Here is a 144,179-nt window from a genome sequence, read left to right on the forward strand (position 1 = left end):
TAACTGGATGTTTTCAGGGCCCCTGTATTCTTCAAGTTACAGGGACTCCTAGAGCCAGATAATTTCAGACCTCACTGCTCCAAACCTAGAATCTGCATTTTGTACATAGATCAGGATTTTTGCCCTTTAAACTTTCGGAATTACTAGAGTAAAAATGGGAAAAGCTTCTGAAGTTTAAGATACAGAACTTTCGTTACGCCCTCAAATTCAAGGAGGACTATGTTTGTTGGATAGTGGTATATTTGTGACTAGAGAGCTCACTTTCAGAAAATGTTTACACAGATGATTGCAGACGCAACTCCTGGGATTTTGAAGCATTTAACTAAAGACCTTGAATACAGCCTAGATCTCATTGTATATGAGCAAAGGCTTGCATTCACCCACCTGTGAATAAAATCTGGTCTGAAGGTGCTGTGCACAAGCAAAAATGACAGGCCTTGTGACAGCACACCGCCTTCACAAGGGAAGTTAACAGAGGTCCTACCATCCTGGAGTTCAAGCAAAGTGAGGAGAAATATGTCTGCAAAAATTCAGGCAAAATGGGTATGGTCATATCTTGCATTAACAGGAGATTTGGATGAGTGTGGCCACTGGTTGGGAAGAAAACAGCCACAGGAGTGTCCTTTTGTGAGACAAAGCCACTTTCAATTGTCCCCAGTTTCAACTGATGTGTCTTTAAACTTGCCGCTCATGGTGTGGGTCAAACCCCTCTCCTGGTATCACAGAAATCACCTGGTTTCCAAAATACTGAGTGCTGGACACTGTATTGTAGCAAGGGTAGGATAAGAGAGGCATCAGCCCTGCTACCCTGGAGGCAGGAGGAGATGTCAGAGGAGGGCACACCTGTACCTGCTGCACACCTAACTCTGCTGCTGTTACTTCCACCTTGGAAGTGGGGCTGCAGGTCTACACAGGGGGCTGGAAGAAGCCTAACAAGTGTGAAAGGGGGTGTCCTGTGATCCACATCATCTTGTGTAGCTCCAGCTGTGATGGTCTGAGTGGCTGATAGATACAGGTTAGTTGCTCACTCTCTCACCTGGATATATTAACCCCTCAGGAGTTCAAAAACTCACACAGATTCAGAAATTTGGAAGCTCAGGCTGGTCTCATCAAAGCTTTCAATGTTATTATCTCTGCTAGTCAGAGGTAGATTCCAAACACCCTCAGGAATTCACCTTTAATAAACAGTCGTGGGGCACAGGGTTGGAGAGCATCCAGCAAGGCCCCTGTTATTATATTTTCCCCTTATTCAGTGCCGCTCTCACTCAAATATCTCTGAGACGTAGGGAGCCGCTGGTGGTGATGGGGATCTTATTGCAATTCATTTCTCATCCAAATTAACATCAGCGCATTGGGTTCCCTTTGCTGTGCTGACTGAGTGCTTTTGCTGGAACAGAGCAAGGCCAGTGGTCCTTGGCAGTGATAAATATGGGAGGTGGACACTGGGACTCACTCCGTGAGAAGTTAAAAGATCACTGAGCTATCATAAAATTAAAGCTAGCTCAAATTACCTCCTCCTGTTTCCACTGAGGACAATAGTCAAACTTGGAAGGCGACAAGATTGCCTTCAGCCCACAGGCTTGTGAGGATGTGATGTAGGAAGTGTCATCTACATCTGGAAAAGGCTGAGACATAGGAAAATACTAGTCCTATGTCAATTGGCAACAAGTACAGCCTTCTGAGTGCCACAGCTAGGCTAAGCCCCTGAGATGCTGGTCAAATCACTTTTCTCCTGGCAAGGACCATCCTCTGAGACTTGGGTCTGCTCCAGGCCTCAGGCTCTGCTGTACCCCCCTCCAGCATGCTCAACAAGAAGCAGTAACAACGTCCAAATGTCTGCCACAGCCACAGGTCCCTTTTGGCTTATGATGGTGGCAGCTTAATGCAGTTTCCTCAGTGTAGCAGGATTTGGCCTCTCCAGGCAATGCAAGGAGATGTGGGGGGAAGCCAGGCTGCTAAAGCCCTGATCTGAGTCATTTGAGCCACCTGCAGAATTCATTTGACTAAGCAGCTGAAGGGGTTTGGGTAGTTGTGCTCAGGCTTATTCCCAAATCTTCTATCACCATCATCCTCTATCACAGAGGAATACAGCCTCAGCATCTTCAGTGGGAAAGAGTCAGTAGTGGGTCTCCTCTTCACTGCTGTTCAGAAATCTGAATTACAAGTGCTTCCCTTTGAAATCTCCTTTCACTTGGGAGTAGAGGCATGGGCTCCAGGGTTTATTTTATGTTTTACTATTTTATTCCCATTCTTTCTTGCTTGTCTTCAAAAGGTGCTTCTCACAATGCAGAGGGAGGATCTATTTCTTACTTTAAGAGGGGAACAAGTAAATGTGGAACAATACTTGACAAAATAAGCCTATAAGGGAAAATCTTCCAGCAGTTTTGCTTTTTATTGCGAGTTATTATATACACCTCCTGCTCCGACATTATTTTATAATCTAAAACACTGCCATGCAGTAAAAAAAATTAAATATAAATATATTATTACCTCTTTGCCTGGCTTAATGATGGACGTCTTGGGTAGGTTTACACAAAAAGTATAAGCAGCTGGTGTCCCTGTTGCCTTCAGCAACTGCTCTTGTCCCCTGATCGAACTCTGTCGCCTCATTTCTGTATGCTGCAGCACCTATTTACTTGGCCAAGAGCTGGGAGCCTCCCAACTGAGGGAGGAATTTGAGCCTATGAAACTACTTATTGTCATATACATACAAACTCTCACATCAATTTCATTTCTTGTTTATTATCAACCCATTTCGCACTTCTGAAGTCAATTTTCAAAGTCTGTTAGGGGCAGGTGTTCTCCCATGTCCTTGTTAAAAGGCCACCCTCTTTGGATATCCCAAAGAGCACAACCGAGCAGCATCGCATTGCGTCCAGGGCTCCGACTCCTGGTGTCAGCTGCTGCACACCTCTACTCTGGAGCCCAGGAGTGGGACAGCCTTGGAGCCAGGAAGAGAAAAGCCGTGAGAGGCAGAGAGGAGCGGGAAGGACTGGAAGAGACTCAGGACAAAGGAATGAAAATAAGAGAAGAAGAATGTGATGTACCACAGCAGATCAGGATGGAAAAAAAGAAGACAAGAAGAACAGGAGGATAAGATGGTGTTAACATAAAAAAGGCGGCAGGGGCAGATGGAGCTGGAAGAGCAAAGGTTTGTGGGAACGAAGGAGAAAAGAGAGAAGACAGACAGAAAGAAAACAGTTAAAAAATTAGTCTCAGGAAGACAAATAAAGAAGGAAAACTATAGCAAAAAGAGTTTGTACTTATTCCTCCTGAATAAGTACAAACTGAAGCTGTCGGGTGCAGTTTGTGGATAAGCATTTTGGGACTGTGTTTTAGAAGCTTTTCTCACTCCATGAGTGTCAGCCTTCTGGGCTGTTCCTGTTGATGATGGCCTGGTAAGAGATACTACTACAAGAATGGGGTGGTCACCACTGAAAAAGGTGCATTTCTTCCAAGGGTGGGCTCCTCTTCTCCAGGGCAAGATAGGAGAATGCTCTGAATATACATACGAGTCATCTTGGGCTTTTCTACACCGTCCTGAACACTCCTGCCTCAGGGCAAATACCCTTCGTCCAACTTTGGGTCTTACCAGCCACAACCACGTGATTCATCTTCAGAAGGCTCAGCCCTGCAAACTGCTGATCCACTTGCCCTTGCTCAAGGCAAAGTGTTTCACAGTGAATTCAGAGTGAAACAGATACTTAAGTACGGCACAGAACTGGGGCCAGCATGCCCTGTGCCTCACAGGCTCAATCCCTACCAAAGCAACGGCTTAAGTTTTCATGTATTAGTTTGCGGTAGCAATTTTTACATTACAGACATTGTGGATATCACAAATAAAACAAAAATGCAGTCAGTGAGACAGCAGGGATAGAGGTAGAGTCTTTGCAAAATTTTAGCTAATTCTGCCATTATTACCCTAGGCAAACTCTCTTAGGAAGCTTCTGAGGAAAGTACATCAACCTATTTCACTGTCTTTTAGCAGGATTGGGCCCGTGGATACACCCATTCCTCAGCCTTGAGAGCCAAAGCCAGCTAAGGCTGGGCTGAGACTACAGCCTTCTGCTTCCTCACTTGAAATCACTACCTGCCACCCTGGCAAAGCACTGAAATATGCTCCCCCCATCTCCTCCGAGCTCCCCACTGGCAGAAGCCTCTTTGGATTTTCAATTTAACTCCTCCAGGGAGAGTGTGCCTGCAAGGAAGGAACATAAGCTTCCTAAATGAATCTCTTAATCACTGCCATTGTAGTCCTACAAACACTAGCCAAAACAATGGTATATTTTTTGCAGACAAATGGAAGTCCAGAAGTGAATTCTCCCTTCATCTGATCACAACCCTCTTGAGAAATCTTCTTGTTGAGCTGATTATACTTTTTTTTTAATAAAGCGTATTTCCTTCGATATTTTTCATATTCAGAAAGGTGAAAATGCTATTCAAAAACAGTTTATTTCTGTGCAGAGAGAAAAATGATGTGTGTACCAGGCTTTGAAGCCTTCTTGACTAAACATAACTACAGTGTTCTCAGGAGGATCCAGATCCAGGACATGTCTTGATAGACTGGGCTGTAACCTGCTATCAGTTTGGGCTAAGACTGAGAGGACTTTTGCCTGTCACCAGTGCTAGGTGCAGAGCAAGACTGAACAGCAGTACAGATTCACATTTCCAGTTCACTACCAGTGCAGCCATACTCAGGATGGCATTACTGTTGCCCCTAGGTTCCAGCTAGTCAAAGCTATGGTGCACCCAGTATGAAGTATCACAGTTAGATGAACCTGAAGAGATGAAGTCTAATTCAGTCTCCATGTTAAACTGTCATAACACATTCAGGGTCCAGGAGGCAGAAGTAACCCATCTTTCTACTCGCTGTGAAGCTCACGGTATTTAATTATGTTCAGGTCTGGCCTGGTGATCCTATGCACCTCTGCTGAGTGAACTGCCCGCAGATTTATCATGGTTCACCTGAGATTTTGGACAAACAACTGGCATAAATATTTTCTCCTTGCTATTAATTGTCCTTGGGTAAGTCTCACCATGAGGAAAAATCTCTGCCTGGGAGAAAGCTATTTTTGAAGAAAAGACTGAAATGAAATAGCAGAAAGCTCAGTAGCTGCAGTGACATTACCTGCATGCCATGCATAAAGACAAGCAAAGGCATGGACTGAAAGCTGAGCCCTACCTCTCATCCACGCAGTGGGCTTCCCACATCTGGGGAATGTTTTCCCAGATTTGTAGAACAAAAGAAATGCAAAGAAGCCCTACTATCCTCTGCTTCCTCCCCCAGACGGATTAAAATTGTGCATTCAGAAAGCAAGTCAAAATGGATTCCAGTTAATAAATTCTGTTTGAAAGCTGGAAGAAGGTTTGCAGCCAGCAGAGGAGGGAAGCTCTGGAGCTGCCTTCAGCAGGAGGAGTGGGTGGCAAGCAGCAGCCTGACTAGTTTTATGATGAAGCCTGATCCATTTATGAGTGGGATTATGTGGTGCAGTTGCCTGAGACACCAGGGGACTGGATGCAGTGACCTTTGAGATCTCTTTCCATCACATGTTCTTCAACTGCAATGAAGTCACAGGATAAAATAGACATAGTTCAATTTTTTTCATGGAAGCTACTTTAGTTTACACCATCTGAGAATCTGCCCTAGTGTGGCCAAAGTCAAGGCTGGTAACCTTTAATCCTTGTAATGTGTGGTAAGACTTCAGTCCTCTCTTCTGACACCTGGCTTCCTGATAATACCAGTGATGTCTTTATTCTGCAGTGTCTGTTTCTATTGTAGAGATGTTGGCAATAGCCTATCTGGTGGTCACATTCAAATATATATTTTTCCTTTTGTCTGGCAATAAAGGATACCTTGAAAAGAGCAAGGATGGTGGTGAGAGTGTCAGGTGGGGTCATGAGGCACAGGCGTTCCACAAAAGGGAACAAAACAGCAATGAGAAAATACCTTAAAACATTTTCCAGAAATAACAGCCTAATTAATGCAGCTTTTGTTTGCTTGGTGGCTGAACCTCCTTTTCCTGTACTTGGGAATGACTACTGGGGAATACTAGAGGGAACTCGACTTTGTTTCTAAGCTTTACCCCTAACAACCTGCTTTGACAGAGAAATGTGTATGAAATCAGGGGGACAGATACACAGCATGTGAACTCTGGGTTGTGTCAGAACTAACCTGCGCAACATGAACATGGATACAGAGTAGTAACAATGTACTGCCTATTTTTTCATATATATATATATATCACAGAGGTACAGTGTGCCCCTAGTCAAAGTGCTAGATGGACTACAAACGCAGAACAAAAAAAGACAACCTGCGGAAGCTTACAATTCAAGTAAGTTATAACAGAAAAATAACTCCAGGAAAAAATGCTTGGCAAATAAATCCAAAGAATTAATGATCTCAGTTGTAGGAGGATAACTCACAGAAAGGCAAAATGAGTCTAATAAATTAGAAAGAAGCAAAATTAGCCTAATAAACCTTCAGCTAGAGGTTAATCACTGCAGTACACAGGTACAATTTAACTTCCCTTGGGGTGACCCCAATCATGGAGAGTGACTCAGTGTGGATACACCAGTCTGGACATGTCAGAGTTGGGGAGGAAAGTGGGAACGGAGGGTTTGTTTCACTCCTTTACGAACCTCTCACAACCCATTGCTCATCAGAAAACAGCTGTCTCAGTGTGTACCCAGTCCATTCCTGATAAGAGGCTGTCACCGGTTTTGTAGAACTAGCTGTTAAGCTTTGTAAGACTTCCAGCTTTGTAGGGCTTTTTTCCCAGTTTCTGTGGTCAGCCAAAATGGCATCTGTTGTGCTGTTGTTTCTCTAGAGGTCTTCAGAGATCTGCTGTGCATGCGCCGCTACTGTAAACTGGCAGTGCTGGACTCACCCCTATGTATCTGACGATACCAAAAGAAGGATCTAGTTTTATAACCCCATAAAATAAGTTTGTCCAAGCTGCCCAGGAGAGCAAGCCCAGTTGCACATTTTTTTGGATGGAGTGATCCTATGGGCAACAGCTCAAGGGTACAAAAGTTCACGGTTTCTTTTACTGCCCCATATTACAGAGAAGCACATCTACATTTGACAGGGGAACATCATCGAGATGTCCCTCCATCTGCCCCTGTGGGGAGGCAGGTTAGAATAGGGAACATGCCAGACCAGGACCCTGCAGCCCCACACTACAGCCATGTAGTAAGGAGTGATGTCCCCAACAGACATCTTGCTCTTGCCAGAACGCGCAACTGCATGTTATCTGTGCATCCACACTGCTAGTGAGGAAAGACTTGAAGTGGTGTCTAAAACTCCACTTTTAAGAAGCCTCAGCAGCTGCCCAAGGACACTAGTCCTCTTAATTGCTGTATCAGTACATTCAAAGATACTCACTATCTCACTATCGGCCCTAGCGAAACACGTATTAACCATTTGTCCTTGAAACCAGCCATCCCCTTGCAAAGTGATTAAAGCAGTCTTGTGCCAGATGAATCGTGCACGTCTTCTTTTTTTTCTCCTGCTCCCCCCCACAAGATATCATCCCCTCTGCATTCCTACTAGTCACGACAGATCTTCTTCCCTGCTATTTATTATGTTTGCACTCATTTGTTTTCCTTCAGACAGTCTTTGAGACACTGCATCCAGTGACCTCTGGCAAAGGAATGGGAATAGCGCTCACTTTTATCCTGGCACTAGGCAGCAACAGTGACAAATTGGTTTGCTTTTCTGCCTGACACTGGGGGTTGTGAGTAGGGAAGGGGGGTTTTATTAGCCTGGACTTACTTATTCATCTGAAATATGCTTTGTACTCTATCCTCTCTGATGTTATTTAAAATATATGTTTGGGCTTGTCTATTGCTGTCTGGGAATGCAGAAAGTTTTGCCCAAATGGATGGAACCTTCTGGTGGGAAGTAAACTTGTTCTCACGATATGCTGGGATAATTTTTAAAATTTTTTTTAAACAGCTAAATATACATGTTCAGTTGTGCACGGATGTACTCTGCTATGCTAGGCAAAGGAACAGCAGACACATCCACAATGACACTTCCCAGCACGAAAATATCCAGCCATTTACCAGTGAAAAGAGATTAGGAGGTGTGCACAGCCACAAATACTTCTTGAAGCCTATAGGAACATTTTGGAAATAAAGTACTTTCCCCACTTTGCTGCTTCTAAACTGAGCAGAAATAGCCCAGCAGATGGGGGACTCTGGATGGTTCTTGAAAGTGCAAAGTGATAACAGTAAGGATTTTTGTTTCACAACTGCGTGTTTCGTTAGCATCCCTCCTGCCTTCCAGTGCACACACCTGCATGGGCACAACCACCTTCGGGGTGCCCAGCAGAATGGCACAGGAACTAAAGTGATGGAGATGATAACTTGTGTGGAATTAAAAATACTGACCTTTTTTGCAATGCCTGTAATATCTACTGATGAAAAGCACTCTGTAACAGGTGGGTATTGTTGCCTTTATTACATTCCTCATCTATTTAAAAATCAAGGAAAGGTTAAAATACTTCAGGACTTTTCCATAAGAGTTTGCATAACTATTTCTAAAAGGACACTTGCATATTTGACTATTCATCTTCCATTCTGGCTGTGCTGCGTGCTGTTGCTCTGAGGATTATCCATGCAACATACTGTTCATCTCAGTTTAGTGCACTATCAGAATGGCATTTTCCCTGTTCCCATGTTGCTGCTGTGTCCTGACCTCAAAGGGATGATCTCAATGCAGCATCCTCAGAAAACTGCATTCATTTGTGTTCCCTCCTCCGCTTTCTTTTTTGTGGCTGATGTTACCTTGTGTTATCTTAATTACACGCTTTAAGGATGCGTGCTGCACAGATCATTGATGGAGTTTGATGTTTGTTAATATTACATCACGTTATGAAAATCTGGTACATTAAGACCTTGGTGTCTTTCCAAATTATTCTGAAAACATAAAGAACTTAATAAGCAACCCACTTTAACTAATACAGACTAATAGGTTGAGAAGGGAGGGGGTGAGCTTGGGAATATGTTTCTTAGAAGGGTTTTAAGTAAAATGATTTAAAGAGCCCTTGATCAGGACTTGCTATTCAAGGTCAGGATTTAGTGTCAAAATTAGGGTTAGTATTGGTGAGGATAGTAGATATCAATTTGTGGTCAAATCAAGTCAATCTTCACGATTGTATTTAATTTTTCCCCAACGAGCAATTTGTCTTTAAATGCAAACACTTAGCTAAATCAGGTGCAGATGGTTGTTTTTATCAAGTGAATGCTGTTTTTTCACTTTAAAAGCTTTTGTTTTTAGTCAAGTGAAGGAAGTGGGCAGCACTCCCTTGTTTTTGAAAGAAGAGCATATGCTTTTTAATTTGAAATGTAGCACTAATAGCATTATCCACAGGGGGATAGGCTGTGCTATTGTGGATTGTGGATAATGCATTTATGCCCAGATATCCTTTATTCCCCCCTGAGTGAAAGAATTTAACAGCATATTGTATTACCACGCCATGGAGAATATAGTTTACTCGAGTGAATTTTTTGACAGTATAAACTCTGGTTTTGGTTTTGTTTTGTTAATTTTTAGGGAAATTCTTGATGAATTTGCAATGTTCTTGTAATACTGTGTTGAAAAAAAACCCTCAACCTACCATGAACTACAAAAAAATACTGTTGAGGGGAGATCTGGAGATAACGCAGCCAAGAGCCAGAGCCAGTTTCAAAAATAAATTTACTGACACATCCTTTTTTTGCATTTCTCAGTCTCTGCTCTCTTCTCACCAGAAGTTGGTCTTCATGCTGCAATGGTGCCAAGCTGGGGATGCAGCAAAATGGAGAGAAGCAGGCTTGAGACAAGCAAACTCAAATCCATTTGTGACTTTCTGTAGCAAACTCCTTTTCCCCAGGTCTGTAAGACAAGTAATTTAGTAACCCAGAATGCTGTGCTCTTTGCTTCAGCAAAGTTGACTCTCTGCATTCAGCCTGATTCACAGGTATCTCCAACAACCTTCTGGGAAAATGCTGAACAAACGGAGATCACGGCTTGGAGGCCTGGGGCTGGCCTTGCATTGTTTGCTTTCTATTGTAAGGCTTATCTTGCAGTGTCATATGGTTAAAAACTGGAGCCTTGCCTCCAAGATAGCAGTGGAAAGGCAAGACGAGCTTGTGCGCATTTGTCTTCGGGTCAGTTTTATAAATGAATTTACTGATGCAGCCCTCAACAAAAATGCAAGGCAGAAACTACGAGCAAGAGCGAACAAGAACAAGTCCTAGCTTCTTTCCTGTCACGTGGTTTTCTGGAAACGAAAAATTTGAACACTGCTCTCCTGCTCCCTCACCAAAAAACTGGCTGCCCTTCAGTACTCATGTGAAGAGCTGATCTGGGCACTTCCACTCCGAGACTGCAAGCATGGCCATGGCTAGCTTAGCTGGAGGTACATTTGGAAAATGAAACCAGGTCTTGTACTTAGTTCCCATCTGCCCCAGGATCTTGGGATGTCCTAGTAGTCTCAGAGACACTAAGCCAAGTCTGTCAGAGATCTCAAAATAGAAACAAGTGACTAAGGTTGAGTAGCTCAGTGTAAAGAAGGCACCACAGCCCATGGGTTGCAATGTTCAAGTGGGGTGGCAAAGGAAAGAGAAGAGTTTTTTGAAATCAAGTTGGAGTCTGAGTGCTCCCCCACTACTTAGTTGCACAAAACACAAAAAGAATTCCTGCTGTCTCCCAGGAGAATTCAGCTGAGGCCACAGCCTGCACCTGAGCTGACTCAGTGATGGGCAGCAATTACTTCAGACCTGTTTAGGACAAGACAGGAGATCCATCCTGCAGCTCCACTTGCAAGGGCGCAGAGCAACAGTGGTTTGGTGTTCATTACAGTGCTTCACTGTGAAGCATGGCAATATCTGTGTGTTCTTCAGCAAAGTGAAGATTACTTTTACCCAGTTTTAGCCATGTAGAAGTTTAGATGTCTAAGCCAGTGATCTAGCCCTCCTCTACAGACTGTGAAGAGAAAGGGAGGCATCTCCCGAGAATGAGTCACCTCTTCCTATGCACAGTGTCTAAAGTGGGTGGGATGACTCATCCTCCAAAGGTAACAGTCTCTCTTTCTGTGGCTTAAATGACTAGTTTCAACTGAAAGCCTAACTTTTTGGTCGCAGAAATTAGCCATGTTCACCATTACCTGCATTTGTCTCAAGTTATTTTCAAAATTCAGAGTAAGTTGAGAACGTTTACTTCTCAGTAGATGGCCCCTTCAAAGGACCATTTTGTGCTTTCTGATGGGCTCTGCACATTTTTGTCCTTCAAAAATGGTGCTGAAACGGTTTGCTTATGTTTCATGGAGTTAGAGAAACTAAATCCTGTTGGAAACATAAAGAGAAGTCACTTGACCCATCCCCAAGCCACAGCCAGAAAGCTGCAGTGAAGTTTTGTATCCTTAATGTTTCCTCCTTTCAACAGTATCTTGCAACAGTCAGTAAGAAAATTTCATCTATCTTCGATAGGCAAGCCTACCGAAGACAAAAATATCCAAGCCTGCAGGGACAGCAACAGAGAATATTCAGGTGCAGAGGCAAATCAGCAGAGGGGAAAGGTAATGACACGAGAGAGCTAAAAGATGTAATCGTGAGAGGGGGGAGAGAGGGAAACAAAGAGATGTGCTTTAAAGATTGAGCAGTGGAGGAACACAGAGGCAATGCTCAGTGGAGAGGAGGTCTAGGCAGTGGGAGAGGAACAAACTCACACCCTTGAAATACGCATCTCTCCAGTGCTGCAGCATCACTTCCATTTGAAAATGCCTAACTGCTCTTCAGTTTAATCATTGCTGCACTTTTAGGTATAAGACAAATAATTAAGCATGGGAGTAGAATACAGCAAGTGCTAATAGGGCAGAAGGTGCTGAATAGTCCTTATAAAAAGCTGTGCTTGCAGCACAAAGTGGCTGCTGTTTTCTGTGTCCCCAGTCATGAAGTGAGGAGCATGAAAGCACTAAATTAAATTAAGTGCGTCTGTATCCATTCTGGTGCACTTTTTTCCCCCTGTGTTTGATACTACTGCTTGCTAAATAATACCCCGTCTCTAGCAAAGGATGAACAACATCATTTTAAATCTTCCTTCCAAATCAAACCAGGACAGACATCCTGCACAGCCTTGCATGCCTAACCCTGCGGACTCCCACAAGCAGAGTCTTCTCCTTTGTATAAGTTAGTGTTTAACGAAAATATCTGGTGCCTTAAAGAGACAATTCAGTCTGAAGTGGCAGTGTTATGGAGTTCATCCTCTTTGATGAGTTCAAGATTGCTTTCTTTTGCTGTCTGAAGATCAAAAATGAAGAAATAAATGCCCACTTCAAACCATGAGAGGCAACCATTAACCAATGTCTGAGAAGACACTGGGCCAGCCACACTGCCCAGGCACCTCGCAGTGCTGGCTCATGCATATAGCAAGAGAACACACAGCAAGGAAAAGCTGTGCCTGGAATGAGATGCAGCCATTAATCCTCGTACAACACAAGTTATTGAAGTTTGCTGCTCTGTCTACTGCTTTCCCCTCAATCTGAAGTGTCCCTCATTCTCTGAGCACACTTCTTCCTCAGGCTGCGGGCCACCAGGACAACAATCAGTAGCTCAAAAGGAAGCAGCTTGTATTTGAATCACCCGAAACACAAGCAGGGACAGTGTGCGAGGAGTGTTGTTCGCTCCTGTGAGAGATCAGACTGAGCATCACACTAAACAGCAAATGCAAAGCTCCTCTTTTACGTCTCATTTTCCACATGCACCCAATTAAACAGAGCTGTATAATCAAATTAGGCTGTGAAGGAAGAAAGACAGATTGTTATTTTTAAATACTTGGGAGATGTTTGGAATGGGAGGTCATAAAGGTAAAGAGGGAGGTCAATAAATAGAAAGCAGGAAATTATTTTTAACTATTGCAGATAAGGTATTATTAGAGCAGTCACCTGAAAGCTCCCTGAACTACACAGAATGATAAGCACTGCTCAACACAGCAGCAGTAATGAGAGCTGAGCTGAAGCCTGGCTCAGACCCATGTTCCCTTGCTTCCTTCAAGTGAGTTTTCAAGCGTAATGATTTTCTTTTTCTCTTCCTTTTTCTCCCATCTCCTGTCCTTACTGCTATCACTGAGCGTACCTCAGAGAGTCTGGCTCTTGTATGGACATTTGAGGAGGTTTTCAGTTGTTGCTGAGTGGGTATTTTTCCCCCTCTCTGGTTTCTTTTCCATCCTTTTCTTTTTGACTGGTCTCCTCTCACCCCTGCACCAACTGTAGAAGATGAAGAGCCAAGCCTCCACAGGCAAGCATGTGTGAAAAGAAAACAGAGGTTGACTTCCAAATGGGCTGGAGGACCTGGGGGCCAGGGGGACACACCTCTGGCTGAAGCATCATTGAGGGATGCCACACACAGAGCAGGGGCAGGGATGCTGCCAGAGGAGCATTGGCCCCATCCATCAGAGTCTCATGCTGATTTCCCAGATTTCCACGCTGGAGGCAGCAGACACCGGCAGAGCTGCCAGAGGAGTCTCTGTGTGTTTGTCTGTGGTGGGAGGGATATCCCTGGCTTTTTAATTTCACTCTTGGTCCTTTTTGCACACTATCCCACACAGTTTCACCAGTTCTTTATTCACTTTGTCAGCAAGGAGACAGGATCAACACCTTCATTTTTCATAGTCTGGACAATGGTCCAGGCAAATTTAGGTGAAGGAAAACACGTTTGTATCAGAATAAACTTAGAATATGCCCCCTACATACATTTCCCACTAATGCTGCAGACAAAAGCATGGGATGCACTGACCATACTACGTAGGAAACACTTTTTTTTTGATCTCTACTCTTCTTAGAAAGGGCTAGATCTTCAAGATGATTCAGCATAAATCAGGCTATGCCATAATGTGTAAGCTGTGAATTTAAAACAGACGTTTTCAAAGGTAAGAGAAGATGTCTGAGTGTCTTCCTCAACCTGAATTAGCATTTTTCTCTCCTGGATGCCAAGCTTTTGAATATCAGTATGTTGACATGTTGCCACAGTCTGGGGAAAACAGCTGTTTTGGAGCCATCTTCCTATCTGCTAACTTCAGTTCTTTGTCTTATTGCACCTTCCCTGACCACTTCTCTGCCTGCGTGGTTTTCCAGAGTGAGGGCAATGAGAAGGGATTTTTCTTTCTTTCAAGGATCAAAGCAAAACATAGAAGATGCCAAATGATAAATATTTGACTTTGAAACATGAAAAATAAGAGGAAGTGCAGCATCAAGGGAATAAGTCTCTTGGGATGTCCTGCAGTGTGAATGTACATTTTGTACTGCAAAGACAGGAGTTGTGGATGCAGTGTGTAAAGACGTGGGTTTTACAAGAAAATAGAATCAGCCAGGAGACCTCTGGGAAATCACAGAATGTGTGTACGCTTTATGGTTTGTATAAAATTAAATTATCTTTTTTCTTAGAGATATTGATCGTTGTTCTTGTCGTCTTCTCCTTATTTATTTATTTATTTTCCACCTTTATTTCATTGTCCATGTCCCTGTCTTTCAGGTCCCTTGTTTGAATTGGTCCTATTTATGTGAAACAAGTTGATAACTCATATCTTCTTTCTTTTACTCTCAATAATTATAGGTCTCCTAGGAAAGCTGTCCTTCAGTAGAAATTTTGTAAAGGTTTTGAAAGATTTTATTAGAAAAGATTTGGGTCCTGCACAATTATCACTTCTGAAAGGTGCTTTGCCCACCTCCTCCAGTGGAAGTGCTATTGATCATCTCACAAAAGGAAGGCACGTACTTACAGAGAGAAAAGTTGAGGTCTGGTTGCCTTTTTAACATCAATGATAAAACTGCATCTAATGTTCACCCCATTCACCTTAACTCCACTGGTCTGCACTAATTAAGGTGGAGCAAGCCGTGCCGGTTAATAAAGAACACTGTAAATCAGCTTGTGCTGGCCAGTGATTGCAACAAGAGGACAAACCCAATAACTGATTCAAAAGATGGGCTTTGATTAGCAGAAATATCTGGGGCTTTTGTTCACTGATTGTACAGAACACACTGTAAAACCCTGCCACTATCAATGGCTTAGATGTAAGACTCAAAATACCTTCTCTCCCTTTTAAGTTGGGCTTTAACTTGTAAAGTCCGGCTTTAAAGTATTGCAGATGATCATCACAATTCTGCCTTATATTTTGCAAAAACACAGTTCTACTTGGCTGTTGGTACCACCGTATTGCTCCAAGGTCCTATAGCCGGGGCAATCACATCCCACATGATAGCTGACTCCTTTCGGAGCCATCAGCTTGTTGCCTGTAAGTCAAACACTAGTGTAGTTTACAGAATATTTTGCTCTTGGGTCTATTTTAGACATCCGTATGTATAACACATTCTGTTCTCTCTATTCAGGACAGTTCGTCACCACTATCAGAACAGACTTTACTCCTTCACATCACTACCAGCCATCCTCACAACATGTCCTGCAGTAAGCAACACGTCCTCTGTGTCATGTTAGCAAAGCTGCAACACAACTCCTTTGCTACCTTCAGCACTTTGAGATGAAAAAATCTACACACAAAATAATCTTCTTGGGTGCTGGGAAGCCACACAAGGCCAAGAGCCAATCTGGGTGCTGTATGATGTCCTGCTACCGTGGCTGATGGAGTATTAGCCATGGAAAGTGTGACGGACACCAGCTTTTGCAGGCTGGCCTGAAGATCAGGGTGGGAGTTGTAAGCACACGGAACAAACCCACAGGCTTCTCATACCCAGCCCTGTCTGGGTCAGCACATTACAGCTGTGTGGACACAAGACAGTGCAATCAGGACCCGCTCCTCCTTCCGAGGCCTCTCAGGAGCAATAAGAAAGGTCTACATATACTCAGCACAGCCAACTTTTCACACCCCATTAGCCCAGATGTGATGAACTTTACTTCCTGTAACTAGCTATGCCGATAGAGCTGACCAATTTTTTTTTCCCCAGCTGAACAGTTTTCTGTTACAGAAATGTGAATTCAGCAAAATATATTTTTTGTTGACATTTTTAATGGGAAATTATTGAAACACTTCATTTCCATTTTAGCATTTGGCCAGTTCTGTCTCATCTGGCATGAAATAATTAAAATCCAGCAGAGAAGCGCTTGCCTCTTTCAATCATTTACCAGAGTTTCCCTTCAAGAAGGCTGTCCTGAGATTCCCAAACTGAAATATGATGGGATGTTGCCTTTCACTCTAAAATTTGAGAATGCCACTTTCTATTTAACTTTAGAACTTTCCTCCTCAGAATAAAAATATTGTTCCAGAAAGCTGCATTTCTGGGGAGAGAAGGTGTCTTGCACCAGCTGAATCATAGGAAGGATGGTTTGACTCAAGGCTTTGAAAGAATTAACAGTTGCCACAACAGGACTCCCTCTCATGTAGCCAAGGCGGTGCAGAGAGGAGTTGGTACAGGGAGCCCTGCGTGGTTTAAGATTTTTATAGTGACAGATTTCTCTGCATAATGCATTTTGGGTGAAGCTTCAGGTTTATTTTGTACTTATCTGATGTCAGAACAGTATATATTAAGTCTTCAAAAAAAAAGAAGAGGAAGGTTTTTTAATCAGCTTATTACAGCCTTCCATGTATAAAAGCAGTTATATGGCAGTAAACCTGGAATCCCACAAGAATTTGTTGTAAAGTGACAGATTCAGGTCAGAGTTGTTAATAAACAGCCAGATAGATGTGTGATGCATAATGAGGGGAGAAATGGCATTACTGTTTTACAGGAGAGTGGAGAAAGATAGGATATGCCAGGTCCCTGAGAACAACTGGGTACCCTGGCATTTAATACCTTGCCTCTGGCCAATACCTGATATTTCAGAGAAATTAGAGCTATTCTACAACTGCTGAATAAAGTAGCCACATGGTAGACACATAGTTTTGGTCCCTTAGCTCCCTTCACCCTGACAACAATCTCTAAATTTCCCAGTTGACTCTTGCTTCTGTAGGTACAGACTGTGAAGACCACTGACATGGGCTGGGTATGACCAAAGCAGTGCTGCAAAAGACCTTTTTTTTTTTTTTTCTTACTTTACTTCTGCCACTGATTAACTATGTGACCATAGGCAACTCTTTCAACACCTACTTCTGCCGTCTTTCTTGTTTTAAACATACTTTTTGGAGCATGAGTTTCTCATGCCCATGTCAGTTAGTTGGCTTTCATCCTATTTCTTGTTCTAAATTTGCTGGTCTTTATTTTCATTAACTGGATCCTATAATAAATGCACAAGTAATTCTGACCTGAAGGAAATGCTGGTCACCCTATAAAGAATATCAGAGAGGTAAAAAAATGCTTTGCAAATGGGAATATATGCAAAGTAGCAAAAGCAATGGCTCCTGTTCAACATTTCCTGGGAAGAGAGAGCAGCAAAAAAAACACCCTAAAAAACAGATGAAGGACTGGTCCACCTTTATGGGACTGACCCTTGAAAGCCCACTGGGAACTTCAGCTGGTGTCACATGCATCTCCCTCTTAATTAGTGCTCTTCTGAGAAGCTTCTTGAAATCAGATCTCCTTTTTTCTTATGTCTCGGTAAAATGCCAGCTACTCTGGGGTCTTGGTGCATGACTGAGGTCCCCCAGTGCTACATCAGAGGTATTAATTCTCATTAAGAACTGATACAATTTGTGTTCATTTGGACACTTGTAGTGCACTTCACTGGCTGCTCCAGTGTGCAATACAAGTGTTCATCGCGGTCTAAAAGGCTCTGCATATGCTCCATCACAGCTGCCTAGGCTTACTGAACCCAACCCAGCCACTGAGGATAAAAAAGTAATTCAGGTAATTCAGGCTAGCAAGCTGTTTTTTTGGTCTTGGGACTCCTGGGCCTTTACAGCCCGGAGATCTGGGATTCCCCCAAAGCTCAACACACATTACCTGTTGCTGAGAACTCCCGAATCCGAGCTAGAAAAATACATGGGCATGATCTTAACTCATATGGTTTTGAACAGTCTCTTTGACTTTCACGCATTTGCCTGCACACATGCAGTCATTCAGTTTTGCAATCCATTGTGCTCAGCACCTTGCAGGACTGAGCCCTTCACTAATCCTTCTAAAGCCAAGTCTACTGACTTTGAAAGCAACCCACAAGGGTTTCTTATCTACATTTCCTGAACAAGCTGCTTGCTTAGGCTTAGCCTTTTTGCATTAGTCTTCAACCAGAGTTGATTTTGAGCAATGAACATGATTAGATTTTCATATCAAGAGAGACTGAAAGTACGGAGGTCGTTCCCAAGTATCCTGGATTAAGTCAGGAGTGAACTCCCTTCATTGAGCAGCTTGTAAAAACACAAAAAGATCAGAATTAGTGCCTAAATCCAACCCAGCCAATATCCAGGTTTTGCTTTCTCATCCTGGAATGAATCTTAACAGAACCCCGAGTCTAAATGCCTTAGGGAAGTTTGAGAACCAGATCTCAGTAGTTAGATGCATGACATTTGTATAATATGATTCTGTCATCACATTGCAGAAGAAGATTCAGTCCTAAATTACACCACAGCCCAACTCAGGGGGAGATGCTGCATGCTGTCAAGAAGCCTGTCCCAGAAAACAGACTGAAATAACGATTGCTTCATCTCTAGAAAATGTCTATTACTGTCTTCTTTTCACACCAAAATCAGGCAAAGGTAGTTCTTTCAGGCTTGACCTGAGCAGTTGGGATGTCACAAGTCGGAAACAAAATCCACGCTATGGCAGCAAGTCATACGCCTTTCTCAAGGTCACTATCCATACATGTGAGAGTGGGACATTCAGACATGAGAAACTGACAGTGGAAATAAAAGCATATCTGGAATAACCGTTCCTGTCATCTCTTCTCCTCTTCATACAATGGTCAGTCTTAAGACTGAGGCTCGAGACAGACTCTGGTCCCAGTTCTGTGAAGGTTTTGCCATAGCAAGCCAGTCTGTCTGTCTTGAGCTTCCCTTTCCCACCTATAAAAATCAGGCTAGCCCTAAACTGATCACTTCTATTTAAATAACAATCTTGTATTAATTCTGTGTATGCGCAGGACTAAACACAATGAGACTTGGATTGCAATCAAGACTTCAAAATATAGATTAATAGATAAATTAATAGATATCTATTAATAAGCTTAAAGATATCTAATATAAATATTTTAAACTTAACTAACTATATACCTGTATATAGAAGTACAAAAGGTATAGGTTGTGTTACTGTCTTTGCGGTTTCACATGAAGTCTCTCAGCATTCTCACTTGAATCTAGTAGCACCATAATCCAGGTGCTTTTTCCTCTGTTCCTGGCAGCATCTTTGAAAACTTTTGACCTTCCTCTCCCCTTGGTACACCCTTTTCAAGGAGATCTGTGAGCACCTTGGAAAATCAACCCAGTAGAGCTTCTTTTTCCTATTTAGACAAAGCTATGTTCTAGGCAATATGACTGACAGTATTAAAAACCAGGGATAGCTCAGATACTCAAAAAGTAGTATCTATCCCACATAGTTCAACCAGAAAATCTTGAATTTAAATTTCTCTTTTTTAGACCTCCTTTAAAATTTCAGTCAAAATAATTCAGTTGGACATTTTCTACTGGGAGCTGTTGTGTTGTTAAAAACTAAGGCATCTCACAGCAATTTATCACTGGCAAAATTATCCCCAATAAACACAATGAGTCTGTGTGCTTTTCCCATTTCATTTTGCTTCTTTGTTCAGTTCAATTTGGTTGACTTTTTCGGTGGCATTAAATATTATTTTAAGCTGCACTTACATGATGTGTGTTATATTTAATATCTAATGGGCTGGTTTTGTTCATTACCGAGGCAAAACTGAAAAGAGGAGATGATGAGAGGCAGGATGGGTTTGGGGAGTGAAAGGAGTCCTCCCTGAGCGCTGAGGTCAGTAATCCAATCTCTTTTGTGCCTGCCTGTATCTGTTCAGGGTCACCTAAGCAGATCCTGCTCCTCCACAGGCTCTACTGCCATGATTATTTTTTCTAGCAATACCTTTTGTAGTTCTCCTGGGGAGGGACCCATGGTCTGTTTTTTCTAGGTCTCTACACAAGGTTGAATTTCCTTCTTGTCTGAAAAGCAAGTACTGGAGGCCAACAGGAACCACTCAGTGATTGCACAGCTGTACAAATTATACACTGAAGATGGGGACACTTGGATGGTGTGCCTGGGGCCATTCCTGTAGATGTCTTTAATATCACTAGACGCCATTCAGATGTTTAGCTAGCTACATCCCACCTCATCTGTCCTGCTAAACTTAATCCAGCTCAGACTGGAAAGATACTCCTATTGTGAGACCCACACCCACTACAGTGTCTGGTGGTATTTTGTTGGTATTTATCTGAGAAGCCACAGAGTTGGTAGGCTGGGGAGCGCCACTGCTCGCCTCTTTCTTGTGGTCAGGATTCATATGGACAGTCTTGTATGTTAGAAGGTTTGTTTTGCATATCCAAGGGTCATAGATTGGTACCATTTTTTTTTTTTTTTGTCTTGCTACACAAAAAAATAGTTATATTTGATTGAACAATATATGTGTACCAAGCACCCATCTTTTGTCAGTTGAAAATTCAGGAGGAAGGACTGAAATTTCCAACAAGATTTTTATACAGATTTTAGGCCTCACTTTTTCCATATTTATTTAATTTACAGAAGAATAATAATGCTGATGACATTAAGAGAAGGTAGTTTTATATTATGGAAAAAAAAATTACTGGAAGAAGTCACAAAGAAAATGTGAGGGGGTGTTAGTTGATACGTGGATTAGAGAAAGTATCTTCGACTAGAAGGTCTGTAATCTGACTGGGTCCAGCAGGTCTAATGTATCATTTCAAACCTTCTGGTGTATAAAGAACATGGAAATGTCTCCCTCATGAGTTCCTTATGCTTAGTCTCATCTGTGTCCCTTCTGCCTCTCTCCTAACACACACCACCGACCACCTCTCTGCTTTCAGACAAGAAACTGAAGCACCTAATTCTTGTGCCATTTTTTCCTTTCAACAAACCCTGCAGTAGATTCATCAAGGAAAGAACTTTAGCTTGAGGCAGGAGCACACAGTTTGGATTGCCACTCAGCATTTCTCATCCAGCACTGGGAACTGAGCAGCCAGGCTGAGGATCTCGCTACACCCTGGTGCAGGAGATGCCATCTGCCAAATGTCCTCCGAAGTGTTTTTTTAGCAAGTGGGCTAAAAAGAACATCCTGTACATGGCAGCTGAAGTCCATCACAGCTGTAACGGGACCATACGCACACAGCCTGGGCTGGAGGTAGATTCTGGATCTGGAGGGACACTGGGCAAGCGGCCAATGAGCCTCTGTTACTTGCCCATGTTTCCCTTTGGGGAAAGGGATTCCTAGCTTAGCACGGCCAGAGATGGCTCTGAGGAGCAGGGAGCATTGGCATTCACTCGTCCCAGGTGTAGCTCACCTAGAAAGATGCTAACTCCATTAACTGAGTCCACCAGGGCATTGTGGCCAGTATCGATTTCTTTGACGTCATCTCAAAAAGCAGCAGATCTCTTGTGATCTTTATACAACAGCAAACAGGCTTCCTGGGAAGAGGGAAATCATCTGCATCCTTTACTTGCTTCCCTGCTTTCTGCCCTTGTCATCCCCTCCCCCTACCTGTCCATCCACTTATTGTGCCTCCAAGAAGACATTTCTGCTCCAGGACGTGGTTGTTGTTGGAGCTGTGTGGGGGTCACTGGGGCTGTGCCCTTTGCCTTTGAGGAGGGCAAAGCTGCTGAGGTCCAGATTCTTCCTGATGATTTCATGTGATAGCTAATTAATGGCCTCCCCATGTTTCCATGGCAACTCCATGCTGTGCTCTTAGCCCTGATCCAAATGGGCATTCGGTACACTTCTGAAGCCATAGCATCAGCATATTAATAAGACTTGCTGACGTCCTTTACTTTCTGACACATCGTCTGGTAAGTCTAAATTTGAATAACTTTAAAAAGCGCATTTCTTTGTAAGCTGCAAGTGCGTTCTGTCATGTGACTTGAAGCACCTGATCCCAGAAGTCTTGTGCATTTGAAGAGAAGCAGCAGGTTGATTCTTCTCTACCTGCTGCTTTTTGCCACGTTTTGCCTTTGGGACACCTGGCATGTGGCTTTTATTTTTTCTCTGGGTTATTTGGAAGCTCCAGCTTTCATGCAGTCCCTAATTTAATTGCAGCAATGGACAAGTATCTGCCATGATTTGGTAGGACCATCTCTGTATTAGCTGAGCTGCACAATCTTATGGACTGCTCCCTAACTCCTTTTTGTAGAGGAGAAAGAAGCAGAGTTTCATTCTCGTACAGTCAGAGAATGGTTACTTATGTTTCCAAGTATGAATGTCCCTTTTATCATTAAACTCTGTAACAACAGCTGATCATGCAGTTTAGTGATTCTAGTTTTATGGGTGAAAGGATTCTCTGGGCCTCACCTAATTCTCGTCTATTAATTATCTTCCATTCTAGTCACTGTCTTGTAAATGATATTTTCCTGACCAAGTGGAGGACCTGGACATTATCTCCACACTGTAGCACAGGTGTGGCCTTTCTAGGGGGATCTGAACTACTTTCTCTTATTGAGACAGAAGTATGCGAGATGCCTCCACATTTTCTATTTTCTGCAGAACAAACACCCTAAAAGAAACCTGTGGGGTATGGTTCTGGATCTGGCTGTCACAGGCTGTCCCCTTACCTGGGGAAGGATTTAGCAGTGGAAGCAGAGCATGTGCCCTGTTTGTTGCAGACATTTATTTTCTAGCATGAAAAGCAGAGGGTAGCAGGGTCCAGGCCACATTTGATCAGGTAGTTTGGTTTTGTTTTTCCTTTTTCTCTCTGACAAACTTTGAGCCCAAAACAGTCGCTATGCTCCTAGATAGCTTCATTTTCCCCTACCCTGAAGGGCAAGGGAATTTATTCTTGACATTTTGGCTTCATTCCACCTCAAAATTTCATCTAGCCATGTTGCAACATGGCTCCAGATCATTGTGTGGATGTACCATCATACCTTGGTGCCATGTTGCGCCATCAGGTATTCCTAGGGCGAGTTTCATATGCTGAGAGCATATTTATGCCAAACTTCCTTCCATCTGCCCACACTGGTTTTCTATGCTCCAGCTTCACCGCTTCCAGCCATGGTGGAAATGCTAGTTGAGGCCAGACAATGCCTCTTTAATGCCACTGCTGTTCTGCCATTGCTTGGGTCTGAACTTGACAGCAATGACTTGAAGTTCTGTTAGCTGCCAATGTCTTGTTTAAGGTTTGCTGTGTTGCCCCCCTTGCTGAAGCCGTGTATAACTAGGGGCTGACCATCCCAAGGCATTATTAAAAATACATGACAGCAATTGATTTGATCCCTAACAGTCCCACAAACACGGGGCGAGATTTAGCTAATGTGTTGCTAGTTACCTATGAGATCTGAGATTTAATTGCAGATTCTCTGGCTTCTAGTCAGTAGAGCTGGATACTTATCTCATAGGAAAGCATGTTGTCAAATTAATTTCACTTTGCTTCATCATGTTCACTATTCCTAGCCACGAACAAATCCCATCACTGAATATAGACTGCATTTCAGGTTATAGGTTGCTCATAACCAGTATTCAGTATTTTTAGAGCAATCACTATAGTTCTTTCCAATGTCAGCTCTTTGGGTCATACATGTAAATTAAACAGTACATTTCTATTCCTTGCTTGGATGGATGTAACTGTCAGGAACATTATTCCCACCCATAATTACAAATTTGACATTCATTTCCCATTAACACTCCTACTATTTGCTTAAAACTAACTTCCATGCATACTACTGCTGGTGAATTTTATCAGAAAGCTGATGCAGGAAGAGCACAACTATAAAGAAACCTCTTTGAATTATGGGGTCTATAACTATGAACCTCTACTACACAAAGCAAAGACCAATCAAATGAAAAATAAACAAAAGAACAAACTGGGAAAAGTAGGCAACCTTGCAACCTCTTGCACAGACTGACCAGTAGAAACAGATGGAGATCCTCATGCAAATGAGTGAAAATACGAAGTTACTACCAATGGAAATTAGTGGATGTCCCTAAAAACATCTTTGTTGCTTAATTCACCCAGCTCTTCCTCAGATGCGTGCACTTCCCCACCTTTTGGTAGACAGACGGGGACTGACGTGTGCTTTTCTGACTAGAACTACCCAGACAGTTTCTCTTACACCCTCGATTGCTAGTTCAGCAGGAGAGTTCAGTCAATGTATAGTTTCCTTAAGGCATCTAATTCCTTGTCAATTCAGATGAGCATCAACCAAAACCACACCAATTAAACTAAACCTGGAACCAAACTTCATTGTCTAAGTCCCTGGTGTCACATGAATAACACCACAATGCATTTAGCTCTTTCCAGAAGAACTGATGTTATTCTCAGAATCTGAGCCAAAGTCTCTAAATAAACAGGTCAAAATTTCTACAAGGCTATTCTGAACTTGATTGAATCAACACGTTAAATCTCGAGCCAGATCTGAATCTTGGACTTTGAATCAGGTCTGTGCCTCCTGCTCAGGCCTATTTTTCCCCAGGATACTCTCCAGCTCTAGAAGCCAGCAGGATCAGAGATTTATTTCTCCCTTCTAGGAGGGAAGAAATTCTAGTCTCTCACTAGCACTTCTCACAATTAAAAAAACAGTGAGATTAAGAGAAACACCCCACTACTCACCTCCCAGTGCATTCAAGCTTCATCATTCATCTTAGTTGATCCTGCATTCATACACTCCATTCAATATATTATTTTTTTAAATGCAAACACACATGAACACACACTCCATAAAATTTTACCCACATTTTAGTTACTTTAGTTATTTTTTGATAACTCAACCTTTTTAAATTTGGCTTTATCCTGGCAAATTCAGGGTAGATTTGGTTATTGTTCTCTTCCCTCCCACCCCACACTTTTACTGCTTTTGTGGATATTTTAATAAAATTTTCTCATCTGTTTCCTGTAAATTTTTTTTTGTGGACACAGAAAGTGCAAGTGAAACAAGGATATTATTTACAGCCATGGAAACATAAGAAAGTAAAAGAAATTTTTCCTTCCCCAAAGAACTAAAACAACATATATACCCTTCAGTGTCTCCAGGTTTCCTTGGAAATATATTTTCTTGCATTGTGCTTTGGTTTTTGTGGTGATAAGGTTTCCCGGTGTAATTTGAAACCCCCCCAGAACCTGAGGCAAAAATCCAAACTCAGGTTTTCCTTTAAGTCTAGGTTTATCAAAGTGGTGTATGGTTTGCCTTTAAGTCTAGGTTTATCAAAGTGGTGTATGATTTTGGCTCTCTCTGGTTTAGGGACTCTGTTGAAGTACCTTAAAGATGAGTGCCTCTGAAGATGCACAGGTGCTGATCCTCAAGGGGTTAAGCTCTGACATCACTGAAGGCAACAGCATTCTGATACAGGGCATAAACTCCAGTTCAGCAAAGTATCCAAAAGGACCTGACGTTCCATTCTTCAGCAAGTGCTGAGACTATCTCTGGTGAAAAGTCTTGCACCAAAGAAATCCCAGAGTGAAGACACCTGAGACCTGCACCCACCCTCCACCCCTTATATGTCTTCTCACCAATGAGGCATTAGTTCTACTCTTAAAGGGCTACCATCACCTTCTGTCCTCCCGCAAAGCTCATCACAGCCTGTGTGAATAACTCAACATAAAAGCTGTCATAAATCTTAACAGAAGAAATATCTTTTATCTTTAACCATTTACTCCCACTATAGGAATAATGGCAGTTCTTTTACATTTACATATAACTCTAGTTTGTTTTGATTTTTTTTTTGTTTGTCTCTTTGTCTTGGCACCTGCATAGCAGAAAACTTCACAGTTCATTACAGAATTTTGCCCCTCTCTTTGCTTCTCCCTTTATTTACTCTGCTGCCCCTCAGGACTAGCAAGCAATACCCCCAAGGTCAAGAGAGAGTAAGGTGTTACCCTTTTATGACGGATTATAGAAATAACAAACATGCCTGACAGTTTTATACAGCTGCTAGAACGGGTTTAGTTTTCAACAAATGAAGAATTTCCTCTTTTTTTTCTCTTTTGTATATTAATTACATTTTACAAATCTTCCCCCCCTTTTTCTTTGTACTTTCCCCCCACTTTTCTTTCTTTCTTTTTACTTTTTTCTCTTTTTTTTCTCTTTTATTTTTTTACAGCAAAAGGATCGATCACCGACATGTCCACTGAAAAGTCCGGGTTAGCAGAGTTTGGCTGTCATCTGATCCGACTGTTTGAGGATCTCAGTGTTGTACAGGTCTAGAGCGTGGTTCACGCGGATGATCTCGCTGTTGGTGAGTTTCAGGCGGTGCTTGAGCATACAAGAGAACAGATCCAGCTGGGGCTTCCCTGGGGCGACGGGAGGCGCCAGTCGATTGATTCGGTCCCGAATATCCAGCAGCAAGAGCATGACGGAGGAGGAAGAATAGAACTGCCCACCTTGCGTGTACGACTGGTTGACCTGCTGCACAGCACTGCGCAGTAGGTCAGCGTTAAAACGCAGGCTGTAGCCATACACCTGCACATCCGAGATCTTGATGTAGAACTGACGCTTGGTGGGGTCAGAAAGGTCCACGGGCCCTTGGCCAGTCTCATTACGCAGCAGGGAGGGCAGCCGAGTCCGGCTGCGCAGGTAGATGTGGACAGTCTCGAAAAAGGTTTTCCACCGGTTGCCCAGTAGCAGGGTCCAGTTGTAGCACTGGCTGTTTTGGAGGCGAATTTTCTCCCAGCGCGGGTAGCCGTACTCCCCAAAGGGCATGTTCCAGCCCTCAGAGTGACTCCCGCTGAATGGGTTGACGTAGACAAAGAACATAGGGTCCAGGCTGCTGTTGCGCATCTGGCAGATTCGCATGGAGATCCCGATCACCATGTGAATGAAGTCCATCCGGTTCTTGTTGCTCTTCAAGGTGAGGGACATGCGTTTGCGCCACCTGGGGTCAAAGAAGGTGTCCAGGCGTATCTCGTTGCTGATGAAGGTGGTGTGCACATACAGGCGAGAGTCCATTTTCTGCAGCAGATATTTCAGCTCTAGGTCCTGGAAGTCCAAGTCTGTCTCAAAGCTGATGAACTGCTCACTCCGCTCTGAGTCTACGTTCTGAGGCTCGCAGCGACCCCGGTAAAGCTTATAGCCCTTGTTGCATGAGCCGCAGAGAGAGATGTTGGCAAGGCTGCACATGGCACAGCTGTTGTTGCCCCCAATGATGCAGGGGATGGGGCGCTGGCACAGGCTGGTGCCACCGTGGCAAACGCAGCTTCGTTGGCTTTCCAGAAAGGTCCCCCAAAACCCATTCTCATTGCAGTAGAGCAGGGACTGGACCCGAGTAAGCCATTCCTGTATTGTCCTGCAGGTAGGAAGAAGAAAGCATTAGCATTGTAGAGCCTCACAGACTGTTCGGTGTTGGCACCTTACTAGAGTCACAGTGTTTTCAGGGCTAGATCTGAGGGAGAGCTCTCAGAATATTGATGCCCTGCTGTGGCATCTAGGAGCCATTCCAGTCTATTTCTAGACTGAATCTTTCATCTACTCTTTACTCCTTTGGTGGAGAACAAAAGCCCTCTAAGAAATATCTAGAAGTTGGGATTAATCATCTGAAGTCTCTCTTCACACTGCTCAAGGAGCAGAGACTGGCACAGTCTTCTGCCAAGGATCCCATAAGTGCCACAGTAACAAATTCCACCATGGGAACGGAGCTGGTAAAGCCATGCCAGAGGCCAAGGTGCTATCAGACACTGCAGGTCAGCATAACTCCTAGGCTAGCGGGAGAAAGCTCCCCTCCATGTCACTGGCAATTCTCCCCACTCCCCAAAAACAGACCTGTAATAGGATGAGGCAAAGCCAGCAGTAGCCTCTGCTTATAGTGCAGAGCTCAATAACAGCAGAAAAGAGGGTGGAACTCAGGGTGCATAGAGACAAAGCCACTAAACAGCTTCTCCTTTAAAAAAAATCTGCTGTTAATTAACCTTCTCTTACAGCCTCTCCCCTAACAAGCAGCCACACTTGCCGGCTCCCAGGCCCCACCACTCCCATAATTGCTATATCAGCACCCTCACCTCCACGTCCTGCAGGCCTGGAATGACTCCTAATGAATGACACTGTAACCCACGTTTTCTTTTTGTATAACCCACTTGCAGTGTTGCCTTGCTGCCCCCTCTTCCTCCTTCCCCACCGCCCTGGGAAATCTCTGCACAGCAACTCCTTTCTCAGCAGCCTTCAGCAGAACACCTCATTCAGCCGCTGCTCCCTCCCCTCCGCCTTCCCCCCAGCTAATGAATACTTCATTGTCTCCTCTGGGCAAAAAGTTCTTGGTAGCGCTGCAGTGAGAGGACTGGCTAATGACAAATTAGGATTCAGTCCCTGTAGAACGGGAGGAGTGATTATGGACAGAGGCTCTCAGAGCTGGATTAGTGAAATTCATGGCACCTGCATCGCCTGACCTCCGAATAATCATTAAGCTGTAGGCTGTATCAAAGAAGGCATTAAATGATACAGCAGCAAAGAACAGCAAGATGATTAGGGGGAGGGAGAGCGCGAGTGGAGGGATGAGAGTATAAAACAGAGGAAAGCGCTGGAAGGAAAGAAATAATCAAGAAGCAGAAAGGGTATGGGAAGAAAGAGAGGGGAAAATGTGCAGGTAAAAAGAAAAATGAGAGAGAAATGCAGTGGGCAGGAAGAATAGAGATGGAGAAAAGGGAAAACTGAAACAACAGCAAGAACTGAAAGACAGAAGACAGGCGGGAATGAGAATAAGCAGGAAGAAACTGAGTGAAAGGAAAAAAAAAAGAGAGTGAAGAAAAAGGAAGTGCGATAGCAGGAAAATTCTGAAGTCTTGGATGTGGGAAGAGACAATTTTCGTGTTCTTCCTGTGGTACAGGGATACCAGGGTCTCCTTCCCCTATTCACAGCTAACAGGAACTCTCTTGCTAGTGGAAAAGACAAGGTTGGCTGGGGAGCTTGGGAGCAAGGCAGTGACCTCTATAAATACCTCTTCTAGAGGCACATGGTAACAGCCCTGGTCCCTAGAAAAAGTGCACTGGGCTCCTTCTGATTTCTAGGACAGCTCTGCTTTGGAGGGGACAGCACAGCGTGACTGAAAAACACGTTGCTGACAGCAATAAGCACTCTCAAAACCACCCTCTGGGGACTGAGTCCACCTTCTGCTCATAGGTGAATTTTTGCTCACTTTTTCAGTAATACAATTATTTTTTACCCCATCTGAAGCCTTGCAGTTCCTGTTTGGAAAGCCAGCCAAATGCACTTGAATTTAGCAAGGCACCCAGATTCCAGGTTTCAATCTCCCTAAGGTGCTGTGAGCCCACCTTGATTCTTCCATGCACCACCCTGAAAGCTTCTTTCTTTGCTTTTCACCACTAATCTAATCATGAAGCTGAGGGATGATGAGCAAGTGGAGGACAAACTAAAACCAAAGCAATCCTCCAGTATACACACATGCTGGCTGCCTGGGTTCACTGGGTTAGGAGAATTGCTTAAGGCAAGCACAAGGTTCCTGCATGCTGCCTCTTCCCATGATTGGGCTTGATGACAATGGTGAAAATCAGAGGTTACTTTGAAGTGAATACCTCCAGCAGCCCCAAGCTTTGCCCCTAGCTCCTGCTCCCACTGTAATTTCTACCAAGACAAGGACAGGGAGAAGTCCAGTGGCACAAAGACAACAAAAAGCCGAGGCAGCAGGATGGTGGCAGATAGACGGTAAATGTCCAGCTCCACCATGTACTCTCTTAGCCACCCTACCGCTGACCATGAGGTGAGGACAGTATTTCCACAGCTCTCTCCATGGCCACGTTTTTCACTTTTTGTGGGACTGGGCTTCCGGATGAGGTAGTAATGGTTGCTCATAGGACTAAACGTGGTTTCTGAGGTGGGTTTGGTGAGGGATTCGGCACTGTCAGGTGTGCCTCTGTGCACACACTGACACCACTTTCTACAGCTGCCAACAGCTTTGTGCAGCTGCATATGCAAACAACAGCCAGACACAGGCTGAGCAACAGCCATGCACAGATCTCAGTTCAAGCTCTGTGCAAGCGAACCTTTCTCTCATGATTTTGCACAGGATTCTCAGAGTATTTGTGTAGTACTGGCTCGACATTTTACACAGGTTTTACATGTTGATAATGCCACAGAGTTCATGGACTGCCAGGCTGTACAGCAGGGGACACGATCTAAATTAGACTCAGATGACCATAACCTGTCTGTCTTAAGTGTGTTCTGTCTTAGGAAGTTAAAAAAACGCTATCCTTCCATCCTTCCCTTTACTAACATTTGGGAGATCAAAATGAGAAAGGAGTCTCAGCTGATATCTTGCAGTTGAAACCAGTAATTTTCCTGTTCCTCGGATCAACCTTGTGGAGGAAGGATGGGAGGAGATCAGGAGAAAGAGGGGTTTTGGGGGGCTGGAGAGTGTAAACCTCTCAGCATTCAGCACAGACACAAGTGGGCCAAAAATAAAATAAAATAAAGGCAGCCACCAAGGCAGCTACCCACCATCTGCTGATGGCCGCAATAAAGGATGTAATTGAATGAAAATGCAGAATCCAGGGCAGAGCTGGGCACTGGCTATAAACATGACAGTGGGAAGTGTGAGAGAGAGGAAAAGTGGTATAAATAACCCCATCCTGTCTTGCAACTGGGACAGGATAAGAACATACCAGTCACAGCCCTTCAGCTGACAGGAGGGAACTTCTTAAAACACAGAGCTGTGATGGCTCAGACTCATGTGAATCTAACCAAGAGATACCAGAGCAGAAGGAAGCTGAAAAGAGCCACTGTTTAAAAGCTGAGAGCCAGTAGCAGAGTAGCCATTGGTTTTCATTTTAATTCTTTTATCTTTCGTTAAGGAGTCATCAGTTTCTCTTTCTCCCTCTTAATATCATTGCAATATTTTGCCTAATGTTTGCTGCCTCTGCCAGTTCAAAGTATAAAGTACTAGAGTGTGTGAAATTAAAAAAAGGAAAACTATGTCTTCAAATGTCACTGTCAAGCAATTTTACATTCAACTTTAGTAGTTTATATTCCAAACTAAAATGAAAAAAATGACATCCAGGCAAAGCTGTGAGTTACTTTGCAGTCGTTTTTTGCAGTTTCTCACTGGAGACGTGCAGTCCCCTGGCAGTGCTGGGAACCAGGAGCCAGGTAATCATGCAGAGCTGTTTCACCATTTAAAACCTATCTGTTGTGACAAAAAAACATGTTTTGCAGACCAGTGCTGGGCTTTCAGATCAGAAGTGGAGATCAGGTTATTTAGGAAGGTGGTGAATCATTTTCTTTCCTTCTGCCTTGTCATCCTTCAGGATTAATCAGGTCTGGGGAGGGAAAGAGGCTGATGGGTGTCCCTTGAGACAAACATGCAGTTTGTTGTAGATGGTGTCTGAGCTGATTAGAAAACCAAACCATACCAAAATAAAAACAATGAAACAAATAAAAAAAACTACAAAAAAAACAACCAAAAACCTGATCCAGCAGGACAGATTCTTTTTTTTAATTGCAAGATAAAAGGTAGGGATTTAACAAGTTTTTGTCTGCAAAAACACCTTTCACTTTCCAACCAGCACTAGCTGCTGTGGAGGTACTTTTGGGCCTTGTGTATGGAACAGTGAAGTAAAAAATTCTAATTTTATTCTCAGCAGCTGTGAGATGTATTCTTAACTAACAACAATTTGGCTGGAGCCCAGAACATGTTTCAACCCCCAACTCCTTTGGATGTTATTTATATTTTACATCCAGAATTTTAAAATGCAACTATAGGTACTCATTCAACACTGAAGCTTTAACAACTGAGGAGTGGTTTCTGTTTTAAACCAACAAACTTGCCTGCAAAGAGGTGTTTTTTAAGCAAAAGCAGTGCAGAGCAAATATAAGTATATTTCCTTCTTAGCGATTGCAAAAGGTCATGGAGAATCAGCCTAATTGCCAAAATCCCTACTCTCTCTTTCTTTTGGAAACACCACCTCTTCCTTTCCCTGAGGACAATCAACAGCAATCCTATTTCTTTCTTACATTGCTTTTGAATATATAATGTAGGCTTACTATTATGTGTATTAAAGAGAGAGAGAGGCTTGCTCTTAATAGAACCTTTCCATCCTTTCAAAGCCACTGGCATGCTTGATAAGTGTCTGTTGTTCTGTACAGTAACAATTAGAAAATTAAAGTATTTCCAAGTTCTTTGAAAAGAACGATGAAATGCATACCTCTTCAGCTACATATCTGTCTACCTTGGCCCTCCCCTGTCTAGCTACAAATGCAGAATGACAAATAAGAAAAGAAATTATAATATGCCTGGTGATGTTGACTTAAACAAATCAAGCACATCAGTCAGTTAAAAACCCAGCTGCCGTCATCCATTTTGTCCTCCTTCCCCCAGATTTTATAGTATTAGTTGGAGGCTCCCTTTCTGCATGCCTGGCTTTTTAAAAAGGAAGAGAAATTCTGAAGACTTCTTTATCTGAATGCTTTATAGCAACATGGTTGGCTGGATATTTGCTTGCTGCTGCTTCACTTTGTTGTTGTTGTGGCACAACTCAAAATAATGCCTGGACATGCTTGTGCCTCTTCCACCAGCTGGCTTGTCTACAGCAGCACAGCTAATTGGCAGGAATGGGCCAATTTTAGGAAGTTCTCCAAAGTCTTTTTTTGGTAATCTCTTAAACTTAATAGATATTTCTCCTCATCCCCAGTAAGTCCATTAAGTCTTTCTCCAGAAAGATGAGACTTCTTGGTAATTAAAGAGATTCTAAGCCCGGGACGAGTTTCCTGAGCTGCACAGTGATGAAATGAAAACTCAGTGTGCTTAGCGGGCAAGAGGCCAGATGATAATAGGAGACAGCAGTCAATCAGTTAATTTTCTATTGAGACTGAATATTTCAGTAATGAAGGAGGAGAAAAAACAGTTCCTCTACAAATGTTAACTTGGCCCGACCTTTCTGAGAGAAGCATGGAAAAAAAGGTGTTTGGACTCATTTGTTCCAAGATTTTCAGTGTTACTTTGCTTCAGACAATGTAGAAAGAAAGAGCAAGAAATGTTTATTAAAATCAACAAAGGAAAGTCTCCAAAAATGATTGGAAGCAAACTTAAACTCAGCCCTAGGTCAGGGCTGAAAGGAGCCAGCAGGAGGGGACTATTGGATATCAATAGTTGCTGTAGCTGTAATGGAAAATCTACTCTCTCCATCTGCAATAACGTTGCTAGGCTTCTGGTCAGTGCAGGTCTGCAGGTTCACTCTGCACTTTGAAGAAGAGATGTGATCTATTCCAAGTGAAACTAAAGCTTCTCTTTCACTCTGGCAGTACTCAAGGAGCGCATCTTGAAAATGGGCTGAAGCATTTTATGCTCCCTATGTCCACTTTAACAGCAAATGGCAGCTTAAAGCTAGGCTGTGGTACCTGATGTAAGACTGCTTACAAAGCAGCTTAGTCCTGCTTAAAAAGCAGCTTAGTCTTCTTGGCTGTCTGACGTCTGCCCTGTAATATTCTTGCAAAATGCAACAGAATAACTGAGTGCCCTTCACCTGGGTAAGTAAGATCACACAGAAGGGATGTGAATATGCTTAGGTATGTGATAAAGGTTACTTACACCTCCAGAAATTTCAACCCACTCCCAGACTTTACCATTTTCCCTGAAACCTCCATGTCAGCACACCCTATATCCGAACACTTATGCTGTTGTGTTTAGGTCCAAGCCCAGACTCAGCTCCATCAGTCACCCATGACACCACACTCATTCTCAATGAAGGATGAAGGTACCTTTCTCTAGGCAGCTGGTGGTTAGGATTGTGCCGACACCGGACACTGAGGCCAAAGAGTTTGCGGGCAGTGCGCTGGATCTTCTGGCGTTGGGCTTCCAGGGAGCTCTGCAGCAGCTTGTAGCGGTTCTGCAGGTCCCAGTCATTCCCCCAGTGCTGGTGGATGCTCCCAATGGTCAGGAAGTGGTTGCTAGGTAGCCTTTTCATGAAGGATTTAAACTCATCTGGAACACACAAGAAAATGTGGAGAAATACAGAGGTTTCTGAACTGTAACAAAGTTACAAAGCTTTTCATTAGCAGGATGGAGAAACAGCAATGGTGTATGACGCCATCAGTGCTCTGCTGAAGGAAGGTGATGTCCATTAACTCACTGCTCTATGCATTAGTCAGTACCATCATAATATAGATGCTAAATGGATGTTCATGTCCTACTCGTCACATGGTGAAACTGAGCACCTAATAAAAATAATTATCATCATCGCACTATCGAGATGCATGAGACAGCTGCTTGTCTCCTTTCTTCCACAAAGATAACAAAGATTTTTTTTTTTAATCATCTCTCAGGATTTCACTCGATTTGTAATGCTGCTTTCAGTGCCCTTCTCCTCCCCAAAAATGATTCCCTCCTGTTCAGTGGTCCTCTGAAACTATCATCATGTATAATTGCTTCTGTTGACCATGCTGATTACTCCTGGTACCTTTCAGCAGTAAAAGCCTTGCATTTGCTTCCCGCCCCTTATAAATCAATTTCCTCAAAAGCCTGTTTGTGCAAAAGACCAAGCTCTTTTCCCTCTGATGATGAATGTGCTACATTTTTCATAGAGACGGGCAAGGGAGAAATTTCAGTGCAGTGTGCACATTTTGATACTGCAGTGCAACGTTGGGGAAAAAACAAATGAGCAAAGAAATCCGGCAAAATAACAGCTGAATGGGGTTGTTTTTAAAAAAGGAGGATGGAAAAAGAAATCACTTTCTAAAAAGAATAGTTTCTTCATTATTTATTTATATTTGTTTCTAACTAACTCTGGAGGCCCCAGCCAAGACTATGGCTGCATCGTGCTAAGCCTTGTACCTTTCTGGGAATAGTTCATTCTTAACACAGATAATTTCCAATTAGCTAATGACGCTGTTTGCATTTGTTTTTACTTTATTTATCTGCACAGAAACTGTTGACGATGGCTAGGACTACATCTCCCATAATGCAACATGGCCCCTCTTTTAGCAGAGTCACCTAGTCCCTGCAGGCAGTCCCATGGCAATGCCCCATCATCGCAGGTAGTACGGAGCAGAGGGTCCAGCCTCTGGAGACGAACGGTGGCATCATAGCAAAATGGCCATGTCAAACATCTCTTTCAAAGATGAATCTTTCATTTTTCCAGTGCTTGTCTTTTCAGTTACAAAAAAAAAAAAAAAAAAAAAAAAAAACCACATTTTCATCAGAAAGCAATAATACTGAAGAAAACCTCCATGACTTAATCAAAAGGCTGTTTTAAAATCCAGAATCACAGCTCTGATGCAGAATTTTTTGGCAAGTCCTACTAAAATGCCAAGAATAAGGCAGTGTTATTTTACTCAGCTTACACATGAGCAGCGAAGCACAGGACTGAGAGAGAGCTCCTGAGCTGATTTAAAACAGCGTCTGTCCACTGCAGCCTCCTTGACTTTGAAGATGCTATCCCAAATCGCACCAACTCTTGACTTGCCCCGCATGATTTTTTCAAATTGACATAGGAATCCAACACAGATCAGAAACAGAATATAGATCTTTTAGGCTATCTGCAGCTTCCTGTGCAAACGGTATTTGCTTTCAGAGCACTCGTGCACCTTTCAGCCCACTTTATTGGAAAAGCCTTCAGATGTCATTACAGATTTCTGCTGTTCATTATGAAGAAATTCCTCTAGTTATTGGGAATATTTATTAAAACAAGGAAGCAAAATACTAATACTACACTCTTTAGTGACAGCAACTTTCATCTCAAAAGATAAATTCACACATGATGCAACAAAATGCTGAATGAGATGCAGCAGCTTTAAACATAATCACTCCATCTAGCCCTGAAAAGCCTCCAGCCCTAGGTGGAATACGGCTACAGCACAGCAGAGAACGGCAATGCAACGTGTCACTTCAACATGGCAAATGAAAAACACCTTCCCCTGTTGAAATCTCAAGGGGAGAGAGACTGAATATAATTATCTACCACAGTCTTGGCTGAGATCGAGCGCAACAAGTACAGAATGTAACAGTAAAACAGTCACTGTGGGACCGTAATTCTCTCTCCATAGGGCTTTCACCTTCTAAGCATCTGGGTTAGATCCCCTGGGAAGGTAAAGTGGTCTTATGAGTGGTGGCCAACACGTGGCCCTTGAGCAGCCCGTGTGAAGATACTGCACCAGAACTGGCAACTTGTAACACGTAACTAGTGTCAGAGTTGTGCTGACAGGCACTGCCAGTAATCCGAATGTGTGTGGTACTGAGCTAGCAGAAGCTTCTGAAATCTGCATTCCTTGTTTGCCCTGGTGTACCATGCCATCCATGAATCTATGGAAACTCCCAGAAAAGCACTGACCTCCTCAGGTAGTGACCTAGTTCTGGAACTGTCCCAGCCTCGTGGCTCCTCATAGTATGTGGGGGGCTCTAGTCAAGATGGTCATCAGCCTTGGGCCATTAACTACTACTCTGATTTTGCTCAGCTGAGCACCAAGTTGACAGCGCGAGTTGGACATAAGAATCTGTGCAACAGTAGACACACCAGCAGGGTCCACATGTTGAAGTGTGAGGCAGTCCTTTAACAGCCTGTTGAGGAAAAATCATAGGCTGCTTTCATTTCAACCATTAAAGGGATTAAGGTCACCTTCAACATGAAGAAAAAAATTGCTGCTGGGAAGACTTCTCAAGAAGAATTCTTCAATGCCTTGAATGGAGCTAGATAGGCCCTTCCTCACAGTTTTCTTTCCTAACATGGAGACCTGGACAGTTACAACAATAATCATTAAAGAAAATGTGTTGGAAAGTAACTGGCTAACGCTAAGAGATGAGAGTCAGCACAGGGATAGTAAGTTCTCAGTTAAGTTCTGCATAGTGCCCATGTGGCTTCAGCATAGGCAGACCACTTGCTAAAGGAAAGGATGTAATTGCACTGATGCTACGCTGCTCTTTCCTATCTCAAGCCCTTGAGAGTGCGTCACGTAAGTATTACAGCACACCTACTATGGTGTTACCAGCATCAACATGGAACAAACTGCTGCCACACGCAGCGTCACATTGGGAGAAAGTGGAGGGAGAAGAGAAATGTTCACACCAGCAGGCACCGGCACTGTAGCAGAGAGAATTCATTTCCCCTCTCCTCTCCATCTCGAATGAGGTGTCATCTGGCCTGTGTGCTCTCGCTGTGAATTGCCTTTCACCAAAGCAGAATAAATCATTCATGCAAATCTGAAAAGCAATTTCTGCATCATTCATATTGTGGAAGTTTCTCTGTAGAACTATTAAAGAGAGATTCTGAGCTGGTTTGGTATGAAAAATCAGACTTTTAATCAAACAAATTCTTCCACGGAAAACATCCCCCTACACACAGAATTACGCATGGTGTGTGGTTTTGTCTGTACACGTATAGAGAGAAAAAATGGCACTCCCTCAAGACTAAGATCATGGCTTTGGGTTCAATATCTCTACTTTTTATCCAGACTGGAACTTTATATGAGCAAAGAAAAGATTTTTAGCTGGTTTAAACTGCCACGTTTCATTTGAAATAAATCAATAAGAAAATATGTTTTACTCAATTACCTGAATTCTCCAGATCTTTATAGGCTTCTGTCCAGGTCTTGGCCATGTTTGCTAGTGTGTACTCCATGATCTGGATGTCGGTGATGGGGCAGTTGCACTGTGGGAACTCCTCTGCACACTGGCAGCCACATTGGCTGTTCCGGCAGATGTACTCCCCCTCGCCATTGCACATGATGTAACTCAAGGCAGACTGGACAAACTTCTCTTGTAAATACTGAGGGAAGATGATCTGCAGACCTGGCATAGAAACAAGAGGCAGGCACACAAAAAGACGAAGTCATTTCAGGTATCCGTTCTTCTTTTCAAAACCTGTTTCATTAACAGCTTGGGAAAGTGACGCTGAGGAATTAAAAGCTGCTGGGAGATTTCTCTCAGAGCTGTCACAAGTAAGGAAGAAGGGGTACAAATTGCACACCTCCAATACAAGTAGTGAGTTAGTTGAGAGCAGAGCCCATCTGCTTTGTGAGACAAGAGTGACAAGTAACTTCCCCTTCCCAATGCCCAGTGTATCCCCTTCATCCCAGTACAGTACAAAGCATCTGAAGGAAAAGCCTCCCTTATTCCAAGGTGTGATTTTGGTTTGTTTTTTTTAAAAACACTTTACAGCCAAGCACTCGTGCAGAAGTGGTGAGCATTATGCTGTTCCGACCTGTTTTGAAAGAGACGAAATAGGTTTGGTACCACAGAAGCAAGGAAATGACACATTGAAAGAGATAAAAAAAAAAAAGGAAAACAGAAGAAAGGAAAATAATGCAAGGAGGGATTTATAAAAGACCCTTGCAGAGTTAAGTGCCCAGCTCCCACAGCATAAATACAGGAGCTGGGTACCTGAGTCTTTTCAGCTCGCGCCCTGCTAGGAAGGCCACTTGCCAAATCCTATAAAAGTGCAAATGGATTTTGTGCCAATGATTTCAGTGGTGCTCTGAAGATTTACAGTAGCTGAGAGATCTATCCCCATGTCTCTCTCTCCATAGCAAGTGTTTGAGTATCCATCCGTCTGTGCAGGCATTAGCGTAGGTGTACGCTTGCTCAGGTCCCAGAGGACATAACAGTGTGTCCTGTGTACAGTGTACATGTTTTTCCATCCCATCCTTCTCCAGCCCCCATCTCCAGGCTCCTTACAGCTGCCCCTGAGGATTCACAGCTGTTTGCTTCTACCTGGCAAGGCCTGCTTGTCAGACTCAGTCAGTATCTGCTATGCATGAGCCAGAGATGACAATAACTCTGAGCGAGCCTTTCACGGGAAGCCTGGCCCACTCACCTTCCCTGTAAAAGGCCCAGGGACTTTGGTGTGGCAGATATAGGAGTTTATGGCTTGAACAGGAGCACTGAACTCCAGCGTAATGAAGGCATGTGGGTCAATTACCCATCTGCTTGTGTTTCTATTGCACTGAATTACTGTATCTGTGGCTAACAGCTCATCGGAGTGGAATGAAAATAAGACAATAATTCAGAGGATGAGAGTGTGCAGGAAGGGCAGGAAGGGCTGTGACTCCTTTCAGGAGTTCAGGCTCATCTCTGTGATGGGTCATGTTCACCTCAGGCAAGAGAAAATCAGCAGATGATGCCCCAGGGAACCCCATTACCCTTTCGCCTTTGGTCCCACAGAGACACCTCAGCTTTGACAAGGCCCCTCTGGAAGACCAAGTCTGAGGGGAACAGGAGAGTGTTGAAGGCACAGTGACCTCTGTTTCCTCTCCCCTCCCACTATTGCCAGGGCATGGTCTCCGAGAGCACCATGCCCAGTGGCAGTGAGCTGCCCCAGTGTCCAAACTAACTCGCAGCTGAGCATGGAGCAGTGGCAGCCGCCAGGCAGGATGATCACAGAGCAACATGCAGCTGGAGAGGACATTTGTGATGCTTGCAGGAGGAAGGATTTCAAGCCCAGCATTTGGAGACACTGTGTCTGCGTAGATCCTGCTGCCTTTTCGGCAGTGCTGTTGCAGGGAAGGGAGGGAATACAAGGAACTGACCACAGCCTACAGCATCCCTGCAAACACCTGACAACTAGTCTAATGAAGATCAGCATTTTGAGGTCCCTGGGGTCTTTCTTGAGGTGTTTTTTGATAAGAGGCCCAGCTTTCTTCCTGTTGTCTTCAGGAAGGACTGAAGCTCAGCCTCTCTTAGGCACTTATCTGAAGCAACCACCACAGAGGAAAGGTCCCTTTTCAAACTTTCACACTGACATTAGGGATGGTCCCACCTGCCAGGCTCCAAGACTTTTCTCCAGGATGGAAAGAAAGTTCAGCACTACTGGAGAACTGAGCTCTGTGAAAGGGGCTTGGAGAGCCTGAAGGTTGCTGTACTCACTGAGCTGGCAAGCTCACAGGAGGGGAAGGCTGGGCTTTCTGATGGGCATTGACCCTGTTTATTCATGGCCCAAGTCCCATAAACAAATCTTTCCACCCTTTGCTTCATGAAGGAGCAACCTGCTCCGGTTGCTCCTCTAGCCTTTGAATATGAGGCCCAAATGCCCACAGGCTCTTCAACTCACCATATTTTCTCTTTGAATTTTCGCTTGGATAGCAGCACTGACATGCTGTCTGGTCTCAGCTACAAATTACACTGGCTTTGGAGATTTTTTTTCTGGAGGGGAGAGGGGTTAAAAAGCAACTAAAGTTTCAGGGAAAGCACTTCACATTGCAAGGGACATCCACTGTGTATCTCAGTACACACAGAAACACGCATACCCTGTAATGTCCAAAACATAACATGGTCCCAGCCTACACTGCAGAGTGCCTCATGTGAATACTTGCTTTTTGTCCATAAAACTTGTGATTTAAAAAATATTTCCAGGATAATCTTCTCTTGTAAGAAATAATCTCATGTTTAAGAGGTAATCAGAACCCTTGTACACTTAGCTCCAAATTCAACAAAACACTTATATAAACACTTAACTTTAATCAGGTAAGCAGTTTTGCTGGAATCCATGCAGCTAACTGTAGCATTTAACAAGCAGCACATATTCAAATATGCGCTTAGAACAGAAATACAACTATACACAGATCCAGCTACTCCTCTTACCACAAATGTGCATAGACCAAACGCAAAGCCCTAGCTTTAAAATTGCAAACATGCTGTAGGGATTACGTGAGACTCAGATCTTCCAGCCAGGAATTTCCTTCTGGAAGAAATCAGTGTTAGGGTTACAGAAATACAGCCATTCCTGCTTTCACATTTGTACTTTGACAAATATAGATATATAAAAAAATACCCACACATTTATCATCATACCCATACAAGGGCAGATTCGTATCAATATTTTTGGGTTTGTGTTGAGCATCCTTGTGACCAGATCCTAGCAAGCTATTTTACTTGTACTGGGCCAGTAGCATCTCATTCAGTCCTGTAGTTCTGTACCATGTCCAGCGACTAAATAGTGCTGAAAATGAGTTGATTACAGCTGTCAGTAAAGCACAGGTGTGATTAATCATTTTTAAGGTAATCTTTAAAAACATGAGATTGCAAGAAGGCCAAACTGGTGGAGAATGAGTGCTTCAGTTGCCACCTTTAAAGCAGGAAATCTGTAGTCCCAAGGATGGTAAATGCACACCGGCCCCACAAAACAGCTTGCAGCCAGCCATGCTAGCTGGGAAAGCCCTGCTTCCAGCCACGACCTTAATAAAACATCCTAAGATGCTACTTTGTTCCGTAAGAATTTTCTTTGGATATCGCGAACATTAAAAACAAAATTTAAATCTTTCAGTGTTGTCTACTGACAAAGCAACTTCATGTCAACAGCGAGGCAGGGGGGCAATCTGGTCTTAAAGACTGAGATACTGGACCATTTTCATGGAACGAACACCTCAATCCAAGTCAGGGTGTACAAGGAACAGGCTCATTCTCCACAGCAGCCTCGGCAACTGGTAATACATGCAGAAGGTAAGTTTGCTGGTGATGAGTGTTAGGGAGAATATCTTCGTTTTAAAGGTAATTTATTGATCAGAAGGAGGAATTCTGCCACTCTGTAAAGCATGAAGTTGTTCTTTAAAAATTAAGAGCAGCACAGATTTGGTATACGTTTCTCTTAAATAACTACAGGCAGAATATGAGGCATCTGACAAGGGAACATGTCCTTAATTCATCTAGAAAAACTATTAGAGAGACATGTTTGGCTTTGGACTGTATATAAAAGGCTTCCTGCATTAAAAGAGGTAAATTTCCCCAGCTCTAAATTAGAGCTATTTGAAACGTTTTCCACAGAAGAGTTCTCTGTTGAAAATGCAGTTTCATTGAAGCATTTTGTGAGAGCATGTTGACTCCAAAAGCACTTTTGACAGGGAAAGGTCTAAATGTATTTTTCATACTTCCTCATTTTGTTTCACTGAAAAGCTGAAACGTTTTGTGCTGTCATTACTGCTCTGCCCATCTCGGCAAAGACTTTAATATTAATTGTAATGTAAATTTTAATACTCTATTACCATATTTGATGTAACAAGCTACCTAATATGCAATTTTTCCTGTTTAATGTTGCAATGTATAGAATAGCACAGAAGGATTTTACCTTCTTGAAATAGTGCCATGCTGCAATACTGATATCGACTGCCATGCTGTGAGGATATGTCTCTGGAATTTTTATTTCCCCAAAATTTTCAAAATCTTGCACTTTTTTTCACTCAAAATTTCAAATTTTGGTCTGGGACACTTTTCCAGGGAACACAAATTTCTGTTTCCCACCAGACCACCACAGAGCTGTTAGCGTCTTCCCCTCCCATGCTCTGGGGTTCACTCCTTCTCCAGGCAGCTCATGCATCTGCCACGCCGGAGGCAGGGTCAGGCGAAGGGACAGTGTCATGCTGGTGGCAGGGACAGGAGGATATGAAGTGCCCATAAGTGCAGTCACCTGTGAGATCCTGCTCCACAAGCGGACCCCCCCAGCCCCGTGATGGGAGGCTGAATCACTGCACAGCCCTCCACATCGCAGGACAGGGAACCTGCCCCCAGGCAGTGCTAGGAAAAAGGGAAACCTCCTGAGCTACTGTGACAAAAGAACCTGCATATATACCCCAGTGCAGGCACCTGACACAGATGTACATGCATGCTGGGTCCACAGGGATACTGTTCTATAAATTAGTGATGCTTTACTGTCCATGTGACCACAGGTGCAGAACCAGACACCCTGCGCTGTGCACGCATCCACATCCTCCCCTAAATCTCCAGGCTGGCTGACCTTCCTGAACCCTACATGCAGGCATGAAGGTAGCTGAGCTCTGGGTCTGGCCATTGCATCTTCTAAAGGGCATGTCTCCAAAACCATGACTCTCGGGGCTGGGCGGTGGCAAGCAAGTTCAGAAACAGAAATTCTCCCTGTCACGAAGATGCTGCTCTTTTATTGAGCTGGCCTCGGAGCCAGAGTGACACAAAGGTAGTAACATGGATTTCTGTCAGCAACTTATGCTCAGCTGCTAATCAGATCAGAGGAGACTCGGTCACGATCCATTATCTGCAGCCCTGTGACTAATTCCTAATGAGGCCTCTCAGACCAGAGGAAGGATCCTGGGTAATTATCCCAGGAACTGCACTCCAGATTAGGCAGAAAACACTCAGGTGTAGCTATAAAGATCACTTTGTTCTATTAGGAAGAGCTCCTGTCTTCTTCCCTTCCCTCACTGTCTCCCTTGGCTTGGGTCTGGGCTATGTCATGAAGCTCCATGAAACCCACGTGTGGTTGGCCCTGAGGTCCTCTGTCTGCTTCCATTCGAAATCACAGCCTCATCCATCTTATATCCCCATCTCTCCTAAATTTTCCCTCTTCCTCCACCTTCTTCCCCCTCCCAGGCACCTTGCTTTTTCTGTTCTCTTACAGGATTAGATAGCCAGAGATCTATTGATTCTCCTGCTTACCAGTTTGTCTGCCTATAAAACGAGCTGTCTGCTTCTTTAGCTGTTTACCTAGTTATCTGATGTGTCATCCTTGAGTTTTCTTTACCAGCAGCCATCATCACAGTATATAAAAAGCCTCAAATTGTTTATTGTTAATTAGGTAAGAACCAGAACTCAGTGATTTGGATAATCACCGGAACAGTGAAAACAACCTACCTATTATTTTTAAAGGCAAATAATAACAACAATAATAATATATCCACAACATAACTCAGTAAATGAAACCCAGTTTCTGTGAAACCAAGATTAAAACAGCACTTGCCAAATTATACTCAAAGCAGAAGATGTAATGTAGCTCATTCATCTGAAAAATTAAAATTTGTGCAAGTACAAGCATTCCAGAAATAAAACCATCTGGGCAAATGAGCAACTAAATCCCACATTTCCTTATTTTGTCAAAAACTTGGGAATAACCTTAGTAAATTACACGCCCAGTGAATTTCCTCCTTCTACTGAAGTTGACTTCTTGCTAACCAGCATGTATTTATTTATTAATTCAGTCATGACCTCTATCTGTTGACTTCTGGACTAGCTTCCCAACTGGGACTGAAGTCATGGCTTCTAGCATCCAAACAAAACCTTTGTGACTTTTCCCAAAGATTACGGTCATTAGAGAGTCCCCAAAGCTGATCTGCAAACCTCTTACACAAATCAGCAATTTGGGAGGGACAGAGACGTGGACAGAATGTCCCTTCAATATTAACGCAAAAGGTCACATCTATTTATACATGTGTATATATAATACACAGAAGTCCATGAAAATTCAATGGCAGGGAGAACCCAGATGCTTCACTGGGGTCCAGTCTGCTGTTCCTTGCACCTTTAGCTCAGTCCCTGTCAATCCCTGGCTCTGCTGTCCTGAGTATCACATGAAGCCACTGGTCCTGCTTCAGGGAACTTACAGCGAAGGCAGCAATCACAGCAAACAGAGGAAGGGAAACGGCTAGAAAAAAAGCCACCCCTTTCTCATTTCATCCCTCCACTCCAAGCCCTTTATTACCATCTCCCTCATTCCTGTGCCCTACCTTGCAGGTGGAGTTTGCTCTCAGTGCTTTGCAGAAGGACAGAACTCACAGAGTCCAGATTGTCGTAGCTGTTACAGCCCAGGGGGCCAGTCCGAGTTTCTGTTACCTATGGAGAATGTAGAAAAGAGACAGTGTTCCCTTTGACTGCAGCATCGCATCTTCCCCAGGCAGGTTCCCTAGTTGGGAAAAAAATGCCCCACACTGGACAGACATGGCTAATGTTTGGCACACTCACAAGCTGAAAAAATAGAGTGAATTGTATCTGCTTTCTTTATGGTACTGAATGTTATTCTGGGCTTGGCAATGAGGTCCTGCACATTGATGTTTCTCAAAGAGGATCTCCATCAGAGAACATCAGAAGCCAGCAGAGGAATTAATCCCTGGCTTCTCTCATTGGAAAGTAAGATACAGAGATGGATTGCCAGCCCACAGTGGTGGCTAGTGCTCCCACAACATATGTGCATACCATCCTTGCGCTGAGGATAGATGGAGGCACAGATGACCTGCAGTGCTGTTGCTGTGGTTGTTGCTGTTGGTTTCCAGACATGGAGGAGAGCTGCCCTTCCTGAATTCACAAAGGGTGATTATCTGCTGTCACTGTTTCAATATCTCAATTCGATTTCCCATCCAGAAGGGAACAGACTCAGCCATGAGACACCACAGAACAATAACAAGAGCTGAAACCTTTCAGAAATGGCTAACAATGACGACTCCATCCACATTGCCTTCCCTGGAGTGAACTCTGCAACAATAAAATCCCTCCCCAGTATAGGATGATTGCTTTCAGAGAAGGCAGCCTTTGTCTGCAGAGCCATTTTCCCTATTTTGTATGCTCTGAGCAGCTCCCTTTCCTTCCTGCTGCAACCCCCAAGCTGTCTCTCAGTCCATTTCATTCCAGATGCCTCAGTAATGCCATGCTGAGTTTTTCACCTTTTCTTGTAGTAAATTCATCTGAGAGATGTTTAGCAGTCTCATACCCACAAGAGGAAAGTACTTCTGGCTTTCACGGGGTGGCCCATTTCACAGACCTGCCTTTCCCTTCCAACCTCCATCACTGGTCTGGATTACCTGTTCCCTCTCTCCCTTCCAGAGGTCACTGCCACACACAGTGGAAGTCTCCTATCCTATGTAACCATCACCTTGAATGCCCACCTCTTCCCAGATATTATGGCCTTGGGGAAATCAATTCTTCAGTAAGGTCTGTAAGAGAACAATTTACCCTGGGAAATCAGTGCAGGAACAAAACAACTTGGGATCAAAAAAGACATCACTCTCGACTGGGAAAATCCTGCCCCAAATTCCTACAGTATTGGTATGGACACATACCCCAGGCAAGATACAGTACCTTGATTGCTCCCGTAGAGATCTGGATCTCATGGAGTCTCCTCATGGTGCCATCACGGTCTACAAAGTAGGAGGAAGCAAGCTGGTGCAATGCTTCCACACTCTGGGTAGCATTTCCTGACTTTCTGTCGAGGCGGCTTTTGTCCATGTACATGGTCAAGGCCTCCTCTCCTGCAGCAGAAAGAAAAGGAGATTTCAGTAAGGCCCAGGAGGCTGTCATGTAGGGTCCTCTTAACAGGAACACATGATGGCACATGTTGCACCTAAAGAAAGAAAAGTCCAGCACCTAAAGCACTCTCAAATGAACCCACCCTTCCTCATCAGTACCAGAACCTCAGTGTAGTATATATGAGCCTTCTTCTCTATTCAGCCAGAAAGGCCAGGTCCACCACACTTGTAGATCAGCTCCACTGAATTGAGTAGACAACATTTTGGATATTTATTAGCCAGCATATCTTTACCCCAACTTTTGGAAAGGATTCAGACCATTTGTCCCACTGAAGAATGCTTTTCTCTGTGGGCAGTGGCTCTGAACGGTGCCCACCTGACCAGAGAAGATGCCACTTTTATGCAACTCCCTCTGACCCGATTTCTATCAGGAACAAATGATGATTAAGTTGCAAATAGGATACAGATACATAGGTGGGTACAGAGGGCAAACAAGTGCTAGTTGTACCCCTTCAACTTCCAGTGACCATGCAAAAGGGTAAGGGCAGGGGGCTGAGTGGAGGAACGCAATCAGAGGAGAGAGTAAATGAGAAAGTGAAGTTAAACCAACCAACCTTCCTGCTTTTTTTTTTTTCCTCTCCTGCAGTCTCATTCAGTGAATTTAAGTGGAGGGCAAAAAATATTGTGCAAGATAAGGGACAAGAGGTGATTTTGAGCCAGTAATCACAGAGAATCTGGGAGTGAAGCAGTTAAGACCCAACAGCACCAGATGTCCGAAACATTAGCAGAAACCTGAATCTAACAAAAGATACACAAGAAGGACATGAAGCTGAGAAGTAATATTTACCCAGAAGTTCAATTTGTGCTGTATGAGCCATATTAAAGTCCAGTTAATTCTTCACATAAGGCTGGCATTATAGAAGGAGTAAAAAGGTAGAATACTATCCTGCATTCTTCATAGCTGGAGTTCTGATTGTAATAAATGAAGACAACAGATACCTAGGGTAGGAATGTGCCATTTCTACATAGCTCTCTTAATGAGAAGAATGGTACTTGTTCTGATTTGATAGATGAACCGCTAATGAATACATTGCCTCTGGCAACGATAGCATGGTCAAAAAAAAATGCACCACTACTTTTTAGGCGAAGAAATATTTTGCTCTTCAGTGGTTTTGCGTACTTTAAGAGAACAAGCACTTACTTTTCTTAAAGATTTGTATTAGCTGAAACAGTTTGATATGTCCAAATAATTCATTTTACTGCATACATGCAAAGAAAACCAAAAACCAGTAAGCCCTCCCCCTTGCTTTCCCTGGAAGTTTTCCAGCTTTCATCTGGAAGCCAAATGCCTGAAAACAAACCAAAAATATTCTGGCTGAAAATCAAAATATTTTTATTGGATTCTAGTTTTTCAAGTGATTGATATGTTAAGGATTGAGCCTTTGGCTTTGAGATGAAAAATGGAGATTTTTGGTGGAAAGAATATACTTTTTGTCAAAAGAATTGATCAGTTGAAATATTTTAATTGGCTTCACAGAAGCCAAGTACAGAAGTCTGGCATGTAAAACTTTCTCCTTTTAATATTTTCTTAAAAATAACATATTATTCTTTGACCATGATCAAAGCTGTAGTAGTAACAGTTTCATTGTTGTTACTTCTCACAAAAACACTTTCTCTGGAAAATGACAAGCTTTGATTTCCTTTATCACCGTTAGCATTATTATGCACTGAGCAGTGTGTGAGGAGACCTTGGCAGGGATCAAGGCTCTGTCACATCAGGCACTATCCACACAAACAGCAGAAAGATGCTTCCTGTCCCAGAGGATTTAAAACCCACATATCTGATGAGACACACCAGGTGTATACAACAAACAGCCAGCAAAGCACAAGAGTAGAAGACTGCTGTGATTAGCGTGAGAAACAGTGGTCATCACACACCAGATGTCTGGTCGCTGTCAATGCATTTTCAGGTTTCATCTTTGAGATGAGTTTTACAGGGGGATTTGAAGGAAGGTCAGACTTAGTGAATTTTCATGTGGTAACTCATTTGCCACCAAAAAGATATCTGCACGGGAGTTAGCCAAGAGGCCTCGGGGAATATAGGCTGGATTGGTGTGAAAGCGTATTTTGAGCCAAAAGTTTTTTATCTCTCAGGTAACAGAAGTATTTATCTGCATGGAGACACAGCAGACATAAATGATACTTTGCCTCCATTTCGCAAGGCTGTGAAAGGAGAGGAAAGACCTGGGGCAATTCTCCCCTTAGCGGCGATTCTCAGAGGAACCTGTGGGATCCCAGTATCAACCCTCTTCAATTTCGGCAGTTACTGGAAAAAACAGCTTTTTGGAAAAATAACATGCCTTCTTTCAATAGCCAAGGCACAGAAATCTGGACCTTTTCAATCCAGAACAGTTCATTTTAGTAGAGGAATTCTGAGGTTGAAGATCCCTTGGACAACAAAGAGAGCAACCAGGAAGCTTGGGCTGAATTGCATCGGGCCATAACACTGGTTTCAGATCACCAGAAGATCCACCATTAGCTTTCAGTCCCCAGACAACACAAAGCAGGCAATGAGCAGCTGAGACAGCTCCTAGACATCAGACAGGAGATGCTTGGCTTGTTGGGCAGTGGGGGTCAGTTATTTCCCCACAAAAGCTCTCATTTTTCCTCCCTGAGGTGTTTGGACCCCTCCACCAGGAGGAAAAGGAAGAAGAGAGGAAAGTAAAGCCCAAGATGTTTGATGCTTCTTCTGAGGAACAAATACTGTCCCTCAGAGTGAAGGGTGTTGAGCAGAAATAATGTTGCTGGAAACTTGGTCTGTGTACATGTGTGCAGACCTGGAAATGCACACCATCCCCATGGAGATTGCACATGAGAAAGCAACCCTTAGATCAAGAGAGGTTAATAGACTTCTGCTGCATTATTAAGTCTTAATTTCTCATTTATTAAGAGGATGCTATGTTCAAAGTTGTCTTTCCTTCAGGGCTTTCCTTGTAAATTGGCTCTCAGCTCTGTGCGGTCCATCCTGGAGCATGGATGCCCTCAAAATGACCCTTCACCAATCCCTTTGTCAGAATTAAACAGGAGCAGAGCTGGTTTTTTATTGAGCTCCAGGGGAACCCAGCTGCTCTGTAGGCTGAGAGGCATCAGAGCTGTTCCTCATGGCCAGGTGTGAAAATAGTTGCTGTATTCAGGGGGGCTGGCCTGATCCATCACCCAGCCTCCTGGGGTCCATGCAACAGCTGGCATTTGAAAGCAAAACAATTTCCTATGTGTTTGTCACTTGTTTGCAACTCAATAAGACATCAGGCTAAGTTTACAAACCACTGTAATCCAAAGCAGAATTCTTGTAACTTTTCTGAGGAGACCTGAGGTCTTGGGAGACCAAGGGTGCCAGGACATGTCTGCTTTTATATCCCCGTGGTCTTGTTTAGCCCACAGACTGTGATTAGTGTGCCCTCCTTGCATAATGCATGCTCAGCTTCATCTACATTTTCTCTGGGACTGCCACCGCCGAGATAAATCCTTCGTTTCTCCCCCCACCATTCCTCACTGTGCTCTGGGCTGTTGGAGCATTTAGCACTCCTCCCAACGCTAGTTCTAGTTACAAGCCTCTGCATATTTAAAATCGTTGTGCTGTAAAATCAGGAGAAGAAACAAGTCACTGTGAATAATTCACAACCTTATCCAGGCAAAATTAAAAATATATTTTACCATCAAAGGTCTTCCTTATTTTGCATCTCCACAGATGCAAGTGGCAAGAAGAAAAAGGCATATAAATGGAAAGAAAAGTGAACCCACAAAAAACCTCCCAGTATTTTACTGGATTCCTACTTGGCTAGCTTGGGGTCTGTAATATATGGCCCTGAAAAGCAATTTCCTCAATAAAAAGGAGTTTATCTTTACACGGACTCCATTAAGGTCTGATGCAGGCAGTCACTTGTACACTTCAGTGCATGGAAACCTGCTTTCTCTCACATTTTTTGCTGTTGGAGCAGACAGCTTGAATGCCTGGACTGGAAGAGCAGCCCGAGATTCTTTGAAGGACATGTGCCACACAAGAGGCCATTTGACTCCAATGGAACCATGCCAATTTACCTACCAACTAATTTGTGCATGAATCATATGCACACATCTAATCTCATCCATGTCTCATCCGAGTGTCTGCAGAATGCTTTGGGAAGAGACAGATGGACAGAAACTCCTCAAAGTTCACTACAAACTTCTCAGTGTGGCAAGGCTGGAGGTCAGCTACATTAGAAAAACCAACAGCAACAAACTCTGTACTAAAATTAAGACCCTTCACCACTGCAGAATCCCTCTCACAGATAGTAGTTCTCAAAAGAGAGGCATATAAATGCACACCCCAAAGGGTTAAAGAATGGCAGCAATAGTACAAGACGGGGAAAAAAAAATCAGCAGCAAGTATCAAGAAGAGTTGCTGATTTTCACCCCTCCTTTTTCAGTATTCAGTACTTGAATTGTTTATGCAGCGCCAATAGCAGTGTGTGCACATGGATTAATGGCCCTACAGTACACTCCTGTCATTACTGACATATTCTGCTTGCACACGCAAGCCTCTCTGCAGTCCTTGCATATATATTTTGAATTTTACTTAACTGTTGTTTCAAAAGTCTACCTCATGTTACTGCTTTCACTCATGCATTCAGCACAGGCTGTTCTGGCCATCCCCTCCCCTGCTGCACATGGTCCCTGTCCAACTGCTTGAACTCTTTTCCTGGAGCTCTATCAAATTCCTCCAGTTCCAGCAAGAAAGGATGTTTTTATCTCCTGCATTTGGTTTCATTCTGAAAAAAAAGAGAGGGATCAACACACTCCATTCTCAAACGAAGGTGAGGGGCGCAGGAATGACAGACAGGCTCCCCAGCTAAATGAAGCATATTTATCTTGACGCACACTGGTACACACACGCCGTTGTCAGAGGAGCACAGGTGCACACATATCACAGACGCCGAACTTGCACGCACCGCTCTGAATTCATTTGCGAAGTCTCTTCGTACTCTGGGGATTTTCACACCAGCTGACAGTGAGACAGGCTTTCCTTGGAGGAGCTGCAGCCCGGCTCCATGCAGCCAGCCAGCCTCCACGCAGCGTGACCAAGGTTTGCAGGTTCTGTCCAGTGCCTCCACCACCCTACCACTGACACCCACATAAGAAAACAGCTCAGGTTGCCACCTACCTCCCAGGGTGGCAGAGATGAGGATGTGGGTGCCGTACTTTTTGATGATGGTATCAATGAACTGCTGCGTGGTGGGTCTCCTGCCCAGGAGGCGGATGCTTCTCTGAAACTCAGGCATCAGGGGCAGTGGATTGTGGAGCAGGTCCCTCCGCTCGATGGCTGTGTTCCTCACCTTCCAACGGGCAAACTCCCTATGCGACAACACAGGAACACAACAGGGATGAGGCTTCGAGTCCAGAGGGGCAGGGAGAAGCACCGAGGGCAGAGAAGGAGGGTAGTAAAGGGGACAATCCCGTTGGACACCCCCACATGGATACACAAGTGAGGCCACAAGGCTAGACAGAAGGGCAGGGGGAAGAGAAGAGGAAAAGTGAGACATTACTGCACAATAACAACACACTTTGAGGATCAGGGTCTGGGCTGAGCAGGAGGTAGCCTCAGAGTCTCCAGAGATGTCTGGCAGAGGGCTGCATTTCCCTATAAAAAAACAGCCTGGTCCTTTCACCATTACACATTTTAGGGTCTTGCACTTCTCTATAAAGCACCAAATTCTGGTTTCTGTCAGCAAAAGAGCTGGTCAGTTAGACTGTAGATCCACACCAGTCTGATCATTGTTATGCCCCTGTGTTCACAAGCCTTCCTTGTAGCTATTGCTGTTGTAAAGCAAGGCTGAACGAAACACACTTCCTCCAAACATCTTAATCTTTCGGCACCAGGGAGTACAGCAAAAGGCGATTTTGAAAAACAATACGCTTGATAAACCATCGAAAAAGATCAATTCAGATATAAGCAGAGGCCAGGATGAAAATGGAGGGTTTGTTTGTTTTTCCTTTGTTTTTTTTTAAAAAAACCTTACAAAGCGATTTTCAAATCCCTTCCTTTAAACTGATAGCAACTGGGAAAAAATAAAGTTAATGTTTGCAAAAGCAGCACTTTATTGCAGGTATCCATTTTGAAACAACACCAAGGGAAATGTCTAGAGAAAGCCTTGCACACCTGTGATCTAAAAATCAGGCCTCTAAAATACATCACAGACGAGCACCTAAAAGATGAGAAACCTATTAATGTCCTTTGAAAAATACTGAGCAAGGCCTTCTTAAAAGGCAAAGATATTATTTATAACCACTCTCCTACAACACACCTGCACTATCTTAAGCTATCTCCCAGATAATCGAGTCACAGGCTTCTCTGTCACTTTTCATTTACTTATTCCTGTAATTGAGGTTTAAGACAAAAATTTCATTTAAACAGTAGGAATGACAGTACCTGGCACGGATGCAGCACGTTCCATCAATGTGTGTCAACTAGCCTTGGCAATCCCACTTTGCTGGTAGAGAACCTGACATGCAGGCAGATTTAGGAGATGCTGTAAGTCAGTTGCAAAACCAGGATCGCAAACCAGACCTTTTTTCCCCAGGTTGATTCTACATCCAGTCCACTTTATGTGTGTTGGGTTACTTTACTTAATGCAATTATGCATGTATTTATTTTGCTTGCACCCCTCCACAACACCCCAGGCCGCCTAACAGCAGTTGCGTTGATTAAAATGGCAAAGCGCCAGCTTTTTACTTCAAAAAATCTCCTTACACCTGAGGTAACACCCCCTCTGTAGCTCCTAGGCTTTCACAAGCCAAGTACAAATGCCAAAACAAAACATCCCTCTTATCACATCCTACAAGTCGTAAGTGTCAGACCTTGAAATCTGCAGAACCATTGGCCTTTCCTAGAAAAAACTCAGTCAAAAGGCCAAAAAAAACCCAAATCCAACTCAAAAAAACCCATAGACCAGGAGCTTAACACCAGGAGTGGAGAAAACATAGCTAGACCATTGGCTCTAAGGTTGCCTACAGATAACAAGTACATTAGCCATGTCCAAGTATTCACTGTCTGAGGCAGAAAATAATTTTTTCCTTTGCTGTCCAAGAATAATATAAAAGTCTAATACATAGTATCTGTGAAAGAGAGAGATTTGGGGGACACATAGTTGCTTTTAACAATAGATAGAACGTTAAAAGTAAAGACAAATAGCTTCTCTCTGACGCTACATAGAGAGGTTGCTCTAATCTTTCATGATTAGAGTGGCGATCCCAAACCTGGCTATACAAGGAAATCCCCTTTGCACGAAGAAGGAATCGTCCCTTCAGGATACAGCAGTTACATTGTGTGGGAAGACGCAGCTCTGGGTGATAAAAGAGAGGCAAGTTTTTTATTATAAATAGAGATTCTCATGTTCCTACCATAAAGATCATGACCAGCAAGTGCAGAAAAAATGCCATCTATGCTTCCTCTCCAAAGAGACAATTCTTACTTCCTGTAAAACTCAAGTACCCTTTTGCTCTCAGATTACTGCTTCCTGCAAGTGTCACCAATCAAGTCAGGAGGGATTAGAGCCCACCAGAGCCAGCACGTTTTCAGAAAGGGCTGGGGGAATGCTTCATGTTCCCGGACAAAGTACAGAGAGTTTGCTTTTGTTACTGTGAAGTTATACATTCCAAAGCAAAGACCATGGAGTTGAAACGTGCAACTGTTCAAGTAGGGCCCTATCAACACCCAAGCCTTAGGAGAGCCTCCATTCAGCGTGTGGAGACAGACCGGGCAAACGGTCACAATTAGGACCACGCACTGGAAAGGAGTGGTCAATAAAGATGGGAGAAGGAAGGAAAGGATAACGAAAATTTGGTAAACAGTGTGTTCAAATGGAAAGTGGGTTCATTTTTTACATCAGGTCCAGCATCACCTCATGACACCACTGGCAGGAGGCAAAAGGAGGAGTTTAAAAGAAATCATTGCCGTATCTTCAACCTTGCCTGCTGCCAAGGGACGATTCCAGTCATCGTTCATGCAGCAGACAAGCCCTTAGCAGAATCCACACCTAAAACATCATAGTGAAGATGACTGTTTCCACTCAGTTTTTATGTATGCCATCCCTTCACGGTATCTCCTACTCCTTGGGCATATCATTGAGGTGAAAGCCCAGTTCTGTAGCATCGTCCTAATGCCTGAATGTGTGGCTTTCATAGCTGATGAGAAAAGCTGAGCAAACACGTTACGATGAATAATTTATGCAGCTAACTTAGATGTTTATCTTCTGCTCATAGAATATCCATGAGCCAGTTGCAATTCCCTCTAATTTATGCATTATCTGAATTTACTTAGTGACAGTTTTCAAGCTTTTTTTAAGGTTTTGCATAGTATTTGGCTGTATTCTCTTTGTGTGCTATTGATTGGTTGGGATTGGTCAAGCAAATGATATGGTATTAAGCTTCCTCATTAATGACCACAAATACATTTTAAACTTGGCTTCTGCAGTTCCAGAATATTTTACATTGAAAGCAATCCTTTAAATACTAGCAATGTTCCATGCAACCTATAGAAACCTGTGCTGTAAGATACACTCGAGGCCAAAATCATGGTATAATTTTGGAAAATAGACAACATTAATGCATATGGCTAGTGAAATCACTTAGAATTACTGAGCTGATTAAAAAAAAAGATATTTGCAGGGAACAGTATAGCTCTGTCTTCAGGGAATGATCCAACCTTAACTCCTGAAGTCTGAAAAAACGCCTCCAAGAATAGGTTTACTATTAGCTTTCAATGCTAGACTTGATTGCCTTTTCTGCAGAAACAACTGCTATTGGCCAAAACTGAATCCATTGCACTGGGCTAGGTAAGCATATGCTTGTCTGTTTGCCACCACTCAATCCTCGAACTTATGAATCTTTGGAGGATATACCAAGGTGCTGGATTAATGGGTGCTGTGTACAAAAGGGCACTGAAATCTTTCCTCCAAGAAATCATTCTTGGAGGCCATTTCACTGATCATGGCTTCTCAGAACCACCAGTGACACCAGTCTCAATGCCACTGCCTGGAAAGCACAGGTGAGGCCTCTACAGGTCTCAAGGCACTTTATCAAAGAAATACTAGACTGTTGCTTGCTCATTTTCCAGGTGAAGAAGTTGCAAAGACTTGGCCAGCATTATGACGGCACCCCATGATACAGTTAGGCTTAGTACAGAGTCTTCTCACCCTCAGAGGAAATCCCTAGCAAGGACCTGAACTTCTGCCTGCGGGGAAGCTTTCAAGGGCTTCGGAAAGACGATAAACCTCTTAGCAAGGAAGAGGAAGAGTCTGTATCCCTGATGCAGAGACGGGATAAGGAGAAACTATGACCTAACGTCTGAGTAGTGGGGGAGAGGCACTTGTTTATGCCCTAATGTCTCGCCAGTGTAGACAGCCCATGCTAATGTGGAATGTACCCAGGAAAATGCCTGCCAGGTCAGCGGAGGGGAGTCTATTCTCTAATGCCTGGTGAAAGCCCTGAAGAGCCTACTTCTCTAATGGCTGGAAGGGGTACGAAGTGCTAATGCTTAAAAGGGGAAGGGAGCTGAGGGGAAATAGAGGGATGAAGTACTGCCTCAGGGAGGCAGATATGCATATTTCAGGCCTTCCTCCCTGCCACTGTAAGGGGGCACATTTTATTTTTATATGGTTATATCTGGGAAAATACTTGCCCCTTCAGAGTTTGCATTAATGAGCTTGCCATCGAGGCCATGCATGTCAGAGACAGAGGGAGCCACTACAGATGTCTCAGTGCTCATTAGCACTATGACCCCTCCAGGGAAGCAGAAAAAAGTGGGAAGAAAAGTCAAAAGGCTGGAATAGGTATATCACCCAGACCCCTCACTGCACCAGCAAAGAGGCTAGGAGAATCCAAGGGTATGAGCATCTCTACACAGGGAGAGAACTCTGAAAGAGAGAGGCCGTCGGAGCAAATTAAATTCTCCATCTTCAAATGGCCACGACAACCAAAGGACATAAGTGAAGAAACAAGTTCAATGCAGACCTCAGGGCTGGTGCTTGAAACCTGAAAGAAATTTAATGCATTAAACAAAGATTGTGATAGAGTCTGTTTAAAATAGCAAAAAGGAAAAAAGCAGAGTAGGAAGACACCAAACAAAGCCTGCAATTGTCATGCTAACTAGAACAGTCCAACACTTCCCACTGCTGGATATATTGCCTTCAGAGCATGCATGGCAGTCCGTGCATCCCACTGATGCCCATGCTCAGCAAACAGAACCAGCCCCACCACTCCCTGGGAAGCGGGCAAGAAAGCACCAGCTCCTTTCTGTTCAGTTCTTTATCTTTTGTATAGATCATAGCTCAAAAGCCATCAACTACTCCCCTCAGTGAGGAGCAGACAGAGCCTTTCCAAAGGCAACACCCTCTTCAGTAACAGCAAGATACAAATGCTACTTAATGTCCTCTGCCTGGCATATTGCACACATTGACTCTCTGATGTCTCTGACTGAGGATCCTACTGACAGACAGCTCGTAGAGTCTTCTTGCTCTCTTGGATTTTGGTGTACATACAATGGCATCTGCCTAGACATGTCTCTGCCCCTTGTTTTCATCCAAGCACCTCACAGTCATTCAAACAGACATTTTTGGATGCCCTTATGTACGTTGCAGACAAGCATTGTTAGCTGTTAGAATGAGTGTGAACCAAAGCAGACAGATTCTAGTCCTCGTCCAGGTGAAAAACAACTTTTGTGTTAGCATCAGGAACTTAGCCTGAAGTCCTTCAGAATCCTCCAAGACGCTCCTACAATAGAGCTGTTGGTTTGGGGGTTTTGTTTTGTCTTTCCTTTCTCAGCCTAACTGTCCTAGCCCTGGGCTTCACAAAGCAATAGTCATCTCCAGTCTTCAAGGCCACAGCTCCTCCAGGCTGCTGTGAGCCCTCGGCTCTGCGAACAGCGCCATGAGGGCAGAAGACGAGCACAACCACAGCACCATGACGTGTGGCTTTTACTGCCAGACCCGGCTTCATGCGAGTCTGGACCGGGTAGCCGTGATTGCGGTGGGCTCGGGGACATTTCAGTTCCAGCCCGTGCCCTCCCAACGCCGGACGGCCCCAGGCTGAGCTGCTGTGGGGGCTTGGCCCAAGGGACCCCCACCCCTTCCCCCACTGGGCTGGGGACAGAATGGGGAGAAAAAGGCCAAACCCGCGGGGTGGGCTAAGGGCAGTGTGACAGACTGGCACAGGGAGCGGACAGCAACAGCAACAACACTGACAAGAAGAATGTACAAGACCAAGCGAATACCCGGAGCAACTCTCACCGCCCAGTGCCCTGCGCACTCCCAGCTGCAATTCTGCTCCCCCCGGGCAGACCCGCCTCAGACCCCAGCGTGATGTCACTGGCAGCAAACCCCCCGTGCTGGGGCAGTTCAGGTCAGCTGGCCCGGCCATGTCCCCGCCGGGCTTCCCAGGGGAATCAACCCCATCCTGGCTGAAGAGGGACAGCAGGGCGATGTGCCTTTAGAAGGTCCCTTGGCCTCCTCTCTATCTAGGCCAGCACAAAGAAGTCGGTCTTCAAAGCTAAGCTTTTCAAAGGATCTACAAGAATTGGTTTCCTGTGAGGGTTTGGCATTCATCCCCCTAATCTATTTAAGAAAACTCCAGTACATAGATTCAAACTAGTTCCAAATTAGACAGAAGATGAAGCTCTGCTGTAAGAAAAAAAAGATAAAAAAAAAAAAAATCTAATTCTGGAGAAGTATGAAAAAGAAGTCATTTAAGCTGAAAGTCTGACAGCATTTTGCATAACAACCAGGCAAGCAGACAGGCTGACATATGACAGCTGACAGGTGAATAAGATAAATAAATTGAATATTGATCTATTGATAAATGCTGCACTGTCTGCAGCAGTTTTATTCCTATGGGGCATTTACCTGGACAGGACTGAACCCAAGGAGAAGACCATCAGTGTTTACATCGTTCAACAGAATCATATGGCAAAAATAAAACAGCGCTGTTGAACTACTTCTTCCCCGATCTCCACAGGACAGTGGAAGAATCTTCTGCTGTTTTTTCATTGGTCTATACTTTGGCCATGTGCTCGGTGTTGGCGGAGATGTCTGAAGCCTCAACTATTTCCCCTTTTCTGGGCAATCATTTCAGCATGTTGGATTTTCCTGTTACAGTGTTTTGTTTTCATCTCCCTGACATTTTTCTTAAAAATATTAAATTGTTTCAGGGTTGAAAACTTGGAGGGTTTTTCGCAGAATGAGAGGGAGGCAAATAATAGATGCAGAATGACATGAAGTTTGCAAGAAGCACTAGAGATGCCCTTTCTAACAGCAGCCTACTTAAGCCTTGTCCACCCTGCAGACTTGCTTCTAAGTAGTTCCCATTACCGTTAACACCATTTCAGCTGTTTTCAGCATTGGGCTGACGGCACTTCTAAGCCACTACCAGTTACATAGTGGTTGATACTAGCTGCTAGAAGCCGGAATGACATCTCTAGCAGAGCTCCCAGCATTGTTAGCACCACTCCAGCTAAACAAACATTATCAACAATAGGAAATGTTCTGTTCTGTTGCTGTTTTCTTCCTAAAAGGTTACCGAAACCAGACATGGTTTATTAAGCTACTGAAGAAACTATTCTAACAGGCTGCAGGGTCCTGCGCTCCAAGCACTGGAATGGACTATCTAGACACACCCATTCCTTCACTGTGAATTATGATAAAAATCACAAGGAATGCAGCCAGAACAATTCTCCACTAAAATACCTGAGGTAGCCTAGAGAAACTCATCTATGAAACAGGCATTTTGAGTTCTACAGTTATGCTTACAACACTGCTATTATTTTCTTAGCATGCTCTCTTGGATTTACGTTGCTATGAGTTTGACCCAGAATTCAGGATCAAGCAGATCCTGGGAAGTCAAGAGGCTGTCAAGGAGACGCTTTCAAAGAACAGTACTTTTGAAGCAACAGATGGAAACATCTGAGTCATTGAAGGAACTTTATATAGTCTTGAGGAAACCTGGGATAATTGGTACTGTTTTAGGTTCTCTTCTCCGAACTTCTTCCAGTTCCCTTCTTGTACACTTCTTAGCTCAACACATGATCCTTGTCCAGGGAGCCGATAGCATACATCAGCCAATTGGACTTAGCCAACAACAGGTTGGAAGGGAAGCTAAGACACAGAATGGTGAGACAATTAACTAAGGCTGTGTAGGAGCATGGGGCAAAGACAGAAAAAGGCCTCAAATTGTTCAGTCTTGTGCTGTAGCAACTGAAAGAAAACAATCACCAAAGACAGGATCTTTTCACACTGAAGTATTTGTTTGGACTCTAGTAGGTTAGAGGATTAAACTCTTCATGAAGTCCCTCCTCATGGCTAAACAGTACATGAAAGGATATAAATCTGTTACTTTTGAAGCAAAATTGAAATGGAAGATGGGTAGACAGATTTTAATTTATAGACCAGACAACAATTCACCCAGGGGAAGACTGACCCACATTAAGTCATGGTGAGCACTCTTTACTCCCTGGGGTCCCTCAGCGAGCTAGGCTTGCCCTGTCCCAAAATTCACCATCTACACCAGGTCACGATTGCCTACCAGTGTTCATATGAGCATGAATGAAAGGCTGTAACAAGAATATAGTTTGGAACAAGTAATTTCATTAAAATGCACTTGCTTCATTTCCTGAAGATATAGCTGTGTGGACTACAGGGGTTTTTTTCCTAATTTTAGCTGTAGCAAGCTGATAACCTCAGCCTGAGACACCGCAGCCCCAAGCTTTGCTCTTTACTTATCATGATTCACAGTTAACTCAGATGAAAAAAAACTGTGGGACTTGAACCTTAATTTTCATGCTACAGGCTAGGGTACCTGGCTGCTGCACTACTAGGAACTTCAGCACAGCATTTGTCTATACTGGGAAAGCAAGTACCACAAATTTGGCCTTGATTGCCCTTTTTCCTCAAAAAGCACAAAATTTTCCTCCAGCACAGCATGCAGCCATGTTTCAAAACTTGAACTGTTGTTAGAAAATGGAGCCATCACCCTCCTCTGGTCAGTTGTGCTACTCACTTGGCGAAGGCTCAAATTCACCTTGTCAGGAGGAAAAAAAAAAAAGTGATCTTTAAATGCAAAGCCTGTCCTACCGCCTACACCCGGCTGTGCCCTCAGGGCAGTCCTGGCAGAGATAGCCGGACAGAGCTACCATGCTTGTGGGCTCAGAAAGAGCAGGTAGTGATGGGAAAGCTGTCCCCTCTCACCCACCCCCTCGTCCCTGAGTCATTCTCAGCTGATGGAGACACTGGCGATCACATAAGGCTGGTGCTGGTGGGTGGCTTGGATGCTAAGGCAGCCAGTTGGCAAGGCCACCTGTTCCCATCAGGGATCTCCTGCTGTAGGCCAGTTGAGGGCTTTTGTCCAGGTTAAGCAAAGTGAAGGGGGTCGATACCCTTCCCTCCCAGGGAATATCCTCCAGATAAAAGAGCGTGCTCCAGGCTGCATATAGAGAATAGGCAGGGAAATCATGACTTGCAGAGATGCGAGAGGACAGAGGGACCAATCGCTGTCTGCTCCAAAAGGCGTGCCCAGATCCAACACAAGGTCAGCAGCTTCAGAACAACCCAGGAGATGTGATGAGGACTGGCATCCTTCACTACCCATGCCATTGCAAGGGATGTTGCAGAAAGCATTTCAGTACATGGAGGAGGTATGAGTGCAAGCGAGTAAAATCTGTTCTGTTGTAAAGTAAAACCATCCTCCACTCCCACACTGGTTCTTGCTACTTGATTCCTATATTATTGTGAAATTATTTGCTCCAAGGTGGTTTAAAGAGAAAACAGTGGTTCCTCCTCACAGGTCCTGGGGACACCCATTTCTGTGCCTTCACCCTAAGAGCCGCACCTCAACATCCCTGTGGTTTTCAAGCTGTGCTGTTACATTCAGGCCACTAGCCAAGGATTGCTATTTTGATAGTGATATCTAACAGCAGAGATACACACGGTGGTCATATGCAGAGACTGTCTCCTCTCAGCACAGGATTCAGATGGTATCTGGGCCCGAAATTCCTAGCAAAAGGTATAAGGTGAGAGGTGAAGGGCTAAAAAAATTAGGCTGCAGAGTATAGCTGCAGCAAAATTCAAGCCATCCATAATCAGAGACATTTGTGCTTTGTTCAATATTAAAAAAAACTGTCCCAAAAAGCCTATGGCATTTCAAAATTACAGTAAAATTTAAGAAATTTTCTCTAGAAAAAAGGTGACCCATTTCCTCAGACTGCATCCCTCTTTAGCAAAAAAACTGAACACCTGCAGTGAGAAAGCCTTGAACACTCCCTGGTTGCTCCAAAATCTCATTTCAACAAAAATCAGTTTTGATGTATTTAATTTTCATTCCTAGTCATGCCATTTCAAACTCAGACATGTTTTGATGGAGGAAATAAAAAGACTACAATAAAATAAAAAAAAAAAATCACAAACTCTTCAAGAAAGGCAATCTTTTTGCATGCCGCAAAGTGGCCTGCAATAAAAAGACAACCATGCTTTTCATGCAACATTTCATAAAGGAAAAGCTTTATTTTTGTCTTGTCCTATCCAGGGAACAGAAACTAGTGAATGCAGATGCTTTTGTTTTCTGGGACCTGTTTGTGAAGCTTTGAAGTGCTTGGTTATTCAGGCACGTGCTTAGCAATTTCCCAATCATGAGTCATGTTTCCTTTAGATGTTATTCGTGACTTTGATGCATGGATCTCAAAGCACTTTTAAATAAATGTGTCACTGTAGACAGAGAAGCTAAGGCACCAAGAGATGAACAATTTTTCCAGGAAAAGATCTAGCATACAGCACAGACATGAACAACACTAACCCAGATCTGGAGCCAAGACAAAGCATTTCCCCAGCAAGAACTAAGGTAGATAGAATCATTTAGGTTGGAAAAGACCCTTAAGCTCGAGTCCAATCATTCATCTAACGCTTGCAGATAATGGAGGGGTCATGGCCATACTTGCTTCCCCAGACAGCTGTCCACTTTGCCTGTGCCAATAAACCCTCCTGCTCCAGGTCCTTGGTGCATGCTCAGGGCTCAGTTCGGCACGGTGCACTGCTTCCCACATCATACTCCATAATGCCAAGGGTAGCAGTGGCAACGTACAAACACAACCCTACATCGGGCATGGAGAAGCAGGGCCAGAAGTACATGTCTTTTAAAATCACCACTGCTTGTAAATCCCTGAATCCCAGCCCTTCGGGGAGGACTCAAGAGCAATGTGCTTCAAAACTTGAAGCAGAATGAGCTGGAGTCATACCACAAGGAAAGTGCTGGACCTGTTCTATAGCAAGAGAGAGAGGGATCAAATGCACACTCGTGGCATTTCTCATCTACAAAGTAACAGAACCCCAAAGGCTGTGAAATCAATCTAATGAAATGCAAACCACTTCCTTCAGGAAGGTTATCTTGATTGCCAACTCTGTCGTGTTTAAACCAGAAAGAATGTGCCAGTCTGGAAGAGAAGGTTGAATACCTCTAAGGTCTCCAGCAATGCTAGTCGGTACCACTTCAGGTTATGCCTGTCTGAACTCCTGCAGTTTTATTAATATATCACAGCCAGATGATACAGGAGACTGTTTCAGTGTAAAAAGGACCACCAGAATGCTTCCTTACCTCACTGCACTCCAAACACACCTAGAATAGCTAAGAGGGGTTGTTATATACATGCTGTGGGCATACAATCTGCAGCGCGGTGGAATTCAGTGCAAGGGCAGTACGTGCAAGCTGCTAACTGCCCCACAACGCACACAGAGCCACACAGCATCCGTCCTCTTGAATCACTTCATTCAGCTAGAAAGCGAAATCCACTCACATGCTAAGGTCCAGACGTGAAATTCAGGTCCTGGAGAAGTTAAGAGCAAAAACTCCCCAACTTTAGCACAGGCAGTCTCAAAGCCCAGCAGGTCTCTGGGCTATAAGCATCAAAATTCAGGGCTTGGGACAGAGGGCTGGAGCTGAGCCCTACAGATAAACAAAAGGCACAGTGCCCTTCCCTGAACACAGGGCTCTCTCCTGGAGGTCAGGGTAAGGCCAGTTGCAGAAATTTATAGCCTCAGCATTCAAGGTCTACTTAGGGAAAAAGAGAACTCACCTGTGTGGAGAGTGTTGGTGGGTTTTTTTTGTGGGGTTTTTTAATTTATTTTTTTTTACAAGGGGGGGGTGTTGTTTCAGGTTTTTTTGGAGGGGAAGGTTCGGGGTTTTTTAAGTTTAGTAGGGAGTGAAGTAGAGGGTGAAGGGGATTGTTCTTTAGTAAAGGCTCCTATGTCTCAGATTTTCATTTTGGCTTGGCAGGTATTTCCTTTGTGCTTTTATTGTGGCTCGGGAATTCTTTGCTGAGTCTGTGTGGGAGCTTCGATGGGGTTGGCTCTTCTCCTTTTGCCTGCGCTGCTTGCTTTCATGATAGGCTTTTTTGTCTGTGCTAAGTTAAAGTCAGGATCTCTCTGAGGCAAGGTACTAGAAACTTCGTCTGGGGGGATCAGATGCCGCAGAAAAGCTACGGAGAAGACTTCCCCTCATGCCTGTTTCAGAGGGTGAGGACTGGGCAAAGTAAAAGCACCAGCTCCTCTGCTAGCTAAACCCACACATATGGCTGAATAAGGGATTTTGCGCTATTGCACATCTGAGCCTCTGCTCAGAAATGATGAACTGGACCCCAGAATTTTGAAGCACATGCATATGTATATATTTATCTACTGAACAAAACAACAATATCTGCAATGCTTTTTATTTGCCTTCTGGGTTCTGAGATTTAAAGACTCATATTTTCTGGCTTTTCTTTGCAATCCTAAACGACAGCCTATTCTTATTTTTTAAATGGAAGTTGTGAGTTATACAATAATATGATTCAAGCCTGGAGTACTTAAAGAAGACACGAAAAAAGCTAGTATGAATCCCCCAACTCTTACAAACACGGGAGGGAAAAAACATTTTAAACATAACTGTGCAGTCCAGTAGAAAGCTGGTCCCAGCGTCTCCTGCTACTGCCTGGAAACCTCACAACTCCCAGTGCCTGAGCAAGAGTCAAGAACAAGGCAGGCAGGTCAAAGTATAGTTATCCCCTGGGGTACAGTCATACCCTCTCCTGGACTAGGGTAAACTGCCAGACTAGCTGAGCTGCCGGTCAGGCCAGCAGGATGCTTTTTTAGCCCTCCCCTCCACGCCGAGGCACTCCGTTTTCTCTCTTCTGATCTTTGGTAGAGTTGCTTTCCCTCTTCACGCTTCCCAGTCCTCCTTTCTTTTTTTCTCTCCCCCAGCTGTTGCATTGTGCTGAGCAGAAGAGATTTAGGGTCCTACAGACCATATTCTTCTCATTATTCATAGAACCTGATGTAAACTTAGACTTGTTCAGGGCAGGGGCTGTTGCAAGGCTGATGGGGGGGAGAGAAGCATCCTACAACTGCCTACAGTGGGAGGAAGCAATGATACGGCCCTGTGCAAGAGCATCACCCAGAGGCCTCCACACTAAGTGCATGTTTATCTCGCTCAAACATTGTCTCTGCAGCAGACCTGTCTGTCCCTGCTCCTCGTACTGTTACTGGCAAAGCCCGACTGCTGGAGAATTTGCTGATCTCCGGGTATAAGACACAGTGACTTCACACTACGGTGTCTTTTTGCAGCTCTAATATTGCTCCTGTTTTAACTTCCTCCCAACAGGAGATACACTGGGTGTTGTCACGTCTCTGAGCCTCATTCTCCTGCCTGCCCATCCCCGCTTGCCCCACGTCTCGCCGTGTTCGGAAGGGCAGGTAGTGGCCGTATTTAAAGCCTCAATCTTCCTGAGCACTGAACCGTTACAAGCAGCGCGCTCATCAGCAGTGCCGAGTTTCACTGACTGATTGTTTTCTGATTCTGTTTGGCGTTTTATCCTGGCTGCATAGAAAACTTATTATAAAATCATGTTTGTGTTCCATAGATTATATCTGTGGCTCACTGCAGTGGGAGTATGAGGCATGACAGAGTCGGAGGGGCATGGCTGATGAAAGCCCCCGCCAAGGTGACAGGGGCCAAGCTACAGTGCAGTCGCAGTGCTTGCAGAGAGGAAAACAGGAGCCCCTTGATCAGCCCTGGGTTATCCCAGGGGTCATTTCATCTGTTGCAGTTCTCCTGACCAGATCTGTGCCACACGCCACAAAGAGATGTTCTAAACACAGATTAGTTTTACATCAGATGACTGCAACCGTCCCTGCTGCTATTAAAAATCTGTTCATCTTTCCCCCAGATAGCCCCAGGCTAGAGCCTGCCATCCAGTCACACCTGTATCGAGTCCAACAGCCTGTGGTAGAACTAGAGAGAATTATAATTTAGGTTTTCAGTTGTTACCTGAGTTCTGGGAGCAGCCAAGGCCTGGGAGATGCGGTCTGCAAAGAGACCACCCGTACTGTCCTAGAGGACTGTAATTCTTCAAACGGCAAATGCTGTGCCTGGCAGAGTGGGAGGTGGGACACTGACCCTGGAGGGTCCTATCAGACCCATGTTCCTTGGGTTGTGATACGAGATGCTAAAGCCTCTCTTTCCTTCCACCATCTTCCACGTGAGCCAAAAAAATGGTGCCCTGCGAGATCAGCTAGACATGGCAGCAGAAAAGACACCCTGTGTTGGGTATGCTACAAAAATACAGCCAACCCTTTTCTAACCATGCTTTTCCCATCTTCCTCCTAGCTACATTTCCTGAATGCCTCCCAGCAATGCACAGAGCAGTATTACTAGCATCTGGCTGGTGGCATTCAACCTTCCTTCCCTTGGCCTCTCTCCTGGGGAGAGCTAAACATGTGGGCTAGTGTTTTGTCAACTGCTTGAGACAAACATTCCCAAAACAGGAAACGATCAAGTAGAAAAGCAAAGTATCATCTCTAGAGGAACAACTAGACATGGCTTGTTGGAGAGGTGGAAAAAAGTTATGGCCTCCCTCTCACCAGAATAGATTCTGGTCTCTAAAGCATGCATTTCTGGAGGGGTCTCCTTGATTTCACCCATTCCTGAGGACAGACAGATCTGCCAGATTCTCCTGCTAACTTCCGCTGCTTGTCTAAGAGCAAGCAGTCCCCCCTCGTTCACACATTGCGGGTGTTGGTGGTGCAAGAGGCTTCACATCAGCGGCGCTGGCCATCTGGAGCAACCCTCACGCACCGCTGCATCTCCTCAGCTCTGTTCCATTTCAGTCTCAGCTGAAATTATCTCTTTTTTTCTCTCCTCCTATGCCTGTGACTCTCATATTTTCTCCCTCATACTGTCTCTGCTGCTATTTATGATTTATTCTCTGTAACGGTCCTATTTAATGCTGCAGAATGTTTGGGGAGATGGTTTCTGTGGATGATGTTGTAGAAAGTAAAGGGGTCCTGTCATTTACCCATCACAATGGAGCTGGCTAAACACATTCCAGCATCTTGGGTGGTGGAAATCTCACACCAGCACCCTGGATGCTTTGCTGCTCAATACAGCCTGGAGCACAGTGTGAAATGGTCACGGTACCTTGGAGAACCTTGTCAAGGAGAGGCTTATGGGGACTTCTGGCTAATGTAAGCAGCCCTCAGAATCAGACTGGGGGCTCGTCTCCTCACAGTGAGCTCACAGCATCACCTTACTCCAAATAGACTGAATGCCCTTTCCTGACGGAGCAGCTTGGGATGTTATGGGTGCTATCATACAGTCTTCATCCAGGGTGGTCCATGCTCTTGAGAGCCCCTGGTTCCTATGGTCTGACCATTTCTGGAAATGCTGGGATCTGCAGGAGTCAGATCCACAGAGCACGATGAGTCTGTGAGGCTTCTTCCTACATTGGGATTTTTTATCATGCAAACGCCATGCTGCAGCTGGTTCTGGGAAGGCCTCTGCCCACACACTAAATAAATTCTGGTGTGGTGCGCTGCTTCTCTATGGAAACCGTACCCTGCATTTCTCTCTATAGGATTTTTCTCATTTCAGGCTCCATAATAAATTAACGAGAAGATGTTTTCGTTACACCAACCATAGGAGAGACTCTTTTCTGTACTCGATTAATCTTTAGTGATCTATATTAAATATTTATCTGAAGAAACGAGGCCTGTATTGCAGCAACATTTTCTATTATGAGACTTTATCATATCAAAAGATATTTTCCTGACGCTGACTCTTTCATACATACCCAGCCAGAATTTCCGATGGAAGGGCAGCCTTTTTTTTCTTTTTTCTTTCTTTCCCAGTGACCTTTTCCCTCCATAACAAGCTGCTGATATGTTAGAATTTACTGGGTTATAAACATTTTTTATCGAGTAGGAGGAAGCTGGGTGATTTGGCATCAGCTTCACTAATAAAACCCAGGGGAGAGGCTGTGATGTTTGACACCAATAAAGGCATGGAAGAAGCTGCAGCCTTCTGGGATGCTGGTCACGAATGACAAGGGGCGTGAGTGAGTGTCAGTCACGTAGCTTCGCTCTGCTGAGGCACTTCTGGAAGGAGGCCAGCTTGCTGGCACAGAAGAGGGAGCTGGGAGGGACCTGGTAAAGGGCTCCTCTGTTCTTTCCCAGTGGTACAAAAATTGTGCGATCTATCACGCGGAGCAGTGAACTGGGGTTCCTAAACCCTCTTTTCCTGCAACTGGGAGGTGAAGAGACACTGCACAGTTGAGATATCTAAGAAAGTATGAGAATCTTGATGTTGGGTTCAGCACTGGTCGTACAAGAACATGGAGAACTCACATCATAGTTCAATCTTGAAACAGAATTATAACTATTTTTATTGAGGTAGTTCCAAAAGGAAACCCAGACTCTGCTTGTGGTGCCAGGTGCTGAATAACAACGCAGCAAAAAAGATGGTCCAAGTTCATCAAGAGCTCACAGTCTAATATGTCTCTGCCTCCTAAGGGAGCAGTGATTTAAACTGGTCAATAACTAACTCATTCCACAAAAGCCTGAATAAATCATCTGATGACTAGATATACACACATTATAAATGTTTAGTTCTGATAATATATGACTGAGCCGTTATTTTGACAAATAGCTAGTGAATAATATATTTGATGAACTGCATAATATTTTACTAATGATTAATTTATTCATTCGAGACAAACAAACAAAAACCCAGCCTTTTCCTCAGCTATCATAAGGAACTCTAAGTAATGGCTGCAAAGAGCTTTGAGATCCCTGAATGAGCCGTGTCTGTTTTTTCTCATTTTATCATTGTGTATTTCTAGTGATTTATTACCAGGGATAATAAATTCATGGCTTATGTTATGGACAGCCTCATTTAAGGTTATGACAGATCCTCTTCAAAAGCTCCTGATTTTGTAATGCGCACTAAAATCTGCAGGAATTTGGCATTTAGGCAGTTAAATACCCACACGAAGTGCTTAAATACCTTTTTTAAGTCTGGGTGAAGCTTATCTGAAACATCACCTGCTTCTTCTGACTGGAGGCAGAAGTGTTGTGGTTGGGGATAGTTTCAGTAGGGCTAGGGACTACAGGACAGTGGTCTGTAAGGTTTAGTTGAGGATTGCCCTGGATGTAGTTCCCCCTCACTGTTAATCCCATTCAGAAATATAATTTCTGTGAGTTCACAGAGAAGATAAAGGACCAAAGAGCGGGAGCGCTTCCTCAGAGCTTTTCTGCAAAGGCGCACTGATTGATTACAGATTGGACGCTGCTCCAACTTCCTTTCCTAAATGAAAAATTGAGAGCTCTTAAAAATTGAATAAAATATGCCATTCTAAGAAGGATTTCCACTGGCATGAGTACAATAGGAGGTAGTAGTGGGCTGCTCAATATTTCTGTGTGTAGTGGCTAATCCTTTACGACTCAGTCCCTTTGCACTGTCCCTGTGGCACCTAATGATAACTCATCTGTAATTGGTAAGGGCTTCAGTTTTGTGTCTCCAGACAAAGCTTAAATCGCTCACATTTGGGAAAGCTCCGACTTCAGTTGCAGCTGGAGCCATCCAGGAGATTATTCCTTTTTGTAGCTACTTTCAGGGCTGCAGAATCTGGCTTTGTTCCATGCTGGAAGAATCTGGAACGGCTTGTAATGTTGTCACTAGACAAAATATTGTCAAAATAGCTCATTTCTTAACTTTCTCTTTTGCCATAGTCACTAGTGACCAGAGAGGCCAGGACTTCAAAATGTGTTGAATCCAATTGATCAGTCTGAAACACTATACTACTAACAAAATAAAGCATTTTGACAAAATCTTACCTTGAAGAAAATATTTTTCTACCTTACGGAGACAATTTCATTACACCTAAAATGCAAAGACTTTGCGATCTTGTCAATTGCCTTCCACCATCCTTGTGGAACTACCCCAGATCTGCTCCCCCTTTGGTGCACAATGCCCACCACTATGGGTGAAAATCCCACCCGAGTGGTACCAACTCTTGCAAGACTCTGACAGAGAGCCGAGCTGTTTCTATTCCAGCTGGCAGACAGCAGCTGTGCATCTGAAGTCTTCACCTTCGGATGCTCATCCACAGTCGTACGGTAGACAGTCACCAGTGGAGCTGGCGTGTTCAAGTGCAGAGATAAAGCACTGTCTTTTTTAAAAGACATGATGCAAATATCTCAGTCCCCAGGAGTGAAAACAATAAACTTATTTTTATGACTCTTCTGCAGAAGAAAATTAAGTCCAAACACAGTTTGCAATTATGCTGTAAGCTTATTATATAGTAGCATTCAGTCTCTTCCACACTCTGAGTTTCTCCTTTGTTATATGCGAGAAGAGCCGATAGGACTTTTTCTGTCCCCTGTTAGAGAGCCATTTCACAGGAAAGTATTCTCAGATTTCCTTTAATCTACCACAGGCCACCCAAGATACTTCAGCCACCCTAATATCTGCACGCACCTCAAACATCAATGCTCTTGTCTGCACAGAGGCATGTGTGAGGCTCTGTGAACAGCTACAAGCATGGTAGGCTCTGCTACCTCCCTACCTCTGCAGTACACATGAAGCTTAAACTGAACGTGGACAGCCTGAGTAAATACGTATGTGGAAGGCAAACCCACCGCTTAATGGTAATGGAGGCAATCCCCCTTCGTCTTACCACACCAGCACCCCTATCTTTGTGTGTGTGTAAATATTCCAGGAATAAAGTGCCCCTGGGCGGTGCATATACCTCACAGAAACATTGGAACAAGTTGTTTCAGCATCCGATTCTTCCCCTTTCAGATCAATTAAGCTCATCTGAGATTATCAAACAATCAGCAAAATGTCAGTTCTGGCATTGCTAACTTATTAAGATATGTGTGTTCGGTGTGCAATCTTGTGGTAGGATGGAAGACTCTAGAATATATTTCTCTCTGGGTTTGCAGTGCTATTGCTCTGTGGCTTGCTTTCCCTGCTTATGCATGCTGACGAGATTTACTGTTATGAATTGCCCCACAAAACTACCTTCAAACTCAAATTTAATAACCGAAGTATTATGAAGATCAATATTATGGCTATTCTCATTCATATGATTAGCACTAATATAATTTTGGGAAATATTTATGCTGCAGTAGTGACTAGAGACCTGGATTAAGAGGAGATCCAGCATCTATACAGAAGAAAAGACACTGTTCTCTCCAGCTGTGTACTGAAGTGCAATACTCAATCTCTGAGTCTCCACGGGTTCGGATATTTTATGTAAGTTATCTAATAAGATAACGAACCAGCCTTACAATCCCTACAGCCATATTGCTAACTGTTTGAAAATCATGAGTCAGTCTCCAAAAAAGAATTAAGAGATTGGTTTTAAAATTCATGAGACTTTTTAAATCTGATAAACTTCAGATTTTTTTTTTCTTTTTTGCCTTCTGCTTTCTGAGTACGTAGGAGTATTATCAAGTTTTCCTCTGCAATTACGAGGGCCGTAAACTTACTTTAAAAATTGAGTTGAGACTCTTACATAATCACAGGACTCTCGAAGTGTGGGCTTTGAACAGACATGAAGTAGTCTTGAGATGCAGTTCATCACGTGACTCGGCAACACTCGCCTGCTGAATCGGTATGGCACAGATTTCAAATATCAAATACTCCCAAGAAACAGTCAGGAGTCCTTTACGAGTGAGAGGGGGAATCTGAGACTTTCACAGTCTGCGCATGAACGGGGGCTAAGGAGAGGAAAACAGGGGGAAGGAAGACAAAATGCAAGGAGAACATATTAGTCTGGTGGGGACTGTTCATTTAGCTTTAACCAGAGACGAACCTAACAACCTTCTTTTCTTATTCCCGTCTCTCCTGCTTGCTCTTAACCATGCAACACGCAGCTTTCCCTGGGTACCAAGCTCTCTGATTAGCCTTACCCAGGCTGTGCGCCTGCACTCCCCAGGGAGAGCCCCAGACATTTGGAGGGGAGTAAAAAGTAATGTTCTTTCTGGGTTTTTGCACAAGAGCTGGAAGCTAATACTGAAATATTTAATAAATACTCAATAGGCAGGTTTTCCATTACTGAGAGGGGAAGAACCAAAGAAAGGGGAGGAAAAGCAAAATGAGATTGGGCAGGGATGTGTGGACAATTAAAACACCTTTGCCCTCTAGATACAATGCTGGATTTTTGCCTCATCCCTTCTTCCACCTCCAGGTAGCTGTGGGGAGGCAGCATCCCTCACTGCTCAGTGTTTGCACCCTTACCCAAGCTGAATCCCTGGAGTGCACTGTGACCCTCAGCTACCAAAATCAGTGCTTAAACCAAGTCTGTGCTCCAGGAGACCTGCCAGTCAGTACCAGTCCACAAAACGTTTGTCTGCATCTTGCAAAGGGGCACTTTTATTGCAGAAACGACAAGATCTCTAGCCACATCAACAGGGGCGTCAGTGTCAGGACGCTTGTGAGAGCTATCACTAAGTCAGTCAGTGTCCAGACACAGGTCCCAGCTATAGCTTACATGAGAACAGCTCTTCCACTGGCTTTTCGTGATACTCACTCATGGGAATGAGAGGCTGATGCAATATTGGGCATATTTCAGCCTCCAGTCCCTGTTGTGCTGGCTGAGAGCATAGTGACCAAATGGTGTTCTTCTTCAATGAACTTTGCCAAAGGTGGATCCCTGGGAGATGGAGAGCATCCAGAGGCTTCCCCTTAACTGGGCTCTAAAATGTCTAGCTGCTCCCTGCCCTTGCTGACACTGATGGCAGGAGAAAGCACAGCATGGGTTTTGGGGCCAGCAAGTGTTGAAGGGTGGCATGCCATACAGGCACAATAAAGGAAAATGAGTCCCTTCAATCTGGGCTAAGGAAGTCCAGGAGGCAAAACACCTCCTGGCATAATCCCAGAGCAGACAATTTCCGTGTCACTGCTGAAGAGTGCCGTACCCCATCAGCACAATCCAGCCTGCAGGAACACAGTGCCATAGCTGTCTCTTGCCACCCCTAGACAACGGCCTTGCACAAGCAGAGTCTGCGTTTGGGTAAAATTTGGCCCTGCAAGGCTGCATGAGAGCTGCATACAGCAAGGGAGGGCACGTTAGTGTAATTCTGCCATAGCATAGCTTTTCTGGAAGCTCCTCTGTCTCCAGGTAAGCTCTTTCAGTGCAAGCAGAAGCACAAGCAGGCCTGACCTGATTGGGAATTTGATGTAGTGGCTTCCTCTCCCAGCTGCTTACCCCTCTGCTGGGAGCCGTCTGCACATTACAGCAGATGTCAGATGCGCTCAGGTCATGATTCCAAGCTTTCTTTTGCAGCCATAAGGGCTAGAGACTCTTCCCTCCCTCCCCACACTCATTCCTTAATTAATGCTTAAATTCTGATGTCATCACATGACTGTAGGAGCAGAGACCCAGGCAGGCATTTAGAGCTCTGTGTTGTCAGCGTCACTTTGATTTAGAAGCACAGCAGATACTTTCAAGAATCCCACCCCTCCACTACGTCCCACCCCGGCCCCGCTCACAGCTGCCGGTGTTGGACCTCAAGGTTTGCCTTTCAGGGCAGGTGCTGGAGCAGGTCAGAGGCTTTCGCACGCCGCCGAGTATGGGGACGGGGAGGATCTCTGTCCTGCTGAAACAGAGTGGTTGAAGAGCCAGGCAGCTGCGAGGAGTCCCACAGGGAGGGAGGAGGAGGAGGCAGCACCTGCTTGCAGCCTGCGCTGCGGAGTGCCTCCAGCCCAGCGCCTCGGTGGGTGTGAAAACCGCTGCAACCTGCAGCTCCCGTCCCTACCCTTCTCCTCCTCACCCTCGCGGTATTTCCCTCCTGATGGGATGTATTTAACCAGCAAAAATGACTCCCTGGTGAAGGGAACCTCACCGCAGCTTCCTCTAAATACTTCGTGGCCACTGTGTCAGTGGTGGCAGGCTGCAAAGTGCTGGGAGTGTGAAAGCGGGGCTGCTCACCCGAGACACAGAGCTTCCAGGCTTGGTGACCAGACATCAGTGTCCCCGACCTGCCAGCGGGGCACTGCCTAACCACTGCCTGCATCCCATTCCCCGGGAGCAGACCCAGTGCCACCTGCCCAGGGCTCGCTCTTCGGGCTCCGTGCTGTGCCAGCTCCTTCGCCGGGCACACGCGTGCTGCGGCACGCAGAGGAACCGCGGGCTCCACACAGGCATGCGTGATTTCACGCTGCCTGGAGAGGAAGTCCTAGCACAAAGGGCTGACCCAAACCCTTCTCCCTCCCTGCCGGAGGCAAGGCTGATTCCTGGGTTTCTTTTCAGATGTGTCCTTGGGTTCAGTAGCTGCACTTAGTAGTTTCACATGGGAAACCAGCCTGGATGGCTGCGACTGCCCCGGTGGGACGCATCTTGTTCCATTTACAAAGGCTGGTGGGTGGCAATCAGCAAAAAAGAACAGGAAAAAAAACCCCACCTTTCTGGAACCCAAGGGAAACATTAGGGGGATCCAGAAATAGAAAAACCCCTATTATAGGTACAGTCATGCCATCTCCCAGTGCTACTGGTGCCAGAACAAAATTATTCCATGCATCTAACAGGATGACTTTTTTTTTTTAATGTAACAGCTTCTCTGCTGAAATAAGCATCTGCCTGATTTAAAAGCAGAATTAAAAATGTTCTCACAAAAAAAAGAAAAAAAAAAGAGTCAAGGCTTCTCCTTGGCTTGTTAGCCTTTAAAATATACTCCCAACCCACTGGACCATAGTATGCTGGTCTGAAGAAATGTGAGATGAACGTGCAGAGTCATTGCTGCCGCAGCATGCTGGGGAGCAGCCTTGGGAGGTCTGCCGGGCAAGGGCCTCCACTTCTCATGCAGAGGGGAAAAGATCCCCCCCACCAAGCAACGTCTGGGAGGGGACTGTGCAGAAAGCTCCCTCCTAGCCCAGCAGGACGCAGATCTCTCTGGAAAGATTAGGTGACTAAAAATATTTGTCTATGCTGCTTCTGGGATTCATTGGGAGCACGGTTAAAATATTTCATTCTGGATTCAGAAAGGGTAGTTTTGTGCTTGAGCATGCAACTCTGCAGCACTGTGCTAACGCTCAGTCGATCGAGCTCAGAGCTTACCCGGGTCAGCAGGCAGGGCACCCAGTTAGCGATATGCCTTTCTAGGCATACAGCTCACGTGCGTGATTTCTCCGGAGGAACTGGCATATCCTCACCACAAGCGCTCTATCAGAACATGAACTCATCGACTGCATTGCTTCTGCGCTATTCCCTACGGCCTGGGCGTGCGCTGCCATGCAGAGAGGAGGGTCTGCCCTTCCCCAAAGCTTGGCCAGATGTTCTGTTCCCGTATCTCAGCAGCTCTGAGCGTATCAAAGGCTGGTGCATTTATGCTTCCGCTTGCCCTCTGTTCTGAAGAATATCAAAGAGAAGGAGAGGTGTGTCCTTCTGTCAAGTCCTGCAGCTGCCAGTGATGTTCGCAAGCTCTCGCCGTCTGAATCCAAATGCAGCCAGAGCAGCTGCTCCTCCAGTCCCGAAGAGGGCCAAGCTCCTGGTCTGCTCAGCCCAGTGCTTCCAGGACTAAGCGCCATACGGCTCTGCCCCAGCCATTCTCTGCCATCCCCCACTCCTGCCTTCATTCTGCTTATGCAAATATATTAAATTCTTCCCATATGCAGGGAGAGGAATTATGCAGGGAACGTAACAACAATTGTCCCTGAACTGCATGAAGAATGAAAGTTGTGGCTACAGGAGAGGCTATGTGATGGAACTGGCTGGTTTATGCCCGTCACTGAATGGCTCGTGTTTGCCAAGCTGCTGTGTTAGAGCTGGTGAGACAGGAATGTAAATTGTGGCTCTCTTGTAAAGTTGCATAAACTTGTAGTAATGTCATTTTTAGATTAACATTTACATTGAAGAGAACACTAGAAGTCTTCATTGTTTACATGCACTATGGAAATAGATTTAAATTTTTGGTTTACACACATTTATTTACAAGGCACTTACTGATTGCAAACCAATGTACATCACTCGTTTACATGCATAATGTAAACTATGGAGATTTCGTATTTTTTGCCATGCAATGCTGTACAGATTTCCATTGCTCATTCCACACAGAGGCAAAAGCCTCCTTTCATCTCAGCTCCCTCTGTCCTTCAATTGCTGCGTTGTGTCTCCTAAACAAGCCTTGCCTCTGACTGGAAAACATAAAAGTTGATGTCCCCTTTAAACAGACAGCATAAAAACCTAATAGGAAAACCTTGTCAGCAGAACTTCAGCATGACTAAAAAAGCCAAAGCAAAGATTAAAAAGCCTAACAGTGCCTATCAGTTTGTACCAGCGCAAAGCATCACCTTAATGCTGTTTGAGAAGAACCTTCACGGTGCTTTTTTGGATGCTTCAGGCATCCAGACAACTGGTACAGGACTGACCAGGATACGTGTGTGAGAAAGGGACTATGGCTGCACCCGTGTTGTACCGTTGTCTCAGGCAGTAGCACCCCGGTCTCAGCACCCAGCTTCGTTTTGAACGAGCATGAGACTTCCCATAGCACAGCTGCAATCCTGCTGCTCACCTTGGCTGTGCCTCCCGTGCCCAGAGGTGCTGGGGAGATTTTTTTTCTTTCTCCTAAGATGCTAAAAGCTGAACCCAAAGGAAGTCAAAGCTGAACCCTGGCGAATTTTAAGATCTCAAAGTCTAAGAGTGACCAACAAGGACAGACAGTCTTCTTTTTTTTTCTCCTTTCCTATTTCAGGGACATAAAAACTACTTGCCAATTCAACGTAAATTGAATGAGCAAGTTGAAAAGCCAACAGCTAAACAAAATACACTCAAAATCAAAATGTTTCCCTTTTGACATTTTAAAAGTGGTATTGGTTGACTTCGTGTTTCGAGATGAATTTTTATGCCTAAAAAATTGCAAAAAAATAATGTTTTTCACTTGATTAATAAACTGAAAACAAACAGCAAAGCTTAAACCTTTCACTGAGCCTAAAATGAAAGTTTTGATTTTTTCATTTTACTGAAAAGTTGAACAAACATCTATTCCAGATCAACCCATTTTTAATGTTATTTTTGTTCCATACAACCAGTGAACCACAAAATCAATTATTTGTACAGCTCTCATGACCAGTAGAATAAATTCAGTGCAACAGAGAGACAGCAAAGGAGTCAATGAGGAGTGGAGAGATGGACAAAAAGAATGGAGTGAAAAAATGGTGGAAGCACCTCTAATAGATCTTGTCTCTGCCAAAACTCTGCATGCATTTTCATAACAACTTCAGTAGAGCTTTAATCCACATTGCTGCTGAAAACAGCAGTCTTGCCAGTCCCCTCAGTGCCCTTCCTGCCGCCATCCACACAGTCCTGTCCCTTTACTATCACCTGACCACACAACAAATGAGATCAGAAAAATGATCCAGTTGAAAAGTGATTTTTTTTCTTTTTTTTTTAGTTTTTCTTTCTTTTTCTTTTTTTCTTGCAAGATTACTTTTCTGCCGGATCACTTCTTCAGTTGTGGAAATCACAGGTTTACATGAAACCTGTCGGGAATTTCTGGTCATGAAAGGCAAAATTTCCATTACAGAAGCTGTTAAAAACAGTCATACAACCCCAACATTCACTAGCCAGATAATCCAAGTCCAGTGCCTGAATGGAGGGGTTGGATTCTGCTTTCACTTAGAATAAATAAAGGGCATAACACTCCCAGTCAGACGGCCAGGGATAGCAGCCTTATAAACCCTGGTGCTGTGCCTGCAGGGCCTGGGGCAGCGGGCGATGCTGGATATGCTTGAAAAGATTCTCCAGCCGATAAATTGGTGCATTTTCCTTGAAGACAACAGCTTCACATATTTATGTCACAGAGAATCTGGCTCATTGTTTTTAATTTGTGGTGCCATAAAACTTTGAAAGTTTTGTGAGACAGTTTTGTGAGACCAAAATTTTTTTTACTTCTTTTTTTTTTTTTTTTCCTTTAAGGGAGAATTTAAGCAGCAGAACAGCATAAGCCCGTGCTACGTGCACAGTGAAGAGCCTCGCTTCATGATAATTCTCTTCCTCTTTGCCAAGGGAACGACACATTTAGGGAGCACGTAGCTGCTCAGATTTGTGGGTTTTCTAGGACTAAATAAAAATCTCTAATGCAGCCAAATGCATTCAGTAGTGCAAATCCCTTTATGAGCACCCAGTTTAGTGTCCACTCTGAATCGGAAAACAGGAAAATCACAGAAATGGTGGTTAGACGGGACCTTGGGGGTCCCTAATCCGCCCTCCCACTTGAAGCAGGGCTATCACCAGCTCTTGAGGACATCAGCTGTGGCTTTGTCCAGCCAAGCCTTAAAAACCACCAAGGACGGAGATGCCCCTCACCTCTCCTTTGACCTGTGCCAGACCTTCACCAGTCTCCTGATTAAACAATTTTTTGGGGGAAAAAACAAAATCAGCTTTCTTTCCCCAGGCACCATCCCAACTGATTTATGGCTGGCTTGTGCAGACAGTTACTCGCAACCTTTCCTGTCTCAGGAGCTGTATTTCCTTTTTATATATCCAGGGACCTTACCGTAACTGGTGTACGTAAGCAATCCGTTCTGTCCTGTCACTCTGCAGGCGGAGGGATGGGGCAGGGCTTGCTGGTTGGTTGTCACATCCCCCACGAAGTTTTGAACCCATTGGTGCATTTTGACCAGACTTGGCAGAGGTCTCAGAAGTATTCTGTATTTGCAGGTTTCATGAAATTAGGCAGCCTCTGAATGGTCCTGCTGCAGAAGTTGCAAGGCGAGCACATCTCCCTTTTATACCCCAGGGCTTCCCTGCTGTCCTACATAGAGAGCCAGATTTCCCTGTCCCTACTGTCATTTCAGAAAGTGGAATTAAACTCCCACATGTGGAAAATCCACATTTCTTGTACATGCACATTCCCCTTCCAGCCCTGTGTGATCATCCACTTTCTACTGCTGTCGTCCCTTACGTCCAGACGTCTTGCAGCATTTAATTAAGTCTGCCCAGCAACGCAGAGCAGACAACTGCTGTCATCTCCCATTCTTGGGGGGGTGGGGAAGGAATCAAGGCACCAAGCAGTGAGCTTACCCACAGCCAACCACACCATGAGCCTGGGTCAAAAATAGAGATAATGCCCGCATTACCCCTCTGCCAGTCTAACTGTGAGTCCCGCTTTCCAAGGCAGTGTGTCCTATCCCTGCTTTGCTGTAGGAAAGCTGACAACGGCAGCCTGTCTGCTCGGCTGGATGAGACCGTCTCACCACTTCCCTCTTTGCCTCCTGTGTCTCACCTCTGATGTTGAACAAAACCTCATTTTTTCTGGAAAAGATTTGTTTTTTTAAAACTTGCTTAAAGTGAGCAGCATCATTAGTGAAATGCCTCTGTGTCTGTGCCTCTGCCTGGCTATTTGCATAGTGTATTCAAGGGCTCAGCCTACTGTTTCTTTTGCTTTGCCTTATAGCTAAATAATCAGTTTCTGGGAGAAGAAAAAAGGACAACATGACAATATACTTCAAAGCAGTGGACTGAAGCTGTTAACTACTGTCTTGTGGTGACAGGAATGTTTTCTGGTCTGAGCAATGCCCTAGTCCCAAAGCCAAGCTGAGCTTCATCTGTTTTCCAGCCTTCGTGCAGTATCTAGTACCCAAGGCTCTCACGACTAGGAACAACAACAAGGACAGTGATAATGAATATTCAGACATCCCACAAACCACTCTCAGCATCTGCCATCCTATCTGCATTAGCATCAGAGTGCACAGATAATGATCAAAGCAGTATTTTTCCTGCCAGAGGCCCCCCTAAACCAGCCTTATTAGTATGAATCGATGCTGATTAATGTGCTTCCTTAATGCAATTGTATCTACCCCTACTGTTCATGATTTAATATAAAACATCTCCCCCTTTGCTTCCCTTCCTCCTGATCTAACATGCAAGGTGCAAACTTTGACTGATGGTACCAGGAAAATCAATGGTCAAAGTTTTGCAAGAAAGAGACCTAAAATCTACTAAAATGAAATACACAGAAGGAGGGAATGAGCCTTTCCATGCTAGGATGGTAGATCTGGATCCAGGCATCCTATGAAAAGATACTGGCAGCTGTGTTGTTCTCCAGCAATTCTGCTTATGCAGCACATAAAATAGCCTTGCTAACTATAACAGGCCCTTTGCTTGCTGCTGACAGAGTTCTGGACTTCAGCTGTGATGGAAGGAGGAGTGTTGCATGTTTTGGTTTGGAGTTGCTTCCTTCTCTACATCACCTGTAAACACGAGAAAATGCTGCATTTTGCCTTATGCTGCTGTGTAGCACTGGCAGTGGCTTTCTCTTTGTGGGCTTTCAACATAAATGATACGGTCCTAATGTGCTGTGTCCGTGCTCCCGCACAGCAAGACACTGGGGAAATCACCACTAAACAGGCAACAGTGTTTCAATTAGGGACGGGTGAGGTCCTCTCGCCTGATTTCACAGCCACTCCAAATCCTTGGTCACTGTGCCTGGTTTGAGGTCTGCTGCTATTGGCCTTGGGAGAAGAGCAGTGGTTGGGTCAAATCTCATTCAACCAAATCACAAGTGCCCCAAGGAACTGTCTGACTGAGGGACAAAGAAAAAAGCAGCCAACCAAAAAAAATATTGGAGAAAAGGAACACTGAAAGAGAAGACTGCAGCAAAAATTCCCATGCTCCATATCAGCTGCTTTTCTAAGGAGAGATATCCTTAACGTCGAATATGTGCCTCCCTTGGGCTAGTCTAGTGCAAAGAGCAATTGAGAGACATAATTTGGGAGGAAAGAGGCTTCTATGTTGGAATTAAACAGTTGACAAAATCCCAACAGCTGTACAGATTCTCGAAGTCAATTTAAGGAGCCCACAAAATGAGCTTTTACCCCTGTGGGTTTCAGTAAAACGATATGTTCTGGAGGGCGTGTGTGCTCAGAGTCCAGCTCTTCACTGCCAGGATTGGCTGGGGCTCCAGTAAGCACCATAGCTAGGCTGATTTTGGCATTCCTTAAAAAACACATGGGCCCAATTTTTAAGTGACCACTTTTGCCAACAGGGCCAGATATTAAAAACAACCATCCATGCCCTCCCCATGCTATAAGTGTCTTTCATAAGTGCTTTGGCAATATCCAGCAGAAATAGACAAAAACACATCACTTTCCACTTCCCATATGTAAAGGCCATCCTGAACTGAGATAACCCTTCGAATTTTTACCAGTCGTCTACAAAACAAAGGGGAATTCGTTCCTCGCCCCATAGCAGATAAAACTAGAAATCACAGGCTTCACAGACAAACAAGATTTTAGCTGCTTTATAAAAGTGGAGGCAGCAAAGCCATGGCGCAGGCTGCCTGCTCTGGGTGTGAATTCTCCATCACGGGAGACCTTTCAGGAGAGGTTGCCTACAAACCTCTGTCACATGTGACACAGGTATGTCTGAGTCTGCCTTGGGGAAGAGGCATGGATTAAATGACCTCTCAAGGTCCTTCCAGACCCATTTCTCCATGATTCTTAGAGACAGGATCCCAGGCTTGATGGATCTCTGGCCTGACCTACAGTGACAGTTCTTAGATGTGTCTGAACACATACATTGCATGCATTTCTCTCCCACTACAGCCCCTGTAGACTGCTGCAGTGGCATTCAGGGCTGAATAGCTCTTTAGCAAAGGGCAGAGCCACTGCCAGGGGTGTTGCATGGGGCAAGATTTGCAGTCTTGATCAGTGTGTACGTTGTCAGGCAGGGCAGGAGGACAGCCTGGGATTTCCACAACCAGGAAGAAAGTCTTTTTAAAAAGCATGTTTTCTCTGCTCCTCTGTGCAAGCAAAGACAGTGAGACATTCTTAGTGGAAGTGTGGCAGCATAATTTCTAGGTTTTGGGGCTGTCTTCCTCCTGAGTTGTTTTGAATGAAGAGGACAAGCCAGGACAACATCTTCAACCCATGCTAACCTGCCCTTGCTCTGCGGGCTGGTGTGAGGGGAGGGGATGCTGCACTCGCTGGAGGCCATGGGACAGGCACAGATCATTTTTCTTCCCCATACATAGGTGATGTCTTGCACATCGCTATTACTCTCTGAGTGCTTTTGGCTCTCTGCCCGTGGGAGAACACTGCCTGCACACGTGGTTTCCCTGCTCCCCCCATTCCCCAGTCATCATATGTGTGTCTGCACGCATATTGCTAGTAGGCTACTCACTAGTACTTTCTCACCTACTGGTTTGCATGGTTGTGTTTGCAAGTGTCTTTCTGAAACACAACAGGACTATATAATTGTGTAAATGTGCACAAGCCTATGGGAGTTTTGCAGTCTCTTCAGGTTTTAACGCAAATCTCATGCCACTTGTTGGCTTATTCCCCTTCACTCAAAAGCACTTGCTGCTTTAATAGGAGGCTTGTGTGAGCACCCCAGCTTCTCATGTTAAAATGAAAAAAGAAAAGTGTGTTTTTGGATATCACAGCTGGCAGGAAGATCTTGACACATGGAACAACAAACACTTGAAAACCTAGAAGGCAAACGAAAATCCAAATTCTGCCTATTCTCTGTAGTTTTTTAATGTGAAGACTTTTAAACCAAGATCACAGTTCCGGGGACATGCCCGACTCCTACATGAAGATAATCTGCAAAGGTCTTTGGTGGGCAGTACACAGCTAAGGCTCATGCACAGCAGTGTGAGAACTGCTGTCCTGATGTGTGTCTTGACATCTTTATGTGTGTTCTTGCCCATGTGAACCTTAAGCTGTTGGCAATTCACAAGTAGGAGTTTGGTGCAGAGGCTTGGTCTGCCCACAGGTACATTGATTTGAAAAACACGCTTGTGAACCCGCCTATGAACTTATCTGTCACCACAAATGAAGTACGTCCACACCCTTTGTCCCTTTTTATCTCGATCTATATTGTGCACACTACCATGGTACCGCAGTGCCTTCGTCTCACTATCAAAGCATTACATCTGAGTCTGTGAAGCAATTTGCATTGCCAGCTGAGGACCATGAAGAACCAAAAAAGCGATTCCAGGTGGAACGGGGACAATGATGCATCTCTCATTGACTACAAGCCTTGAGCCCATGGGAACTGGCTGAGTTCCCACCGCCTAAGAACTTCTCCAAGCTACAGGTGCTGTAGGAAATCAACGTACCTGTATATTTTATATCTGGTCGTAAATCCTTGACGATGTCTTTCCACAAAGGATAAGTAGCTCCGTGAGTGGTGGAAAGGCCCCCTGTCTGAAATAAGCCAATCAAATTCCTTGGAGACATGTTGGTTGGTAGCAGCTGGGTCCTGGTGGGAGGGCTGTACTAGTATATGGTCCCATATAAACAGGAGGTAGAGGAACTCAACAAGCCTCCAGTTCATGCTTTTCTGTCTGCCTTTTTCCTCTCATTCTTGCTCCATTCTGTGGAGTCCTGTTGAAAAAGAGAGGGAAGAGGAGGAAGGAAAGAGAGAGAGAGAGAAATGGAGGGGAGGAGAGGGAGGAGGGAGAGAAAGAGAGAGTTTAAAAACGGGAATTGCTTTGATCCTTTGACAACTGTCTCTCAGGGTGAAAATAGACATGAAAAATCAAGTTTTAAAAGACTTCTGTCTGCCCGTGCTAGAGCTTAGAGTATTTGGCAGTCTTTTATTCATGTACCTAAGTGATGCCTTTAACCTCCTGAGCATATACCACCTTTGAAGTAACCAGGTCCTGACCTGAGACATCCTCACCCCAGCTTTTCCATCATTCCCTCGTGAAGTTCTCCGCAGTGCCGCAAAGGCGAGTGAAGGCTGGGCGCAGAAGGTGGCCGCACCCTAGGCTACAATTACCCCTTTATTGTCCCTTTAATGCTGTGCCAGAGAAACATGTCTTCTGCTTTCATGTCTCTCGGATGATCTCTAATCCATACTCCGTGCAACCTGAGCAATCTATAAAGACCCAGCTCTTACTTTAAAGTGTTGCCAAAAAAGAAATAAAACAAAATAATTACCTAGGCTTCAGTGACGAGCACACGTGGACACACAGACACACGCACACACACAGAGGCACACACACGACTATGAAATCCTGCCAAAATTTGAATGATAAAAATCACCTCAACCTGCTTTCCTGCCTGGGTGCTTGGGAGGTGTGTGTCTGGTGGAGGGGGAGAGGGTCTGTTGCTATTTCAATTACAGTAGGACCTCGAGGCTCTTCCCAAGATCAAGGCTCTGCAGGGTGACATACTGAACATGCATATTCAGGGTGGGAGATTTACTAGGGAGCTTAAAGGGATGCTCCACACCACCTGGTGCAGGGCACGCTGTCGCTCACACGATGGGAGAGCGGCTGTCCTGCTGCAGCCCCCCCACCACACGATGGCTGCCGACAGCCCTGCTATGAGCCAGCTCCTCTCCCCGGTGTGTTTAATGGCTAAACAGACAAGACATATGATGAGTGGGAAGGGAAACAGAGGGGTGAAATGCCTTGCCAAAGGTTACGCAGCAAGCCACAGATACAGCTGGAAGAGAGCCCTCGTCTCCTGACTCCCATTTCCAGCGTTTCAGCCATTAGATCATCCGCCTCCACAGTCATGCTGTTGGCACGATGCCCCTCTCCAAACGAAGCCGTGTGCTCCATTGGTGGAAGGTGAGTGGCTTGCTTAGCTGGCACCCTGCGCCTGGCGTGGACCCCCTCCCCTTCTGCTTCCGAACCACAACATGGCTGCAACAGCAGCCCAGCATGTTGGGTTGTGCTCCTGGTTGCTGGGAGTTGCTGATGCTGCTCTGAAAAAGTCCTCTCCATAACGCAGGATGAGTTTCTCCTCCTGCCCACCTCCTGTCCATCTGGCTGCCTTGCTGAGTTTTAGGGTAGATGTGCCAACACGGTGGGCATGCCTGGGCAGGCAGAGAGATCTTGAGGCTGCATCCCCCACTCAGGGAGCACAAACCTGGCCAAAAGCTGTCCTCAGGAGAGGTGATACCCACTTATTTCTGCAGAATAAAGCACAGAGAAACTGTAGCTGTGCTTGAAAGCAGGAGAAATTAGGCTATGCAGGGCCCTGCCACTTTGAGATTTAGTGTCAGGCTTATCTGTACACCTCCAGAAACCCTTCTGGTTTTGAGTCCGAGTCCACCATAAGCACTCTAAAAGTTCGCAATTGCCAGAGAGAAAAGGCATCGCTAGCAGTGTAAGAGGCTCCAAACCGAGGTGTGCTGGAGGTGCCACACACGTTTGCAGCATCGCTTGTGAGCATGAGACCTTGGCTGGTGTGAGCAGCACGGTATAGACCAGAGGCTATCAGCATTTGTGGTCGCCATGGCTGTCTCTGTTCCAGAAGCTTTCACTGGGACGGTAGCAAAGCTGCAGCCACGGCAGCAAGCACGCGTGTCTACTGCGCGGGTGGATCGAACCCGGGAGTGCGACAGGGAGCACAAGTGCCGAGCGTGTGTGCGCGCCAGGGCGCGTGGGAGTCTGCACGTGTGCACAGCATGTGTCTGTGGAGCTGCAGTCAGCTCAGCAGCACTTGACAAAACGGAGTTGTGTAAGTCTGGTTAAAAACGACAGTCAGCTGTTGCATTACATGAAGAAATGAAAAAAATGAAGTATGGGAAAGTCAATGAATGTTCGCCTTTTATGTTGGGCACATATAAACTTCTTTCCAATTGCAGATAGAATATTACTGTTATTAAAGCTAATGGTACCTGTAGCTCCTGACTGAGGAGGTTGTTCCTGTTCTGGAACATGTATTTAATATTAGCCTGCACCACTGACTCCTACTTCACCCATAAACGTGCCAGTTCTCAGTGCTTTTGTCCCTCACCTCTCAGAAAGGACTGGTTCTACTTTACCTTACAACGCTGGCTTTTGGGGAGTTTCTAGCCCCACATTGAGAGGAACAGAGCATATTCCAAGTGGGCTACAGTATATCTCTGCTTCCACTCACAGCGGTCATGAACCTGAGTTGATTACTGGGAAATGCTTCCAGCTACATCCACCCTCAGCATTCCTGAGTTCCAGTTCAGGAGTTCGTTTCTCATGCTTCTCCATCCAGGCTACTTCTCTGCCTTGCTGCTCTTTGCAGATCTGCAGAGCTGTCCCCATCGCTCTGCGCAGCTGCAGGCTCAGCATATTTGCCATTAGACGGGTATGCAGATTTGCTGATAATGATCAGTTGTTCTGTACACATTGTCCAAACTCGCTTGGTTGTCTGTTCATTAAACTCATCCGTAACTAATTCCTTCATCAGCCAGCCTGGATCAGTTTCTCTTTAAACATTTCACTTTCTATTGAATTTCTATTGCAAAGAGAGGAAGGGAGCTTTTACATACCAAAGTGGAGTGATAGCTCACCTCCAGTACCCAACACAGTGCAAATGAGAACTGAAATATGAGAAGAGCCAAATGAAACAGGTTTCAGAGAAATCCCAGTGTGTCCTCCCACATGCAAGCATTGCACATTGGGGAAATATCAGCTTATAGAAGAGAGGAGATATTCACCAATTCCCCCCACGCACCTCTTCATCCTCCCTTCCTTTCCTTTTAGGTTAGTCAGAATGATTAGAGTTGTGACGGCTCTTAACCAGGGGTTAAGCCATGGGGAGAACATGCCTTGAGATCACTGGAAGAAACGGACACATCTCCAGTCTGGAAGCTGACTGTATCCATGCTGAGAGCAGAGAGTGGTGCCGGAGGCAATGGAGGATGGTAGAGCGCAATTGGGTCTAGACAACTATCACACCATCAACTTTAATTTTTTAGTAGTATCTTTTTCCCCCCTGTAGCTGCTGTAGAGATGTTGTTTCGCATTAAAGATTAATACACACCACAGGGTTGGTCCCCATGGAAGCTATAAAGCTTACTAAAGTGGGATTATTTTGTGTCTAAGGCAATATTGTGAGGTGTATTCAATCTAACTTCTAACAAGTTCGAATCTGAAATTAATTTGTTGTATATCATTATGGGGTTCCACTGATGTAAGATATGTTCCAGGGTTTTTGCAAAGGGGACAGGGGAAGAACGGGCAAGGAGATGATGTCTCCAAGTATATAGCCCTTGGGTAGGAGACCCAAGACTAACTAAAAGCTAAATCTGGCACAGAAGCAATCTCTGCACTGAAGGGGAGGCTTGGGGGAAGTCAGACAGTGGGTTTTGATCCAAGAATCCAGCATTCTGCTCAATTCTACCCGACACACCCTCTACAATATTGGGCTTACACACTTTTTTGTCTCACTTTCCACTTATCAGCTTGGAGACGTAATAGTATTTGTTTGACTACTTGGATCATGAACTTGTTGGAGAGGCCATCATCTGTGTATAGCATCTAGAAAAACTCTGTCCTGCTGCCCACGTGTCTCATTAGGTGTTCCTGTCCTATAAAGCAATGAATGACAACCATCTCCAGGTGTCAGCAAGACTTAAAATGCAGCAGTTAAAAAAGTCCAAGCTGCAAAGCCCATTTCCACTCAGGAGCACTACAGAGCAATGCAGTGATCTGGGTCCTTCTGGTTCATGTCAACAAACATGATCATGCAATAGTCACCTCTGTTAATAAACATGATCGGTGGTGAGCTGGGACATAGGCTAGAGTTCACACTAAAGAAGTGCTGGGAGAAGAAAATGTGCGATGTGCTGGTTCTGAGTCACATTACAGTCAGTTTCTGGCATCGTCCATCATGAAGGCACATCCATCGGTGCAAATGGAGATTTCTGTTACAACCCCTTTTAGTTTGTTAGGTGGGTTAAAATGGCCTTATTCTAATCTGAATTCAGCCTGGAACATTAAATGTTTCTTGTCTTATGAGTCTTCAGGATTCTTGGAGGAAAAATAGGCAAGTACTTTCTGTAAAGTGCAAGCTGTATTTGAATGTACACTTAATTTCATCATGATTGATATCTGTGTGTTAATTATATTCTATTTTAGGCAATACCTTTGCTGTCACAAGGCAGTGCCTTTTATCCAAGGAGTTCAAATTGAATTAGAGACATTAATTAAAGCTCTCAGCACTCTAGTAAGGCAGGCAAGTGCTGTTACTCCCATTGTTTCTTGAAATAAGAAGAAAAGAATAAAGCTGGGTGTCTACTTAGCCACTTAAAAGGTAATTTTTATACAGTGGGATAGCTCAGAATGATAGATTTTGCACAAAAGGATATTGCAAGGTCTGTTTCATACAAAAGAGGCTGTGTAGCCCCAGATCGCTGCTACAAGCAGGAAGGCAGAATGCAGGAGCTCTGGCTCTCCGTTGCTTGCTGTGAACACTCCACTACTCCTCTGCCTCCTGGGATTTTAAACCTTTCTTCTAACCTCTGTACCTTTCATTTATCCCTTCTATTAGGCTCATATTGATCTTGCACACATCCCTTCTGTTTTCTCATGCTCGTTGTTGTAAACTATTTCCATCAGAAATGCAGACTCAGGAAAGAGAAATTACTGAACACATTATCTGCAGTAAAGAAATAAGTCCCCTATCTCTTTAAGCTTCATGCACCAATAATTCTTTCTTGTGTCCCACATTCGGTTCGTGGCAGGTTGAGAGAGGTTTCTGCCTGCTGCCATTTACCAGAGGGAAGAGGCTAACAATTGCTATTTGTACCTGAAAAGCTCCTGTTCTGCAGGAACTTCACACGCTGCTTGAGGATGCTGATAAATTAGTAAAAGACTGAAGCGTCAAGGGAGAGATGAAACAGCTTATGTTAGTTTAGAGCTCGACCCTGCAAAGTGACGAATGTCTGACCTCATTTCAGCAAACGCCTTAAGTGTATCCTTAATTTTAAGTATGGGAGGCACTCTCCTAGATTTTATTCAGCTATCCGTGCTTGAAGTTAACCGTACACTCACATTCCTGCTAGACAGGTAACTACTGCCCTACACCTTTAGGATTTAACTCGTGTTAGGTCGCTGGGTGCAACTGGAGCAGTAACATTTATGTCCTGCACCTAATTCAGAGACGGCCCATGAAATTGCTGGAAGGCAGTGACCGCCCATGAAGGAAGCAGATTTAGCTGTCCTTTGGAAACGCTGGCCAGCGATCCGACCAAGCCCTCTTTTGTGTGTCAGGGCCAGGGGACAACAGGGAACGTGCATGGGAAGGGATGGGGAAGCCAACGTGTCACGGTTTGTTAAGTTCTACAAACTTACGTGGACAAACCTGAGCCCTGGAAAACAGAATTTGGCCACTTGTGACTGATGCCTTTTATAGCTCAAACTGCAGACACTGATCTCTGACTGGAGACAGAGATGGGGCTGCAATCCAGCAGTGGCTCTGACTTTCTGGATCACTGTGGCATGCAACATTGTAAAATTCCAAATGATTGTAAAGCTATTTCTTTATGGTGGTGGGATTTCTCCATTTCAGACAGTGATGGGTGAATCCCTCCCCAAACCTTGGTAATTCTGCACTGATCGGTGTCTAAATTTGCACTTATTCTTTAACCATTTCAGTTTAAAATATGCATGAGTGGTTAGACCTGAGAGATATTCATCAGCTGAAACATTTTTGGGCGAGGAAAGGCAAGGAGAGAGGATGAGAAATACCTCTCCAAACATACCAACAGAGTCCACGAATTCACTTCACTTTTGCCAAATTGCTCATGCTGAAAAAAATAGTGATTGGGAGATGTCAGTGTTTTGGTTTTGAGAGCACCAAGGGGAAATATTTCCAAATCTCAATTTGAAACTACTAGAGCTTTTTCTTTTTCTCCTTTTGATTTGACTTTCAGCTTCTTAAGAGACAACAGTGATAAAAATATTTCTTGTGACCCCCAATGACTTAGAGGAGAAAAGGTTTTTTCTTTTCAGTTTGTCAACACTTCGCTTACAACTTGTCAGAATATTCGGTGAACCAAAAACACCCTACAAACCCTGCATTCTCAGTGCAGTTCAACCAGCAGCCTAAAGGGAGCAGGTTTTGTGCAGAAACTCTCATTACTCCCTGCCTATAGCGAGGCAAGAATCACACTGGTAACAACTAGGTACCTGTTTTCAGCTTATCTGTCCCCACACTTAAGCTAATTATAAACTACTGGTGTTATGAGGATGAGGATGAGAGGCGGCTTGAAACCAAAGAACTACGGCAGGCGTGCAACTTGCATCGAGTCGCAACGTCAGGTGGTGCTGGACAGAGGGAATTCAACTCCATTAGTCCTTACCATAAATCTACTAGCCAAGGCGCCAAAGCCACTGCTCTGAATTCCAGGATTCACAGACGCTTGGTTCAGGGCTCTACTTACAAAGGGGATCCATCTAACAGTGCTCAGTAGACTGAGAACTGAATTAAAAGGATCTTCTGCACGTGCACACAGTTATGTGGTCAAGTATCACATTTTGAAGACAGCCTCGCTGAATCCGAGACTGGAATGATATCGTGCTAGGTGCTGTACAAACAGAAACCAGCAAGGCGGTCCATGCCCCAAAAAGCTTACAATCTAATTAGAAGACCAAGGACACCAGATGGCCAGGGACAGATGGGGGAACGCAAGGGAACAGTGAGATAATGCCGCTCAGCGGGCTGCGGAGCAGTGGTGTCAGCACACCAGCAGCCCTACTGTTGGCAAGATTTTGATAGCTATTGTCATAAACGAGAGTTATAAATAGGAAGGCTGGATAATGAGCTAGCTTCGTAGATGTTTGTGAGGAACTCCTCTCATTTGTGAAGTGGCAGAGATAGAATGAATATAGATGGTAATAATAATGATAAATTGCACTTTTCTGAGCTGCTTATTAAAAAAAAAAATATGGTGGGTGGTGAGCAGTGATTTCTATTAAACATTGCCCTGAACTTGAAATTATTCCTACTATTATTAAATTATTGTCCAAGCTAGTCCACTTCCCCATAATTTCATTCTAAGTTACACAAAAATGCAGCTCTGTCTTCTGTCTTCCTCAGTATTTATACACCTCATATCAAAGTCCAGTAATCTCATAAGTGTTAATAGGTTTTTCTCCTTGCAGTAGATTTAGGAGATTGGGAAATGCTGTTTTTCCCATTCTACAGAATGGGAATTGAGACACGGCATAGATTAGTGGCTTGTCCCAGATCATTTTATAACTGCTTCAGGAATTCAACCCAAATCTCTTCAGTCTCAGCTCAATGCTACGTCTCCTTGCAGTACCCTTCCTACGCACCTTCATGCTACTATTCCAGAATTAGCTAAGGCTTGCCACAGAGCTGCTTAGAATTTCTTTGGATTGCTCATTTTATGTCAGAAAAATGCCAATTCATCAGAGGCAAAACACTTTTTAGAAATTTGTTGATTTAAGGGAAAAAAAGGCATTTTGATAAAGTCAGCTTTTCTTTGCAACAGAATGTGTCGAGTGTTCTGTTTGGAAAGGATCGGTTCAAAATTGTGTTTTGTTTCTCATTACATGTTGAGTAATATACATTAAAAATCAAAATGAAGTGTTTTCTTAAACAGTATGTTTTGACTGAGCCAAAATAGGTTTTGTATTTTATGCATAAAAGGAAATGTCCAAATTCATTTAATACTTTTCTTGCATTTTTGGAACAAGAAATACCTACAAACCAAAAACAATCAGCTGAACAAAATACATACTACTCCCTACACTTTTTACTGGAAATCTGAGAGAGTAACCTGAAAACTAAGTTCAAGCAGGCCTGTGTCAAGAGTCCAGAAACCCTGGTTTTCGCTTTCATGCCTGTTCCATTCTGCGTGCCAGTCTTGCCCTTCTGATATATTGCATTGCAACAATTTGGACCTGTAAGCAGAAAGTTTGAAGGAAAAAAGAATCGATGCCAAAACTGCCCTGAAGAGCAATAATGCAATGTTCAATCCAAAAGGTCAACTATTATCCCACACCTGACATTCTTTGCAATATTTCTGTTGTTCTGAAGTTCATTCCTGGGCAGGGACTTTACCACCGCAGCCACGTGGAGTGATCCCGCGCAACATAAGGTTTGGGAAATGCAACATAACACTGCTTATCTTGGTATGCTAGGAAGCTGAGGTTACTTAATCATCCTTGCAAATGGTACATCGGCCTGTTTTTCTTGTCCCTCAGAAAGGAGCTTAGCTCTTGACTTGTGTCTTTTGTGTTCCTCAGCCTTTACTGGAGGAGAAGGCGGCGTTAAAATCCACAGGCCATTGCTTCTCCTGGTACAGCTCCTGCTGCTTGGATAATGACAGCCCTGCCTGCTAGGATGAAAAGGACCATTTAACTCAGCGCTTCCTATGGGCACCAGGTTCTGCCACCATTCGCGCTGGATGAAGCCAAGGGGACCAGGGACAGCTGAAGAGGAGAGGCAAAAGGAACCCCGAGTTGTTGGCAGCTGCAAATTCTAGCCCTGGGCAGATCTGCCTCTCTTTTCATACTGAGCGGATGAAGAATTTGCTGTGGCCGTAAAAATCTCCTTGTGCATTTAGCCACACGGGTTCCCGCAGCCGCTGCCTTAGACCCTCGTGCAAGTGTCCTGCCAGGCCAATCCAGGGGCAAGGTGAGACCTCACAAGGACAGACCTCACAAGGCTCAGGCTTCTGCAGAGGAACAGGGCTGTAACCAGCAGCAGGGTGAGGAGAACTGGCCACTGAGATGGGCTTGATACCCCTGCAACTGCCTGATGGGTGATGCCCAATGGCTGAGAGATGTGTTACAAGAATCCCTTGCCGTTTTAAGCATTTAGGAAGGATTCCTTTAGTGCAGAGGACACTGGTCTGAGGCTGCAAACACTCTGGTTCAGCTTCTTCTATTGCCCTGCCTCCCCGTACAGGGTGTTACATGTACATTCATGCACAGGAGTTTAAATTCAGGGTAGAAATGTGAGTTAGAATATGTAATAACCCCAAATAAGACTATTTTATTGGCAGCTTCTGAAACAGAAGCCAGAAATCTTGAGTGTAATTCTCCTCCTGTAAGCATGCATCTACACAGGCTCTGCAGTTGCAGGATCTGCTGGAAGGTCTATTGAAGTCAATGAGCCTTAGGTTGGATCTCATTGCAAAAAGATAATAAAATATCATATTAACTCTTAATTTGGAACAGCATATTAAATTAGAATCTCAAATTAACCTGAAACTGCATTTATATAATGAGAAGATTTAAAATCTGTGTATCATGAAGGTGAGAGAACTCCTAGCCAAAGCTGTTCTCACCAGCCTTCAATCCCAGAGCCAATCTACCTGCAGCACTGCATTTCAGCCTATCCCTAAACCCTAAGCCTAGGATTTTCACTAAGAAAGAAGCATGTGTAGAAAATAAAGTCATCTCATACTCACCAGTATTAATCTGTCAAACACAGGGGGCTGTTAATATCTAGACCCCAACCAATGCCAAGAACTGAAAAATCCCAGAGGATATTGAGAATCTGTGCTGGCATCTGACCATCACAAATAGCCTTTTCCATCAGCGCACCGATCCTGCAATGCATATTTGCTAGAAACTGAAGGAACTCAGTCCTTGCTAGGATTAAAGTTCGAAACCACTCAGGTCTGAGCATCTGAAACATTAAAGCAGTTTGGTACCCAAGTTTAAGGCCACCTCTAGCTGTAAGTTTTATTTATTTCCTTCTCTGAGACTGTTCTGCTCTGTGCTAAATCCATCTTCCGACCACCTGGAGCGTTTGAGAGTCTTGGCTGTGATGCTTGTCTGTTTAGATAGACTGTAAGTAGAGCTGGTCAAGAAATTTTGACAGAACAGTTTTTTGCAGGAAAATGCAGTTCTCTTGAAATCGAAATGTTGCATGGGAACATGTCAATTCTGACAAACTTTTTTATGCTTAAAGTGTCAAAACAAATCATTTTGACTTTCTCTCTTCAGTTATACTGAGATGTTTCGTTTTGAGGAGATAAACACATTATTTTTATGTTGTTTCAATTAATTTGTTTTGACATTTTTACATATTCTGTATTGTACTGATATGTGTTTAAAATATATTATATATTGCATATCTGGTGGTTTATTTATTATATGTGTTATCATTATACAATGGTAAACATTTCCCATAGCATTTTAGTGCTTCAGCACCACAGAAACAGAAGATATTGGTGGCCTCATATAATTATTGCTTTCCAATTTTTAAGCCGTAAGTGCATTGTGGAGCATGGCTCTCATTCAAACTGGAGCTTAAAAAAACTGACCACAAATCAAAAGACAAGAATTTCCCAAGGGAATAGCACGTCCATTTTTCCAGGCAGCTCTGTCAGCTCAATGACTGCATAGCACAGCTCCAGTCCCCTCTGAACATCAGAAAACCAACTTCTCCGCTTGTTAAGGAAAAAAAAAAAAAGAAAATGCAGATTTTCCCAGGGTGGAATTTGCATGTAATGTTTTCATGAGCATCAGGGATTTAAGAAGTCTGAATGCCATTGACCTCCTGGGGCCTTTGACTTCCAAACCATTTATGTACTTTACAAAGATATATTCCACCTCCTCCTTGGAAGTCTACCTGGGGTTTTTTTTTTGCTTCTTTTAAACCATATTTTTTCTCCTCTGTGAGTAGCAGAGGGGAATTTCTACCCGTGAATTTGCACCATCAAGTCTGTGTAGGTGGTGGCAGAAGCAGGTTTTAAAAAAGGATAAGGCAAGTGGCAAAAGGGAAGACGAGAACGGCAGCGCGGAGCAGAGCCCGTAATGAGGCAACTCTATTGATTCTTCATTTCACAGATGAAAATGTCCCCAACGGCTCCTGCGCATTCACCGCCGTTCGAGAAGAGATTGAGGGCAGCGGGTCTCGGCACCGAGGTCTGCGCGCTGCAGTGCTGCCAGCACCCGCTTGCAGGGCTGAATGGCGAGAGGACAGAGTCCATTTTAAACCTACGTGCAGAGAACAATATATACAAAGGCAGGACCATAACGCAAGGCTGCGCGCAATGGTGGGTAGAGCAGGGGGCAGAGCATGGCTGTGCGTGACCACCTTCGTTTCCCTTCTCCTCGCTTTCATCAGGCTAAAACCCTCTGAGGGTGACGGAGCCCTGGCCCAGGCTGCCCAGGGAGGCTGTGGAGTCTCCTTCTCTGGAGATATTCCAGACCCGCCTGGACGCGGTGCTGTGCAGCCTGCTCTGGGTGATCCTGCTTCGGCAGGGGGTTGGACTGGGTGACCCACAGAGGTCCCTTCCAACCCCGAACATTCTGTGATTCTGTAGCAATGGCTGCTCCTTCCCATCACAGTGTTGCCAGCACTCCTCTGGGAGAGGGGTCAGTCCCCACCACCACATGGGCTTCGCAGGGGTGAGCATGGTGTTTGGAGCAGTGGGAATAAAAAGGACAAGCATCCCCCATCTTTGGAGTTTTATTTAACGTGGCGGAGGGGGTTTCTGTCTGCTTTTGTTCTTAAAGGGACATGCCTCTACCACCAGGCACTGCAGTCTGAAATGTGAATCCCCTCACACAGCTGCTTAAAGCACACCTCTGCATGCAGATTCGCCTGGTTATCTACTGTCACTCCAGCTGGCCTGTCACTGTAGATTACAGCCTGTTGCTAATAGTGAGTACTGCTGTAGTTGGAGACTTCCATTAAAGGCTGACGTTTCCACCTCCCCATCCCACAAACGGCTCCATCCCAGCCAACATTTCTGTACGCGCGGCCTCATCTCTGGGGTGGGAATGGAGCAAAGTGCCTCAATTTGTTTCAGTGTAAAGCAGCAACGGAACAAGTTGAAGGCAGAAAAAGTTGAGGATGATAAATTCTGAAAACTGTGGATTATTTACTTGAAAGTTGATCTCCTCCCTTGTCATCACCACATCCGTAATCTTGTAGCCCCATCCCTCTGACAGCAACAATACAACTGAGCACGGAGTTACCCCCTGGAAGAGTCCTGCAGGGAAACACCACGTTACTCCAAGCCATACTGTGGAGTCTCTTTGGAAAGGAGGAATGCTCCTGCAGGGAGAGATTGTCCATCCATGCCAGGCAGTGCAAATCATTAGCCCTTCATTGCCAGAGGATTTGAAGGCTGCTGACAGATCAAAAAGAATTGGCATGGACACTTGACCTTTCTCCATTGCCAGGAGGAAATCATTGACCAGGAAGAATAGCACATGCTCTGCTAGGCTCTACAAAGGGAGGGAAGAGGGTCTGGAAGAATTCAAAGCTATCTGGAAAGCAAACACTGCTGTTTCAGCACAACCTGCGCAGTTGGCCAGGCTTGCCATCACTCGTGGGCATGCTGAAGGGGTGAATTCCAGCTTGGCATTTGCCAGGTGCCATCACAACTCCTCCTGCTCCAAAGGCTCTGCCCAGAAGGCTTTCTTGTGGATGCTGAAATATTCAGACCTTTGCAGGCTGGACCCTGGACAGGACATGCTAAACTATAGTTTACAGTTTCCTTGGCACAGTGTCCTGCTAAAGGGAAGGAGCAGTCCCCTCCACCAGCATGTGCACAGCTGACTGACTTCTGCTAGATTTTCCCCACTGCTTGATAGATCCCACATGCCTCTGCAGCCTCCCAAAGTGACTCTGTCTGAAAGCAATCCAGAGCAGGCATCACATTTGTTTCATCAACAGCCTGACTCCCAGAAAGATCCCATGCAATTAGCTGGCGAAATCCAAATCTGAACACCACCTCCATCACTGGTCATGATTAATTAATTCTGCTTCAACATTCCCCAGGGCACCTAGCAGCTAGTCAGAGTGGCGGGAGAAAGAGACACTGGTGTGGAAACAGGAATAAACAGACTTTCCTCGACTGCAGCCATGGAATTAGATAATAAATAACTCGCTAGATAAATAATTTTCTGTGGGTGGTAAATCACATGCTGAACTGTACAGCTACCTGGCTTATCCTTGTGAAATCAAAGGTGTTTGGAAGGAGTTTCCAGAGAAAGAAGGGTATTTAAAGTCTACTGTGCTTATGAAGACATAGCCTGAAGTTACCTATCGTGTCTAATGTGACTGTTTACAATGACAGACAGCTGTTCTTGGACATTTTATTCTTGGTATAGTATTCTTGGACCAAAGCATCTTAAGGAAGCTTCCTCCTAATTTACATCTCCTTTTTCTCTCTCCTCCTGTCTGGATTGCAGACTAGACAACATCTTTGTTCCCACAGCATCAACACAGTTTCCCCTCACCAGCTGTTGTGTGCTTGGTCCATATTCCTCAGGGAGCTATAGATATCTGCCCAAAGTGTGGATTCTTCAGCCACATCTCCTGTCTGACCCTTAAACACCTCTCCTCCCTAAATCCATACGCTTGTCCATTAACAACAGAGGCTCCAGTGACAAAAATGTTATTCCGCAGGACTCGAGGAAGCCGGCAGGAGTGCCAGCAGCATCCCGGATGCAGGTACCGACCCTGTGATGTGCATTGTACCAAGCAGATGGCCGCCTAATCCCTGCCAGCATGCAATGCCCGGCGCGCAGAGAGCACCCGTAACCCCTGTCTGATTGAATATGCATATTCACATCTGATTTTACTCGAGCAGTAGAAGTCCCTGTGCACAAACTCATCCAGATGAATCAAGTGTGAGACACTCACGTTTGAGGTCCTGTCACAGCAAAGAGGAGGAATCTGCTGGCTCCCCTTTGCCCACGCATCTCCCAGTCCTGTAAGTCTTTGGTCCCACCTTTCAGATACCCTTATGCTCTCCTCCTTAGACATTTGGTTTGGACTCTGCTCCCATTGCAGTGAAGGCTTACGAGCTCGCAGCCGGCTCCTCTGCCTTCCCTCACACCTTTACCTGGAGTCTGAAGTCAGCTCAGATCCCTCCCTGCCTTCCCTTCCTCTTTGCTGCTCTTCTCCTTCACCCACCTTGTTCCTTCTTTATCCATCGCAGCAAGCACAGCTAAGACACATTATTAACACTCGCCACTTTGTTAGTAATCTTCTGCAGGAGGAATAGAGGAGGAGAAAAGAGGAAAGCATGCAAAAATGGAGCGTAAGGAAAGTTGCTATAAAGGAAGAGTAACAAAGAATTGAAGGTGTGAATGAGAAAGTGCAGGAGTAGAAGAAGTACAAGGCAAACCTAATGGGTGAGAAAGAGCTTTGTAATTAATCCACAGTCTAGTGAGAGGGTAGGGGAACGGAAGTCAAGACTGTAGGCTTCCCTATATGCTTCTGCTACTGCTTTACTCTGTGACTTCAGACAAATCTTTTTATTTCCTCCTTTTATCTCTCACTGCTCAGTACCCTTTGAGTATACGCTGTTTGAGGTATGAATTGTCTGTAACCATGTGTAGCATAAAGGAAACCGCAATCATAGGCACTAAAGATGCAAGATATTGTTTTTAACACATACTAAAATTAGGCACAAAAAAGTGCTTAGGGAGTGTCTGACAACGTTTATTTATTCACGTTGAATCCACTAGATAGTTACTGTCAAAAAATGGAATGGGAAAAATTTAAAAGAACAGAAGTACATGACTGCATTACTGCTTAAATTAATTGCTTCATATTGAAATGTTTACAAAGTGGATCTAGAAGGAAATAGAAAAAAAAAGCCCAAACTAAATTGAAATAATAGTTATAAAAAAGTTATGCTTTTCTAAAACATTTAAGGTTTTGAAGTGATTTTCTATTCTCCTTTCCTTCTAGTCCCACATATAAAAAGTCTTTTTTATTCTTCCCCCCACGCCAATCATGTTTGAATAGCTAAAATTAAATTTTTCCTTTCATTTTTTGTTTCAGAACCAAACTGACAAAAAAAAAGAAAAATCATTATTCACCTATTCCTACTAGGAATTACAATAACTGTCTGTCATCATAACAACATGAGGGATCTCAGCAAGGCTGAGTTTCTGTGAGTTTCTTAAGCTGATGACTTTCATAGTCCTTTGCTCTCTTCTAGTCTAAACCTGCATTCAACAGAGAACTTAAAGTAAAATAATTAGATTTAAAGAAAAATAAATGAGCAAATCCTTGTATAAAAAAATGAAAGAAGAGTTCCCAGGAAATAACCTGAGACTGGATTTACTTTCTGCATTAGAAATTTCCATCTACTGCTGTTTTATTTTAAGACAGTCACAGCATTCCTTTTTACCCTCTATTTCTCTGAATTCTTTCTTTTTGCTTCTCTTGGCTTTCCTTTTTTTTTTTTGTTTAAGCACCACTATCTCTAATGTGTAACCAAATAGGGATGAGGTCCCTAGAGAAAACTGGAAGGTATGATGTCCACATGCATCCGACACTAACGAAAAAAAATAATAGCAAGCATAGCTCCCTGCAATCAGCCATCCCTGATTCAAAGCACCGAAGTACGCTCTGAACGAGACACAGACACGCGGGGATGGGAACAGCACGTACCAGGGATCCTGCTCCTCAGGCATCATCTGGCACCCGTTTCTGTGTCTGATCTCTCCAGCATAGGACCCTGCGCACAGCCACCCACTGACAATCTCAGTCCCAGAGGTATTTAGGGAAGATTGAATCTCACCTGCTTAGCTTCCTGCATCCAGTGGATTTAAAGAAAATTAGGCGCATATATATGAGTTAGGCATCTAAATATCTCTGAGTGTTTCTACGTTGTCAGAGAACTTGGATCCTGAGTTCCTTAGCCATAGACACTGCGTCTGTATTAGTTTGCTTTTGGGTTTTTTTCAGGAGGAAACAAGCTTCCGCTAAGAAGAAACCCAGGTATATTTTGCTTTATTAACCTCAGTTGTGGGCAATACAAGCAAGCACAAACCCTCCAATGGCTTATTGTCACCTTCCACAGTCCTTCAGCACTGCCCCAGCAGACACGGCACGCTCAAACACTCTGCATGTGCATATGGGGCATGCAATATCCATCCTGAGCAACTTACTACAAAAATACTGCATTATTGAGCTGGAAATCAGCCCTTACACCCTTTCAAGAGCCTGAAATTTTAAAACTACACACAAAAATAAAATCCAGAATGTATCTCAGCTCTCCTGTTGATTTCCGTTTCCTCAGCCCCAGATCTGATTTATGGAGGTCTGCGGACAAGCAGTGAGGCTGTGCAAGCGCAGCAGAGTGCGTATTTGTCCCCAGCCCTTCTGCCCACCTCTGTCATGGCACCCACGGCAGGGTCAGGCCCCAGCATCAAAGGAGTGTCCCTGCTGCCTGAGAGCATGAAGGGTTTGGGGACTGTACTTCACCGGTCTCAAGGCTCTCTGGAAGAGCACCCTCAGAGGAGCAGCAGTGAGGGGGAAAAAAAAATGCCATGGACAAAATTTCTGTCTTCAGACTTGGAAACAAAGTAATGAGAAGCACTGCAGGAGAATCCACTGGTAGGAAGGACTTTTCAGCCTCTTTTGCTCTTCTTTGTAACGTAAGCGGCTTTATCATTAATTGCTATTTACTGCAAAGGCCGAAGTTAGTAAAAAGACTAATATGCTGCACTGAAACACCAGTTTTTATTCAGCCTTCTTAAAGCATAATTCACATATGTGTGTGCACTTGTGTGTGTACATGTGTGTGTACATGCATGTTTGCACACTTCATTGTGCATGTTGTGTAAATAAAAGCCCCATACCTGTGTGCAAGGGAGGGAAACAGATACAATTAGCATATTCTTCCCTTATATATTCCATTAAAAGGCCAGCTTCATTAGTGGTCTTAGGCAATGAGCAGAGAAATTAATTCAGGCCAGATTTCTAAACCTCGAGCCATTTTGCTGTGGTGGAGAGGAGATAGATACAATCCAATGCTGGTTTTGACCAGCACTGTGAATGTAAGGACTCAGCACTGCTGAATATCTGTCTTTGGGGGGGTTACATTTCCTGAGGACACAGATTGCTGAATTCTTAAAAAAAATCCAGAATTTCCTCATGACAAACTTGAAGCCAAGTTCCCTGGGTGGTTCACATACACTGTGTGAGCTGGAGGGCTCAGAACCGCAGCACTGACTGTAAGAAATTCGGCTCCTCTGTGTGGAAACACATGCATTTAAAAAGCTCTCTGAAAGATATCAGCCTAAGTGACCTGCCCAAGGTCGTATATAACACGCCGGTGACAGCATCGGGATTGAACTATCTTGCTACAGCGCTCTTTATTCACACAGTGCTGTTGCATCCCAAAACACCCGCTGTTCCCAGTCCACTGCTACCTTCCACTCCTTATCGCAGTCTCCTTAGAGACACATCTGTCCTGTGCTCCGTAAACCATAATATACCTATAGCCTTTTATTCACTCTCCGTCACCACACAGTTTTATTACAGATCCCTGAATTATCCAGCCTAGTCTACAATCTGCTTATTCCTGCCAGCCATTCTCCCTTTTGACCCTCGCCTCACCTTTCAGCCTTGTCAGTGTTTGAAGTCTTCCAGGTACTTGAAATGCAGGGACAATTCTGACTCCCTAGGGGAAATCCAGCAGAATTTCACTGAAGTCAGTCTGCTGGTCTCTCTCTCTCTCTCTCTCTCTGTTTTAAATGCAGATGGCTGGAAATCAGAAGCTAGCACTGGTCTCTGCAGTCACATTTGAACCAATCCTTCAAGGATACTAACTCACAACTGCCATTTTAAAGCTCTGATCCCCATTCTTGCCATCTATAAAATTTTATTCCCCTCCCTTCTCTGCTCCTTTCATCAGAAATCAATCTTCCAATCATGCAGGTAAACTGCGATCCTACCTCATAGATATTTTTGTTGCACGCATCTCTCTCACGCATTTTGCAGAACAAAAGCTCCCTTGTCCATCCTTCCCCTTGCCAGCCAAGCCTGTAAGCACAATAATCACCACACCTACACAACACCTCGTTGGCAGATTTGCACCTGCCCGTCACTTCTCTCTCGTTTGCAATCCAGGAAGCAAAGGAATCATTTGTCTCAGCATTCACATTTGCCTTGCCAGTGAACTTTCTGTTCCTACCTGCCAGCTCTCCCCTCCCTCCCAGCCCCAGTCACACGTCTCTCTCGGAGCTCTGTTCCATCTAGACTGTATGCTTTCCTTGCAGCTGTCAGCTTTTCATCCTTCCCACTTATCCGAAGGAAACACTGTCTTACTACCCGTCTCAGCCCCAGTGCAGCTGACTAGTCTCCTCTCTGCTCACCCCGTGCTGCATTTATCCACTGGACAAGTGGCCCTCAGCAAGTGTCACCTGCCAAATCTGAACACCCCTGTCTATAGACAACAGCCTGTTCTCTCTTCGCCCGAACATCTGTCTATGGCAACAGGAAAAAAAATGGTTGATATGAGAGGAAGAGTATGGAGAAAGGCAGGTTCCTCCTTCCTCCCACCAAGATGGCCCCGGCAGTGGTGGAAGACCATGGGCAGGATGCAGGACTGCTCCCAGCACACCACAGACTAAGTGGACCTCCGCCTGGGGAGGCACCTTGGGACTCTCTGATGCATGGGGCTGTGGCACTGGAGGGAAAACATGGGGAGAGGAGAGGGGACACTAACGGGCTTCTTGACTGATCTCTCTCCACTCTGTCACTCCTACCAGGCTAGTTTGGTTAAATCTCTAGATGCACCCAGGCATTTATCTCTTCCACAGCCTTCCTGCACAAGCTTGGGCAGATTCTTTAAGGTGACATTTTACAAACACCTTGCAGTCTGATTTTCCAAGTGTTCAGCACATCCCACTGAGATATTTAAGGTCCTGTTTTCTAAAATGTTCCATTTCCTTGCCATCAACTACTTTCAAAATCTGTCAAGGGCAAGCCTGAACTCCTACTCCTGCAAACTGAAATGCTTCCACTGACCCTAACAGGATTTGGATTGATCCCCGAGCCTCGTGCTGCACTTCCCTTCGTACAGAGCAGAGGTGACAGCACTTGCTGTTTCTTGTCCTCCTCCTCTGTCTGGACTGCAGGCTCTCGAGGGCAGGGAGCTTGAATCTGCAGTGCCCAGCTCTGGGAGACTCCAGGCTCTTCTGAGCTCTGTGCCATCCTGCAGATAACGGCAGTGATAGAGGAAACTGAAATGTGCAGCTTAGGGTCATTGCAGCTGCTTATAACCACCCATTTTATGTCCTACTTCAGTATCTACTGTAATCAGTGAAATTACTTTTGTGGGAGTTGACACAGAAGAAGAGATTGTTGGATTGATATTCTGTCTGGCATTGATGAAAACCTTTTTATAATACCTTAATCCAGCACCCACAGAAGCAATTTGCTAATCTCTTGCTGACTTAGCTTCTAGCAGGATCGACCATATCCAGTCATATTACCTGGCCAACCATATTATGTTCTTTCTACGCAGACAGAAAATGTCCTTCCTGACCCCAGAAGATGGTCAGCTTTTGCTTTGAAGCAGGAGATCTGATTACCATTGTCCTAGATTGCAGAGCTGCAAATGCTATTAATTGCTACAAAGTTAGGTAGCCTTTTACGCATCAAATCCATCCAGACTTTCATCTCGGCGACATCCTGCAGCAGGGAATTGTGTAGCTTCACTATACGCTGAAGAAAGAACTGTTTCCTTTTAATTTGCTTTAAAAGTTTTGCCCTTTAATTCTGATGTGTCCTCTTGTTCTTGTATCATCAAAGCACTAAAATGTTTCTGATCACTTTTTATTCTAACCTTCATATACTTTTGTACTGGAACCCAAATGTCCCTTCTTACTCCTAGTTTTCCCAGACTAAATAAACTATTATTTCCAGGCTTTCCTTATTTAACTTATTAATATTTGTAAACCAATTTACAATATATTAATATGGTTCAATTATCATATCACTTCTGTTTTCCATCCTTCCTTTTAATGTCTCAAGTATCCACCTAATTTGCCATCAATCTCCATTGATTCTCCCTCTGATGATATGTTAGCCTTTATAATATCCTGGGGAACATTTCTTCTGCCTTCCTGACCAGCATTTTGGAACAAAGAAGCTGAACTCCGGTGGATCATAAATATGATTCACTCTGCACACAGCATGTGTATGGATTCGCAGTTGCTTAGACTTCGATCCTGCAAATATGTTTCCTTCTGTCCGTGGGACTGTAATTAAGGATTTGTCTATGTGATTCAGATTGCAGGATCAGGCCCTTTGCAGTCATGATTGTGCCGGGTCAGCAACACTTGAGCACACGTTTGAAAGCAAGCCTATATTCAATGTTCTTTGAGAAATATCTAAGCACTTGATTGCATATCCTGCAGAATTAGGACCTGCATGCCATTTAAACAAGGGGTATGAATTGAAGTGCATCCAGTCACATGCAGGGCAGAGATGGACAGTGAGAAATGGTTATTCACTGCTCATCCTACAGAAAATTTGAGACACCCAAGCAGGCTATCTGTTACCAGACCTAAAAAATCGCAAACAAAATACTTTTGCACACAACTCACAACTAATTCCATTACTGCAGAATATTATAGAAAACAGAAGCATAAAAGGACTCAATGAAGAAACAGCCATATCCACAAGAGTTAGGCTTCCTGGTGACACTGCAGATGACAGTCCCGAGACAACTGCTGGCTTTGTATGTCCCCAAACAGCTGAAAGGTTGTCCCAGGACTGTTAGCACCCGTCAACGCCTTTCCGATCCCTCCAGTGTCCTACTGTTTTGGATAGACCACTTTCCAGTTTTTCCCAGTCCTAACAAGGTGCAATCCAGCTCCATCACCAAAACATACCACCGCTTCCTCCACGTCATCAGCAAACACCCCAGGCAACACATCCAGTTCGACTCGCTGTATTTATCATTAACCCTTCTTTCCCAAGAAGCAAAGAAGAGGATTGATACACATGTATCTCTAAATGCACATAAAGGATTTTATCAAAAGTCTTACGAGAACTCATATTACCACTACTAGGTTATTACAGCCTGCACCATATAAATATTGTGGGAGAATCCTAACTGGTGGCTTTTCCCTGGCTGATTAGATTTGTCTATTTGCTGGCCTAAAATATGGTACAGCAACCCACCATCATTTTGAAATATTTTATAGTTCTCTTTTAGGAGAGCGGAAGTGGCAGGTAAACACATTATCGGCATTCTCAGGCATAAAACAGCAAAGCCTGGAGTTGTTTTGCAGAAGCAACTCAGAATTTGAACGACATGACACAAGCAATTCTAGAAATAGCTGCTGGTCTTAAGGCTACATTACATGTATCCTTGTTGCTGCCTTTTTATCTCCGTTCACAATTTTAGCAGAAACATTATGTTGCCTTTGTTGGCTCGTTCCTCTGACTTTCTCTGTATTTCTCAAGCATTCTTCAGTCTCACCTTGTACCTCCTAAGCTCTCCCTGCTCCCTCAAAACACACCTTTGATTTTGACTGCAGATCTCTCCCAGCATCAAGCAGTGTAAGAAATACCTGGAATATCTCTAGCATCCTCATATTCTAGGCAAGGGGGTGGTCTGAGCCAGGAGGGACCCATAGCCACATATGTACCCCAGCATATATCTGAGGGCTTCGCTTACCCGCTCACCATCTGTACCTGCTTGAAGAGCTGAAAGCAGCCAGGCTGCTCCGACTCTCATAGCCTGCCTCACTGCTGTTTATTCCACTGATCCCAGAAGTCCAGCTAAAGATTCACACTTGCTCGTCCTGGTTCTCCTGCCTGCCCTGAATTGTCAGCCTCCTCCCTAGGGACACAGTTCATTGCCTTCCATCCTTCCTTGGATAGTTTTAGTTTCTTTGTAGTTTTCTCATGATTGCTCTGAGCTATTGAGCAAACTCATCTTATTTATTCCCGTGGTCCTGGCAGCCACACCTGGAATGTGCTGCCTGCACAAGGCAATGGTTTTAAAGCTCACCCTCCCCATCTTCCACCCTGCTTAGCAAGTCAGCATCCACAACTGCAAGGATAAATTACCACCGAGGTCTCCAGTGTTAGCAATGTATCTGACAACCTCATACACAGATCCAGCAGGGTAAAGAGATGGCTAAATGGGATCAGTTGTGCCGACTCAGGACTTCTGGCCAAAACTGCATCCAAAATCATGATGGATACAGCAGAGTCTAGAGCGCAGGCCAGGTTCTAAATCACGCTCTAAATCAAACCCTAAGAAAGATCCTCACTCACCAAGATGCCAGTTAACTCCCCTGGCTTCGACAGGCTGTGATGATTTACAGCAAGTGGTTCCAAGCTTTTCACAGGTACTCGCTGTACAATGTACTTTGGCTGCAATATGCATAGATGTGAAAGTCCAAGCTACAAGAAGACCTGTCATGAGGCTCCAGGCTTTATCTTCTATAAACACCAGGTGAAAGAGCGCATTTTCTGTCAGGATAGCGATGAGACAGGTCCCAAGCATGAAGAGACTGCAAAAACCAGAGCTACTCTGCTGGAAATTGGGCAGCATAGGAGAACGGATAGGAGTGTGAGAGCTCCCTCTGCTCCTATATTCTGTTCTGATTTCCAACAAAAAGCCCTGAAGCAAATTGTTTTTTTCTGGAGCTTCTCTTGTGTGTGAGAACCTCTCATAGCTTGGTTTGCAAGCTTTTGTGTCATTGCTTGGTATGTGACAGCCCAGAGCTGGCTTTTTTGTAATTTGTGAACCTCTGGGAGGAAAGATGTTGCTGTGATGGCAATACTCCACTGAACAGTGCCTACCACTAACACACAGAATTTGTTCTAGGGCATGAAAGTCGTGCTGGTGCTCCTAGCACCCGAGTTTCTACCTCTGCCCAGCATTTCTATCACGAATACAAACAGTGAACAAGAACAGTATGTGTCTGGCAAAGGCTAGTCACTCTGTCCTCCTCTGGAGACCAGCATCTGAAGCTGGTTTAGATTATTTGCTCCCTTCAGCTGCTGCTGCTCTGACTTACTGTTATTTCTATTGACAGTGTAAGAGGTGATCCATCAGCAGCGCAACTAGTTGTTTTTCTGAAACAGGAGCAGGGAATCGTGTGTATGAGAGCTGAAGCATTGGGGAACGCTATGTCAACACCTAGAGACATGCCGTCACCAGAGCCGCAGGGGCATTGGTGCTGCCGCGGGTACCGCTCTCACCCAGCACTGAGCTCCGAACGGGCCTGTCAGCAGACACAGCAACCGCGCTGTGCATAGCTAAGCTCTGTCAGCTGCGCCTCGTAGGCAACAATAAAATGGATGTAGAGCGCATGACTTCAAAAGAATAAATAGCAAAAATAAATAAGCATCTTTCTCCTGTGATGCTGCTTGCAGTTCCTGCCTAAAGGCTGCAAGAAAACAGCTCACTGAGTGGGGGGCTACAAAGGTTTAGACACATTGTATTAAACTCCCCAACCCAACCACAGAGAGACTCCTGGGCCTGGCTCTCAGCTCCTTTTCAAAATGACATGTTTATGCACAATTTATGCCACCTTCACTTAGGATCTGATCCAGCATCCCTGAAGTAAACTTGAGCCCTTCAGTTCAGTCTAAATCAGCTGCTCCTCTGATTTCTGTTCTTTCTCCCGTTCCTCCCTCCCACTAGTCCTCGCACTTTTTCTCCCCAGAAACAGTACAGCTTAGCCCATCAAGTCAGCAACAGCTATCCTACACCTACACTTGAACCCTGGTGAACATCACCTCATTTGTCCAGTCCGGTTCTGCCATGTTTGACTCTCTCCAGACAGAAGAACGCAGCAGATACATCCAGTTGCCTTTCCCAGGCCTCTCTGCTCGATCACGTTTCCCTTTTGCTCCCTGACTACCAGCCGCAGCCCTGTCCAGCCGCGCTCCGGCCCCAGCAGCTTGGCTGGACATGGCAGCGCAGAGGCACAGCGAGCAGGGAAAAACCTCCCCTGGCATCCGAGAGCGCTCCGGGGTATCGCATGTAGCTGGCAGGCGGTGCTCTGCCCGGGCTCAGCTCAGCACCATTTGGTAGCCCAGCACCCTGCTCCGGGCGGCAGCCATCTTCCAGGCAAGAGGGAGAGCCACGGGGTCAGACTGTGGTCTGCGGGTCGGTTTAGAATCCAGATCTCTCTGTGCAGGGGTGTTTGGGAAGCTGCTCTGTGCGGCCTGGAAGGAAGCGGGCCAAGGTCCTTACGTTTGTTAAAAATCTCGTGATGCTTTTGCAAGGGGGACGGTGTAAATCAAACCACAGGGCACGAGCTACCTAACTCCGGGTAATTTATATTCTGCCTCACCAAGTTCATCTCTGCACTTTCAATGCATGAAGTGATTTTTCACTTCCCCTGTAGTATTTGCTGGCACGGAAAAGCTGCTGGGCTCCGTCCCAGCAGCAGCGGCGTTTCATCACCGGGTAAAAGATTCCTGCGTGTAATCGGGCCAGATCCTCCGCAGAGCCCCCGCACGCTCCAGCGGGAAAGGATCCGGCCCAAGCCCATTCAGCTGCACCTGGGCTCCTCGGAGAAGAGAGCCCTGTTGTTATTTATCGCCCGCCCGCCCCCCGCCCCCGTATTATTATTATTAGCGCTTGGCTCCCGCTCGGCGGGGCCGGGGCAGGATGGGGGGGGGGGGGGCGGTCCCCCCCGCGCCGCTCCGCGCCCCCGCCGGGCCGCTGCGTGGAGCCACAGCGCCCCCTCCCGGTGCACGGCGGCGGCCGCCCTACCCGCGGAGAGGCTGCGCGCTGGGGGAGCGCGGCGCGGAGCAGGGGGGTCCCTCCCGCTGGGGGGTGCGTGGCGAGGCCAATGCCCCAGTGCCGTACTGGTGCTCTGGGGCTCTTCACCTTCATTTCGGAGCTTTAGCGGGTTTTTAAAAAATTTTTTAAAATTCTGTTTTCCTGCCTGCTTAACGCCTGTGCATCAGCCGTCAACGCCGTGGCGAGACCAGGCCCTGGGTGACCTCTGGGAACCCGCGCCCGTGCCTGGAGCTGGGCAGGGAGCCCGTACGGACGCGCCGGTTCCCGACCGGAGCCGGTTTCCGCGGTGCCTTCCCGAGCAGGCAGCGGGACTCCTGGCCGAGCGAAGACGGAAGGATTTGGCTTTGAACTATTTCTGCTACAGAGACAACAAGGATCATTGTCTGCTGGCAGACCCACTCCCGTGCAGTGCGTAGCATCAGCCTTACGCACACTTCCGATGTAGTAAACAGCGGAGGTGAGGAGGGAACACCGACACGCTCTCCGCTATCCTTTTCGGGACACCTTTTACCCATAGCGAGCCAATTCACCACGCGTTCCTCCTCTCCAAAGTTTTAACACGGACTTGGGTGGGCCTCATTACCTCCCTGCTCTCGGAGGGCTGCACAGTCTCCTTACTAGGCCCTATCGAAAGAGGGGAAGGGGAGGAAGGTCAGCGGGGGGTGTTGATTAAACACATCTAACGCCAGTGACATCACCTCCCCTGCGCGCACTATGCTGTTTCTGATCAAAGGGGCTGGCAAAGGCACAGGAGGGTTTGTGCTGTAAGGATGGGAGAGTTTTGCTCTGACCCAGGGTAAGACTGGAATGGAGCCTCGCACCGTGGGTGTTTTCGCTATAGATACATATGTGGTTTTGCTCACAGACACGGAAAAAAGCAAGGCAACTCTAGCAGAGCACTTCCCATGCTCACAGGCTCCAGCTCTTGATCAGAGCGGGAATGGTGGGTATGGGCTTGCCACTGCTGCCACGGGCATCCCCCTGGTCCCCCGGCCGCTGCTTGTCTACCTTTCCAGAGGCGAAATCATTACCGGGTCCTGGGAACACGCAAATAGCAGTAAAACAAACGCAGACGCACAAAACGTAGCGAGCTTTTTCTGCTGAGTCGTGAAGGGCTTCGGAGTCAGACAAACCCCAAATCAATGCCTGGAACTAACTGCGAGGGAGAAGACTACGCTGGCGGAACAAACCACCAACCAAGAGACCTGCGAAGACGACGGCATGTGTCAGCTCGTGTGAACGTCTGAATGTCTGGTTCGCATGGTAAGAATATCAGCACGGTTATTTCTGCACGTTACGGCGTGTGTTGGTGTGTAGCTCAAGCCTGCGTGTCTGAGCGCGGGGGAGCTGCGGGGCTGTGTAGCCCGAGTAGGTGCTCGCATCCGTGTGAGGGCGAGACCGAGATGTTGTATTTAAGCATGGGGCGGGCTGTGCGAGTTCGACAGCGTGTGTTCTGTGTGCTTAGCGTGTACACGCATGCGAGGGAGACCACGACTGCTTGTCTGTGTGGTGTGTGGGAGGGAGAGAGCCCGGGTTTGTCTGTCTGTCACTCACAGGCAGATCTGATCAATCTTTTTCCTTTATAAGGAATTATAAAATAACCAACCTTTTGTATTTCTAACACCAAAGCCTCATCTCCTTTTTACTCACTACCTCCTCCTCTCACCATCCCCCAAATACTTCACTACAACTCTCAGGAAAGCAGCTTTACCACCATTAACAAATGATGTTAATGCACCCAGATGAGCAGCCAGAGTAGAGCATGAGGGACCCTTCTGTCCTACCGAGCGCGGATGTCAATCACCAGGCTAAATTCATACGTGAAGACCGCCAGCATTTCATTCCCTGCTTGTTTCTCTCCACGAAGAGGCTGCGCCTAAGAAGTGTCACCCCCTCCCCTTGCCCACTCCCAAGTCAAAACACAGGGGGACTTTTCACAGCCAGAACCCACACTCACACCCGCAGCCCTCCGCTCTCTGGATCATCGCTGGGTCTTTGGACCCGGGCTGTGCTGGACCTTGGGAATGATGTAATGACACGGAGATGCCCCCCGTCCCCCCCGGGTTGGAAAATGCAAAGTTGTGCCCCACACCAGCCTCGCAAGCAGCGCTGAGGAAAACCATTCTCCTGCGCTGTGTGATGCAGCCCAACCCCCCCACCGCCATCGCTGCCCCCCCCCCCCTCCGGCTCTGCCTCCGTCTCCCATTCCCCACCAGAAGTAGAGGCAATGAGCCCGCTGTGGGATTCAAGGAGACAGACTTTCCTTTTTCCTCCGCGGTTTGCTTGTCGCTTGCGAAAACGGAGCAGCGGATGAAGTGGAGATGACACCATCTCCTTGGGGACGGTCCCCCCCCCGGGACGTATCGATACTCCGGAATACAGATGGAGCCTGGCTGCCTCCCACCCGCCCCGAGCCGGGGGGCTGAGCCCCGACTGCCGGGCATCCTCCAGGGGCTGCGTCTTTCCCCAGTAGGAACCAGCGCTCCCACTCTTCCCAGTTCTCCCAGTACCGGCGAATCTCGGCCGCACGCTCACCACACGCGCAATGGCTAACCGGGCTGCAGGACTTCTGCCATCCTTCCCCCCCCCCCCCCCAGTAACTCCGCGCTGCCCAGGGCGGGGGTGCAACGCGGAGGCGGACGTGTGCGCGGGGGGGGCCGTTACACAACGCGGCCGAGCCAGGACGGGGGAGCCGAGCCGGGGCCCGCAGCCGGGGCATCGCCGCAGCGCTCGCCTTACCTGATGCTAACGTCCCTCTCTGGAGGAGACCTGGTCGCCCGTGGGTTTTATTCGGCTCGGTAGGAACTTGTGGGAGAGCTTCTCTGTCCAGCTCGCATACTGAGTGCTGGGCTGATAATGCAGGCGTGAAAATCCTGGGGCTCTAGCAGTCCTTTTCATGCTCAGACAGAAAATCCCCTTCCTTGATCCAGATCGCGGGCATTAAGGGCAGAGGCAAAAAAAAAAAAAAAAAAAAATTCCTTTTTTTCCCACCCTCTTCCTTTTTTCTTGCTTTACTTCTTTTCCTCTCCCCCCCTCCTTCCCTTATTTCTGTGCCCCCCCCCTCTCTTCTGCTGCTCAGTTCGTAGCCATCGGGGGAAGGAGCAGAGGCAGCAGGGAGAATGGAGAGGGGGTTAGAAATAAAAATGAAAAGGGCTCCAGGAGGGAAGCGAGAGGCTGGGCTTGCCGCCGAGGGAGGGGCTTGGAGCGATCTGGAGAGGATGAATGGGGAAGAGGAAAGCAGGGAGGAGCCCCAGCCTGGCCATTTTATTCTAAGAAGTGTTTTGCACATAATTAGGGAGGGGGGAAGGGGGCAAAAAGGAGGGACTTAAGCTCCGGCCAGACGGAGCTTGTGCCGTGGGAAGGGAGGATGAGACCGGGAAGGGCCGCTGGACTGGGCTGCGTGGGGATCTAAACTTGCCTGTCCCTCGGATCTGGGGAGAAGGCTGCAGCGGGACTGCTTGCGATTCCGGGCAGCCTCCAGCCATTCCATAAATATTTTTTTTCTACCTCTCCCCCCTCCCCCCCCGCGATTTTCTCCTCGCCGCAACCAGGCAGCACGGGGCTCGATCCGCCGAGCCGGGAGCTGATGGGGGAGGGGGGGAACAGGGAGGGCAGGCTGCCCCCCAACCCAGCTCCACACTGGGGGGGCTCCCATCTCCCCACGGGGAGGGAGGGAAGGAGCCGCTCCGCCCCCCCCCCAAGCCCCGCCGTGCGAGCGCGGTTCAGCACCGAGGACAGCGCCCGCCCGAGCCTCCGCCGCCCCCGCCCCCGGAGGCAGCGGGCAGCCCCTCGCGGCACCTCCCGGCCCGGCTGCTCGGCTGGGTCCGCCCGGCGAGGGAGGGAAAAAGTCCCACCCGGCCGGGCTCGGTTTGGGATGGCGGAGGAAGGTGAGGGTGCCTCAAGGGCGCGGCGCACCCGGACAGACCTCGGCAGCCCAGCGCAGGCAGCGCGGTTCGCAGGCCCCGGCGCTCTGCGAGGTTTCCAGCCGGGGACTCCTCAGACAAGTCAGTCGCCAGCCGCGCTGTGCCGGCAGAAGGGAAAAAAATAAACACGCGCCTTGTGCAGGGTGTACGGGGCAAAGGGAGACGCCCTCCTTCCATCCCCCTGCTCTGGCCTGCAAGGACACTCTGTCCTTCTCTCACCCATCCCCTGTGGCTACAGAACATTGTCTTAAGCTAAATCTTCAGCAAATCTTGCCTAAGCAGAATTAGAAGCTGTTTGGTTAAACTCCAGGCTGTTCTGATAGGGCTGAAGCTTAGCTTATCTCAGTTGCAGGCTACCCAAAGCTCCCGAGTTTTACTTTTCTCCAAGTGACTGTTCAGCCGCAAAGCATACTTCCTGGTAAGCCACCCCTGATTCTGTCACGTTGGATCAAATAAAAAGCTGAAATGATTCTTACAGCTTCCCCTGGTAAAAGGCCACAGAGGAATAGCTTACACCACAGCAGAGAAGTTTGAGGGATCAGGTCTTAGAACATCTGCCTGCAAAGCACTTGTTTAAACAAAGAAGTGATGTTTGGGGTTCTCACTAGTGTGTTCTTTCATTGGTGCTCTTGACATTTACCAGAAATGGAAGAGGAATCCTTCTGTCCTACGTGAGCTTGTTTGAAATCAAAGCAAACGCTCCATGAACAAGCACTGCAGTCACATGGGATTTACCGATCCAACACAATAAACTGGGTCTCTTTCCTCACTACTTCTGGGAAGGCTATTGTGTGAATGTGTCTAGGAGGACGTGGCACCACCCAGCCTGATATTTCCTACTCCTGGGAAAAACGGACTGAGAGAAAACAGGCGAGATGATATTCTTCAGGAACCCAAAGTTCTCACAGACCTAGAGAACAACTCAAATATTCTCCACAAAGTGACACTTTCTTTCAGAAAGCCAGGGTCAACAAACTCTTGGGACAGGTGTCCTGCCTGGAAAGAAGAATTGCTATGAATATCACAAAAATATAATAAGAGGAAAATGTAAAATAAAGTGAAGAGGGTAGTTTTGCTCATCATTTTCCTGTCCCACAATGTTTTCTCTATTTTCCCCCAATTCATAAACAAACTATTGCCGCCTCTTTCCCAAAAGCTTTCACTGTCTCTGTATCAAAAGAGGATTATTTGGTGCATTGAGTATTCAACATGTTCTCTTACAGTATTGTTGTGTTCAATGAGCTTTGCTCATCTGAATGGACACTCACTGCATAGTCCACTGGTTTAATTTGCTGCTTTGGAAACCTAAGCAGGTTACAGCATATTTAGCTATGTGTCTGTTTTTATGTGTCAAAGATAAGGTTTCTGGATGCCATTTTTAAAAACAAATTTTTTTCACTTCAGTAGCTTTCTCTTTTCAGTGACCTCTTCTTTTTAGTCTTCAATATTTCAGCTCACCTCCTCCCTGTAATGAACAAAGCCTGGATCTTCACCCCAAATCAGCAAAGCTCCATTGAACAAGAATTTTTATTTCTCCTTCCAGTCAGGACTTTTTTTGAGTTAATAACAATTTTAGGATGTTCAAATCATCACGGCTTTGTTTCCCCTCTTTCAACAGTTGTCTTAAAAACAATGCTTAGGGTTTTTTTTAACACTATAATATTCTTCCCTTGAAGAGAAACTAGTCAATCAAGGAAGGATGTGAAGGAGAACAGAAATCCACAACGTACATGGTAAAAAGGACAGTGTCCCACAAGCACTAGGCCAAAAAAAAAAAGGTATGGCAGTGGCAAGGATGGGGAAACAGTAACTTGGACTATCTACTAGAAGTTTAGAAAGACTTCACATGAAAGTGGGAGAGAAAGCAGAGAAAAGTGTCCATGTTGTTCACATAACAGCTGCCACAAAAATGAGAAAATGGGTTTCCACTGTGTGCTCCAAGTGTGTTGTGGGTTACCCACAGTATGCAACTAAAGAGCATACAGCCGCTCGCTCTCTCCGTTCCACCCCTGTTCCAGTGGGATGGGGGAGAGGGAAGGATCAGTAAAAGCAAGAAAACTTGGGGGCCAAAAGAAAACTTGTTAATAATCAAAGAAGCAGTAGAAAATGAGAGGAAGAAAAAAACTCGTAACAAATAAGGTAGTCACTCACCACCTCCCATGGGTAGACCAATACCCAGATGGTTCCCAAGCAAAACATGGCTCAACCCTTTTTTTTTACCTCTTTAACGCCGAGCATGAAGTTCTACAGCATGGAATATCTTTTTGGTTAGTTCAGGTCATCCACCTGGTTGTGCCCCCTCCCAACCTCTTGCGCACCCCCCAATCTATGTACTGGGGGAGCAGAGTGAGAAACAGAGCAGGCCTTGACACTGTGCAAGCACTATCCAGCAATAGCTAAAACATTAGTGTGCTATCAGGGTTACTTTGGTCACTAATCTAAAACACAGAACCATATGTGCTGCTATGAAGATCATTAACTTTGTTGCAGCCAATCCACTACAAAATGTCACTTCCTAGTACAAAAGGAGCTGTATGTGCCGACTGCACAAGGTAAATCTCATTTATTTGTGATTCTACAGCAAAAACTCACTTGAGTGCCATGGGTTGGGAAAGATAATCAGACCCTTCTCCGAGTTCTTCTCCTGCTACTGGCAAACTACTTCTTTCCATGTATCCTGCTGTGTTGCCCTCCTTGAGGATGCAGAATGTATTCTTGTCAAGGTTTTGCAGACTTCATTGTTTATTACAGGCTAAAAATGGATTACACTTGCTTTGTGAGCATTGTATTGATATTCTGCTGCTCTTCCAGTCTCTCGTGAAATGTATTTCCTCTTTCTCCTCTGCAAACAGTATCACAGTAAGCAGTGATCTTATTTAAACTGTGCTTTGTGTTGGTTGCACAGATATCCGGCTCCTAAGCACCAACCATATTCATTTGCTGTTGGTGTCCCTTAACACATAGAAGGGTGATATGAAGGGTTGCGTGGCCAGACAAATACCAGGCTGTTTTGGTGGACAGCGGGAAGAAGTGTGGGAGTGGGCTGAAACGTCAGGGCTAAGAGGCAAGAGCTAGCAGAGGCTGTTTCCACCATCCCCAATGCAGACAGGGCTGACAGTCAAGGCTTGAGCAGGGGTTGGGGGGAAGGCTGGAACCCCCTTCCAAGATAAGCAAAAACTTTAGCAGGTCCCAGCAGAGCAGGAAGAAACAGTTGGGAACTGTGGGTTTGGCTCTTTTGTTTGTTTGATTTTCTGAAAGGAGTTTCTGATAGCTGGTTTCCTCTACATTAAACGGAATCATCCTCAGCGCAGCTCTAGATGCCTGAAACATTCTGAAATCACTGAACTTTCCAAGCAGGTGCAGCTCCACCTTTGCACTGCTCCTAAATTAAGATATCCCAAATTTATCTTTTGAGATAAATCCCTTTCTAGCATCAAACAAACAAAGGAAGAAATGCCACAGCTTCAAAATTGAGCTTCAGGTGTCCTAGACACACACCTTTCAGGATACTTGTTCTGAGCATGGTGAGCCTCTGGTGAATGCGGCAGGAGATTTTCCGTCTGCAGAGATCCAGCTTTCTGATGAGCTTTTTTGGTATTGTTGCTACTGGTCTTAGGTAGGAAGCAGATGTCCCACGTAAAAGAAATAATAGTGGTTTGTCTCTCATTGAAGCTTGAAGTAAGACAGCGACCATTATAAGATCTGTTCTAGGAAAATGTAGTGACCAGAAAGAACAGTGAGAACTGGTTGTTTCCCAGCCATCACTGATATGAAGGTTCCTCACCAAGGATAACTGACACAAAACTAATCCTTTGATCCACTGAATTTATGGAGAATTACAACAGGCCAAGCATTTGGTTTCAGGTATTTGTCTAAATGTTCTCTCCAGTTAACATAAAGGGGCAATTTTAACACTGAGGTTGTAGCCTTCTTGTTATCTTAGACACTATCTTTGACACGGGATGGATTTTCTTCTGAAATTAGATCTCTGTGTTAACTCTAAAGGGAAACAAATCAGCAGCTTAGACTTAATTCCTAAATTTTAGAGGGATGAAACTAGAGGAGTTGAATACTTTCCTCTGGAGCTTGCTGAGGTGCACAGAAGAGCAAGCAAATGAACCCATATCTGCTGATTTTTCCATCTTAGTCACAAATCCATCCTCTTTATTAGCAGTCTTTCATATTCACTATTGTTACTATTGTCTGGTACCAAGTGCAAGTCATCAGTATTCATCACCTGCAGCTTAGTTTCCTTCTGAACTTGGACTAAGGCTTTCAAAAGGGAACTACTTGTAACTCCCAACCCATCATGAGCTGTGCACTGCACAGAAGGCTTCAAGCCTCACTCTGCCTCTATCTGCAATCACTCAGCACTTCAGACCACTCAAAAAAACGTTGGTAGACAAATCCGCATGCAGTCAAATGCAGGAACTAGAACGTTCAGTGGAGCTTTTTTTTCCCCTTTATTCCTCACTTCAATATATTTATATTCTTGCATCTGTTTCACATCTCTCAGACCCCCCAAAATTTTCACTGCAATGGAGATGGCAAAGCAAGAGGCACTGATATCTCTCAATGTTTATGAAGCAGGCATGAGAAAGAGATATCTTAGTTTGATTAACAGGGGTTGCTGGAGGAAGTGGACAGACATTGTCATCCATGGTCTTTCTAAGCTAATTCTGAAGCACTTCAATGAGGGTTAGAGGGTCAGTGCTTCTTTTCTGATCTACCCAAGAGAAGCCAGCACACATCTAGCACGGCCGTGCTAAGGTCGCATGATCGGATGTTAGTACAGAAGAACGGCACCACCCACAGCATAAAAACAAGTCACAGCACGTATACACATCCAACTGCATGCCCATTGAATTGATGCTGATATACTGCAACTGTATGGGCAATTTTTTTCAGCTTCTGAAAGGGATGGCGCAAGATGTTTCATTGCTGTCTTTTTATCTCTGGATTATAAATAATGACCAAGCCACCCGGCTATCTGCCACAAAACAAAGGGTGTAAATTCCATTTTCTGGAGCTTGAGGATCCACATCACTAGGGCAGGGAGTCCAGCACCTTACGACAGACTCATGCAGCCAGATGGTACTTTTTCATGAACAGTAGTCTAGGTCAGAATGGACTATCATCATTATCTATGCACAAGCCAATATACCTGGCAAGTATTGGGTAGAGGAAGAGGAGGAAGAAGTAATTTTTATTTTTTTCCCCTGGGTATCATTTATTATTTATTCAGGAGAGAATTTGAATCGCTAAGGAATGACATGTTTTAGAGCATGCTGCTACTGTGAGGTAACTGCACTTTGCCTCAGGTATGCAGCGAGTCACAAGAGCGATAGCTGATGTATACTGGCACTGTGAGAAGTGGGGTTATTGTTACCATACAGTAACCACATGCCTTGAGCAGGGTTATTGCTCATGTACAATCAGGACTTCTCATCTTGTTAAGAAAAAGTTGATGTGATCAATTTTCAGGAACTACGTTGAAAGGCATACAGCTCAGTGCTTTGCAAAACTCCCACATAAACAAAGCCTCTCAGGCTATTCTGGTTAGTGGTCAGAGCAGGAAAGGACAAACCAAAATATTCAGCAATCTGTCTCCAGAAACAGAGTCAAGTAAAACAAGAATGAGTCCTGGTGAAGCCTATTCAGGTGCCTAGGACCAAGACCTTAGTGCGTAGTCAGAAACACAGCTGCCAGACTGTTTAGACATAGCTTTTTATGCCACAGTTCCCCAAGCAGCATGTTAAAGAGTGTATATAAACAAGGTGGGGTTTTTATTTTATTTGGATGCTTCCCAAAGCAAAGACTGCTACTTACTTTGTGTATGCACACCTCTCCCTGAGCAGTCCTGAACTCAGCTGCTACCTTTCCCTGCTAACGGTAACATTACTAACAATGAACTTTGCCTACATTCTTCACCTCCCGCTGTCCAGACATGCTCTGGTACCAGCATGTTCCAGCTTTCCATACCAAACACTTCATTTACTGCATTTCTTTAGGAGCAGGTTGAACATGAGGCAGAAATTCAGTCTAGGGGATCCTGCAGGTTCTCATTTCCTCTCTTTTCCCCTCTTGGTATCTATTTGTCCATGGCAGCTCTGAACCAGCCCAGATGTCCCCCCTAGAGCACCATCACCCCCAGCGTCCCAGTGCTGTTACAGCAGATTCACACCCTAGGTTCAGTCTTTAGAGCCGACTGTTTTTTGGTTGCTAGCAATGAATTCTGCACATAGACACTCAAGGCAACTTAAAGGGCTGTGGCTGTCAAGTGTTTCTTTACGTAGTGTTCAATTCTTGTTTTCAAGCTTTTCTTTTGCTTGTGACACCTTATCCAGAAATAAACATTTCTTTCCCTGCTAGTTTTAGATCATCTCCCTCCAAGCCAGTCAGCATTGAACTCTCCCCATGTTTCTCAAGGAAAATCACCCAGTTCACCTCTGGAGAGAGTGATCTATTGCAAAAAATATGCAGGACCAACTCAGACACCTGGGTTCTATTTTTGGCTCTGCTGCTGGATGGCCACATAATCTCAAGGGGATCACTTTACTCGTCTTCATTTCTGCTTCTAGCTGTCTAATAGAAGTTATAATACACCAATCTAATGCTCTTGTCTTGTCGGGATTATTGTTGTTTGTATAACTTTGACCTAGAAGCCAGAACTGACCAAACTGCAGTTACTCACCCATCTTTTTGCCTACACAGCAGCACGAAGGCACGACGGTAGCAAAATATTAAGGTAGTTGTGGGAAATGTTAGTACTGAGAGCACCATGGTCTGCACCAACATCTCCACACCTGCAGTTGCCCACACTAATTAGCAAGACTAAGCTATCACAGGAATGCTAACACTACCAAAGCCTCATTTGGCTTTGTAGATCATCCTGAGGGGTGTTATAAGGCTTGCCTCACAGACCTCAGTATCGCAAGAGGTGAAATCAAAAGGAAGCAGCAGTCACCCTGTTGTTTATGAAAGGGATGTAGAAAGAGTATGTTTGACAAATCCAGAGGAGGAACCAGGACAAACCCAGATACTGCAAGCCTCAGTTAAACATCTTTAATCTCCAAATCATCTGTCCTTACACATGCACTGACAAAAGCCCCTATATAGGTGAAAAGTAATTATTTTTATTCTCTTTCTTTTCTTACTGCTTCACCAATAGTCAATCAATTTTGTCATTAAAGCTCTGAGAATAGGTTCAGTTGGTTAATCTGCACCCTGAGTACAACACAGAGAGAAAGACACAAACCCCTCAATCATGTAGTTCCTCCACAGCCGTCATCAGTCCCTTGGTTTGGAAAAAGGGGCACAGCCATGGACGTCTCTCTCAAGTCACACAGGCCTGGGTTTTCAATAAGCATTTGGAGCCTAGGAGATATTTCTCACCAGTGACAATCTGTAGGTAGGTCAGATTTAGAGGATGAACTGAGGTATCCTTTAAATAGCTGGCTTATTGTATACTTAGTGTATTCCTTTAACAGGCTTATGCTATCATTAAGTCTTCTATGGAAGAAGGGAGCCATTGTGCCAGCGTAACACCGACCTAATTAGCTTTACTGAGGATTTATTTAACAGGTTTATTCTAACAAGTTTATTCTTTAAATGTCTGATAACTGACTTGTTATAACTCTTTTTAATGAGCCTCTGTCTTCCTCTGTTGAGTTTAATTCTTTTTGCTGCTGCTGCAGTAAGGTTTTGCATCTACATAGAAGGCTGATTGTACTGTGTTTAGCCTTCGATAGGCTTTATTCTTGTAGCAGATATTCATTTCAGTATACTGAAATAGGTGGATGTACCTGTATTCATGTGAATAGGAACGTGTGGAAGAAGGAACTTTTTTGTATTACATTTCAGTACAGTGCCTTTCATCCCAGTGAGGCCCAAGTAGCCTTACAAACTGGCATGCTCAAATCCTGTTTGCTGAAAGGGAAGACTCCTATTGATTTAAAGTGGGTTTCTAATCAGACCCATAGACTAAACTCCTTGTTGGTGCACTCGCCAATGAAACGGTAGGTGGAGAACTGTACAAGATAACCCCAAATATGGTGTGATCCTGCTTGTATATCCACAGCACCCTGAGGTTCCCTTGGGTGACAGGGTGAGTAGTCCCCTAGACTTTCAGAAGAGCAATACGTTAGGACACAGGGTTGTTCTGACCCTGATGTTGCAGGTAAGACCGATTCAAATCCTCTGACGGGGCAAAGTATTCTATTACAGCCTCTTTTCCTGAGAAAGGGTAGTGTATGTCAGAATGCACACAGACGTGTGCTTAGCTGCTTTGTATAGCTCCAAACACCTCTGTTCTGAATAGTACTTAACAAGCACAAATTTAGCTGGACTCTAATGAGACTTTGTTTCTTTATTACTTCTCTAGGTAAGGAAACTCAAGCAAGAGCTGTCAGAGCATTAATCAGGATTGCCCCACGGATCACTGGAATAGATTTTAGCTTTCTCAGACCAGTTCTGTAATCTCAGGTTTTGTGATCTCCACACAGAAAGAAACATCAACTTGTTATAGACTAAGAGAAGAGAAAAAAGTGCCTATGTTTAGGTTGAAATATATTATTATTCTTCAGACTCAAATAGGAATGATAATTAATAATACATAATTTGATTAATATCTGAGCATTATATATGTTACACCTAACTATAACTAGGAAACACAGCTAACGGGTTTTGACCCACATTGTTATACTACGTACCACTTGACTTAGATCTTAGCGGACAGACAAACTCCTCTTTTGATGAGCTTCTTCAGTCACATTCAACCAGGATGTGTCTCAGCTACAGAGAGCACTGTGAAATTGATGTCTGGTGGCAGAATTTTGTGTCATCTTTAGAATGTTATTTTGCCCAAAGAGAAAAAACGGTTCAGGCATAAGCCAACATTTTTTGCCTCTTAGAAGCTGTGACTCTGCGGTAAGAATGAAGTAACGTCTCTGCGGCAAGGGAGGAGCGAGTGTAAGCAGATGTCCGTGTGCACACAGGGAGACAGAAAGACTCACTCTTCTAGATTTATTTCATAACACATTTAGGATAAGATGGAAATATTCTTATCATTTTTATAGATGAGAACCTGACAGACTGAGGAGACTTATCCGTAAAGTATCATAGAAAAGATGTGTCCAGACAGCAAATTTTACTGTTGCTTCCAAAATAGTAAGCCTGTTTCATAACCCCTGGATGAACCTCCTTCTAATGGAAGATCTCAGTCCACAGCGCCTCAAAACCCGTGACTTCAAATCATCAGAAATAAGTGACATAGTAACTAACATGGCTTTGTGTATAAAGGAAATCTAGAGGCCCTGGAGATAACTTCTTGTTCCCATTTTCACCACCTCTGCTCTGCCAGTGTTTGTTTCGAGGGTCTGCTAGCAAAGGTTTTACAATTTAGGAGCACAGGGAAAAGGAAAAATTCAAAACTATTCCACCAGAATTTTACTAAAGAGTTCTCAGCATGGAGGGAAATATTTCCACCACATGATGATATATCTGCTTCCTGCCATTAAAGCTAAACTTTTCCACCCCTTGGAGTTCAAACAGGGAAACATATCTAATAACAGAGGGCTCTGAGAACAATCTGTCAAAAACATGGTTTCCCCAAACATGCCATATTCACAGGAGACAAAATGTTCCTTCTCAGCCCTTGTTAGAAGCAGATAAACCTACCAATATCTGCAGAATAGAGATGGAGGTGCATTCCCTGATGAAAGGGGTTTTAGTTCAAAAATGTCAGTCTTTTGGCACCAAACTTTGCAGGGAAAAGATTTCTGTTTCAAGAAAACTTCTCAGTCATGGGATTTTATTTACAGTAAAAACTAAGAGAAGGAAACTTTCAGTCTGACACCATGGGATGTGCAGATGAGTCCAGGAGGTCAAAGTCTGGAACTCTGACTTAGGTCTCACTCAGTCCTCACATGATGTCCCTGGCGCCTTTGCCCGAGGGCTGAGCAGACTACTCCTTGAAGCAGAGTTTGCACAAAAGCACATCGTGGCTCAGCCTCCTGGCTTTCTCATTCCTCCCATCTCCTGTGCTCAACCCTCTGTCCTACCGAGTGATATAGAATGTAAGCAAGCATTGAGGAATGGCCACGATTTGCTTCTGGAGCACATGCATATCTACAGTCACAGCCCCTTCCCTTGCAGACAACATATTACAGAAGTAACTTGAGACAGGACAAGAAGGGCTCTGAGAACAACAGTCCCACCTCATCATTACCAGCTCACTCAGTGCTTTCCAGTTCTGTAACTCAGCTGTGACGATAAAAAGTCAATTCAGTTTTAGCCAAAGCCTGAACTTACTAACAGTACAGGTTGTGCAGAGACAGTTGACTGAGGATTTGTTTTAACATTTCTCATTAAGAGGGAAACCTCATCCCCATGGCTCTCTAGTTCAGCTTGTAGTCTGTAAGTATAAATCTCTGCCATTAAAAAAAGCCCTTTCCACCACTACAGCTCCCCAGAAGTCACCATTTATTTCCATCCCTCCACCTGCAGTTCTGGGTGACCACAGGACAGTGCCTATGAGTAGTAAATGATGACTGTCCGAGCTGACCTCCATAGGCTTAGATCTTATCTATCCATGGCAGCAAGGCCAGCATCTACCAATCAGCTTCTGTTCTGTTTGCAGGGATAATAAAAAAAGATATACCTTCACTCCCCACCAGTTTACCACAGTTGTTTAATACAGTAATTCTGTGAGAATGTGCATGTTGTGAATGACTTACTGTTATTACATGCATTTAGGGCAGCCTGAAGATTCAAAAACAGAGATAAAAGTGCTATTATCCAAAGGACCCCTTTGCCCACAACAATGTTTATGAAAATCATTTTGTCCTCTTGCAATTTGATTTTCCATTTTATTAAGTTGTAAAGCATTTTAAAAGGAGAGTGGAAATACATTTGCTTGCTAAAGCCACCTCAATCAAGTCAGGAAAGGGCATGGGATAACCTCTCCCATTTCTCTGCTGCCTTCTGAGTAGAGCTACAGTCTTGAAAATAAAGCAGTGGGATTTAACTGAGACAGTTATTTTCTACCAACTGGTGGTAGGGTACCACAGACGCTTAGAAACCAGGCTGTGAAGGTGGAGAACTACTGACAGGTGTTTGAACACATGTACCAATTTCAGTTATCACAACTCCACCACTCAAGCAACACCCAGCCTGACTCTGAAGAGTTACATTCACTTTTGCAAAGCAGTGGACTAGGAAAACCTCCTTTCTCCCATACTTTTTTTCCCCCCTCTGTTTCAGAGAAGGGCTTTTATTATGGTCTGAGGTGTCATTAGAAGCTCCATATATATGGAGCTTCAGCTTACTGAAACTTCATAATGTCAGTGTTTCGTCTATTTGCTTCATTTTGAGAATTGCTTCCTTCATTTGGCAAAAAACAAGTCCTCCTTTCATACCTCCTTGCAGTAGTACAAAAAAAATACAAATCTCCTTTAGCAAAAGAAAGGGCATGCTCCACAGCTCCAAATCCCTGCGTTATTGTTGACTTAAAGCCTTGTATTCTTAAGTCATTACTGTTGCCTTGAAGAACAGACTTTTCATTTTAGAGCATTCTGGATTCCAAAAACTCTTCTGACTATTCAGACATGAAGGTCCTCAGACCAGGTATGTCTACTTATGTGTCTGAACATCCCTTAGCATAACAAAGCTGCAATCTTTACAAGAGTTCTGAATTGCTGTCATAATGCAGGTAATGGTAATGTTTTCGTGATTTTTCACTGGAGTAATTTCATCAGCTGCTACACAAAACAAGGAGAATGTTTCTAAGGCTTCTTAATGGGTGTTCTTTCTGCCTTTTGAAGGTCAGAGCAGGCAAAAACATCAATATCACCCCACCTGGTGTACTGGATCTTGTCAAGTTTACCAGCTTTGGAAGGCTGAGGTGTGCAGGAATGCTTACAAAAGTGTAGAAATAACATTTTTGCCATTATTCTTTTAATTAATGACTGGTTAATGCTGGACTCCAGGTTCTGCATAATTCCTGACCACTGCACTTCCAGTGACAGAGCAAAGAAGTTGAAAGGGAAATGATGTGTACTTAGGTTAGAAAATAGTACAGAAAAAATAGTATAGATAGCCAGAAAATACTATATCCTGATAGAAAAACAGTGGTGATATAGCAGATCTGTTCAGCCTTCAGAGGGGAAAGCTCCAGGAGAAAATCCATGCATTGACACCAGTTCTATGTTGCTCAGTACCGAAATGTTCAAGCATTTAAAAATTTACATTTTTCTCTACAGTCTAAGGTACTTTCTGCAAAACACAAAACTAACTTAAATGGAAAAGTGTATTTTATTCGACTTCTATTTTCTCATCCTTCAGAATGGTCACAAAAGATATTTTCCAACTTCTCTGTTATGAAAACTGAAGACTTGATTCTTAAAGTAGCTAAAAGATGAACTATCCAAATTATAGTATGGGACCTGGATATGGGTCTTTCAGAAAGTAGTTAATATTAGGAGATTTCTAATATGGTTAAAAAGACATCAGCACATATTACAGATTAAATTCCTTTTTTCCCCATATTTTGTCAGGATGCTTTTTGATAAACTTTGCCCATTTTATCATTTTGTAAATAGAAACTCTCAGATTTTCCTTTGCAGATGTTCCATCTATTCTGACTCCATTCTCACGCTCCAGCAAACACTGCTGAGAGTTCCTAGGGTTTGCCTCATTTCAGAGGTGGTGGCTTCCTTTCCTGTAAATTCTGTCAAAGGTCTTTTAAGAATGACAATCATGAGATAGACTTTGCACTGCTTTCTTGGGGATATGGAACTACCAATATCCAGAGATCTTTAATTGCTTAAAAATGTTGCCAGAGTCCTTTGGTGATATGCAAACCTTTCACTTAGAGCTGAATCCAAGTGAGTATCTTTGTAACATTGGTATGTTCACAATTCCGTGTCATTTTAGTAGTGGGTGAGCAAATCTGTTCTCCTTGAATTAAAGTACAACAAAAGGACAGGATGCCCTGTCAGTTAAGAAACAAGGCCTCTGATAGTAAAGGTTGTCCTCCCATCAAACTGTAAAAGGGAAAGTGGTATTAACCCCTGTCCCAGGAAGATGAATCGTTCCTGGAGAGACCCCTCCCATGGAGCCAGATGTAGAACAATCCAACCCAACTGACTTTTCCACTGTATTTTCTAAGCATTGATTAGATTCTTCAATCACAGATCAATTGATAATTTCATAAAACTAAGGGAACGGCTGTCAACACTGTAATCAGCCCAGTGCGATATGTACACATTGACCTTCAATCCTCTGCTCCGGAGCGCGTGTCAAAGATAAAAAGCCTCTTTTCAACGCCTTTCCCTCCCACACTCCCCAGGCTGTTTCTCTTTATGGACTGAATAAGCTTTCATTTAATTGGTTACAGCAAACAGAAATAAATAACAACAATATTCAGCTTGCCTCTAGTGACCCCCAGATGGCTGCAGTGAGGAGACTTTGTTCTACAGGTGGCCCCTGGGAAAAGTTTCTAGGTCTGCTACAAGGGAAAACACATACTGACCTTTAGCTCCACAATAAAGAATTGTATTTTTCCTGTGCCTTAGTAATGGGAGTGAAATGAGAATCATGGGAAAGTTTTTCATGCCTTTTTCACCCGTACTCTGGAGCTGGCTGTCCTGCTTTCTCCAGTTCCTCAGTGTGTACTATGATGACACGACAGAGACAAGGCTATTTCCCATCTGTGTTCTTCCTCTTTTCCCATCCCCTCCCCCCTGCACCTACGTCCATCCTTGAATATCAATATTAGCCAAGACATGTGAAGTGAGGCAGAGAAGTAAATTAAAGAGCCGTTCAGAAAAACCGACCTGAAGTCTTTCAAAAGCATCAGTGTATTTCTTACCTGCTTTCATTTGCTTGCTATTTCACCCCAAATAAATGCAATGATTCTTATTTACTCATGTTTCTACATGTGCATCCCCCCTTTTTTCCTACAAGCAGTTTGCTATTCTTAGAGCTTGGTGAAGAATTTAGAAGCCATATATAAAATCTTTTGCTGCTCCTAGAGTACTCCATAAACAGTTTTTTAATTTTTTGAAGCATCTTTGCTGTGCAAAACCATTAGTATCACAACCCAGACTCCTCTTCTAAGAGGTGCCCAGAAGCATTCACGAGCTGATCATTACTGTGAATCCATTGGTCGCTTAATCAGAAGGTCCTGTTGACCCTATTTCCATATTAGATGATGGCTTCCAAACTCTTACAACTAGAGGCTCACAGAAAGTTTATGCAAGTCCTCATGCAGCATTGCATTCAGCAAAACATGACCATCCAGCTTCACGTAGCCTGGAAATGAACACAGAGCTAGCAACTTAGAAATTCCAGCTGAGGTTCTCAGGAACCTTGTCTTGAACAACCGTTCCACAATTGCCTCTCTATGTTGCTCTCTAATCATGAAAAAATATAAGCCTTTTTAACTTTAGCATAAACATGACATGAAGTGTGAAATTAACTCATGTTGTACATCATTTGAAGTGACCAGTCACATGCAGAATAAATAATTAGCAAAATAATTAATAACCTGCTAAATAATTAGCACACAATTAAGTATGGACAAAAATGAAAGCCTAAGCGTATATGCTCCTTGAGTTTGGGTTGTAGTGAACCAGATCGGAATTCATACTATTTTTTAAAGTCATCAATGCATAATCTGGCTGCAGTGGCTTTAAGGTAACTGTTGTAATGATGTAAAGTGGGTCTTGATGTTATTCAGATAAAATGACATCTCTCCATCTTCTACCATCCCCTGTTGATTAATATCAGTGGAAATCTCCTCTAATCTCCTTTTATAGCATCTCTGTCCCTGACAACTTCTTCAGAAGGATTTACTGTTCTTTAAACCCACCTCCAGAAACCAACAGTAGGCAGCCAGGACCATGTGTACAGAGGACATGGCCTGTTGCTTTTATCATAGTATTTCCACACACACCTCTAGAATCACATATTTAGGCCTGGATTTCCCTAGCCCAGTTGTCTTCAGATGCACCATCATTCAACCTACTTTGAGTGATACTTTTCACCTTAAGGTTGCTGTGGAAGAGGACAGAGGAAGGGTGGTTGTTACTGGATGACCTGGGAATTTCTACAGCAGGAAGAAACATACTGAAGAAAATTTTTGTTTTCCTTCCCTTCCACTTCTAAGAATTGCACAGGAAAATGCTCATTCACCAAAATCAGAGGAAGATTTTCGTCGCCATGACCAAGACCAGCAGTACTAACTATGTAAGGTAAAGCCACAAGAATCCAGAACCCTTCTTCAAAAAAGGCAGTGGATGGCCACCTCATAGAAGAACATTTGGCATACATGCCTCACCTCAAAAATCGCAATGGACTAACAGGAGCCTTGCACAATCCCTTCAAGCCCTCCAATGAACCATTCATCACCAGAGGCATGGCAGCAGACTGGCTCAGTGGCACAATAAGCAACCCATGTCTCTCTCAAGGTGCATTCTGTGCAGTTTTGAGCATGCATGCAGGTCTGCATCTGTGGCTGTGCTGAGCCAGGCCTCCCCTGGGTGGGTGCGGGGAGGGAAGCTTTGACTGCATTTTCCCTCCCTCCCCAAGGCTGATGTGATATATTAGGTGCAGGTGACACTTGGGTCAAGTGAGCACCTGTTCTCCTGAGGCCTCAGGGGAGTCTTACTAACATGGGAAGAATTTATTTTAACAGCCAGAAACTGGAGGAGAGATTATCACAGCACATTCTCTCCCTGGGAGCTGTAAACCGCTGGAATTCACTTCTCCCCTTTGGGATGCTGCAAAGAAAAGAGGAAGGGTCTTTCTACAAGGGCAGAAGCAAAGGGCTTTATACTGTAAAGCTGGCCTCTATGTTAGCTTTCAGTTTGGATTGCAGTAGTCAATAGTCTGCTAACAATAACAACACCGTCTCTCGACCACAGGAGTTGGAGTACAGGACTGAGCCCATTCTATTTTGTCCAGAGGGTTTGTGATTTCCATGAAGACAAGTGATGACTTCCATATAATGACCTTTTGGAAAGCAAGGGCTAAAACCATGGTCATGTATATACATACTGAACATCTCATCTCAGTACATTTGCCTGGTGCAGGATTAAAATGAAGGTTTATTATCCTTGGCAGGTATTTGAAAAGGTGAAGACCTTTCACTTATTTCATCTGACCCTATGAAGTCAGGCTCCGTACACCATTGCCTATCCAGTCAGCCAAGAAAAAACACCCCATATTATATGGAAAGGTGTAGGAAAGAGCTCTACAGGTCACCAGTCTGGGTCCTAAGGGAAGCTGTGGCCAGCTGATGGTGTTTTAATAGTTCATGTAAAATGAACTATTTGTCTTGTCCAGTCAGTGGAAGCTGGGCTATGTAGTGCATGAACTCAGCCTGGGGTTAGCATCCTTACAAAAATTGTCAGGTCTAGGTTTAAGTAGTCCTGGAGGTGGGAGAAGTCTTGGACATAAGTCCAAGGGAGAGAGGTAAAATGGTATATTTGGTCACATCAGAACACCACACAATTTCTGATCTTTGTAGAAAGAAGGAACAGGGGAAAGGGAAGTAAAGGGGGAAAAATTAACTTCCCACACACACATCTTCAAAGTGTTGATTTTAGCTCTAGTTTGAAAATCACGTTTAAAATTTCCTTTAATTTTGTCTTACTCAATAGTTTTAATGGTAAAAAAAATCAAAATGCAATACTTTCTCTCACCCTAAATGAAAGCCATTTTGTTGTTCTGGTTTGGTTTTTCACTTTCCAATTTGCTAAAAAAGCTGTCATTCACCAGCCCTGCTGGAATCATTGCTCTTATCTCAGTCCGAGTGCTGGTACTACTGGCATCCATTCAGCAGATGAACAGAGGCTTTCAGTCTTCTAAAGCTGCCAGTCCTGCACCTTTCAAAAATGGCAACTGCACTTTCTATGATGGCAACAAGTTACTGTGCTAGTGCTGGCGAAGTCCTGCAAGCCCACAGACATAGCCAGAAGCAGAATCCAGGGTGAGAATCCTGAGCAAAAAAAAACAAAACACCTACACACCTCCAGAGTCTTTCCTCAGGGCCGTACAGTCCCCCCACACTTCCAACCACTCCACTGATGTTGAGAAGGGATAGCCATGGTAATTAAAAGGTAGCAGAGCTCCACGTCTGCATGAATAGGGAACAAGTCAATACAGTTCAATCTGCTGCTGAATTGACTGCAATCAATTTCTCTTTCTGCCAGTCCGAGGCTGCAGCTGTAAAGTACTCACGATCGGATCAATGGTGACCTTGAGAGCAATGAAGAGAGACAAAGCCAGGCTGCAAACAGAGGGAGCGACGGAGAGGAGCCTTCAGAGCAAGTAGAAATGAAAAAGGCAGCAGAGTTTAACCATCTCCTAGAGCAAGGCAGAGGTGCCTTTTGAACAGCCGGTGTCAGCCAGCAAGAGTGTGTCACATGTGGGCATGTGTCCTGTTTCCTCAGCCATCCAGAAAGAGCAATCATCCATCCCACTGATTGGCTGCATCATGAGGCAGAGGGGGATTAGCCAAGGAGTAGGATGGTTCTTGCCCAAAAGATTTTAGAAGTGATACTGACGAGATATTACCACTCCCTATCTACCTTCTTTATCTTGCAGGGAGGTGAGCATGAGGAAATACTCAGAAGCAGGCAGTGCCAGGCATCCAAGACAGCCCAACATCTCTGCTTGGCTTTAGGACAAGTCTATCCATCTCAAGTAGCTCCTGCGAAGATGTCCAAAGAAATAAAACAAGACTGTATCTTAGCACTTTCCCCTCTTTCTCTCTCTCGCACTCCTGACCAGCTCCAGCCTAATCCAATCACCAGTAATGAATTAATAATTAATCAATCACTGCCTGATTTCATTTTCAGCCTGCAAGAAGAGAAAAAAAGAAATGAGATCTTAAAATAATACTCTGCAATGGGTTGTGTCTGTCTCTGGAAAATACAATTTAACTGCCTTAATGAAATGCTAATTGGTAGAAAATATATATAAAAACAGTCCTGAACACTCCTCTAATTAAATTTCCTTTTTCCAGATCTACAATGCAAAATATTCAGTGCAGAAAGAACAGTAAACAGACTCAAAGGCTGTCCTTTTCAAGATGGGGTAAATTACAAAGAACTACACAAGGGTTTGTTGGGAATAACACCATTGTTGTTCTTAATTGTGTGTGTGTGTGTGCGTGCGCACGTGGCATAGCTAAATAAAAAATGATGTTTATAAAGAGCTGCCTGCTCCTTTGCTGATGGACTGGAGGCGCTGATCCGACAATTAAAGCATCATCTTGGTAATAGCCATAAATAAACAGGCAACATTAGAACAGACTTGCAATAAAGATGATATTAAAAGCAGAACAGAATGAGAGGCGGCACTGAATGGGAAAGGGTGAAGTGTAAGTCACATTGATCTGCTATGTCTTTCTTGCAGAGGATGAGCAAACAATGAGATGTCCTTATCGTGGACCCCCAAACCTCAGCAAATCTGTTACAAAGAGAGAGGAGGACAGGTCTCCAACAAGGGGTGATAGGTTCGTAAATGACTTTTAGTCAGAAAAGTGAAAAAAGGGAGTGAAGTGGACACAACCAGAGCTGATTAAAAGTTTTCCATAGGGCCTTGTACAGGGAAGCATTGATTTATCAAAATCCCAGCCTCTTGTAGGCCAGGGTCAGTTATAACCCATCTTCTAAAATTCATAAAAGTTTTGAATTGTCAGAAGTGTGACACTGTCAGAGTGCCAAGTTCCCAATTTCAAGCTGCAATGGCTTTTCTTATAGAAATTGTAGATCACTGCACTAAAAGAGTTTAGGAAAAAAACCTATACACTCAAAACACTCAACTAAAAACACAAAATGCCAGCTGACCTGATGCAGATACTGCCCACTTCCCACAAATTACTGACATGGGAACATTTCTGAAGCTAAAAGTCTTCCTCCTCTTTTAAAGAGAAAAAAGCACAGACACTCTGAAATTTCCCCTGAGCTGAGAGAGCCACGTCCTCTCCATAATGAACATGCTTCAGCACAAACTCACCCTTAACATTGCCATTGGCAAAGCATTGCCTACCTCTCTTAGGTAGCATCAGGTTCCTCAAGCAAGACACCAGCAAAGGTAGTAGTTCTAGTCCAGTAGTCCACACAGACAGCAGGCTTCACATGCTCTATCAGTATTACTATCTCTAAACCCAGTTTGTCAGCACAGCACCTTCCGAGAGGCTTTAAATGCCTTTGCAAATAGCCTTTCCAGCTGAGTATAATTACCTTAATTAAAACCCCACCTCATCCTTCTGACTGGAAAGGTTCACATAATCACTGTGTTTGTCTTAATGATCTCGTTAGCAGCAGACTCAGAAAGTCCTTCAGCTCCTCTGCCAGTGGGCTGAGAGCTGAAACCTTATCTTAGGGGAAGCCACACAGGTGTCTCAGCTCCTCTGGTGGAGTGGGTATTTGGGCTGAGGTCTAGAGGGGATGGGATGGGAGACAGATGTCTCTTGGTGTTCTTTTTTCTGTAAGCACCACTAACTTCCAAATACTTCTTTCCTTGAAGGGATAAGGACCTCCAAAGACTGGGCTTGGGTGTGTCTAGATGCTGTGCCAAGGCAAGGGGATGTCTTGGCTATTGTCTATGCCTGCCTGAGGAGCAGGCAGTAATATAGCAATGGCCATAAGGTAGCAGAAAACACCTTTACTACATGGTCTAGAGCAGCCAGGGGTGTTTCTTCACCTCTGGACTAAATACAGCAATTCAGTTTTGTCTCTGCTTCCCAGAGACCCCCTTAGGGTTCATACAAAGCAGAGAATAACCACTTTTAATATGCTTCCTACTTACCTTGTGTCCACTTCCCACGGCTATGTCTATGCGAAGCTAACCACTCTCTTCCCCCAGCCATTGTCACCAGCCTCGTGAAGTCCAGAAATAGACTCGATCATTTATATTTGCTCTGTGTTAGCTAATGTGACTCCTGGGCAGAATATTATTTTTAAAAGGCCATTTCTGCTCCCCACTCTATAATCCATGTTCCACTGTTGGAGAAAATTTAATTGTCAAGCAGAAAGGGTACCTCAGTTTTTGGTCTGTAGGCTGCTAGGAGCTAAAATGAGGTAGCAGCATAGTCTGGCTTGAGTGGGTCTGGGAGACAAGATCCTGGCTGCTTCTTCCTCCTTACTGGGTGTGCGGACACCAGCACTGCTTCTTTTTCCTTGCTGCCATGAAAATTGCCTTACTGAATTTTTAAATAAACTGTGCTGGTTGGAATATCTAAAGAGCCTTTGCACAGACCCTGACAGGATTTTTTTTTTTAAATTAAAAATCTTGTCCTCAGGCGGAATGGAAATGTCTTCAGATTTGCAATCAGTGCTCATGTAACATATCTGAAATGCAGTTTATAAACTGGTGATTTGATGGGATTTGTTCCTGGGGGCTGTATGAATGGATTTACGGAATCTCAGAGCCCAGGACGGCGTGACACAAATTGCTACCGAATGACCATTACAAGGCACAAGGGAAGAATGGGAAAGAACAAGAAAAGAGCAATCTAGTTCTAATAGTTGAGTTGTGCATGGGAGTCACATTGTCCTCTCCTTCCAACTTCCTCCTCATCGTTGTTTTTAAACCACCAAGATGTCCAGTTTGTGCCACAGGCAACACCTTAAAAAAAACTGTTCCCAAAGGAAAAACTTGACCTCCAAAACCAGCCATCCCTGTTCACCATCCACCTGATGGAGATGGGACATTAATAACTAAATACCTGCTGATAAAGGCTGAATGGGAATAGTCACAAAGAAGCTACTGAGGAGAAAAAGGCTTGAACTTTGTCCTGAGGCAGCTCTCCCCACTCACCGAGCTGGATTACCTGATTAGCTAAGGCCAGAGGGAAATCCTCCTAGAGGAAGGCCTGGGGAAGGAGGGAAAGTAGCGAGAAAAATATCTTGCATGTTCTTTCCTCTCTCTCAAGGGTACAACTCCAACGACCTTAGCAAGCATTAAATAGATGACCAAGTCACTAATGTGCTTGGGTTAAATAGGGAGAGAATACTAGAGGAAGAAGCCAGTGAGTTAAGACTGGGGACTGCATGTTGAGCAGAACAGTGGAAGAGGTGACTGGAGAGATGCATTGAGGCCAGAGCTCTCTGTAGGAGAAACGGATGATTGAGGTAATTTGCTGCGACCTCATCCAGAGCATGCAAAAACAAGTGGTGCAGAGATTCATCAGTCATTGATAATGCAAGGCTAATGGAAGCTGGGACAGCCATACATCATTGTGCAGAGCTGGGTCAGAATCAGACGCTTCAGGGGTATTAGCTCTGGGATGGAGGCCTTGACTGCAGCTCTTCCTCCTATGCACCTCCACACCAGACTAAGCTGTCTCCTTATCCTGGTAGGATCATCTCACCTGGAGCAAGCATGGAGGGAGCATTCACTGTCTCCATGGGCCACACAGGTCCCAAGTCCTGAAGCACCTGGGAATCGCACTGTGCTGCAATGTATTGCCCTCACAGCCTTGTAATTCACACACAGATATGTCCTAAACACATTATTTTATTTTTTTTCTCAACATGGCTAATCCAAAGGCACCATTGATCTCTCTCAGCCCACACTAGTTCAGTGTTAACCTTCTTTCCTCATCCCACCTTGTTATGATGATTTTCCATATTGCCTTATGACACATAGCAGCATCCAGCAGGATGTGTGCTAGGAACCATGCAGAAGGAATGCATCGTACTTGAAGCCAGAAAGAGCAAGAGAAGTGGAGCAAGTAGGGAAAAGTGCCTGTTGGAGCTGGTAGATTCTGCATGCATATCTCAAAAGGTTTGCAGCCTCAAGGCATAGTCACTTCTTCGCAGGTGAGTTCGCCTCAGGCTGATGTTGCATCACTGAGATGAAGCAGAAGGAGGAACGGTCTCATAGGCAGATTGTGCAATGCTTGTGAGGTCAGAAGTATACAAGCTGCTGGGGTGTCAGTGCTAAGCTGCAGGGCAGGGAGAGGAATGTGCGGGTTGAGGAGTTGCACACTGCTCTGGGAAAAGGGGCAGGTCGGTGCAGAGCCAGGCTCCACGGTTTGGGGTAGGCCTGAGAAACGTTGGTTTTCTCTGCCTCTCCCCCAAAATGGTAAATGATTCTTATCCATCACTATTATGTCACTGTGCATGGAGATAGCCCAAGGGCTCCACAGAGGTCAGTGGGCTGATCCACAAAAAGGCATCCAAAGAGGAGCTGGCTTCTTTCACACAGAAAAGGAGTGGGTAAGATCTTTAAATCTCTGGAGTCAGAAACAGTTCAGAGTCTTGGTAGCCTGAAACTGCAGTTTTCAGTGTCAGTCATTCTTCTATATGCTTCTCAGGTTCTGTTTGACGTGACTATCTCAGGACTCTTTCAGCCCAAAATGAAAATTTCTGGAAAAGCTTGTTGAATGGAGATAGGGCCAGTCGTAATATCTTCCTCACTCAAAAGCTTGCGGGGGGTGGGGGAGTGGAGGGTAGTGATGCAAACCATCCAAAGGGTATCTCCTGCGTACTGCAGAAAGTGACAGTCTGCAATGTTCTTCTCATTTTGTAGCTTAGCAAATTACGGGATCGAAGGGCTTTTTGTTTGCTTTGTCACTACACGACAAAATGAGAGCAAAAGGTGTCTACCCTACTGAGAGAGGAAGTTTCACTTGACCAAGAGATTGGGTTTATATCTTTATTTTACTCATTTTGACTTTGAAGAGGACTTGAAATTTTAGTTTTGCAACTTGCTTCAGGTTATGAAAGTTTTTCAAACTTACAAAAATATTTGCAGAGAGATAACCCAGCACAGCTGTATGACCCCAGAAAATCTAGGCTCTTTCTGTTGCCTGATATCTCCCAAAAATGTTGGGACAAACTGGCAAAAGGTCCCTGCAGGCCCTTTGCCACTGTGTGTCAAAGGCTTCTTTGCTGTGGCCAAAGTTCTTGTGCAGTTGCCTGCTGTGGGAGCACGCAACTAGCTTCATCTCACCCTGCCAAGTGGTATTTCAGGGCACTTTAATGCCTCCCTATGGCACGTCCTTCGGAAATACATTGTCTCATGGTTGAATCCAGAAACAGGGTGTGTCTGATTCACAACTCAGTGGCAAAATCCTCTGTGACCCATTTAAAGATACTGTAAACAGAGGAATCCATTTACCTTGCGATAAAATTACTTTAAAGCCTCAACATCTTTCACAACTGGAGAAGATCCCATGATCTTGTGGCTGCAGGACCATCCTAACATTCAACCCCATGAGATGTTGAATGGCAGACATCTCTCCAACTTCCATGACAAGCGAGGGTATCAAGCATGAGCCTGGATAGGACTTTTTCTGGAGGGAGAAAGAGAGGAAAGGTAAATACATGTGTGAGAGAGAGAGTTCAAATGAAAGGCAGACAGACTGTTGTAAGGCTTCATCATTCCCCTGTCTAGAAGATATTTCTCCATTGACTCTCTTTAAAGTCAGCCTCAGGCTTGTGGTCTTGGAGAGCTTTTAGCAGATGAAAGAACTCACTCATCAGGCAGAGGTTTTTTGATTATTTTTTTTCTCTCCCTAGCTCTCACAGGTCTGTTTTAAAGCCATTTCAGCAATTGTTGAAAACTGTCAGATGCCTTTGACAGAACAGTACTTTACTGTGGAATTTGCATGGCCTGTTAGCCAATCAAAATGCAAATTGGGGATACATTTAAAACACTAGCCCCCAATTTGTCTTCGAAATGCCTCTGGAAAGTCATGAAAGCAATTTAGCTGTTCCTGGGACTGCACCTTGTCTTCAGTCTCAGTTCTGGCAAAGCTGCTGGTTTTTTTGCCGCACGAGAATGTGCATGCGTGTGTGTGCGTGCGCGCGTGTGTGTGTGTGTATGCTACAGGCGTTGTTTCCAAGCTGTGAGTATAAATCTTCCTCTCTGACAGAGTGAGATTTATAGCTCAGCCACGGGGCTCCTGGCACCTCCCAGCACAGCATCTCTCTTTCAGATCAGGGCGAGCTCGGGGACAGGGTGTGGGGAGAGGGATGGACGCTCCAGCTCTTCTTCTGCCCTGCTTCCCTTCTCTTGCTCTTCCAGATGGCAGTGGGGTTTAATGACAGAGCAGAGGCTTGTGCCAATAGCTCACACTGTGGCAATAATGAGAGCCATTTAATGAAAGTTGAGTCAACAAAAACATGCTTCCCTTTCAACAAATAAACACTTTTTCCCCCCTCCTTGTTTTTACCCTCTAGGAGCTTTCTGCTAAGGAAAAGTGCCAGATCAACATCACAACAGAGGAGCATGTTTGATTTACCACCAGAATAGGTACAGTTGGCATCATGGTGACACTAGCCATCGTGTCACTGGCTGTTCCTGTCCCTCAGCCTGGGCAAGCGAGCCTGCCTCTGAGGACTTGCTTCCAGTCAGAGGGTTATCCACCCATCTCAGCCTGAGAACCCAGTCTGAGCCTGCTTAACTGGTTTTCTTTGCTTTTCTAGTAGAAAACTTTATTTTCCTACTCCTTTTAAACTTTCTGAAAGAAAAGGTCTACTTTGTCTGAAAATAATTTATTTCCCCTGAAAAAACCCCTTCCTCCCATAATAATCCTCCAGTTCTGATTTAAAGCCACCTTGCAAAGGTGGTGTGAGGGATTTTGTTTTTAATGAGAACTTGAAATGCTGTACACAAGACAAAAAGCCTGACCAGCCCATTCTTTAGCTGGAAATAACATTGTTTCATGCAGACTCACGCATGAAAATTTACCTATATTCTTTTTTAAATGGGTCTGGGGAAAAAAGGTCCTGTCATCTGTTCTCTGCCTGTGGAGCTATCTACTTACATCAGTTGTACTGAACTCACTGGCATCCAGTTATGAGCCATTTCTTACCCCCAGAGACCCAGACCTGGGAATCTGCAGATTCTGCCACACAGGACAGCTCCTGGCATTACTCGAAGCACGAAGGTTAAGCTGGAAATGATCTTCCAGTGGACTGGGTTCACTCCAAAGAAAATTCTTTCACACTTTTCAGATTTGGTTAATAAAATGAAATGGGCAAACCTTTACTGCAAGATTATTTGGAGTGATTTTTAAGTCTTCCTTCTCTGCAAGTGGTTAGTTTTATGTTCCCCTCCTTCCTTTAACGCTTGGATTCTCCCTTTCCCTGCAGTCTGCCTCTTGTCTGGCTCACTGAGGCAGCCAGATGGTGTAATTTGCAGGTACCTCCACAGCACTTACTTGTCTGACATGCCTGAACTGATTGAAACATGCACAGAAACATTTGAAACCTCATTGAAAGGGTCTGGATAAAGTCCTGGAATGTGATAGATCTGGGAGACAGACCAGATAGATTCACCCCAGGAGACTGCATAGCACAAAAATCCAGGGGAAAGAGTTTGTGCACGCACGTCTGCACATGGAAATGAGACTGCGTGTATGCGATTACTGTAGATCTTTTCCGGACCACTTTCCAGTAAATAAAATACAGTATGGTTGCTCATGTAGTGTGTCTCACTGCATTTCTATGTGGGTGTGTGTCCTAGCAAGTATACCTGACATCTCTCCCCCCATTCTTGTGTGTCTCCATGCTATGAGTGTGTGTTTGATGTATATACATATCCTATAGAAATGTCTGGTTGATGCAGCAGGTATAGCAGGACGTGTCTGGCATTCATAGACCATGCTTGTTTTTGAAGCCTTTGCACCTGCAGAGAGCATGTAAGGAGCAAAAAAAAAGGTGTCCATGTGTGTAGTGGAGGTTTCTGATTTCATGTGAATCATTGTTTATCACACACAGCCTACGGGTAACAGCAGGGAGCTGAGCTGTAGGACTGATGACCGAAATACCTGATGTTCACTAGTTTCTCCAGGTTGAAGACAGGCACCTGCAAGAAAAAACAAGTTTCATCCCTCTCAGAGAGTGCACACTGGTGCCCGAGAAAGGAAGATGACTCATGCACCTTGAGGTCAACAGCATTCAAATACTGTGATTCAAAAATTCCACCATTTCCCTTATGTCTTCATGCCCTCAGTGACATCTGAGCACCATGGAAGTGTGTGGAGAGAGGTGCACATAAAAAATGCACCTCTGCCAATGAAGGTTTGAAAATATTTTCTCTCTTGCGCTTCTCCTGCTTCTTTCTTTAGGAGTGTGTTGTCAGATGTCACACAACTCCGGTAAAGGGGGCAGTGTGCATGATGCTGGGTCAGCATTGAGGAGACTGGGACCGGTGGATGATGAGGCTTCTAGGAAAAACTGCGGCAGAAACTGGGAGCGGAGCCTGCTGGAGACACTTATGAAGAGCAGGTTGTAGAGAACTGGGCTAAAATGCTTCCTAACACACGAGGACAGTTGTCACTTAATATCTGCATCAGTACTTTCCAGGGGAAGATGTCTGCAGTCACTGAATAAAATCTCCCCTGGAAATGTGTCTGTGAAGAACAATATCTTTGCAGTCAGGAATATCAGAAAATACACAAACACCTGGCGAGAACAGAATTGAATCAAACACCGATTTAAATATGGTAAGAAGAACAACAGGAAAAAAATTTGCATTTTATTGCTGGACTGAAAAAAAAAAAGGACAAAACAAAACAAAAAGCCTTCTCCTGCTTCAGCAGGGGACAGGAGGAGCTGAGTAAAGGGACAAGACTCTTGTCAGGTAAGAGAAGTGGCTGGCTCGTGCACAGTGCCCTGTTGTTGTGCTGGTACATGGCGGCACCCTGTCAGCACTTTGCACGAAGGAGCTCCATCTTTCTTTCTTACATGGCCTGACAGCTTTTCAGAAGAGATTTATACAAGGACAGATCGAAATATCTGTCATAGCAAACCACCGTGATCAAGAGAAATGAGGCGCTGTGAGCCTCTGAGCTGGGACCTCACACTTCTTGGGGAACAGGAGATCTTGTTTCGGGAGAGGGCACAACCTTGGATATTGCAGGACACCCCAGAGCAGAGGGTCCCTGGGCTGCATCAGTACAAGGCACGTACTCTGGGATTTTTCTGGCTGTGGACAAATACCTAGAGCTTACAGGTTTGCATCCCTGCAGGTTGGCGAGCCTCCCTTTATGATCAAGGCAGAGAAACTGTCACTTCTAGGGCCCAATTCATCTCTTTCTAAGGCAGACATCTCAAACAAGTCAGATGAATTGTGCTGTGGAATTGCTTATTTCTCTTTCCCAACTATAAGGGGAGTTCAGACAGCTAGCTCGGCTGAAGACAGTTGTGCTGGAGCTGCTGAAATGCAGCAGAGACGAATCCCAGCCCTAGCGTGCAGCGGGGCCATCCCACCGTGTCTGCCCACAGCCCCACGTGCCCTTTGCTGGCTCTGTACCCACAGCACCCCTCTGCTAAGGCACACGGGGGGGGGAGCGCCCCAGGAGCAGCAGACCTCGTGTCTCGTGGGAAGCAGGTGGTAGAGAGGTCTGCAAGGAGTTGGGATACAGCCATGTTATGAAGAGTTTTAAATGTGCCCAGAGCAACAAAATTTAGAATTTTTCCCTGATAGGTTTAAAAGAAGTTGGGAAACATATTGCTATTAGCATTAGGCAGCAAGTCTGCTTGGTTCATCCCCTGAGCCACTCCGCTGTGACAAAGCCATGGGAGCATTTTACAAGGACAAAGGTTGCTGGCTGGTGAACAGCAGCGTATTAACATGGAAATGACAGCAATCCATGTCAGAGCACGGTGCCCATGCAAATCTTTCTTGGGTTATTAGCAGTACGTGGAACGCATCCTCAGATGTGGGACACTTCTTTGCAGGCACCGGGTGACTGGTTCGCAGCCTCATAGTGCAGTACTGTCAGTCTCACTGGAGCATACCTACTATGCCGAATAACTGAGAGAAAAATCAGGGGAAAAGGGAAAGCGGATTGTGATTCAGATTCCTGCTTTCCTAGTGAAGCTCCTCCAGACCCCAGCTGCGGTGTAAATTGAGATTCCGCATGAATGCTGTTGCCTGCTTTCACTGCTAGTTGGGTGCAATTTACTTGTCTTATCCGATTTACACTGTGCACTCAGGTTTGGAGCATAAATATACAAGCTCACATAACTATGCAAGCATCTTTCTTCTGTCTCCCATCTCTCACACCAGCTCAGACCCATCAAATTCAGAGGAAGTGATTTTAATTTCAGTGATCTTCCTTTTCTCACCCAAAGCCCTGCTGATTTCTGCACCAAGGTCTCCTAACCACATCAGTAGATTCTTCCATTGGATTTCATTTTATCCTCTGATTTGAAGGGTTTAAGCATGAATTAAGTGATACCTAGGCTTTGAGCACAGCCCCCCTTCCTAGGGGTGAATTTCAGCCTAAATGAAAAGTGCGTGCATTAGGAATGCAATCCCCAAGCATGAATAAATGTTCTGAGGGAGCTCCTTAACAACATACAATCTGCCAAGCAACAGGTTGCTTTACTAGGATTAACAACCTGGAGGAGAAGGATTAATATAATTGCTACTCCTAACCAGAGCTGCGGAAAATAATCACAATGAAGTTAAATAAAACCTTTGAAACCTGTCAGGGGTTGGGGGTTTTTTTGGCTTTTAAAAATTTATTTATTTGTGCAAATCTTGCAGGAAATTCCCTGATGTAAAACAGGATGTGCAAGCATCCACCTTCTGCTCCCTATTTTTCAGAAAATTTTTTAAGCTCAAGTCAAAACACAGTGTTTTTAGAAAGCAGTTTCCTAACCAACCTTCCCCCAGCTCTGTTTCACATTTCATTCCATCAGAATAAAAGAAGGGCTTTATTAGATGCAAGGAAAAGTCCACCTAGCCCAGTATCTTACGTTCAATGGTGGCTAAAAATTGTCACTAGGAAAGACTGGGCAAGTAAGTGTCAGTAATTCTCTCCTGCTCTTTCTCAGCCTTCAGTGACCAGCAGCTCAGGGACTGCCTGAGACAGAGGTGTTACCTTTGGGTTTAATGCCCTTGATGGATTTTTTTCTTCTGTGAAGTATCCAATAGCTTCACAAAATGCATAGTTAAGCTGTAGAACTCTGTTTTTCATGAATGCGAGAAGTTTGCATGTGTTCAAAAAGTAAAGTTTGAAACCACATTACATTTCCACCTTCTGGATGTGCTATCAAACACACACACCTTGACAGGGAAATCTCTTCTCAGGAGACATCATGACTTTGATACATTCTTTTTTTTTTTTTTCCTCAAAATCTGTTTCTGGAATAAATATGTTCCACAGCAAATCTTGCAAGAAAAGTGTTCTCCTGCAATCAGTCAGCAGCCCTGCTGAAAACGGCTTGCAGCACTCCTCCAACCCATCCGTGCGAGGGCTGTTGTCAGGGCTGGTACCTGATTAGAGGCAGATCAGATGTACTACAAGGTACTTGTTCTGCTGCCCAGAAGTGGAACATCAGGAGCTGCTGGACTGTGACCAGCTGAATAATTTTCAACAAATACATGGAAATAAACATAATCATCTTTATCACATTAATCACAGTCTCATAGGAAACCTTCACCTGAATTCCAGTGAACTCAGAGCCAGTTTGTTCATTATTCCCAATTCCCTGATGGCCCTCGGCAGCCAGAGCAAAATTCACCCTTGTGTAAGAGCCAGTGTAAAGCCAAGGCATCACCTGAATACCATTTGCATGGCTCTACAGTCTGTGCTCTTCGCATTTGTCCCCTGCAAGTTTATGTGGTGGCGAGGTCTTGTAGGATCTGAGGAGCCAGAGATCGCTACAGCCAAGCATCAGAGCCCCAAATCTATGCTTCTTCAGCTTTTTCCCCCCTGCAGGTCTTTGTCAGGCTGTCAAAACCCTCTGCATGTTACATAGGAATAATCCCTTCACTTACGTAGGGAGGTTTTCGACTCACACCAAACCTTCCCACTCCACAACTCTTGTTTTAATGCCTGCTTTTGCCAGCATGGAAACAGCAGCGGAAAGTCAAGCCTGCTGGCTTAAAGGGGAACAGTAAGCCCCCACTTACGCAGCAAGCACCGTGGGCTCTATGAAGCCTTCCCAGTGCCAGCCTTAGTCTCTCTTTCCTTGCTCACTTTTTGTGCATGTTTTCCAAGAGTCTGAACTCCTAGTCTGAATGACTTTTGAAGCTGAGCCTGTTACAGGTCTCTCCAGGTCAGATCCCTGTCCGTCTCCATTGGTGCTGTTTTGCACTTACGCTGCTGACAGTGGGCTCTCCCTCTGCAGCAGGCGCACGGGCAGTCCTTCCCTTTCAGCCCCACCACCTATTTCAGATAACTTCAGATCCACATAGTAGCTGAAACCTTTTCAGCCTCAGCTTCGCTGAGAAGAGACAGAGAGATGCCCCTCAGGCAGAGTGAAAAGGGCCCAACTAACACTGTGATGACAGCACAGTAAAATTCCCTGGGCCCTAAATATTTTATCATCATAAAATAAACATAGATCTTCTCATCATGAAATATACATTAAAAATGTTTAAACATGTTAATTATTAAACCAATATTGATTCATATTGGATGAAGCATTAACGGGTGGAGTTTGGAGGAGGAAAATTGGCAAATGTATTTAATGTCGAAAGAGTGCTTGCCACATATCAATATTCATCAGGTCTAACCACTAATAATCATAAAAGTGACAGGCCAGATTTATGGCTCCTGTGCATGAAGGCAAGTCTGTGCAAAGGGACAAACTAAAATATTAAGATGGGAGGCAAAAAAATTAATTCTTTTTCCCCAGCTCATCATTGTGATATTATGGATAAACTGGGGATTTGTTTATAAGAGTCTGAGCAAATGTGGGAAGACTTGTGAATTTATTTCAGAGGAGGTTATCAGAGAGCTATAATCAGATGCTTACGACCATGACTGGGGTAAGATTGTCTTCTGATATAGGTGCCATCACAGTGCACAAGGAGTTAACCGTTGCTCATGTGCCCTCTCTTTGGATATTTATTCAAAGAATTTTAGATGGGTTTTCTGAAAGTGGGAGAGTGGGAAATGCATCATGTGCCACCTTTAGCGTTTGGAGGGTTGAAGGTGAAGCTTGAGTTGGGGAGTTTTATGGTGCAAGCCAGTTATTTTGATTTTGGGTTGTAAATATTCTCCCCAGAAGAGAATACCTTGCTCACGGAGTCTGCAGGAATTCTTTTGCAGCACTTTTTCCACTGGAAGCTCCAGCTGTAAGAATACCTTGGGATCACAGTACAGATAGAGAAGGGAAGTATTGAGGACTTAAATTTCCATTAATATGGGAGACCTGCCGAAGGTCCTTAATTTGGCTTAGTTTTAAATGATGCAACTGTCCATCCAAGCCCCTCAAGGAGAAGGAATCCTGATGTGAATGCAGTCTGTCTCAGGCCATTCCTGGCACTGTTGTCTGGGTGTGCTGTTCATTTCCCTCCCCACCTAGACTTTTTTCCCTTGGTTTACCTCAAAGTGAACAGGTGTAGCAAGACCTGCTCCTCATTGTGCAATACTTTGGGATTAGGTGAATTTAACAGCATTTTTGCAAATGTTGGAGTCTGAAAGAACTGCAGAATTGCAGAGAGTTCATTGTATTTAAAACATTTTCTTGAGAAGAGCGTCTCCTTTTTTCGTCTTTAAACAAAACGCACAATGAGGTTCAGTGACTGTGTTCAAGGACTCCAGTTTAAATTTGTTCAGTCTACAAATCAAAAAAGAAATTTGTTTTCTTAACAGCCACCTCTGCAAACGTGGTATTGTACCAGAGAGTTAACAGGTGCTCTCTGTCTTGCATGCCAAATTAATTTAATACTTTTTATTGCTGTACTGCTTTGCAGGACTAATACAAGTTGGAAGAAGCAAACAGATAGAAACCTTTTCTTCTGAGTTGGTGAGGGGGGTTATATGACTACTGATGGACAGAGTCATGCCAAGGGAAGTTAAATAAATCATTCTTCTCCTTGCTGCAACTTGGGCTCAATGTCAGGACTAGTACCTGACTGAGCTGCTAGCTTAATTTACTGCAACTATCTAAGTGCATAAGCTGTTGCACAGAGGACAAGGTTGGTGAAAAAAAAGAGCTGATGAACAGGACATGGCCACTTAATTGACAACTACAGGCCTGGAAACAGGGATCTCTTAGGTCTTTCAGGTCCCCTCCTTTACCCACCAGCCCTTACTGCCTTCAGAATAGAATTGGATTTCCTTTTTTCTCGCTACAGAAAATATGCCAGTATAACAGCAAATGTCAACCTTTTGCTTTGGGACAGCATGTTCAAAGGCCAAAACCTTTAACATCTGGCAGTTGTAGTATTCTGTTGAACAACAGCTTTATTGTCAATGTTTATCCGCTGGAGAAATGCTTCTGAGCTTATGCATAGAGATGATACACTAAATTGTCCATTTAATTTCCACTTACTCTGAGATTCAGCATACATTAAATAATATTTGATCATTAAAAGCATGTTTATGGACTCTAATATTGCTATCAGTGATATGTGACTAATACAAAGTAAAGTGCATTTTGTCGTGATCGGTTAATTTCGGAGTAATTTGTCACTGACAACTGTTAATCTGAGGGTTCTCTTCCACTCTCTCCTAATGTAGCTCCAAAAGATGTTTCTGGAGGGAGTCCTGGTATGGTTGTGTCCTTGTATAATGTCTTTGCATAAAACAAGGAGTCGAGTGATTCACTCATGGAAAGACTCACAGTATGGGATGGTCTATGGCACTGATTTCCTGAGTGTCACTGTGTTCACTGGAAGCATCTGGGGAAGAAAGGAGATCTCTAGTGAAAACCCTTCATATCTCTAGTGTCCAGCTGGAAAGCATGACATACCTCAATCAAAGCAGAGCCAAAATGAACCTTTAAAAGGTGCACTATTGGCCTAATTTCCTAACAAAATCAT

The 144,179-nt window shown here is 44.6% G+C and overlaps 1 protein-coding gene across 2 annotated transcripts; it reads right to left on the reverse strand.

The window, feature by feature from the left end:
* Nucleotides 1-15,981: 15,981 nt before the first annotated feature.
* Nucleotides 15,982-110,603, reverse strand: BRINP1 (BMP/retinoic acid inducible neural specific 1). 2 transcript variants are annotated; one of them, XM_075439509.1, is made up of 8 exons: nucleotides 110,239-110,603; nucleotides 82,373-82,640; nucleotides 51,130-51,320; nucleotides 45,763-45,932; nucleotides 44,418-44,523; nucleotides 37,510-37,746; nucleotides 33,726-33,948; nucleotides 15,982-27,312 (listed from the first exon to the last, which is right to left on the reverse strand). In XM_075439509.1, exons 2-8 carry the CDS (start codon nucleotides 82,588-82,590, stop codon nucleotides 26,172-26,174), a joined length of 2,286 nt encoding a protein of 761 aa, XP_075295624.1. In that variant the 5' UTR covers nucleotides 82,591-82,640; nucleotides 110,239-110,603; the 3' UTR covers nucleotides 15,982-26,171. The 2 variants fall into 2 exon arrangements, with proteins under 2 accessions (XP_075295624.1, XP_075295625.1); XM_075439510.1 differs by lacking the exons at nucleotides 51,130-51,320; nucleotides 110,239-110,603 and having other exon boundaries at nucleotides 82,373-82,592.
* Nucleotides 110,604-144,179: the final 33,576 nt, after the last annotated feature.

The sequence above is a fragment of the Opisthocomus hoazin genome, chromosome 19, assembly GCF_030867145.1.
Source record: "Opisthocomus hoazin isolate bOpiHoa1 chromosome 19, bOpiHoa1.hap1, whole genome shotgun sequence".
NCBI classification, from domain to species: Eukaryota; Metazoa; Chordata; class Aves; order Opisthocomiformes; family Opisthocomidae; genus Opisthocomus; species Opisthocomus hoazin.

Coding starts and splice junctions, on each gene's coding strand:
- BRINP1 (XM_075439509.1), bottom strand. CDS start 82,590: ATGAACTGGAGGCTTGTTGAGTTCCTCTACCTCCTGTTTATATGGGAC. Junction 37,747..44,417: donor GAGCAAACTCCACCTGCAAG/GTAGGGCACAGG, acceptor TTTCTATGCCAG/GTCTGCAGATCATCTTCCCT. Junction 27,313..33,725: donor CACCAGCTGCCTAGAGAAAG/GTACCTTCATCC, acceptor TCCTACCTGCAG/GACAATACAGGAATGGCTTA.